The 144,179-nt window shown below is 39.4% G+C and overlaps 3 protein-coding genes across 3 annotated transcripts; all 3 read left to right on the top strand.

The window, feature by feature from the left end:
* The first annotated feature begins 37,833 nt into the window (after positions 1 to 37,833).
* Positions 37,834 to 100,013, top strand: LOC127095197 (pentatricopeptide repeat-containing protein At5g04810, chloroplastic). Its single transcript, XM_051033919.1, has 2 exons — positions 37,834 to 37,924; positions 99,178 to 100,013. The coding sequence occupies exons 1-2, from the start codon at positions 37,834 to 37,836 to the stop codon at positions 100,011 to 100,013; spliced, it is 927 nt and encodes a 308-aa protein (XP_050889876.1).
* A 466-nt stretch (positions 100,014 to 100,479) lies between these two features.
* Positions 100,480 to 101,349, top strand: LOC127095198 (rac-like GTP-binding protein RHO1). The gene is made up of 4 exons (XM_051033920.1): positions 100,480 to 100,709; positions 100,882 to 100,969; positions 101,060 to 101,169; positions 101,266 to 101,349. Exons 1-4 carry the CDS (start codon positions 100,611 to 100,613, stop codon positions 101,347 to 101,349), a joined length of 381 nt encoding a protein of 126 aa, XP_050889877.1. The 5' UTR covers positions 100,480 to 100,610.
* Positions 101,350 to 101,402: 53 nt separating this feature from the next.
* LOC127095199 (protein NRT1/ PTR FAMILY 1.2-like) lies at positions 101,403 to 102,787 on the top strand (the record flags this gene model as incomplete). Its single annotated transcript, XM_051033921.1, has 3 exons — positions 101,403 to 101,645; positions 101,928 to 102,472; positions 102,613 to 102,787. Coding segments are annotated over exons 1-3 (963 nt in total), but the record flags the coding sequence as incomplete, so codon positions are not given.
* Positions 102,788 to 144,179: the final 41,392 nt, after the last annotated feature.

A 144,179-nucleotide genomic window follows, 5' to 3' on the forward strand; every position in this document is an offset into this window, starting at 1 on the left:
ACCCCCCATTCATGCATACATTTCATTTTTTAGGACATTTATCATTACATATTGCATTGCATCTTATCAACAAGAGTTGGCATCAAGAGAATTCATCTGTGCAAAGAGAGCGAGTTTTCCTTGAGTTGAAGGCCACATGAGTATTCTAGAGAGCTTATATGAACCAAGGGTTCATTTTGAAGCAACTGAACCAAGTGTTAGAGGCCCAAAGTCCACAGTGCATGTCCAGGTCATCTGAGGCCCATAAAAGTCAATTGAAAGTCAACTGAGGGCTAGGAGGTGGAGAAATGGTTTGAGACACTTCATTCATGTCCAAAAGAGGTTTATTCATCATGTCAAACATCTACATTGAAGATTTTGAAGCCAGATCAAAAGTTTCCCAAAATGGAAAGTGACCTGTAATTTCAAGTTTCCAAAAATGGCAAGTTTTTGGACCACTTTCAACTTGACTTTCCAACATCAAAGAAGCTTCAAATGAAATTTTGTCCAACATGAAAGTTGAAGATCATTCTCTCCCATTTCCAAAAATTCCAAGATCATGAGCATCTGATGAATTGTTGAGGAGTTATGAGCAAATGATCACCAAGTGTACATGAAACTTCAAAGTGCCATAACTTTTGATTCAAAACTCCAATTTAGGCCACTCTTTTTGCAAATTGCATGTCATGACCCATATTTTCCAAATCCAACATTGCATTGCATGAAATTATCTCATATAATCATTTGCCCATGCATGAACATTTTGGAGGGAAAATGCCAAATTCAAATTTGGTGCATCATACATGTTTAATTCCAATTCCAACATGTGCATGAGATGATTTTAAGTGAATTTGAGCCCTCACATGGCACTGTTCATGTATGCTTTCACCATGCAAGGGTGTTTTTGCTAATTTTGTCCTTGCACCTCATTCTCACTAATTTTTCATTAACCATTGCCTAATTATCATTTGAGAGTAATTAGCAGGTGGTATATAAGCTTAATAATAACAGAAATTTCATTCTAACAAGTTCTAGATCTAGAATCACATTTCCCTCCAATTTTTCTCTTCATCCAAATTTGAAAATTCTCCACATAGCACATGAATTTTATTGCATAATCATGTTCAACAAGTGTTATTGATGAAGGATCAAGCTCTGGATTGAGGATTTTGGCCAGGATTCGTGCACATCAAGCTCAAGAACATGAAGATGGAAGTTGCAATTTGATCAAGATCCAAGCCTTTCCAAGCTTCAATTCATACATAAAGCTTCAAGTCATCAATATAGGAGTGGATTTGGATCGTTTGAGCACTTGAATCGCTTGTTTTCATCCACTGCTCTCCAAGAAGGATGGAATTCGAAACTCCTAATTCTTCTTTTTATGTACATAAACTTGTAGTGCTTTCCATGCTGAGAATTCTGATATAAATTTCATGAAAATGGATGAGAATTGGTTGAGTTATGTTGATTTGAAGTTTGTGTGTTCATGAATGTTTTAGCTCGATCTGCTCTTGTTAGTGAGAATTAGGACTTTTAGATGTTAGATTCATGATGTACGCACTGAGACCTTTCCAACGGTATTCCTTACGCGTAATTCTGCAAAAAAAATTAGGGACGTTACTGTAGCGCTGCCGAACTTAAGGTAGAAGACGGTGGAAACCACCGTCCTCCACCGCGCCTAGGGTTTCCTGGTTTAGCGTGTGAAGTTTACTGTAGAAGAGCCTTGAACCAATACGTTACAGGTTCAATCCCTGCGCTTGCTCATTTGTGAGTTTTATTTTCCAAACGCCGCGTTTTAATGTAAACTCGGTTCGATCCTTGCTGAAGGCGCATGGCTGATTTTCCATGTTACAATATTATTTCCTATTATTTCAGCATTATTTCTTTTTTTTGTTCATGCAAATTCAAAAAATCATAACAAATAGAAAATTAATCCAAATCACTTCCAATTTTTCGCTACATGTTCATTTGAATGTCTTTTAGTTTGTGATGTGATTTTCTTGATTTTATCATTGCTGGATTTTCAAATATGTTTGGTTGTTTGAACTTGATGTAAATATGACATGTTGGATTCAATTTGAGGTGAAATGCTCATACATTGTCCAATTGCCATGAAATTTGATATGCTGATTCCTAACATGTTGCATGATTTTTGAGGCTTGGTTGTGCATTTTTAGCATTTTTCATTTCTGTTTTAGACACATGAATGTATGGTGTGACAATGTGTGTCACACAATTTGATGTCGTACTTGTTCATTTTCATTTCTAGGTCAATTGAGCTCTGTTGATTCTAATTTTTGGCATGATGATTATGTTTGACATGTTGTATACACATAAAAATTTCCATGATTGTTTGATTCATTTATGTTTTAATATGGAATTTTGATTCTTGATGTCCAATTGTGAGCTTTGTAATTGCCTTTGCCATATCTTGCTCATGTGATGACCTTGCTTTATGCTTTAGACTTGGTCCTTTTTAGGACATGTTCTTAATTGAATAAATGTGCTTCATGTTGAATATTGGTTGTTGTTTTGACTTTTTGCTTTACCTTTGACCCTAGTCTCGGTACTAGTGGTTCATACTCATCTTTTGAGCTTTGTATTTCAGGTTCAAGCTTAGCTCTAATGGTTGATGCAATCTTATGACTTGAGATGCAAATTTGCTTTGTCCACTAACCTTTGTTATGTTGTAGGTCCCTTGGTTTGCATGCATCATACTATCATTGTGCTGGATTCTGTACAGGTTGGTTCCTCTGATTTGGGGTAGGTGTTCTGAGTGGGGCTAAAACCCAGGCCCGAGTATACACCTAGGATTAGCGTGGTCTCATGTCTCCGCACATGTTGTTATGACATGATGTTGAGACATGACATGCCACAGCCAGACGAGGTTCATTGGAGAAAGCCCTTCCGGGTGGAGTTATTCCGCTTTGGTTGGGTTGCCTCTTTTGAGTTGTTGTCTTCGGTGACTGTTCTTTCCCGGATCTTTGTTTGAGATGATCTTATGAGAGCTACAATGGCACACCCGAAAGGGCAAACCCGTTGAGTATCTTGCCCGATTGTCGAGACCATTATCCTCCTTAGGATGACCTTATAGAATTCACCCGTGAGGGGAGGGTTTGATTTTTACAGATGCATGTTCTGATGGTGACTTGGAGGGTGACTAATGGTTCAGTTCTTGATCAGAGTCCTATTTACGAGTTGGATTTATGGATATTTATTGCTGAGACGCCGGAGTTCTGTTCGTGGTATTTATCAGTGGGGATCCGTTTATTTCAGGATTCCCTGGGTTGGTACAGATGATCATGTTGTTATCAGATCAGTGACTTTTCAGTGGTGATGGTGGTATATCCTTCCGTTCCGTTTATTTCGGAACCCCAAGTCGGATTTGTGGTTACTCAGTACCTCATATGGTTGTGATCCGTTCAGAGACCGCGGCCTCAGTGCAGTGGATATTCAGATGACTTGGAGGATGGCACAGTGCATTGCATTCATGCATCTGCATCATTCCCATGTTGCATTCATCTGCATCTAACCCATGTCTATCCATACTCAGGGTACATTCTCGATTGAGATTCTGGTTGAGAGACATATTTATGTCAGAATATTATTGTCGAAATATTATCCATCTCGATGAGGCCAGAATCGAAGGACCGCATGTTCCTCGTACGGATAGACATTGCATGTGTGAGTCATATTAACCTGTTTTCTGTTTTGTAGGTGTCAGTATCTAACCGGTGCACATAGCTCTTCCGCTCAGATATCCTACCAGACGCAACAAATCCAAGCTGATGGATCCACCCAACGCCGACATTCTCGAATTGAAAGAGATGACGAGGGAGTTGTTCAATGTCGTGCAAGGGCTCGCCTTGGGGCAGAAAGCAATTGCTGAGAGGTTGGAGAGGATTGAAAGTTGGCTGATAATGGAGAAAACTCAGGGAAATGCTCCATCGTCCGGAGTAAAGAAGCTCTCTGGTAATGGTCAGCACAAGAAGGAGGTTGAATCAAGTGGTGTGCATACCAGAAAGGAACATGGTAGAGATCGTTACCACCCGTATGCTGCTGCAGTGACTATTCCTGCTGGTAATTCATCTGTACAACCGCAACAGCAGCCACCTCAACAGAGAGCACAGAAAGCCGGGTGCCAAGTGAAAAGAGGGACGACGGATCGTCAGTTTGATAGGCCACCCGTGACTTATACCGTTCTGTTTAAGAGGTTGAAGGATCTTGGGTTGGTTCAGCCGAGGATGTTGGTTCCGGTAGGACTAGGTCAGAGGCCTGTAAATTACGATGAGAACGTCAGGTGCGAGTTCCATTCTGGGGCACCCGGACATCACATTGAGGGTTGTAGAGCTTTTAAGCATGCCGTTCAAGATTTGGTGGATTCTAAAGCCATCAATTTTGCACCGACGCCGAATGTTAATGCTGACCCCGTGCCAATGCATGGTCCTGTGGGGGTGAACGTGATGTCAAAGGACAAAAGAAAAATGGATGTGATAGATGTGGATCAGTTAAGAACTCCAATGTCTGTGGTCCAGAGACATCTGATGAAGAGTGGAGTCTTCCCTGGTTGTGATAATTGTTGTGTGGCTGTCGCTACAAATGGGTGTGTAATGATGAGGGAAATGATGCAAAGAATGATGGATGTGGCAATGGACGGTGAAATATGTGAAACACCATGTCAGGCAGTTGAAACCGTCAAGGTGGAGAATGCCATTGTTGCTGAAGAAGAGAAGAAGTCATCCATTTCTTCTTACAAGCAGGCCATGGAAGTGGTGAAGAATGGAAAAGCCCAAGGCTGGGGAATAATGGTATACATTACGGTGAAAGCAGATAGGTTCGGGGTTGGCTATCAATCGGGTCAAAGCTCATCGGGGAAGAACAGAGGGCGTCGTCAACCGTTCATGTTCACCAGTGCTGGAATGCTGGATCCAGGTCACGCCTGCGCGGTGGGCGAAGAGATCGCCAGTGACTGCGAGCTTGATTCGTGGATAAAATCGTGTGTACCAGGGAACTGGAAGGCCTCAAAGATCATCACTGTCACTCATCTTGAAGAGTAATATTTCTGTTTTTCAATTCTGTTTGCATGAAAGCCACACGTTTTGCCCGAAACGTATTGGTCCATTGTAAGGACCACCTCATGTGTTTCATTTTTGCAACATTTTTGCATCATTAATAAATGGATGTTTTTTGTATCAAAAGCGGTGTTCCCTGTTTTTCATTTATTTTTGCAGTTTAAATAAATAAAAATGGCAATGTTTGTTTTCATTTTCCTTCCTTGTGTTTTGTCTCGTTCCGACTTTTGTATTCTCCGGATCTCATTGATAACGATCCTGTTACACCCCGTATGACCTCGACAATCTGATCTATCATGCCGAAGAAAGAAGGCGAAGAAGATTGTGATCTGCCGGAAGATTAGTCAGGTTGTTGAAACAAGAGGAGAAGGTGATTCAACCGCACGAGGAGCGAGTTGAAATTGTTAATCTGGGCACCAAGGAGGTCTGAAAGGAAGTAAAGGTTGGGGCCACCTTGGAGGCGAGTGTCAAGAGCAGAGGTGATGCCATTCGGTCTCAAGAACGCCGGTGCCACGTGTGAAAGGGTTATGGTGACTTTGTTTCATGATACGATTCATCATGAGATTGAATGCTATGTTGATGATATGATAGCAAAGTCCCGCACAGAAGAGGGGCATTTGGTAAATCTGGCCAAGTTGTTTGACTGGTTGAGACAACTCAGACTGAGGTTGAATCCGAATAAGTGCACTTTCGGGGTGCGGTCCGGTAAGTTGCTGGGGCTTATGGTAAGCGAAAGAGGAATCGAGATCGGTCCTGCTAAAAAAAAAAGAAAAAAGAAATACAAGAAATGCCTGAACCGAGAACAAAAAGGGAGGTTCGTGGTTTCTTATGTAGATTGAACTGCATTTTACGGTTTATATCTCATCTAATAGCCACGTGTGAACCTATATTCAAGCTGTTGAAAAACAAAAGATCAAACGGTCAGGTGGAATGATGATTTCCAAGTGGCATTCGAAAAAAATAAAAGAATACTCGCAGGAGCCTCCGATTCTGATGCCTCCCTGTGGAGGGACGACCGTCAATTCCGTACTTTACAGCCCTCGAGGGGTCTATGGGGTGCGTACTGGGGTAGCATGACGAGTCTGGTCGAAAAGAGGATGCAATTTACCTTAGCAAAAAGTTTACCGACTGTGAAACAATATATTCACCGCTCGAGAAAACTTGATGTACTTTGGCATAGGCTGCTCGCCGACTGAGACAGTATATGCTGGTTCATACCACTTTGTGGATTTCCAAGATGGATCCGATCAAGTACATATTTGAGAAGCCAGCATTGACCGGACGGGTTGCGAGAGGGCAAATGATTTTGATTGAATAGAATGTTCAATATACCTCTCAGAAGGCAATAAAGGGGAGTGTATTGTCTGATTACCTCGCCCAGCAACCCATTGAGGATTATCAACCGATGAAGTTTGAGTTCCCTGATGAGGACATCATGGTTCTCAAATCGAAAGATTGGGAGGAACCAATCCCGGAGGAGGGGGCCTGACCCTGTATCCGAATGAATTCTGATGTTTGATGGGGTCGTTAACGTGAATGGAAGCGGGGTTGGTGTTGCTTTGGTTACGCCAAAGGGGAGCCCACGATCCTTTTTCTGCCCGGCTAGCATTTGAATGCACCACCACTAATGTGGCAAGTACGAAGCTTGTATCCTAGGTATCGAACCTCGGCGCGTACATCTACTGGGGCAACGCTTTTCTCGCTTGTGTATGAGATGGAAGTCGTGCTATCAAGTGAGGTCCAGATTCCGTCATTGAGAGTCCTGATGGACGTGAAATTGAAAGAGGCTGAATGGGTAAGGACTCGGTATGGAAAGTTGACCCTGATTCAGGGAAAGAGGCTGGCAACCGTTTGTCATGGGCAGTTGTACCCAGCGAATGAAGTGAGCTTTGGACCGAAAGGTGCGACCTCGTGGGTATCGTGTGGGAGACGTGGTGTTGAAAAAGATCCTTCCTCCTCAAAACGATCGTAGGGGCAAGTGGACACCCAATTATGGATGCCCCTTCGTGGTCAAGAAGGTTTTCTCTGGCAGAACCTTGTTGCCAATGACCATGGATGGTGCGGATTTTCCATCCCCTGTGAATGCGGACGCAGTTAAAAAATACTTCGTATAAGAGACCCGCTGGACGAAAAGAATAAAATAGTCCAGGAAAAAAAGGGCATCCCGGCGAACCGAAAAAAAATGAAAAAGGTTCGGGCAAAAATTAGGGATAAAAGGAAAAACTGTACACCCGGCAGGTCGAAAACCCCACAAGGGCGGCTTGGGCAAAAAAGGGTATCCCGGTGGACTGAAAACCCGAAAGGGCGGTCCAGGCAAAAGAGGGAATGAAACGAACAACTGCGTCCAGCATGATCGTTTGTACTTTGGTTAAGACACTTGGATAATCCCCGGCAGAGGTCGGTTGGAAACGTCTTGTTCAGATGGCAGAAAGTGCAGAAAGTCTCGAGGATATATGGGGTGTAACCGAGTTGGAACTCAATGAGATCACGGTTTCACATTGCCATTAGGATAGATTTTTCCTTTTGTGTGCAATTACCTCTTTTTAGGGATTGCTTCCTGTGTAGTGCTCAGTGACGAGCCACGCCTTTTTCAGTCAATAAAATGCATATTCAGTCAAAGAAGTTTGTTTTTTGTTTTCATGACCACTTTGATTGCAAAAACATTTGTTTATTTTGATAAGAATCTTTGCATTTTGAGACATAGAGATCCCTTCCAATGCATGTTCATAAGATTGAAAACGTGAAATCTTATTCGGAAGTCTGAGTGACCTAAGTGTTGAAATCTTGGCACGCCTGGGGCACATTTTTATCTAACGATCTCTTTTGCAGGTGCTGTTAGATATTTTCACTCACTTGCAGGTTGTGATGTGAAGCGTTTTAACAAGAGATCCCCGCAGAGTCCAATCAGGGACGAGGGATAGAAGAACGGTGAAAAGAAGGCGAAGGAATCGCGACAATCCTAGAGGGTAATCAAGACGACTCTTCAAAGTCTAAGGATTAGAGAGTTGGTCCAGATCTGAGGGGATCGATTGTCTCGAAGTAGAGAAAAGCCGAGAATACAAGGCAATGAATCAGAGGAGACCGGATGAGTCTGGGAACTCTCAAAAGTGGAAAGTTGACACTGTGGTTGGATGATGAATGCCAGTGTTCGACGAATCGACGGGCGTTCCGTGTCAAATACGCCGTATCTCCCCAGCGGGTTCAAGTCGTTATCTCCCCAGCGGGTTCGAGGTCGTTACCTCCCCAGAAGATTCGAGATCGGTGTTTCCTCGGCAGCCAAGCCTGAGATTGGTCATATCCCCCAGTAGAGTGGAGTTTGGTACCTCCCTAGCGGTTCGAGGTTGTCATCTCCCCAGCGGGTTCGAGATCGATGTTGCCTCCGCAGCCAGGCCTGAAGTTTATTGCAATCCCCAGCAAGGTTGAGAATGTCATCCCCAGCGAGCCTGAGGGTTGCTATTTCCCCAGCGGAGGTGTCTGTGGGTGGTTTGTTCCTTAGCAGCCAGGTCTGGAATTTGTTGTAATCCCCAGCAGGGTTGTGACTGTTAGTTCCCGAGCTAGTCTGAAGGTTACTATTTCCCCAGCTAGTCCGAAGTTGGTTATCTCCCCTAGCAGGGTTGAGAATGTTATTTCCCTGGCAAGTCTGAAGATTGCTATTTCCCCAGCGGAGGTTGGCGTTGTTTGTTTTCCCCAGCGAAATCCCCAAGCGGATCGAGTTCAGTGGAGGTCGTCCCTCAGTAAGGATTATTCCTTTCCCCAACAGGGTGGAGATGGGAGTGACATTGAGTTCCTCAGCAGAGTTCCTCGAGATCCCCAGTAGAGTCCCCGGAGGGGGATATTTTTTATGCATTCATCATTTAGATAAGCATAGCATATTGCATCATTAATTGCGTATCATTTCCAGGGTTATGGAGCATTATGCTGAAAAAAACTCATGCATCAGCATTGCAAGCATAAACTAGCCCTAAGCCGTGGTTACCATTCGAGGATTGGTTTAGCTGGCTGGTAGAGATGTTACTCTGATGAGCTTAGCATCGCGACGTTGGGTCATATGGGTCGATTTCAGAATTGGTTTCCCCAGCAGGGTTGAGAGGTTGGTGTTTTCCCAACAAGTGACTCCCTAGTTGAGTGGGTTTCTCTGCCGTTTCGAGAATGAAAGATCAGCAAGCGTCCCCAGCAATGCTATTCCCCACAGAGTTGGGAGATTGAATCAGGAATCGTGTGCTCAGCAAAGTGATCACTTGCTTTCCCAGCAGGAGTTTTCCTCCCCTTGCATCTTGCAGGCTTGGATCGTTTCCCCAGCAGAGGCGGATCATCTGTTCAACATCCGTATTGCACGTTTGCGACAGTTGCTCTTGACAGCATTCAGAATTGACAATCCCCAGAGAGGTTTATTTCCTCACCCGTCCGTGGAAGGAAAGCTTGACTCCCCAATTTAGTCCCTGGCAAGTGGCTGCCTTATCTTGACATATGTAGATGTCATCCTTGCGATACCAGTAAGTGTCATGTTGATCCCCGTGTGGACCCCTTTTTGGTGTCGGTAGACATCATCTTTCGATGTCCGTAACCATCGAGTCTCTTCCCATTCGTCCGTTGGCGTCTGGTCGTGGTTTCTCTTCGCATTCGTCCGTTGGCGTCTGGTCGTGGTTTCTCTTCCCATTCGTCCGTTGACCTCTGGTCGTGGTTTCTCTTCCCATTCATCTGTTGACGTCTGGTCATGTTTTCTCTTCCCATTCGTTCGTTGACGTCTGGTCGTGGTTTCTCTTTCCCATTCGTCTGTTGATGTCTGGTCGTGGTTTCTCTTCCCGTTCGTCCATTGGCGTCTGGTCGTGGTTTCTCTTCCCATTCGTCCGTTGGCGTCTGGTCGTGGTTTCTCTTCCCATTCATCCGTTGATGTCTGGTCGTGGTTTCTCTTCCCATTCATCTATTGATGTCTGGTCGTGGTTTCTCTTCCCATTCATCTGTTGACGTCTGGTCGTGGTTTCTCTTTCCCATTCGTCCGTTGACGTCTGGTCGTGGTTTCTCTTTCCCATTCGTCCGTTGACGTCTGGTCGTGGTTTCTCTTCCCATTCATTTGTTGATGTCTGGTCGTGGTTTCTCTTCCCATTCGTTTGTTGACGTCTGGTCGTGGTTTCTCTTTCCCATTCGTCCGTTGACGTCTGGTCGTGGTTTCTCTTTCCCATTCGTCCGTTGACGTCTGGTCATAGTTTCTCTTTCCCATTCCTCTGTTGATGTTTGGTCATATATCCTTCCTTGATAAATATCAAATCCCTAGAGGAAGCCGTTATTGGTGGATAGCCTCATTTCTTTGGTTCGTCCCCCTGCAGAGCGCAAATTCCAGGTTCTTTTGGTATTCAATCCCTGTGTACCCTGAAAGTCTGATAGCCGTTGCTCTCATCCGTTCAGGTTCTCAGTTGATTGAATAGGGGCAGCTGTAGCACCTCAAATTTGCACCCCCCATTCATGCATACATTTCATTTTTTAGGACATTTATCATTACATATTGCATTGCATCTTTTCAACAAGAGTTGGCATCAAGAGAATTCATCTATGCAAAGAGAGCGAGTTTTCCTTGAGTTAAAGGCCACATGAGTATTCTAGAGAGCTTATATGAACCAAGGGTTCATTTTGAAGCAACTGGACCAAGTGTTAGAGGCCCAAAGTCCACAGTGCATGTCCAGGTCATTTGAGGCCCATAAAAGTCAACTGAAAGTCAACTAAGGGCTAGGAGGTGGAGAAATGGTTTGAGACACTTCATTCATGTCCAAAATAGGTTTATTCATCATGTCAAACATCTACATTGAAGATTTTGAAGCCAGATCAAAAGTTTCCCAAAATGGAAAGTGACCTGTAATTTCAAGTTTCCAAAAATGGCAAGTTTTTGGACCACTTCCAACTTGACTTTCCAACATCAAAGAAGCTTCAAACGAAATTTTGTCCAACATGAAAGTTGAAGATCTTTCTCTCCCATTTCCAAAAAGTCCAAGATCATGAGCATCTGATAAATGGTTGAGGAGTTATGAGCAAATGATCACCAAGTGTACATGAAAATTCAAAGTGCCATAACTTTTGATTCAAAACTCCAATTTAGGCCACTCTTTTTGAAAATTGCATGTCATGAGCCATATTTTCCAAATACAACATTGCATTGCATGAAATTATCTCATATAATCATTTGCCCATGCATGAACATTTTGGAGGGAAAATGCCAAATTCAAATTTGGTGCATCATACATGTTTAATTCCAATTCCAACATGTGCATGAGATGATTTTAAGTGAATTTGAGCCCTCACATGGCACTGTTCACGTATGCTTTCACCATGCAAGGGTGTTTTTGCTAATTTTGGCCATGCACCTCATTCTCACTAATTTTTCATTAACCATTGCCTAATTATCATTTGAGAGTAATTAGCAGGTGGTATATAAGCTTAATCATAACAGAAATTTCATTCTAACAAGTTCTAGATCTAGAATCACATTTCCCTCCAATTTTTCTCTTCATCCAAATTTGAAAATTCTCCACATAGCACATGAATTTTATTGCATAATCATGTTCAACAAGTGTTATTGATGAAGGATCAACCTCTGGATTGAGGATTTTGGCTAGGATTCGTGCACATCAAGCTCAAGAACATGAAGATGGAAGTTGCAATTTGATCAAGATCCAAGCCTTTCCAAGCTTCAATTCATACATAAAGCTTCAAGTCATCAATATAGGAGTGGATCTGGATCGTTTGAGCACTTGAATCGCTTGTTTTGATCCACTGCTCTCCAAGAAGGTTGGAATTTGAAACTCCTAATTCTTCTTTTTATGTACATAAACTTGTAGAGCTTTCCATGCTGAGAATTCTGATATAAATTTCATGAAAAATGGATGAGAATTGGTTGAGTTATGTTGATTTGAAGTTTGTGTGTTCATGAATGTTTTAGCTCGATCTGCTCTTGTTAGTGAGAATTAGGACTTTTAGATGTTAGATTCATGATGTACGCACTGAGACCTTTCCAACGGTATGCCTTACGCGTAATTCTGCAAAAAAAATTAGGGACGTTACTGTAGCGCTGCCGGACTTAAGGAAGAAGACGGTGGAAACCACCGTCCTCCACCGTGCCTAGGGTTTCCTGGTTCAGCGTGTCATGTTTACTGTAGAAGAGCCTTGAACCAATACGTTACCGGTTCGATCCCTGTGCTTGCTCATTTGTGAGTTTAATTTTCCAAACGCCGCGTTTTGATGTCAACTCGGTTCGATCCTTGCTGAAGGCGCATGGCTGATTTTCCATGTTTCAATATTATTTCCTATTATTTCAAAATTATTTCTTTTTTTTGTTCATGCAAATTCAAAAAATCATAACAAATAGAAAATTAATCCAAATCACTTCCAAATTTTTGCTACATGTTCATTTGAATGTCTTTTAGTTTGTGATGTGATTTTCTTGATTTTATCATTGCTGGATTTTCAAATATACTTGGTTGTTTGAACTTGATGTAAATATGACATGTTGGATTCAATTTGATGTGAAATGCTCATACACTGTCTAATTGCCATGAAATTTGATATGCTGATTCCTAACATGTTGCATGATTTTTGAGGCTTGGTTGTGCATTTTTAGCATTTTCCATTTCTGTTTTAGACACATGAACGTATGGTGTGACAATTTGTGTCACACAATTTGATGTCGTACTTGTTCATTTTCATTTCTATGTCAATTGAGCTCTGTTCATTCTAATTTTTGGCATGATGATTATGTTTGACATGTTGTCTACACATAAAAATTTCCATGATTGTTTGATTCATTTCTGTTTTAATATGGAATTTTGATTCTTGATGTCCAATTGTGAGCTTTGTAATTGCCTTTGCCATATCTTGCTCATGTGATGACCTTGCTTTATGCTTTAGACTTGGTCCTTTTTAGGACATGTTCTTAATTGAATAAATGTGCTTCATGTTGAATATTGGTTGCTGTTTTGACTTTTTGCTTTACCTTTGACCCTAGTCTCGGTACTAGTGGTTCGTACTCATCTTTTGAGCTTTGTATTTCAGGTTCAAGCTTAGCTCTAATGGTTGATGCAATCTTATGACTTGAGATGCAAATTTGCTTTGTCCACTAACCTTTGTTATGTTGTAGGTCCCTTGGTGATGAACTCACTTGAGTTGTTGACTTGCCTTGTGTGCATATTGGTTGTAACATTGTTGTTGACTGTTTGGTTTGTCTGGATGTGAATATTGACTTGTTTGACTTTCTTACAGGTACATTAGTTGCTTTAGCTCATTGCTTGAGCTGTGCTTTGCTTGTGTTTGGCATACCACCTAGGTAATCATCCTCTAACTCCATGTATTCTGGAAGCCCTGTCGTTTCTTTTGGCAGGCATTTGGCTGAAGTCCTCCTTAAGAGGCAATGACTTGGTTTGTTTACTTTTGTGCCATGTACTTCAAGTCCTCCTAAGTGAAGAGGCAATTGGCAGATAGAAGGGACTAGCAGTCAGTCCCCTGCTAATCGTTTGAGTCGTTCATTATGCTCGCACCACGTGCTGAGGCTCTTGAACCTAACCCAAGATCCTTGTATATAGAGTCAGTCCAGTGGAGTATGGTCCCACATTCTGGACCCCCACGTTTTCATTGATTGAAGCTCACCCAGGCCCGGGTTAAGAGCCATGAGGTCCAATCCTCATTACCTATCATCTGCTCACCCTGACAGTCAATGTCAGTGGTTAAGAGCCCTTAGATACCCTTCCAGTTGGCTTGTTTGTCGAGGTTGATAAGACCCCTTGACTAAAGCTCGGCTTGTTCGTCGAGGTTGATATGACCCCTTGACTAAAGCCTCACCCAGATTTTTGAGCCCCCTTGTTGGTGTGTTTATTTCATGTATATGTTTTTGTGTGGTGTGATTGTATCCCCATAGGATTGCTAGACTTCGCATAGTCTCTCGTTTGCATGTCAATTAAGGTAGCACGATTCCTTCGTCTAGGACTTCCTTTCTTGCGTGAGCATTCCTAAAACACAAACCAACTTTGTCTTCTCTTAAGGACACGTTAACTCCTTCTACTACAGGTGAGTAAGTCTCCAAAGGTCGAGCATCCGGTAGATTGCGTAGTGACGTTGTTCACCTGAAAAACACAAAACAAACAGAAATAGTTTAGCCGAACTACAATAACTCTGATTCTCATGTTCAGATGAGATACGTAGGCACGAGATGCGATGTCTTGTCGAGTTTGACTAACAACTAACATTTAATCCTTTTCTCTCGCCCTCGTTGCGATTGAGACCTTCCTTTTCTCTTGCCCTGGTTGCAATCGAGACCCTTCCTCTTTTCGTGTGCGTTTGTCTGGAGTTCGATGTAAGTCCAGCGATTGGCATTCGGTTTCCTGTTTGTTTGTTGTTTGTTAGGAGTCTGATGTAAGCCCAGCGATTGGCCTTCGGTTTCCTGTTTTGTTTGGTGTGTGTTAGGAGATACATGTAAGACCATGTATTGGCTATCTATTTCCCGTTTCTTTTGTGGAGTTGGATGTAAGGCCAGCGATTGGCATTCCGTTTCCTATTTGCGTTTGTTTGTTCAAAGTTGGATGTAAGCCCAGCGATTGGCATTCCATTTCCTGCCGTGTGTTTGCTTTGACGTCTCAGCGTCTTTTTTCAGTGTTTGTTTCGGCGTGCGTTAGCCGAGCTACGAGTGCTCTGATTCTTCCTCTGGTTAGAGAAGATACGTATGCATAGGAAGTGATATCCTAGCGAGCACGTTCCCCATCTCCCCGAACTACGTCGACTCTGATGTTTATGTCTGACAAACTATGTAGGCCCAGGATGCGACATCCTGCCGAGTCCGCTTTCTCCGTCTTTCACCTGTGTTTTATTCCAGTGTGTGTGCAGTTTTTGAGCAGTTATTTAGCAACCTTATTCTATTCTTTCTGAGCGTGGATCCCGTCGAGTACGATGGACGTGAGAGGTGCTAATACCTTCCCCTTGCGTAACCGACTCCCGATCCTAGCAATCTCTGGTCGTAAAACCATTTCCTTTCCAGGTTTACTTCGAGCGTTTCCTTTCCCTCCTTTGGGATAAATAACGCACGATGACGGCTCTGTGTCTTTTCCCGCCGGTTGTTTTTCGCGTATGCGACAATTGTGAATGTTCACTTTGTTTAAAACATTTTATTCATGAAAACTTTATTTGTTTAAAACACTAATATTCATCAATTAAAACATGCAAACATTTGTTAAACAGAAACAAATAAGAGTGCAAAGAATTTAATAAAAGCTCAAATTTATTTAAGAGAATGGTAGTCCGCAAATGGAGAGACTCCATGGATCTTTACAAATTTGAAATTGGTGATATACATGGAAAAGGGCTACATTGAACATAATGACCGTTTCTCCACCAACTTTGAATCCACTGTATTCGAGACTTCAGTTGATGATGACTGAGCGAAAATCTTTGACAGATGACAGTTGTAGAACAAAGTCTTGTCAGGATGCAGTTACTTGCCAAATCCCTAATTTTTGCCTAGATTTCCCCAGGGCGAGGTACTCAATCTAGCGGGATATATATTCATTTTTTATGTCTCTAACTTTTGCCTGGATCGCCCTTTCGGGTTTTCAATCCACCGAGACGCTCATTTTTGCCTAAGCCGCCCTTTCGGGTTTTCAACTTAGCGAGCTATTCTGTTTTTATTTTAGGCGAAGTATTTCTTGACTGCATCTGAATTCACAGGACGAGTGAAATCCTCCCCATCCATAGTTGTGAGCAACAAAGCACCGCCTTAAAAGGCTCTCTTAACAACGTATGGACCTTCATAGTTTGGAGTCCACTTGCCCCTGGAATCGGGTGCGAAAGACAAGACTTTCTTGAGCACGAGGTCACCTTCTCGGAACATACGAGGCTTGACCTTCTTATCAAAGGCTTTCTTCATCCTTTGTTGATATTGTAGTGGGGTTTTCGTTACCTTTAGGTTTATTGACTAAACCAAAAGTCAACATACAATTCGAGTCACCACCGCACATTTATTTGTCCAAAGGAAAGGCTAAAAAGCGAACAAAATCCAAGTAAGAAGTTTTTCAAATCAAAAACTAATAAAAATGTCAGAGATCTAAGTAAGGGGGTTGGTTATGAAATGGGAAGGTTTTACCCACCCAAAACATCCTTAGTACTCTAAGGGAACCTCTTTTTACAAATATGTGTTGTAGGTTGGTATTTGTGAAAAGATTTATGCAAAAGATTTGAGGGATGAGAAGAAAATAGATTATATTTACAAATTTTGTTGTTTTGATGGATGAACCCATTGCCTACGTACCATCACAAAGGAGGACCAAAACATCGTAGTTCGTGGTAAAAATCTCAAAGATTGGTGAATTGATTTTAATCAAAAGCCTTAAGGTCTTTTGTTATCGAGGGGAGAAAACTCAACCTAAACCAACAATCCACCATGTGAGGAAGGCTTCAACATGCTAGTGAGGGGTTAACCCTATAATAAGCATGGAAGGCTTATAATCCAACACTAAGGATGAGGTGATATTTACATCAACCATTATGATAACTCAAACCTATGACTAATGTTTTTGGGAAAAGTTTTAACAAGCGGCCATTGGAACCACAAAACAACTTGAAGTGGGTTATATTTACGAGTTAAGTTTATTTACAAAATGAGTTCAAAGTTGGATTAAAGTCTATTTACAATAAGTACTTATGAAAAGGAGTTTTGAAAAGTCAAAGGCCTAAGGCCTAGGTTTCTAATTTGAAATAAAGTCAGAGTTTTGAAAATGATTTTTGGCTTGGTTAGAGTGGGGGGAGAAGAGAGAAGGGTTATTCCTAAAGCATACAAAGATAAGACGGGAGAGGTAACCCTTGGAGTCATAGAGATGACACAAGATGCTCCTTTCCTTTGGATTTAGCACACAAACAAGCAATCAATAATTTGAATTCAAGCTCCTAGGATATCCATTTGGCTTGGCTCTTAACTTGGCTACTCATGACAATGGTCCTCTTTTCACAATCTTATGATGGGATCCCTATCACACAAAAGCACACATCAAAAAGCTCACAACACAATAAAAGGGAATGGACAAAGAATAAGTTTTGAGGAGAAGTCCTTTGAGGTCAAATTTGAATTTTAGCATTCGAAAGGCATTAGGCCTAGTTGCTCTTCAACATATTTTGCATTCTAAAGGCATGGGGCCTAGTTGCTCTTGAACTCCCTTAAGCATGGGTAAATCCTAATTCTAAGTCATTTCTCCTTTTGCATTTTGGTTCACATCAAAACAAACACAAACAACACAAAATAGAAATATATTTATATACAATAAAGGGCTCAAATGAGCAAAATAAAAATGACATAAACATAAAATATGTGCTCAAGTGAGCAAAATGAAAAGCAAGATGAATAATGAGCAAGAAATAAATGACATTAAAAGTAAATGGCAAGAATTTAAAAGCTCAAATTAAAGTTAGTAGTTAGTAGAGGTTATGTTAGCTTGTCATAAGACAATGTAGCGCTATGTTAAGCAATCGTAAGTGGACTAATGTAGTAGTCACACCTGTCTGAGGTCGGTCAATAAGAATATAGGCAAAGAACACAAGTTAGAGGTCATGACTAGTAAGCCAAGCTCCATAAACTTGTCATGCCAAACAAAAGGGGAAGGGCCTTGTATTGACTTTTGGTTATTTACTTGACCAAGAAGTAACCTATCTTTGACACAAAATAACTCACTTGATCATGGATCAAGTTGAATTTAGTTTGGATCAAAGAAGATTAAACTTCTTATTTGTCAAGACCAACCTCAAGACTTTAACTCATTGGCCATTGAGGGAAAGAAAGGGATGAAGATGAAAGGGAGGGGGTAAGAAGTCAACAACCAATCCCAACTGATCAAGGGATAACTCATCCTTGATCAAATTCATTCATCTTTCTAGGTGATGATCCTTAAGGATTCTCAAACCACAAGATCCAATGAATTTGATCAAAGTTGAATCAATTCAACCTTGATCAACACCAAACAGAAGAGAAATGAAGATAACAAGTCAAGAAGTCAATGATATTTTTTTGGTATTTTTTGAATTAAAAGAAAATACAAATAAAAAATAAACAAACAAAGTTGAACCTCAAATTCAATTCAAAACAACTTCAATGAGTCTAATTAAAGTCTCATAGGTTCAACATAGTCAAACAAACTTTGACTAATTTTCTCACAAATTTTTAAAGTCAGAAAGTAATTAAAATCAATTAAAAAACAACCAAAAATAGCATAATATGAATTAAAATCTTAAATAATCTCAAAACAAACAAGAAATTGTTGAGACTATTTTTCATTGACTTATCATGATCCATAGATGCTATGAAAATACTTTTTGTATTTTTTAAAAGTCAAAAAGTATTTTAAATTGAATTAAAATCATTAAAAACCAAGTAATTCATAAAAAATATCAAATGAAGTCACAAAAATAATTAAAAATCATAATATGAAACTAGATTTTTCAAGAAAAATTTCAAAATTGGTCTCATATTTTTCTGACTTCATATGAATTTTTAATGAATTTTTGAAAATGAAATGAATTAACAGAAAATAAAAAAATGAAATAAGCGAAAAATTCAGAGCCATTAGATCCACTTCATTAATTGACGTGGCACTAATGCATGGCCTGGATCTGAGGATACACGGTACACATAAGTCAACAGCGCCACACAAAGTATTAAAAGAAGTAATTAAAACGGACGCACACGATTAGATCCTGGGAAGGAGATCCAAAGGCTATAAGCATGCACATGTGGTGGTGGTGGTGGAAACTACCATCTTCTCTGTCCAAATACACAAACTTCGGCCAAATTTGTAGAGAAATGAATCTTAACAAAAACGAAAAACAAGGACATGGAAATAAAGCTCTTCTGATGTAGATCATCATTGTACCATTGGATTTCTTTCAATCTTCCTATATTGAGAGAAAGATGAAGGAAAAAATCATGGTGTCCATATGGATTGTTCATGAAATGATAAATTGAATGCATCAAAAGCTTGCCTCAAGTATGAGGACTTCAGAGAACCACCAAAACACAAGAAAGCTACATTGGATTAGGAGTTTCAGATCCAAAAAGTTTGAGCTGATACCTTCAAAATGATGAATCTCTAGCCAGAATTCTTCAAGCTCTTTGCTCCTCTTTGATCTTTGAGTGTATGGAAGATGATTGGCTAAGGAAGCTAGCTTTAAAACTCAGCTAATGTTACTGAATTTCAAGCTCGAAAATCTGAAAAATTATGAGTGATTCCTTTGGTGAGGGCTATGGTTTCAGTGCAGCAGCATATGGGATCTCCAAAAGGTTATGAAATGAAGCTCATGAGGTGTTTATTTATAGCTGAAGGTAGCTGAGTTCACACTTTGCTCATGTGCATGGGATTTGAATTTTGGATGCATGGGCCTTTACGGACGTGTGAGAGGCCCATGGATGGCTGAAGAAGCTTGCTGAGATCATGTGAAAGGCATTTGATCATGCACATTGGATGGTAAATCCTTGCAATTCAAGTTTCAACATAAAATATCAAGAATGCACCTTAATGAAAATAAATTTGAATCTCCCAAATGGTAGACCCCAAGGACTATTGTGAGTAATGGTTGGAAAGCTCTTGAAAAAAGGAACAAAAGTCATGTTGGGAAAAAAATCATTTGGCATGTGCAAATTGATCAAAACTGGCTGGGAAAATTCAAGTACAAAACATGTTCAAATCACTTTGAAAAATTAACCCAAAAGTAAGCTTAATCAAACCCCTCTGTCTTCATGATACAACTTCAAATGAGAAAATCTCCAACATAAAAGTTGTAGATATTTTCAATGTAGTCAATATAGACTCAAAGTTTGCATCATTTGGATTTTCTATGACAAAGTTATGGGCATTTAAAGTTGGGTACTTTTTCAAATTCAATGAATTAGGTCCAAGATGACCTATAATGTTTTGCATTACCACATGTATTTATTTTAGGAGTATGAAATTTTGTCCAACATAAATTTTTAAGTATACATATCACGATTTCCAATTCCTTTGGTCTCACCTCAAAATCATAAAAATTAAGGAAGTTATGCCCTTGGCAAGTTGACCCAAAATTAGGGTTTCAGTCAAAATGACCTGTAATGTTTTGAAATGAATGATGACCTTCCAAGTTTCAAATGGATTTTTGATGAAAATTAAAGTTGTTAATATGGTTCTTAGGAACATTATTTATCTTAGGATCATCTTCATTTTACAAATACATCAAAAATTATATCTCATTGATCCTCAGCTTAGTTAGATGACTTAACTGGTCAACTTTTCAAGGCCAAACTTCCAATCTCGATGAATAAATGATTCATGGGCCTCAAATAGGCTCATATATGCATAAAATGATAAATGAAATAAATTCCCTTGATTAAATTTGATCATAGATTGAGATTGCTTCATGGGCAAGGCATAGTCAAAGCATAGTGAAATTAGGGTTTCCTTGGGAAACAATCTTCAAGCCCTTTGGGTTATCTTGATCAAATTGGAAAATTGAGATGCTTGGGAGACATATATGATGATTAAGAACTTTGTGGACCATTTTCATGCTTTCTCTCATCTTCATCTAGCCATTGCATTGGGCTTATGAGCCTCATAGGAGCATTGTGGAGCACATGATCACTTGAGCTTCAAAACAAAAAGAGTTAGTGACATATTTCTGTGCTTTTGGTTAGTAATCAAATTAGAAAAGCAATAACATACAATACAAGCATACTTGGTGGTCTCAAAACACTCAAACAAATCCCAACCCTAGGGTTAAGGAGCCAAACATGCTATGATCCTTGAGGCAATGCACTTGTGCAATAACATGATGCCATGAGGGATCTTAGGGTCAAAATTAGGGTCTTACAAATATAACTGACCATGGCACATGGCAGTTAATCTCTTCTCTTCAATCAGATATAGTTGGTCATAATGACTCTGAACCCATTCAGCCTTAGTCAACTTGGCTTCCATCAAGACTCTCATTGATGGGATCTCGACCTCTACGGGGAGCACAACCTCCATGCCATATACAAGGGAGAAAGGGGTTGCCCCTATTGAAGTGTGGACGGATGTACGATAGCCATGAAAAATGGCAACATCTCATGCCAATCTTTGTACGTAACAACCATCTTCTGAATAATCTTCTTGATGTTCTTGTTAGCAGCTTCAACAACCCCATTCATCTTGGGTCTATAGGGAGAAGAATTATAATGTGCGATCTTGAACTCGCTACACAGCTCTTTCATCATCTTATTGTTCAAGTTAGATCCATTATCAGTAATGATCTTGTCTGGCACATCACATCGGCATATCAATTGGTTCTTGATAAACCTCACAACCACCTGCCTGGTCACATTTGCATATGATGCTGCTTCGACCCACTTTGTGAAGTAATCAATGGTTACGAGAATAAAACGGTGACCGTTTGACGCCTTAGGCTCAATCATGCCAATCATGTCAATTCCCCACATGGAGAAAGGCCATGGTGAGGAAATAACATTCAGATGTGTCGAGGGAACATGAATCTTGTCCATATAAATCTAACACTTGTGGCATTTCTTTACGTATTTGCAGCAGTCAGACTCCATTGTCAGCCAATAGTAGCCTGCTCTCAACATCTTTTTTGCCATGGCATATCCATTGGAATGAGTACCAAATGAACCCTCATGGACTTCAGTCATCAACAGGTCTGCTTCGTGTCTATCCACGCATCTGAGCAAAACCATGTCGAAGTTTCTCTTATAAAGCACATCACCATTGAGGTAGAAACTGCCAGATAATCTCCTCAAAGTCTTCTTATCTTTAACAGATGCCCCAGGCGGGTAAGTCTGACTTTGGAGAAAGCACTTGATATGATAATACCATGGCTTATCATCTTTCACCTCCTCAACTGCAAACACGTGAGCTGGTCTATCCAAGCGCATCACGGTAATCTTTGGGACTTCATTCCAATAATTGACAGCAATCATTGAAGCAAGCGTAGCGAGAGCATCCGCCATCTGATTCTCATCTCGAGGAATATGATGGAAGTCAACTTTAGTAAAGAAAGTTGAAATCCTCCTCGCATAATCTCTATATGGGATGAGGCTAGGCTGATTCGTCTCCCATTCACCCTTAATCTGATTAACAACAAGGGCCGAATCGCCATAAATATCAAGATGTTTGATCCTAAGATCAACACATTCTTCCAAACCCATAATACAGGCCTCATACTCCGCCATATTTTCGTGCATTTGAAAGTTAGCCTTGCTGTAAAAGGAAAATGTGTGCCTTGAGGAGTAACAATCATTGCCCCAATACCATTTCCATACTGATTGACAGCGCCATCAAACACCATACCCCATCGGGAACCAGGCTCTGGCCCTTCATCGAGCGTAGGCTCATCATGATCTTTCATTTTCAAATACAAAATCTCCTCATCAGGGAAGTCATATTGCACAGACTGATAATCTTCAATTGGTTGATGTTCCAAATGGTCAGCCAAGATACTACCTTTAATAGCTTTTAGAGCTTGATACTCAATATCATACTCAGATAACATCATCTGCCAACGGGAAATTCTCCCAGTTAAAGCAGGCTTCTCAAAGATATACTTGATCGGATCCATTTTGGATATCAACCAAGTTGTATGATTCAACCTATACTGGTGTAAACGCTTAGCGGCCCAAGCCAAAACACAGCATGTCTTCTTAACCATTGAGTACCAAGACTCATAGTCGGTGAACTTCTTACTCAAGTAGTATATCGCATATTTTTCTTTCCTGATTCGTATTGCTGACCAAGGACACAACCCATGGAATCATCAAGCACAATCAAGTACATAATCAATGGTCTCCCTTCAATAGACGGAGACAGAATCAGAGGCTCGGACAGATACTCTTTGATACTGTCAAAGGCCTTTTGGCAATCCTCGGTCCAATCATGGCGCTGATCTTTCCGGAGGAGCTTGAATATAGGCGCACATGTGGTAGTCATGTGGGATATAAATCTTGAAATGTAATTCAAGCGGCCAAGAAAACCTCTGACTTGCTTCTCAGTTTTAGGCGCAGGCATCTCTTGACCTTGGCAGAATCAACTTCAATACCTCTCTCGCTGACAATAAAGTCCAATAACTTGCCGGAACGGACTCCAAATGTACACTTGTTCGAATTTAAGTGGAGTTTGTACTTCCTTAAACGCTGGAAAAGCTTCAACAAGTGTTCTACATGTTCAACTTCCGTTTTCGACTTTGCAATCATATCGTCGACATACACCTCGATCTCCTTGTGCATCACGTCATGAAACAAGGTAGTCATAACATGTTGATACGTGACTTTGGCGTTCTTCAAACCGAAGGGCATCACTCGATAACAGAATGTTCCCCAAGGTGTGATGAATGTTGTCTTCTCCATATCCTTGGGTGCCATTTTAATCTAATTATAACCGGAAAATCCATCCATAAATCAAAAGACATTGAATTTAGCCGTATTGTCTACCAACATATCAATGTGTGGTAGAGGAAAATCATCTTTTGGGCTAGCTTTATTCAAGTCACGATAATCCATGCACATTCGGACTTTTCCGTCTTTTTTAGGTACAGGCCCAATATTGGCCACCCATTCAGGATATGTAGAAGTCACCAGAAACCCCGTATCAATTTTCTTCTGAACTTCTTCTTTAATCTTCACTGCCATATCAGGATGAGTTCTTCTGAGCTTTTGCTTCACAGGCACACACTCAGGCTTCAACGGCAAGAAATGTTGCACGATATCAGTATCTAGCCAGGCATGTCTTCATACGACCAGGCAAAGACGTCGACATATTCTCGTAGCAACTCAATCAACCCCTTTTTAACAGACTCTTCAAGGAGTGCCCCGATCTTCACTTCGCGAATGTAGTCTTCAGACCCCAAATTGACCGTTTCAAGATTCTCAAGATGTGGCTGAATGATCTTCTCCTCGTACTCAAGCAGACGGGTAATCTCATCAGGAATCTCTTCAACATCATCTTCTTCTGCCTCAAATACAGGGAATTCAAAGTTGGGAGATGGTGTTGGATCATTATGTTCAATGGGTTTGATCAACCTGCATAATGATTTTGGGTATAAAAGAGATTTCAGAATTCAAACAAGGCAAATCATTATGCAGATGAAAAAAATTGATTTTATTCTCTTTTTTTAGGGTTTTATGGTGATCACCAATTTCATGCGAAAAGCAAAAATGAAAAAATTAATTTGGAAAACAAACATTTAACATGCGATTATTGAAAGAATATCATTGTATTAACAAATTATGCCAACAATGTCTTCACTTCTCCCTTTGGCATGGGAGAAGGTTTTTTAAACAGGAATGAACATATTACGTTGACTTATGGATAACTGTTGGAACATCAACAGCGACCCAATTATTGCAGATCCCGCCAGGTATGACAAAGTTGCTGAGGTCTTCCTCTTCGTCTTCTTCAATGATGGCAGCAACTTCATAATCTTCGTCGGTGTGGATGAAACCTCCACTCTGAAACAGCCTAAGATCATTAGAAGCACCAGAAATATACCCTATACCAGCCCAGGATTTATTATCTTCCATCTTTATCATTTTCCCCAAACCATTAGTTGCGCCACGCTCGATGGCCAACTTTGCATCTTTGGAGGAGACAACTGAAGAAAGTCCTTTCCTAGAAGGCTCAGCAATAGATAAGGCTTGGAATGGAGTTTCAACCTCATCCTCGGCATCGATGTAGGAAAAGGAAGATAAATAGCTAACCAAGAGAGCCTTCTCTCCCCCTATCACCACCAACTTCTTGTTCTTGACGAACTTCAACTTTTTGTGTAGGGTGGATGTCACGGCACCTGCCTCGTTAATCCATGGTCTACCAAGTAAACAGCTGTACGACGGATGTATGTCCATAACTTGGAAAGTGATCTGGAAATCACTAGGTCCAATTTTGATCGGGAGGTTTAATTCATCGATCACGGTCTTGCGTGATCCATCAAAAGCTTTTACTACTGTAAGACCCTAATTTTGACCCTAAGATCCCTCATGGCATTATGTCATTGCTCATTGCATTGCCTCAAGGATCATAGCATGTGTGGCTACTTTATCCTAGGGGTAGGACTTGTGTGAGTGGTTTGTGACCACCAATCATGCTTGAATTGTATATTATTGCTTTTCTTATTTTGTTTACTAACCAAAAGCACAAAAATATGTCACTAACTTTTTTTTTGTTTTGAAGCTCAAGTGATCAGGTGTGCCCTTGCTCCTAGAAGGCTCCTAAGCTCAATGAAGTGGCTAGATGAAGATGAAAGCAAGCATGAAAATGGTTCACAAAGCTCCTAATCATCATATATGTCTTCCAAGTATCTCAATTTTCCAATTTGATCAAGATAAACCAAAGGGCTTGAGGATTGTTTCCCAAGGAAACCCTAATTCATCTATGCATTGACTCTGCCTTGCTCATGAAGCAACCTCAATCTATGATAAAATTTAATTAAGGTAATTTCTTTCATTCATTATTTTATGCATATATGAGCCTATGTGAGTATCCTCAATCATTCATTCATCAAGATTAGAGGTTTGGCATTGAGTAGTTGACCAGTCAAGTCATCTGACTAAACTGAGGTTCCCTGAGACCTAACTTTTGATGTGTTTGTCAAATGAAGATGACCCCAAGATAAACAATGTTATTAAGAACCATATGAACAACTTTCATGTTCATCAAAAATTCATTTGAAACTTGTAAGTTCATCATTCATTTCAAAACATTATAGGTCATTTTGACCAAAACCCTAATTTTGGGTCAACTTCCCAAGGACCTAACTTCTTTAATTTTTATGATTTTGAGGTGAGACCAAATGAATTGGAAATATTAAGATGTCTACTTCAAAAGTTATGTTGGAAAAAATTTCATAATCCTAAAAGAAACACATGTGATAATACAAAAAATTATAGGTCACTTTGAACCAAAACTATTGAATATGAAAAATGTCCAATTTCAAGTGCCTGTAACATTCTCATTAAAAATCCAAATGATGCAAAATTTAAGTCTAAATTGATCACCCTTAAAATATCTACAACTTTTATGTTGGAGGTTTTTCCATTTGAGGCTTGCATCATAGAAACAGAAGGGTTTGGAGTTGCCAAGTTTTGGCAAAAAATTTTAAAGGGGACCTAGACATGTTTTGTACCCCAAGCTTCAAAGCCAGTTTTCATAAACTTCCAAACTTCAAATGGATTTGTGCCCAACATAACTTTTATTCCTTATGTTAAGAGCTTTCCAAGCATTACTCACATGACTATTTTTGGATTCTCCATGTGGGACTTTCGAAGAGCTCAACGTTTAGGTTCAATTATGCAATTCACATCATAACTTCATACACAAGCCAATGCAGCTCCAATTACACGTCCAAACCAATTGCCTTTGAGTTCAACTTGCATTTCCATCCATTTTTGGGCTTTGCACGTGCCTGTGCAGGCCCATGCATGGAGGATCCAAAATCCATGCACACGAGTATTGCATCACCTTGCCTTCAGCTCAGCTATAAATAGAAGCTCTTCCTCATTCAAAATACAACCTGAAGGAGATCTGAAACTCTGCAGAATTCAAAACCTAACCTCACTCAAAGAAATTTCAGTTTTCATTTCTCAATTTCAAGCTTGAATTTCAACATCCTTAGTTGATCTTCAAGTCTTAATTCATTAGCCTTGCATCATCATCATATCTCCAGATCAAAATTGGATCAAGAACTTGAGCAAATCGTGTTGTTTAAAGCTGCACTTCAAAGGTATATCACCAAATTATTTTGATCTGGATCTTGAAATACAATGTGAATTGCTTGAGTTTAAACTGTTTTTTGAAGTCCACGAGCAAGAGGCAGGCCAGTGGTGGTCTTAATTTCATGAATCGTGCCATTTCAGTTTGTGTACCTTGATCTTCAAGCTCTGATTTCTCATTAAATAGAAACATTGAGGAAGATCCAAGGTTACAGGGGTGATGTACATCACCCCAGCTTCATTTTGATACCATTGTTTTTCATTTTCATTAACTTTTGAAAACCTGCGCGTGGTGGGTGGAGTTGGTTCTCTGGCCGGAGAAGATGATGGTTTCCACCACCATCCCCACGTGGGATTACCAAAGCCATTGGATGATGTTCAAATGTTATAATCGTGTCCCTTCATTTAGCTGACTTATTTTAAATACATATGTTGCGCGCTTGACCAAGGAGCATCGTGCATCAGCGCCTCTGGACCGTGTTATGATGCCACGTTAATTAATGAGACACATCCAATGGCAGCACATTTTTCCTATTTTCTATTTTCTGTTTTAATTTCATTAATTCCTTTTATTTTCAAAAATTCATAAATATTTTATTTGAAGTCACAAAAATATGAGACCAATGCCAAAAAATTTCTTGAAAAATCTAGTTTCATATTTTGATTTTTAATTATTTTTGTGACTTCTTTTAATATATTTTGTGAATTATTTGGTTTTTAATAGTTTTTAATTCATTTTAAATACTTTTTGATATCTGAAAAATCCAAAAATATATTCGTAACACATATGGATCATGATAAGTCTATGAAAAATAGTCTCATCAATTTCTTAATTGATTTGAGATTTATTTGAGATTTTAATTCATTTGTGTTATTTTTCATTGTTTTTAATTGTTTTAAAATAGTTTCTGATTTCAAAAATTGTTGAAAAAAATTTCTCAAACCTTGTTTGACCATGTTAGACCTATGAGAATTTAATTGGACTTGTTCATGTTGATTTGAATTGAATTTGAGGTTTGACCATAATTTGTCCATTTTAATTTTGCATTTATTTTAATTCCAAAAAAATATGTTTGACTTGTTGACTTCTAATCTTCATTTCTCTTCTGTTTAGCATTGGTTGATGATGATTTGATTCACTTTTGACCAATTGCATTTGACATTTGAATTCTCCTTTTATTCATTTCATCTTCATCTCATTTTCTTTTTTATTTTGGCCAATGAGTTAATGTCTTATGGTCGGTCTTGACATATGAGAGGTTTAACGTTCTTTGATCCAAATCAAACTCAACTTGATCCATGATCAAGTGAGTTACTTTGTGTCCAAGATAGGTTGCTTCTTGGTCAAGCAAAAAAACTAAAGTCCATACAAGGCCTTTCTTCTTTTCTTTTGGCATGGCAAGTTGTAGGAGCTTGGCTTACTAGTCATGATCTCTAACTTGTGTTAATTTGCCTATAGTTTTATTGACCGGCCTCAGATAGGAGTGACTACTATATTAGTCCATTTACTACTGCTTAACATAGCGCTAAATTGTCTTATGACACACTAACATAACTACTAACTACTAACTTTAGTTCAAGCATTTAATTTCTTGCAATTTACTTTAATGCAATTTACTTTCTTGCTCATTTATTCATATTGCTTTTTACTTTGCTCACTTGAGCACATATTTTATGTTTATGTCATTTTCCTTTTGCTCATTTGAGCTCATTATTGTATATAAATATATTATTGCTTTGTGTTTGTTTTGTCTTTATTTGTGTGAATCCAATGCAAAAAGGAGAAAGGACTTAGAATTAGGACATTCCCTGTGCTTAAAGGAGTTCAAGAGCAACTAGGTCTCATGCCTTTAGAATGCTAAACTTGTTGAAGAGCAACTAGGCCTCATGCCTTTAGAATGCTAAATTGAAAAAGTTGACTTTAAAGGACCCCTAATCTAAAACTCATTCTTTGTCCATTCCTCTTATTGTGTGGTGAACTTTTTTATGTTTGCTCTTGTGTGACAGGGATTCCATCTTGAGATAGTAAGGAGGACTATTATTATGAGTAACCAAGTTAATAGAGACAAGCCAATTGGAGATCCTAGGAGCTTGAATCTAAATCTTTGATTGATTGCTTAAATTGTTTGCTAAGTCCAAATGAAAGGAGCATATTGAATCATCTCTATGATCTCAAGAAAAGGAACTCCAAGGGTTTTATCTCTTCTCTTATCTTTGCATGTTTAGGACTAGCCCTTCTCTTCTTCTCTTCACTCTAACCCAAGCCAAACTCTTTATGTGCAAACTTTGACTTTGTTTCAAATTAGAAATCTAGGCCTTATGCCTTTGACTTCATTTTTGTAAATAATCTAACTTGTAAATACAACTCACTTCAAGTTTATTTTGTGGTTCCAATGGCCACCTTTGTCAAAACCTTTTCATAAACATTAGCCATAAGTTTGAGTTATCATAGTGGTTGATGTAAACCTCACCTTATCCTTAGTTGTTGGATTATAAGTCTTCCATACTTATTATAGGTTTAACCCCTCACTAGTATGTTGAAGCTCTCATCACATGGTGGATTGTTGGTTTAGGTTGAGTCTTCTCCCTTTGATAACAAAAGACCTTAAGGCTTTTGATCAAATCAATTCACCAATCTTTGAGATTTTTACCCCGAACTACGAGGTTTTGATCCTACCTTTATGATGGTACGTAGGCAATGGGTTCATCCATCCAAACAACAAAATTGTAAATATAATATATTCTTTTCTCATCCCTCCAATCTTTTGCACATATTTTCACAAATACCAACCTACAACACACATTTGCAAAAAGAGGTTCCCTTAGAGTACTAAGGATGTTTTGGGTGCGTAAAACCTTCCCATCTCATAACCAATCCCCTTACCCAGATCTCTGACATTTTTATTAGTTTTTGATTTGATAAAACTTCTTACTTGGCTTTTGTTCGCTTTTTAGCCTTTCCTTTGGACAAATAAAAGTGTGGTGGTGACTTGAATTGTATGTTTACTTTTAATTTAGTCAATAAATCATAAGGTAACGAATACCCCGCTACAGAAAAGTGGCGACTCTGCTGGGGAGAAAGCTTCCTAATGGGTTTTGCCTATTTTTTGCTTGTATGTGTAGTATGTTTATATTTATTTATGATATATTTTTGTGCAAATTTGGGATGACTGTATTGTTTGTAATGTATGAATTGCTTGATATATTAATTGCTTGTGTGCTTGGTGGTCTCTTGTGAGATGAGTTTTATACCCGAACTCGAGTGCACTTATGATAGGAGAATGGCATAGTCCTGTTGACTTGTGTGGAATTATTCCTTAGCCAGTTGACTTGCAAGCCCATTCACTTGGTGGAGGTCTTATTGGGATCAATAATGCCACACGAGTAATCGTGGTTAGGCATTATTCTTTCCAATATAAACCTTAGAAGCCAAGGACCTTAGATACCCAACCCATCTTGGCCTATTTTAGGACGTAGTGCGAAGGTTATTCAAGTGTAAGACTTTATACGATTGTTACGCGGTACTACACTCATAAGAGTCTCTCTTGAGAACATTTTTGGAATATGAGTAGTTGTTTTATCCGATAATATCCGAAAGATGAGATGATGACTATGGGGACCTTTTTAGAACATGATTGTCAGGTTTAACCATAGTACACTCCTTTTGGGTGGTTCTTAACCGAGACTCCATGCTCCTGACTTACAACAAACCCTTGATTCACGGTTGATCCGTTCTCGTATATCCTTAATATCAATGGAACTTGGGTGTTGATAAGGTGTAAACCATAATCCACCAAAATGGATGATTGATATTGATGATGACTTAATCCATCCCGTGACCTTTGTGTGGTGTGACTTGCTTGATCCTTGAGTGTGATTGTTGCATCCATGCATTCATGCATTCATTTGCATCCATATCATCAACAACAAAATTTTCAAAGAACTTAAGAGCTCTATTTGCAAATTTTCAGACAATGGATAAGCAAAAGAGGAATACAAAGAAGTACAGTTTCAGACAACCCGACTTGAAAGAGTTAAGGAGTTTGACATCTTATGTATTATATCCTTTGGAGTTCAAAGATCGCCATGGGAAGCTCTTGTTTATTCTCTCTACTCAGGTGGATGAAGGTATGATGAGTGTATTGGTGCAGTTCTACGATCCTCTGTAGCGGTGCTTCACTTTTCCGGATTTCCAGCTTCTGCCTACGCTTGAGGAGTATGCCTATCATGTGGGTATACCTATTCTGGATCAGTTGTCGTTCAGTGGTTTGGAGAGGGTTCCTTCTTCCCAAGAGATTATTGACATGCTTCATATAGATGTAGCTGATGTTGTTGCTCATATGACTACCAAAGGTGGAATTCAAGGTCTCCCGTCTGATTTTCTCATTTCTCAAGCTACTTTGTTTTGGAAGGCCATGAGTGAGGACGCCTTTGAAGCCATATTTGTACTTCTCATCTATGGGCTAGTGTTATTTCCCAACATAGCCAATTTTGTGGATGTGAACTCTATTAGGATTTTCTCTACTCTTAATCTCGTTCTGACTCTGTTGGGTGACACTTATTTCTCTTTGCATATGAGGAATGCAAAGGGTGGTGGTACCATTGTGTGTTGTTTGCCTTTGTTGTACAAGTGGTTTATTTCGCACTTGCCTCAGACGCTTGCCTTCAAGGAGAACAAGGGATGTCTACAGTGGTCCACGAGACTTATGTCTCTCACTAATGATGATATCTTTTGGTATAACCGTGTGTATGATGGTGTCCGGATTATTGACTCTTGTGGTGAGTTCTCCAATGTGCCTCTTCTTGGTACATATGGTGGAATTAACTACAACCCTGTTTTGACTCGCCGTCAGCTTGGGTTCCCCTTAAAGGATAAACCTAACAACATCCTGTTGGAAGGTGTATTCTTTCAAGAGGGTAAAGATCCCCAGAACTTGAAGGGCAGGATGGTCCGCGCCTGGCGCAAGGTTCATAGGAAGGGAAGGAAAGAGCTTGGTCCGAAGAATTGTATTGCTTTGGAACCCTACACCTCTTGGGTGAGGAAGAGAGCGCTTGAGTACCGCATGCCCTATGATTATCCGAGACCTACCCCTATGGTTATGGTTGGGCCTTTAACCCTCCCTAATCAAGGATTAGAGGAGTTGAGAGATGAAGACTGGTCGCGTGCATGGGTTCGTGAGCGAGAAGAACTTCTTCAGCAGCTCAGAGATAAAGATGCAGTGATAGAGTTTCTAGAGCATCAGGTTATTGATGAGCCTGATGATGTGGTTACTTCTATTCTTCCTCAGTCATCCAGGTTTTGGAAGAGGAAGTATGATCGACTCGTCAAGGAGAAGGCCGATATGGAAGCAGCTTATGAGAGAGAGGTGAAGAGGCTTCGTGCAGCTTATCATCCGATCTCGAGAGCTTTGGACAATTGTTTTTAGAGCTCCATAGGATGTTTATTCTCCTTTTTTCTTGTATTGTATTTGGTTACCAAAACTGTACTACTTCGTTGGTGTAAAATTTCCAAATATTATTGCTATGAGTATTCCATATATGTCTTAAAAGATTAATATTTCCAAATATTTGCAAATAGACCTCTCTAAAGTTCCTCTGATTAAAAACAAACCATATGCACAAGCATTGCATGCATCATATGCATAAGCAGGTTTTGTTCTGAGCTCATTAATAAGTGGTCTAACTCTTTGCTCTTCATTTATTTTGAAGACAAGCTGACGCACCGGTATAACACAAGAGCTAATCATCAAAAGATCATGGAGCATCTAGAACAAGAGAACCGGGATCTGAAGGAAGAGATTGCTAGGCTGACTGCCATGATGGAGACAGTGCTAGCCGCTCAGAGCCAAGCCTCGCCCATGTGAAGTCATGGCTTCTTGATGATTTTGATGATTACAACATCTCTCAACAATTCTCATGTGAAAAGATCAAAAAGCTGTCAAAGACTTGAAGTTAATTGAAGTTGAGTAAAGATTCAAGTGAAGTATATCATTTCAAAGGATCAAGTATCATCATTGGTATATCTAAAACTTTCACTAATATGATATACAAGTGTTCAAATATTTATTCCATGATATCTTGGTTCATATAGAAAATTAGGATGTATTGCATTTCATTTTTCACATTCTGCCAAATTCTATTTTTCAAAACTGGGCTTCAGTAACCGGTTACCCACCGAGCAGTAACCGGTTACCACTGTTGTTTTTCAAATATTTTTTGGACATTGGAAGCAAGTAACCGGTTACCACTGACGAATTTTGGCAGATTGGTGCATTTCTTCATTCAAATGCTTTCTTTGCATTCCTTTGAATCATGGCATCCTTTCATTCATCATACTCTTCCAAAAAGGTGTTTGTAGCAATATATAAACATCATTACTCATTTTTTATGACCACCTCCTTTCTTGAGAACACTTTCAATTAATCATTCTTATAAAAACTCAGATTTTTATCAAGTGTCCAAAAACATTCTTAAAAAGTATTCTTTGCATTAAACCTTCATATACCTTGATAAGAATACATATCATTTGGTTTGAACACTTGTATACTACATTGAGTGATTGATATCCAAAGGGGAAGATTAATCCAAGTGATTAATATATTCAAGATTCATCATCAACTTTTTAATTAAGTTCAGATTTTTGTATCATATCTTGTTGTCCAGGATTGTTGGAAACAAGTAAAGTGTTGAAGAGGATTGTTCTTCATACACTTGATTACCTATAGGTTAGATAGTAAGCATCACCATTGGTGTGAGTAGGCTGTACAATAATTCTAACTATAGTGAAATCTCTTTCGAGTCGAAAGGGGAATGGAGTACCTTCGGAGTGTGAAGGGAACCACTATAATTTTCGGTGTCCTTTTACTTTCCGCAATTTATTTTTCAGCACTTAAACGAAAAATAACCAAGAATCGGAAATAAGATCGAAGAAATTTTTTACCACCTAATTCACCCCCCCCCCCTCTTAGGCGCATTTACAACTTACAATTGGCATCAGAGCAAGTTATAGGTAACTTGTTCCTAAAGATTCAGATGGCTTCCGCAAACAATGATCGTGTATTTAAAGATGGTGGTATTAGTAACAAGCCTCCTTTATTTTTTGGTCAATATTTCGACTTTTGGAAAATCCGTATGAAGGCACATTTAGAAGCACAAGGAAGTGACATATGGGAGGCGGTTCAAAATGGTCCTTTTATTCCTACAACGGTTGTCAACGGTGCTAGTTCAACAAAGCCACAAGGATCATGGGATGATGATGATAAGAAAAGGGTTCTCTATGATAAAAAGGCGATTAATATTTTACAAAGTGAACTTGGAATGGATGAATTCTTCCGCGTCTCAACATGTACAACAGCAAAGGAAATATGGGATACTCTTGTAGAAACTCACGAAGGAACGACCGAAGTCAAGATATCTAGATTGAACACGTTAAGTCAAGAGTACGAGTTATTCCGAATGCAATCGGGATAATCAATCCTCGACTTGCAAAAAAGATTCGTGCATTTGACGAATCACTTGAAAGCACTTGGTAAGACACTAACTAATGATGAACTTAATCTTAAAGTGCTTAGGTCTTTAACAAGAGAATGGCAACCCAAAGTGACGGCGATTTCCGAAAAGAAAAGTTTATCAACAATGACATCCGCTACTTTATTCGGAAAGCTTCAAGAATATGAGACAGAACTTGGACTATTGGAGAAACATGAGGTCCAAGAGAAGAAATCCAAGAGCATTGCCTTAAAAGTTGATTCCAAAGTTGTGAAGAAAGAAGACAATCCCAAAGAGGACGAAAACTTTATGCTTCTTGTAAAAAGACTAGGAAAATACTTTGGTGCAGAAAATAATATTGGAAACTCTAGTTAAACAAGAAGAAATAAGTTCTCAAAGAACAAAGAAAGAGAAGCATCAACATCCAATGAAGACATTACATGCTATAAATGTGGAAAACAAGGCCACATCAAACCGGAATGTCCCAAGCTCGCAAAGAATCGTGACAACAAAGGAAAGAAGGATTACAATAAGAAGGCCTACATTGCTTGGGATGACAATGAAATAAGTTCTTCATCGGATTCCGATAGTGATCAAAGCGTAAATCTAGCATTGATGGCATCACATCATACCGACGATGAAGGCGATGAGGTTAGTAGTAACTTTTCAATTTTTGATAATGATGCTCAAGGAGCAATTGATGAAATTTTAAGTGAATGCAAAATTCTATACAAAACCATTTCATCTCAAAAGAATCAAATATCAACTTTGGAAGAAAATATTGAGAAAATGAAAAATAATCTCAAAGATGAAAAGGAAGAATTAATCAAGAACTTTGCATGCACTAAATGTGAGTCACTTGCTTTTCAAATAGTTCAATTGAAGAGAGTTATTGAAAGATATGAAAAAGGTCAAATCGGATTGGAACATGTTCTTAGTAGTCAAAGATACTCAAATGATAAAAGTGATTTAGGTTATTCAAATTTTGCTAAACAAACTTCTAACAAGACCATTTTTGTAAAAGCTAAAGAACAAATTCCTTTAGATAAAAGTAACAAGCCTAAAGTGGTTCATCAATATAATAATAGGAAAAGGAACAAATCTTATTATAAAAAGAAATCTTATCCCCTAGATATAAAAGCAACTTTGAGCCTACATGTTTCTATTGTGGTATTAAAGGTCATACTCCTAATGCATGTTATGTTAGAAACTTTAGTGTTGCTCAAGGCCATTATGTATGGGTTAAGAAAGGAACTAACTTTGAAGGACCTAAAGCAATTTGGGTACCTAATAAAACTTAACTCTGTTTTGTAGGTATGCTTGAAGACCTCCTAAAATCAATGGTATCTTGATAGTGGGTGTTCAAGGCACATGACGGGTGATTTAAACAAATTTTCACATCTAACGCTTAAGGCCAAAGGATATGTTACTTATGGTGACAACAACAAAGGAAGAATCCTTGGCGTAGGCATCATTGGTTCACCGCCTTCAACAACTATAGAAGATGTCCTATTTGTAGAAGGTCTAAAGCATAGTCTCCTTAGCATTAGCCAATTGTGTGACCGAGGTTTCAAAGTCAACTTCACTAAAGATGAATGTTTGATTGAAAATGAAGTTACTCATGAAGTTATGCTAAAAGGTAAAAGAGTTAATAATATATTTCAAATCTCTTTAGATAACTTGTCTTTGAATGTTAGGTGTCTCTTGGCAAACAACAATGAATCATGGTTATGGCACAACAGGTTTGCTCATATTCATATGGAGCACTGGAATAAATTGATCAAGCATGACTTAGTCATTGGATTGCCGAAGATCAAATTCATCAAAGATGGGTTGTGTGGTGCTTGTCAAAAAGGAAAGCAAAATAAGTCAACTTTCATTTCCAAGAATGTGGTGTCCACAACTAGGCCACTACAATTCTTGCACATGGATCTCTTTGGTCCATCGAGAACAAAAAGCTTCAGAGGTAACGTTTATCCATTCTATGTCGAAAGTATGACGTTTTTCGATTTTTCTACAATGTACATTATTTTTCATGATGTGTTTTTGACTAAAAGTTGCCTTAATATGTGCTTAAACATGTCTAAGTTATAATTTATGAAAATTCCTTACCATATTTGCTGTATCAAGTTACTGTTTTTGAATATTTGGCTTGAGTAACCGGTTACCTGCAGGGTAGTAACCGGTTACCGTTGTTCGTCTTTTTTTTATTTTATTTTTCGTATTTTTGCTTGCGTAACCGGTTACCTGCGGGGTAGTAACCGGTTACCACTGAAAAATTAAAAAAAAATTAAAACATTCACATGTGTTGCACTCTTTATGTGTGTTTATCTTATCACTTTGTCTTGGAACACTATCATCTTCCATCTTCCACCTTACACCTTCAATGTCATAAACCCATTTTCAAGAACATCACACCCACTTACTCAAAATCCTAAATCAACCTCTTAAATATCAAACCCACTCTCTCTTCCAACATCCAACCATCTTCACCTCTCTCAATTCAAGTTCCATTTTCGGATTTCCCTTTCAAACCCTAACTCTCAAAACCAAAATCATGGCTCCTTCCAAGAAGAACAAAGGAAAGCAACCTATTGGTGAAAGTTCTCAAGCTGATGAAATTAGGGAAGAAACTGTGGACATGCAACCTTCAAAGGCTAAGAAATACAAATCTGAAGTTGGTAGAAGGGAATTGATGAAGTCAAAATATGTGAAGTTCACTACCTTTCCTGCTCACAGTTTCAATTTTGAGGAGCTTCTGCAAAATTCTGGTGTTAAAGATTTGGTCTCCGAGGTTGGCTTGATTTATCCCGATTTGTTAAAACTTTTTATCGCAATATTAAGTTTTCACATAATGAGTTTGGTGACATATGTATGGAGTCTTTTGTTAACAATACTAAGATGTCTATTGGGTTAGAAGATATTTCTAAATGTTTAGGAATTCCAAATAAGGGATATGAATTCCGTATCGGATTTATTCCAAGTGAGGAATGGAAAGATTTTGATACTTCGAACTATTTTGTTGAGATTTCTCATGGAACTCATGATGATTTAATTGGTAGACAATCTCAATCATCTCATGTTATCAAGTATGCTAAATCCTTGACTGTTAGTGACCGGATGTTACACTATGTTTTAGCATACATTTTGGTGCCTCGACATTCTAATCATGCTCAAGTGACCGACTTTGATGTGTTTTTGATTAAAGCCTTGAAAATGGGATGGGATATAAATTGGTCATATTTGTTCTTTTATCATTTGAGACATCAACTTGGTCTCGCTAGAGGGCTTCCATATGCTTACTTTGTCTCAAAATTATTGGCATATTTTAATGTTCCTCTTGAAAATGAAGAATATCTTGAGATGGATGAACAACTGTGTGAGATCAACAAAACCACAATCACTAAGAATACCGGAATTGTTCTTGCTCCGGATGGCACTTATAGATATAGAGATGAATTGGATGTTGCTGCCTTGGAAGGAGGATATTCCTTGGAATCTCTTCATCATTAGATAATGTCTATGAAATTGCCAATGAACTCCAATCATCATTAAGCAATGTGTGGGATTAACAAACTTCTCAAGCTTTACCGCTCTAAACCGTCCTTTGAAGAAGAAGAAGATGTGGAGATGGAAGAGGATTCCGGAAGTGATTAAGTGTTATGGTCTTGTTTATGTTCTTATCATATCTATGTTGTAGTTTTTATGTGTTATGTTTCTAATTATCTAGTACAATATCATGTTTTTATGTGTTTAAATGTTGGTTATCATTTTTGTGAATGAATGCTTATTATGTTTGTGAATGTATGACTGTTTTTTATCAAGTCTTTTCCCAACCTTTTTGCTAATGACAAAAGGGGAGAAGAATTGCTTGTTGTTTTTGTTTCTCTAACATTTTGTAGGAAAGATACACATTTCCAAAGCTTTGCTCATATTCCAAAAGAAAGGGGGAGCACTTGCATAGGGGGGGGGGGATATCCTTGGATTAGAGAAACAAATTTAGAATCAACTTTCAAGTAGTGAGTTGTCATCATCAAAAAGGGGGAGATTGTGAAGTCATGGCTTCTTGATGATTTTGATGATTACAACATCTCTCAACAATTCTCATGTGAAAAGATCAAAAAGCTGTCAAAGACTTGAAGTGAATTGAAGTGGAGTAAAGATTCAAGTGAAGTATATCATTTCAAAGGATCAAGTATCATAATTGATATATCTAAAACTTTCACTAATATGATATACAAGTGTTCAAATATTTATTCCATGATATCTTGGTTCATATAGAAAATTAGGATGTATTGCATTTCATTTTTCACATTCTGCCAAATTCTATTTTTCAAAACTGGGCTTCAGTAACCGGTTACCCACCGAGCAGTAACCGGTTACCACTGTTGTTTTTCAAATATTTTTTGGACGTTGGAAGCAAGTAACCGGTTACCAACCGAGCAGTAACCGGTTACCACTGACGAATTTTGGCAGATTGGTGCATTTCTTCATTCAAATGTTTTCTTTGCATTCCTTTGAATCATGGCATCCTTTCATTTATCATACTCTTTCAAAAAGGTGTTTGTAGCAATATATAAACATCATTACTCATTTTTATGACCACCTCCTTTCTTGCAAACACTTTCAATTAATCATTCTTATAAAAACTCAGATTTTTATCAAGTGTCCAAAAACTTTCTTAAAAAGTATTCTTTGCATTAAACCTTCACATACCTTGATAAGAATACATATCATTTGGTTTGAACACTTGTATACTACATTGAGTGATTGATATCCAAAGGGGAAGATTAATCCAAGTGATTAATATATTCAAGATTCATCATCAACTTTTTAATTAAGTTCAGATTTTTGTATCATACCTTGTTGTCCAGGATTGTTGGAAACAAGTGAAGTGTTAAAGAGGATTGTTCTACATACACTTGATTACCTATAGGTTAGATAGTAAACATCACCATTGGTGTGAGTAGGTTGTACAATAATTCTAACTATAGTGAAATCTCTTTCGAGTCGAAAGGGGAGTGGAGTACCTTCGGAGTGTGAAGGGAACCACTATAATTTCTAGTGTCCTTTTACTTTCTGCAATTTATTTTTCAGCACTTAAATGAAAAATAACCAAGAATCGGAAACAAGATCGAAGAAATTTTTTACCACCTAATTCACCCCCCCTCTTAGGCGCATTTACAACTTACAGCCCACTCCAGCAACTCCTCCCCAGAGGACTGTTATATCTGAAATTGCAACTTCTACTGTGCCTGCTGCAACAGCCCATGTTGCACCATCTATGCCAGCCGGGTTCCCTTGGGGAATGCCTGTCAAATTTGTGCCAGAGGGTTTTGCTCCAACTCTTGCTTACCTGCCGGCATCTAGCCCGGTCCTTTCTGTGCCACCTCCCGTTGTGCACACCTTACCGTGAGTTGAAGACACCATCTATCATTCTGAGCCATCTGAGGGCCCGGACGTCTATGAAAAGATGGACGAGATGAAATACCAATTCCTTGAGCTGCGCAAGGAACTGAAGACTCTGAGAGGTAAGGACCTCTTCGGTAAGAGTGTTGTTGAGTTGTGCGCAACGTGAAGATCCCTATTAAATTCAAAGTACCTGACTTTGAGAAATATAAGGGAAACACATGCCCGCTCAGCCATCTTGTGATGTATGCTCGCAAGATGTCAACTCAAACAGACAACGACCAACTGCTTATCCATTACTTCCAGGATAGTTTATTTGGTGCTGCTCTCCGATGGTACATGGGTTTGGAGAGTGCGAACATCCGCTCCTTCAACGATCTTGGAGAGGCCTTCGTCAAGCAATATAAATACAATGTGGATATGGCTCCTGATAGGGACCAGTTGAGAGCAATGTCGCAGAAAGACAAAGAGATCTTTAAGGAGTACGCCCAAAGATGGCGCGAATTGGCAGCTTAGATAGTTCCACCCCTAGAAGAGAAGGAGATGACAAAGATCTTTTTGAAGACTTTGAGCTCTTTCTACTATGAGAGGATGATCGTTAGTGCTCCCTTAGACTTCACCGAGATGGTGAATATGGGGATGAGACTGGAAGAAGGAGTTTGTGAAGGACGTTTGTCTAGGGATGAAGGCTCTTCAGCAAAGAGATATGGGAGCTTTTCTAAGAAGAAGGAGGGAGAGGAACATGATGTGTCCTCCCATATTAAAAGAAGTCCCTCTATGAAGAGGAAGAACGTGCGCCCTGCCGTTAACCAACACCAGGTGGCTCATATAGCACCTGCCTTTAGAGAAATTCACCATCAACAACAACAACAACATCGTCCACAACAACAGGCCTACCAGCCTCGAAACAACAGTAACACTAGTACCAGCTACGAGAGGAAGAGGGTCACTTTTGATCCAATTCCAATGACATATGCTAAACTCTATCCATCTTTGATTGATAGAAAACTGATCACTCCACGAGACCCTCCTGCTGTACCGACCAATCCTCAGTGGTGGTACAAGCCTGAACTACACTGTGTATATCATTCTGGTGCCCCGGGGCATGATGTGGAGAATTGTTATCCCTTGAATACCAAGGTGTAAGACCTTGTGAGAAGTGGGATTTTGTTTTTCGAGGATGTAGGTCCTAATGTGAAGAAGAACCCATTGCCAGAGCATGGGAAAGCTGCTATGAATATGGTTTAGGGTTGCCCTGGAAAATATAAAGTCCTGTATGTCAATGACATAAGGCAATCTTTGGTCGAGATGCATAAGCTGTTGTGTGAACACAACCACTATGAGCGCGACCATGATAGGTGCCAGGTGTGCACTATCAACGAAAGAGGATGCCGACAAGTTAGAAAGGACATCCAAGAGATGCTGGATCAGGGTATGATTGATATACTTCAGAATCGTGATGACGACGAAGTCGATGTTATCACCCTGCTATTCAGAATTCCAGAGCTTGTTGTCGTCAAATATGATGGCAGCAAGAAGAAGGTTTCTCCAGCTCTTGTAATCAAGTCAGTGGGCCCTGTCCCGTATGTATCGGACAAAGTTGTTCCCTATTGATACAATGTTGTGATGCTAGAAGATGGAAAGGAGGTGCCTTTGCCCTCGACCTCTGTAGTAAGCATCTCAGACGTCAGTGGTGTGACCCGTAGCGGTCGTGTTTTCTCGGCGCAGCCGAAATCCCAAGAAGACGTTTTGAAGAGAGCAATTATTAATCTTGTCGGTCCCGTGGGGACTTCTTCTTCAAATAATCCTGTTGTGAAGGGTGTTGACCCAGTTATTGCTAAGAATAGTACTCCTATCCTAGTTGGCCAGTCTGGCATTATAAGAGAGGATGGTGATGAGATGCTAAGGCTCATCAAAAGGAGTGAATACAATGTTGTTGATCAGCTGGTACAAACTACATCAAAGATATCTGTCTTATCTTTGTTGATGAATTCTGAGCCACACCGTGAAGCTTTGTAAAGGGTGTTGGACGTGGCATACGTGGACCACGATGTCACTTTAGAGCAGTTTGATAGCATTGTTCCAAATATAACCGCTTGCAACAATTTGAGCTTCTGTGATGCTGATCTTCCCGAGGAGGGAAAAGACCACAATTTTTCCTTACACATTTCAATGAACTGTAAGGATGATTCCTTGTCCAATGTGTTGGTGGACACAAGATCATCGCTTAATGTGTTGCCAAAATCCACTCTGGCCAAACTTTCATACCAGGGGCCTCCCATGAGGCAGAGTGGAGTGGTAGTTAAGGCGTTTGATGGATCGCGTAAAACTGTGATCGGTGAAGTAGAACTCCTGATCAAGATTGGACCTAGTGATTTCCAGATCACTTTCCAGGTCATGGATATTCACCCGTCTTACAGCTGTTTGCTTGGCAGACCATGGACTCATGAGGCAAGTGCCGTGACATCCACCCTCCACCAAAAGTTGAAGTTTGTTAAAAACAAAAAGTTGGTGGTGATAGGGGGAGAGAAGGCTCTCTTGGTTAGCCATTTATCTTCCTTTTCCTACATTGATGTTGAGGATGAGGTTGGGACTCCGTTCCAAGCCTTATCTATTGTTGAGCCTTCTAGGAAAGGACTTTCTTCATTTGTCTCCTACAACGATGCAAAGTTGGCCATTGAGCATGGTGTAACTACTGGTTTGGGGCAAATGATCAAATTGGAAGACAATAAATCCCGAGCTGGCATATGGTACTCTTCCGGTGTTTCCAATGAGTGTGGGTTGTTCCAGAGTGGTGGTTTTATCCACACGATTGAAGATCAGGAAGCTGTTGCCATTGTGGAAGATGATGAAGAGGAAGACCTCGGCAACTTTGTCATCCCGGGCGGAATCTGCAATAATTGGGTCGTTGTTGATGTTCCAACAGTTATCCACAAGTCCACGTAATATGTTCATTTTGTTTGAAAACCCTTCTCCCATGCCAAAAGGAGAAGTGATGACATTGTTGGAAAAAATTTGATTAATACAATGATATTCATTCAATAATCACATGTTAAATGTTTGTTTTTCCAAATTATTTTTGCTTTTTGCTTTTTGCATGAAATTGGTGATCACCATAAAACCCTAAAAAAGAGAATAAAATCAATCTTTTCATCTGCATAAGGATTTGCCTTGTTTGAATTCTGAAATCATTTTTATACTCAAAATCATTATGTAGGTTGATCAAACCAATTGAACATAATGATCCAACACCATCTCCCAACTTTGAGTTCCCTGTATTTGAGACAGAAGAAGATGATGTTGAAGAGATTCCTGATGAGATTACCCGTCTGCTTAAGCAGGCGGAGAAGATCATTCAGCCGCATCTTGAGAATCTGGAAACAGTCAACTTGGGGTCAGAAGACTGCATTCGTGAAATGAAGATTGGGGCACTTCTTGAAGAGTCTGTTAAGAAGGGGTTGATTGAGTTGCTACGAGAGTATGTCGACGTCTTTGCTTGGTCATATGAAGACATGCCTGGTCTAGATACTGATATTGTGCAACATTTCCTGCCACTGAAGCCCGAGTGTGTGCCTGTGAAGTGTAGCAGGGTATTCGTTACCTTATGGTTTATTGACTAAACCAAAAGTAAACATACAATTCGAGTCGCCACCACACTTTTATTTATCTAAAGGAAAGGTTAAAAAGCGAACAAAAACCAAGTACGAAGTTTTATCAAATCAAAAACTAATAAAAATGTCAGAGATCTAGGTAAGGGGGTGGGTTATGACATGGGAAGGTTTTAAGCACCCAAAACATCCTTAGTACTCTAAGGGAGCCCTTTTTTCAAATGTGTATTGTAGGTTGGTATTTGGGAAAATATGTGCAAACAGATTGGGGAGATGAGAAAAGAATATTATATTTGCAATTTTGTTATTTGAATGGATGAACCCATTGCCTACGTACCATCACAAAGGTAAGATCAAAACCTCGTAGTTCGGGATAAAAATCTCAAAATATTGGTGAATTGATTTGTCAAAAGCCTTAAGGTCTTTTGTTATCAAAGGGAGAAAACTCAACCTAAACCAACAATCAACCATGTGAGGAGAGCTTCAACATACTAGTGAGGGATCCACCCTATAATAAGTATGGAAGACTTATAGTCCAATCACTAAGGATAAGGTGAGGTTTACATCAACCAATATGATAACTCGAACCTAATGACTAATGTTTATGAAAAAGTTTTCACAAAGGTGGCCATTGGAACCACAAAAACAACTTGAAGTGAATTGTATTTACAAGTTAGATTTATTTACAAAATTAAGTCAAAGTTGAATTAATGTTCATTCATAATGAGTATTAATGAAAAGAGTTTGAAAAATCAAAGGCATAAGACCTAGGTTTCTAACTTGAAACAAAGTCAAAGTTTGCACATAAATGAGTTTGGCTTGGGTTAGAGTGGAGAGAAGAATAGAAGGGCTAGTCCTAAACATGCAAAGATAAGAGAAAAGATAAAACCCTTGGAGTTCCTTTTCTTGAGATCATAAAGATGATTCAAGATGCTCCTTTCCTTTGGACTTAGCAAATACTCAAGGAATAAAACAAATATTATATTCAAGCTCCTAGGATCTCCATTTGGCTTGTCTCTCTTAACTTGGCTATTCATGACAATGGTCCTTCTTACCATCTCAAGATGGAATCCCTATCACACAAGAACAAACATCAAAAAATTCACAACACAATAAGAGGAATGGACAAAGAATGAGTTTAGATTAGGGGTCCTTTGAAGTCAACTTTAAGATTTAGCATTCTAAAGGCATGAGGCCTAGTTGCTCTTCAACAAATTTAGCATTCGAAAGGCATGAGGCCTAGTTGCTCTTGAACTCCTTTAACCATAGGTAAGATCCTAATTCTAAGTCCTTTCTCCTTTTGCATTGGGTTCACACAAACAAAGACAAGACAAACACAGCGCAACAATATATTTATACACAATAATGAGCTCAAATGAGCAAAAGGAAAATGACATAAACATAAAATATGTGCTCAAGTGAGCAAAGGGAAAAAGCAATATGAATATATGAGCAAGAAAGTAAATTGCATTAAAGTAAATTGCAAGAAATTAAATGCTCAAATTAAAGTTAGTAATTAGTATGGTTAATGTTAGTGTGTCATAAGACAATTTAGCGCTATGTTAAGCAATCGTAAGTGGACTAATGTAGTAGTCACACCTATCTGAGGCCGGTCAATAAAACTATAGGCAAATAAACACAAGTTAGAAATCATGACTAGTAAGCCAAGCTCCTACAACTTGCCATGCCAAAAGAAAAGAAGAAAGACCTTGTATGGATTTTAGGTTTTTTGCTTGACCAAGAAGCAACCTATCTTGGACACAAAGCAACTCACTTGATCTTTGATCAAGTTGAGTTTGATTTGGATCAAATAAGGTTAAGCCTCTCATATGTCAAGACTAACCACAAATCATTAACTCATTGGCCAAAATAAAAAGAAGAAGAAATGAGATGAAGATGAAATGAACAAAATGAGAATTCAAATGAAATAACAAAACACAATGATCAAATGTGAATCAAATCATCATCAACCAATGTAAAACAGAAGAGAAATGAATATTAGAAGTCAACAAGTCAAACATATTTTTTTTGGTATTTTTGGAATTAAAATAAATGCAAAATTAAAATGGACAAAATATGGTCAAACCTCAAATTCAATTCAAATCAACTTCAACAAGTCCAATTGAATCATCATAGGTCTAACATGGTCAAACAAGGTTTGACAAAAATTTTCAACATTTTTTGAAAACAGAAACTATTTTAAAACAATTAAATACAAAGAAAAATAACACAAATGAATTAAAATCTCAAATAAATCTCAAATCAATTAAGAAATTGATGAGACTATTTTTCATAGACTTATCATGATCCATATGTGTTAAGGAAATATTTTTGGAATTTTCAGATATCAAAAAGTATTTAAAATGAATTAAAAACTATTAAAAACAAAATAATTCACAAAAAATATTTAATGAAGTCATAAAAATAATTAAAAATCAGATTATGAAACTAGATTTTTCAAGAAATTTTTTGCCATTGGTCTCATATTTTTGTGACTTTAAATAAAATAGTTATGAATTTTTGAAATTAAAAGGGATTAAAAGAAATAAAACAGAAAATATGAAATAGCAAAAAATCAGCAGCGCTTGGATTGAATTCATTAAATGACGTGGCTGTATCCAAAGGCTCAGAGGCGTGGTCTCACCATGGTCTAAAGTAAAGCGCGCAACACACTCATTTAAAACAAGTCAGTCAAAGCAATGGACAAGATTAGATCGTGTGAGCATCATCCAAGGGCACAGATGGATCCACGTGGGGATGGTGGTGGAAACCACCATCTTCTCCGGCCAGAGAACGAACTTCGGCCATCATGCGTAGGTTTTTGAACCTTAACCAAAATAAACAAGCATGGTACCAAAATGAAGCTGGGGTGATGTACATCACCCCTGTAACCTTGGATTGTGCTCAATGTTTCTATTAAGTGAGAAATCTGAGCTTGAAAATCCAGGTATACAAACCGAAATGCTTCCAATCATGAAATCAAGAACACCACTGGCCTGTCTCTTGCTCGAGGACTTCAGAAAACAGTTTAAACATAAGAAATTCACATTGTATAGCAAGCTTTAGATCAAAACAGTTTGGTGTTATACCTTTGAAGAGCAGCTTTGAACAACACGATTCCTTCAAGCTTTTGCTTCCAATTTGATCTTGAGATGTGATATGAATGCAAGGCTAAGGAATAAGACTTGAAGATCAACTGATTGTGTTGAAATTCAAGCTTTAAATTGAGAAATGAAAATTGGAATTCCTTTGAGTGAGGTTAGGTTTTGATTCCAGCAGAGTTTCAGATTACCATAAGGTTCAATTTTGAATGAGCAATGCCATGTATTTATAGCTGGAGATGAGGCAATGATGTGCAATACTCGTGTGCATAAGAATTGGGTCCTCCATGCATGGGCCTGTACAGGCGCATGTGAGGCCGAAAACTGAATGGGATTGCAAGCTGATATCATTTGAAGTTGAATTGGACATGTAGTTGGCCTGGTGTTTGCTTGCATATGAAGTTTCAATGTGAATTGCATAATTGGACATAAACCTTTAGCTCTTCGAAAGTCCTTCATGGAAAATCCAAACATGATGGTGTGAGTTATGGTTGGAAAACTCTTGACATAAGGAACAAAAGCTATGTTGCGAAAAAAATCCATTTGGAGTTTGTAAATTTATGAAAACTGGCCTTGAAGTTTGAGGTACAAAACATGTCAAGGTTCCCTTTGAAAAATTTACTAAAAGTGATCAACTTCAAGCCCTTATGTTTCAATGATGTAAGCCTCAATTGGAAAGACCTCTAACATCAAAGTTGTAGATTTGTTCAAGATAATCGATTTGGACTTAAATTTTGGATCCTTTGGATTTTTGATGAGAAAGTTGTGGGCACTTGAAGTTGGACATTTTTCAAATTCAATGGTTTTGGTCCAAAGTGACCTATAATGTTTTGTATTATCACATGTGTTTATTTTAGGATTATGAAATTTTGTCCAACATAACATTTGAATTATACATCTTAAGATTTCCAATGCAATTGGTCTCACCTCAAAATCATAAAAAATAAGGAAGTTAGGTCCTTGGGAAGTTAACCTAAAATTAGGGTTTCAGTCAAAATGATCTATAATGTTTTAAAATGAATGATGACCTTCCAAGTTTCAAATGAATTTTTGATGAACATGAACGTTGTTCATATGGTTCTTAATAACATATTTTCTCTTAGGGTCATCTTCATTTGACAAACACATCAACAGTTATATCTTAGTGATCTTCAGTTTAGTCAGATGACTTGACTAGTCAACTTCTCAAGGCCAAACTTCAAATATTGATGAATGAATGATTGAGGATACTCACGTAGGCTCATATATTCATAAAATAATGAATGAAGTAACTTCCCTTGATTGTATTTGATCATAGGTTGAGGTTGCTTCATGAGCAAGGCACAGTCAATGCATAGTTGAATTAGGGTTTCCTTGGGAAACAATCCTCAAGCCCTTTGGTTTATCTTGATCAAATTGGCAAATTGAGATACTTGGGAGACATATATGATTAATTTAGAGCTTTGGGAACCATTGTCATGCTTGCTTTCTGTAGCGGGGTATTCGTTACCTTTAGATTTATTGACTAAATCAAAAGTAAATCATACAATACGAGTCGCCACCGCACTTCTATTTATCCAAAGGAAAGGTTAGAAAGCCAACAAAAACCGAGAAGTTTTATCAAATAAAAAACTAATAAAAATGTCAGAGATCTGGGTAAGGGGGTTGGTTATGCGATGGGAAGGTTTTAAGCACCCAAAACATCCTTAGTACTCTAAGGGAGCCCTTTTTGCAAATGTTGTATGATAGGTTGGTATTTGTGAAAATATTTGTGCAAACATGATTGGGGAGATGAGAAAAGAATATACAAATTATAACAATTTTACTGTTTGAATGGATAAACCCATTGCCTACGTACCATCACAAAGGTAGGATCAAAACCTTGTAGTTCGGGGTAAAAATCTCAAAAATTGGTGAATTGATTTGATCAAAAGCCTTAAGGTCTTTTGTTATCAAAGGGAGAAAACTCAACCTAAACCAACAATCCACCATGTGAGGAGAGCTTCAACATACTAGTGAGGGATCCACCCTATAATAAGTATGGAAGACTTATAGTCCAATCACTAAGGATAAGGTGAGGTTTACATCAACCACTATGATAACTCAAACCTATGGCTAATGTTTATGAAAAAGGTTTTAACAAAGGTGGTCATTGAAACCACAAAATAAACTTGAGTGAGTTGTATTTACAAGTTAGAAGTATTCACAAAATGAAGTCAAAGTTGACTTAAGATTCAATTCACAATAAGTATTAATGAAGAGAGTTTTAAAAATCAAAGGCATGTGACCTAGGTTTCTAGTTTGAAAATAATGTCAATGTTTGCACAAAATGAGTTTGGCTTGGGTTAGAGTGGAGAGAAGAAGAGAAGGGCTAGTCCTAAACATGCAAAGATGAGAGAAGAGAATAAAACCCTTGGAGTTCCTTTCTTGAGATCATAAAGATGATCCAAGATGCTCCTTTCCTTTGGACTTAGTAAGCAATAAGCAAATAACTCAAGCAATCACGCAAATATTCATCAAGCTCCTAGGATCTCCATTTGGCTTGTTTCTCTTAACTTGGATGCTCATGACAATGGTCCTTCTAACTAGATCAAGTTTGGAATCCCTATCACACAAGAACAAACAATCAAAAAGTTCACAATGCAATAAGAGGAATGGACAAAGAGAGTTTAGATTAAGGGTCCTTTCAAGTCAACTTTCAAGATTTAGCATTCTAAAGGCATGAGGCCTAGTTACTCTTCAACAATTTTAGCATTCTAAAGGCATGAGGCCTAGTTGCTCTTGAACTCCATTAAGCATAGGTAAGGTCCTAATTCTAAGTCCTTTCTCCTTTTTGCATTGGGTTCACACAAACAAAGACAAAACAAAGCACAAGGCAATAATATATTTACACAATAATTTGCTCAAGTGAGCAAAAGGCAAATGGCATAAACATAAACATGAGCTCAAATGAGCAAAAGGAAAAAGGCAGTATGAATAAATGAGCAAGAAATTAAATTGCATTAAAGTAAATTGCAAGAATTAAATGCTTGAATTAAAAGTTGGTAATTAGTAGTTAGTGTTAGTGTGCCATAAGGCAATTTAGCGCTATGCTAAGCAATCGTAAGTGGAATAATGTAGTAGTCACACCTAATTGAGGCCGGTCAATAAAACTATAGGCAAATAAACACAAGTTAGAGACCATGACTAGTAAGCCAAACTCCTACAACTTGCCATGCCAAAAGAAAATAAGAATGACCTTATATGGATTTCAGGTTCTTTGCTTGACCAAGAAGCAACCTATCTTGGACACAAAGCAATTCACGTGATCTTTGATCAAGTTGAATTTGATTTGTATCAAAGAAGGTTAAGCCTCTCATATGTCAAGGCTAACCACAAATCATTAACTCATTGGTCAAGATAAAAAGAAAAAGATGAAGAAGAAAATAGAATGTACAAAATGAAATTTCAAATGACATAACCAAAACACAATGATCAAAAGTGAATGGAATCAACATCAATCAATGGTAAACAGAAGTGAAATGAAGATTAGAAGTCAATAAAGGTCAAACATATTTTTGGTATTTTTTTGGAATTAAAATAATACATAAAATAAAATGAACAAAGTAAGGTCAAACTTCAAATCCAATTCAAATCAACTTGGATAAGTCCAATTGGATCATGATAAGTCTAACATGGTCAAACTAGGTTTGACAAATTATCTCAATATTTTTTGAAAACAGAAACTATTTTAAAACAATTAAAAATGAAGAAAAATAACACAAATGGACTAAAATCTCAAATAAATATCAAATCAATTAAGAAATTGATGAGAATATTTTTCATAGACTTATCATCATCCACATGTATTAAGAAAATATTTTTGGAATTTTTGAATATCAAAAAGTATTTAAAATGAATTAAAAACAATCAAAAACAAAATAATTCACAAAAAATATTAAATGGATTCATAAAAATAATTAAAAATCAGATTATGAAACTAGAATTTAAGAGAAGAATTTTGCAATTGGTCCCATATTTATATGATTCCAAATAAAAGAGTTATGAATTTTTGAAAATAAACGGAATAAAAGAAAATAAAACAGAAATTAAGAAAATAGAAAATATCTGGAGCGCATGATCAACCCTTATTGTGACGTGGATCATCCAAAGGCCATGAAGCGCGCGCTCATTGTGTTCCCCAGTCAAACGCGAAGCAAACACAATTAAATAAATTCAAACATAACAAAGGTCGTGATTAGATCATGGGAGCCTCATCCAAGGGCCAGGCGAGTTCCACGTGGGGACGATGGTGGAAACCACCGTCTTCTCCGGCGAGCAAGCAAAAACCGGCCACCAGTTGCAGGTTTTGCAACCTCAACTAAAACACACGATCCTTATACCAAATTAAAGCTGAGGTGATGTACATCACCCCTGTAACCTTAGATTTCACTCAAGATCCCTATGGAAGGAGAAATATGAGGTGGAAAATCTAGGTGTTCAATCTGAAGTTCATCAATTCACAAAATTAAAGCCACCGTTGGCTTGCCTCTCACACGAGGACTTCAGAAAACCAAGCAAACTCAACAAAGCACAATATATGGTGTGATTCAAAGCAAAACAGTTCAGATGTAAACCTTTGAAGTGCAACTTTGATGAACACGATCCACTCCAATTCTTGATTGAAGCTTGATCTTGAGGTGATGATGATGCAAGGCTTAGGAATTGGAAGCTGAAGATCAACCAAGGAAGTTGAAATTCAAGCTTGAAAAGTGAAATGAAAATGCAAAATTCCTTTGGTATGAGGTTAGGATTCAATTCCAGCAGAGTTTCAGGCGCCTTCAGGTTGATCATTCAATGAAGCAAGCATCCTATTTATAGATGAAATGCAAGGCAAGCAAGGCAAAAACTGGTGTGCATGATCATTGGGTCCTCCATGCATGGGCCTGTACACGCGCATGTGAGGCCCAAAAGCTAATGGTTTTGCAAGCTGATAGCATGATGAAAAGGTTTGGACGTGTGGTTTGCATTACAATTGCTTGTGTATGAAGTTTCCCCTCTTCGAAAGTCCCATTTGAAATATCCAAACATAGGTATGTGGGTAATGGTTGGAAAGGTCTTGACATAAGGAACAAAATCTATGTTGAACAAAAATCTAGTTGGAGTTTGGAAAATTGTGAAAACTGGCCATGAAGTTCAAGGTACAAAATATGTATTTGAAAAATTTGCCAAAAATGACCAACTTCAAGCCCTTCTGTTTCAATGATGAAAGCCTCAAATGCAAACACCTTCAACATAATAGTTATAGATATTTTCAAGATGATCAATTTTGATTTAAGTTTTGCATCATTTGGATTTTTTATGAGAACGTTATGGGCAGTTGAAGTTGGACTTTTTCAAGATTCAATGGCTTTGGTCCAAAGTGACCTATAATGTTTTGTATTATCACATGTACTTATTTTAGGATTATGAAATTTCGTCCAACATAACATATGAAGTATAAATCTTAAGATTTCCAATGCAATTGGTCTCACCTCAAAATCATAAAAAATGAAGGAGTTAGGTCCTTGGGAAGTTGACCTAAAATTAGGGTTTCAGTCAAAATGACCTATAATGTTTTGAAATGAATGATGACCTTCCAAGTTTCAAATGGATTATTTATGAACATTAAAGTTGTTCATATTATTCTTAAGAACATTTTTTCTCTTGGGGTAAGCTTCATTTGACAAACACATTAAAAGTTAGGTCTCAGTGGATTTCAATTTAGTCAGATGATTTGACTGGTCAACTTCTCAAGTCCGAACTTCAAAACTTGATGAATGAATGATTAAGGATACTCACATAGGCTCATATATGCATAAAATGATGAATTAAAGAACTTCCCTTGATTTAATTTGATCATAGGTTGAGGTTGCTTCATTTGCAAGGCACAATCAATGCATAGTTGAATTAGGGTTTCTTTGGGAAACAATCCTCAAGCCCTTTGGTTTACCTTGATCAATTTCGCAAATTGAGATACTCGGGATACATATATGATGATTGATAGCTTTGGGAACCATTGTCATGCTTGCTTTCATCTTCATCTAGCCACTTTAATGGGCATAGGGGCCTCATATGAGCCTTGGATCACATGACTGCTTAAGCTTCAAAACAAAACAAGTTAGTGACATATTTTTGTGCTTTTGGTTAGTAAACAAAATAAGAAAAGCAATAATATACAATTCAAGCATGCTTGGTGGTCTCAAACCAACTCACACAAGTCCCACCCAAGGGTAAAGGAGCCAAGATGCTATGATCCTTAAGGCAAATGCAATGAGCAATGATATGATGTCATGAGGGATCTTAAGGTCAAAATTAGGGTCTTACGGATGCCCCTATTTAAGGTCATTCTAGCCGGAGATATGAAGGTTAAAATCTTCGTCTCGACGAGGTAGAATAGGCTTAAATAATAACAAAGAGACGAATTTTGGTCCCTAAGAGACCTCATGATGCAAAATGTATGTATGCAAAAGTTAATACTCTGTGGGGATATGTGTCCACAAAGAAAAAGAAAATCAGAGAGCGACTGAAAGTCCATAGGAGTGATATACTCACTAGGGAGACAGAGGCTCTGGGGAGAAATAAAGGTAAACATGCGTGAGCAGGTCACGACTTAAGAACTTGCTGGGAGACACGAAGGGATTTCATGAAAATAAATCAATGGAAAGACTCGAGCTGACGCAAAGATGCATGTATTAGGGAATATGCCAATACAGCAAAACTATCCACAAAGGATACTTCTAATAAAAATCCGAACTCCGGTGGGGATGTCCACAAAGGACTCAGCTGAGGAAGAAAAACGAGGTATTACCGGTTACTGGGTAATAACCTCAAAGAGACATGTGACCAAAAACCGGTATAAGGGTGAGAGAATTAACATGCTCCGGGGGAAAGAATATCTAACACCGGTATAAGGGTGAGAGATATCAATCATCCAAAACATCTGAGGAAAACCTAAAAGGCATATTTCAACTAAGGAAATATCTGACTCCACAGGGGACAAAAAGTCATAATAGGGAGCAGAAGGAAGGAACACCAGGGATACTGGTTACTGGGCATATAATAGGTGACCAACCAGGCGTGAATTGGGAAATATTTCCAAGACACTCATCATGCGAAGGGAGGGCTGAAAAAGCAAACTCGACTTACAGGATGGGCATTCGATTCCATAATGAAATACGAATCTTACTCAACTAGGGAAGAAAAGACTCCGACTGAAGAGCGCATGAGATATATTATCTATTACCGTCAGAACATAGATAACATACTTGCATGGAAGATTATCCACAACCGATTACTGGGTTAATAAAGGATAAATCGACCGAAAAGAAAGGACATCGGGATACCATCTACTGGGTATAAAATGATGACCAATCCAAAGGAGAAACGATCATTACCAAACACGGGTAAATGAAAGATGACTCACTGGGGATAAATTTCTTAACAAAAGAAATTATCCAGGAGATATATCACTGGTTACTGGGTGGTATACTCAAAAATGAAGGAATATCAATACCAAATAATGGATAAAGATAACCATCACAGAGGGGAAACATCTATCAGTTACTGGATAGAAAACCACATAAGATAGGACTTACAACTACCGGTTACTGGGTAGAAGGCCAACACATCCACTGGGGAGAGAATGAACAATTACTGTTTACTGAGCAATTGATCACCTGAACCACAGGGAACTATAGGGGGAAATAGCAAGAAAAAAGTCAATCTAGGAACAAACTAGAGAGACGCAATGAAACAAGACTCAACCCAATGAGGATATAACTCAGGGGAATAATTCCATCCCAATACATATTTAGGGAGGAAACTGAAACAATAATCATCCACGAGGACATAACTCAGTGGGGAATATAGAAGGAAAGATAGACACTTTCTGCCTTTATGGCTGACTCTATATGGAGAGATCAGACACAAACGTCTGCTTAGGGAAGGATATTTCACCAATAGCAGGAGATAACAAGCAAAGCTATATGGCAAAGAATGCAACATGAATATCTGAATGCTATAATTATGCATGTATATGCGTGGTTTATGTATGATAAATGTTGACAAACAGACATATCTAATACAAACAGGTCCAAGAAACAATGGACAGACATCCGGTATAACATCTCAAAAGAGAAGGCCAGACCCACAGGAGAAAATCCAATCTGGTGGGAAGCAGCACATACCAGGACTATTGCTGAGGATCAGAGACCACCGATGGGGATCAGTAAAAAGGTCACAACTACCAAATGTTGGGGATCTTTCAACAATACGCGGAGATATTGATAAGATCTGTTAGAGAAGAAACTCTATAGGGGATCTTATCAGGCAATAACACGAAATTCTGTGGGGAACAACCACCAAACAGAAACACATCAATCAAGCATTCACTTCTAACCATTGAAGGAACATCTCTGCTGCGGAGAAAAAGAAGCAAATTACTCCACCGGAGAAGCTATAGAGTCACTGTCAGGGATCTGCTGCTGAACAGACAAAAGATCCGATGCAGAGGAAACTCTATCGGGGAGCTCAACACGGATAAAATTCCATCGTAGAAGAACTCTAGTGGGGAATCTATCAGGGAATGGTATGAAACTCTGTGGGGAACAACCATCAAACAGAAGTTCCAATAATCAACAAATTTCCTCATATCTGCTGGAGAAACATCTCCGCCAAGGAGAGAGAACCACTGCTCTGCTGGGGAAGGAAATAAACATCTTCAACACCAGCTCTGCTAGGAGGAAACTATCCCAGAAGGAGGGGAATACAAATATCAGGCTCTGATCAGGCGACTCCACTAGGGAAAGACTGAAGGCGATCAAACTGGGGATAATCTGCTGGCGAACCAATTGGGGGAAGTCTAATGTGAGCAACCCTACTGAGGATGAGTGGTAAGCAAACTTGTTGGGGAAAAACTGCAAGCCAACATGCTGAGAATTTCCACTCATGCTGGGGATTCCTGCTCGTTCTGCGGGAGATTTCCAATTATGCTAAGGGAAAGACCAACTTCCTCGAAAATAGATAGCATACCAATTTTTATCAATCTATAAGGGATTTTAGGTAAGTCCACACAAGGGATGAAAACCATATAATTGATAACACATATGCTAGACTCAGACTCCTTGGGGATCTGAGGACTGAGGTATACACATCTCCCAAAATATCAAAGCCAAAACTCCAGATTTCCTGGGGACTTGATGATGTATCACCTCTCTCTGCGCTCGCTGAGGAGACAATCTGAAAGATGATGAAGAGAAATACAAATATGCTAGGAATATGAACAAATGTCTTACCCTTTTGGAGATCATACTATCCTTGGGAGAGCACTGAAGACATTCCATTTATCCTTTCAGTCATTGTGAATGTTCACTTTGTTTAAAAATAGTTTTACAAAAACTTTATTTGTTTAAAACAATGATATTTATCAATTAAAACATGCGAACATTTGTTAAGCAGAAACAAATAAGAGTGCCAAGAATTGGATAAAGGCTCAAATTTAATTGATAGAATGGTAGTCTGCAAATGGCGAGACTCCATGGATCTTTACAAATTCGAAATTGGTGATATATATTGGAAAAAGGCTACATTGAACATAATGACCATTTCTCCACCAACTTTGATTCCAATGTATTCGAAGCTTCAGTTGACAATGACTGGGCGAGAATCTTTGACAGACGATGGTTGTAGAACAAAGTCTTTTCAGGATGCAGTTACTTGCCAGATCCCTAATTTTTGCCGAGATTGCCCCAGGGTGAGGTACTCAATCTAACGGGATATATATATTCATTTTTTTATGTCTCTAACTTTTGCCTGGATTGCCCTTTCGGGTTTTCAATCCACTGATACGCTCATTTTTGCCTAAGCCGTCCTTTCGGGTTTTCAACTTAGCGAGATATTCTATTTTTATTTTTTAGGCGAAGTATTTCTTGACTGCATCTGAATTCATAGGAAGAGTGAAATCCTCCCCATCCATAGTTGTAAGTATCAAAGCACCGCCTGAAAAGGCTCTCTTGACAACGTATGGACCTTCATAGTTTGGATTCCGCTTGCCCCTGGAATCGGCGCGAAAGACAAAACTTTCTTGAGCACGAGGTCTCCTTCTCGGAACACACGAGGCTTGACCTTCTTATCAAAGGCTTTCTTCATCCTTTGCTGATATAACTGACCATGGCACATGGCAGTCAATCTCTTCTCTTCTATCAAATTCAGTTGGTTATAACGACTCTGAACCCATTCAGCCTCAGTCAACTTGGCTTCCATCAAGACTCTCATTGATGGGATCTCAACCTCCACGGGGAGCACATCCTTCATGCCATATACAAGAGAGAAAGGGGTTGCCCCTCTTGAAGTGCGGACAGATGTACGATAGCCATGCAAAGCAAATGGAAGCATCTCATGCCAATCTTTATACGTAACAACCATCTTCTGGATAATCTTCTTGATGTTCTTGTTAGCAGCTTCAACAGCCCCATTCATCTTGGGTCTGTAGGGAGAGGAATTATGATGTGCAATCTTGAACTCACTACACAACTCTTTCATTATCTTGTTGTTCAAGTTAGATCCATTATCAGTAATGATCTTGTCTGGCACACCATAACGGCATATGAGTTGATTCTTGATAAACTTCACAATCACCTGCCTGGTCACATTCGCATATGACGCCGCTTCAACCCACTTGGTAAAGTAATCAATTGCCACGAGAATAAAATGGTGACCGTTCGATGCCTTTGGCACTATCATGCCAATCATGTCAATTCCCCACATGGAGAAAGGCCATGGTGATGAAATAACGCTCAGAAGTGTCGGGGAAATATGAATCTTATTCGCATAAATCTGACACTTGTGGCATTTCTTCACATACTTGCAGCAGTCAGACTCCATTGTCAGCCAATAGTAGCCTGCTCTCAACATCTTCTTTGCCATGGCATGTCCATTGGAATGAGTACCAAATGAACCCTCATGGACTTCAGTCATCAACAGGTCTGCTTCGTGTCTATCCACGCATCTGAGCAGAACCATGTCAAAATTCCTCTTATAAAGCACATCGCCATTGAGGTAGAAACTACCAGATAATCTTCTCAAAGTCTTTTTGTCTTTGACAGATGCCCCAGACGGGTAAATCTGACTCTGAAGAAAACATTTGATATCATAATACCATGGCTTATCATCCTTTACTTCTTCAACTGCAAATACATGAGCTGGTCTACCCAAGCGCATCACAGTAATATTTGGGACTTCATTCCAAAATTTCACCATAATCATCGAAGCAAGTGTAGCAAGAGCATCTGCCATCCGATTCTTATCTCGAGGAATATGATGGAAGTCAACCTTAGTAAAGAAAGTTGAAATCCTCCTCGCATAATCTCTGTATGGGGTGAGGCCAGGCTGATTCGTCTCCTATTCAGCCTTAATTTGATTAACAACAAGGGCTGAATCACCATAAACATCAAGATGCTTGATCCTAAGATCAATACACTCTTCCCAACCCATAATACAAGCCTTATACTCTTCCATATTATTCGTGCATTTGAAAGTTAGCCTTGCTGTAAAAGGAAAATGTGTGCCCTGATGAGTAATAATCACTGCCCCAATACCATTTCGATATTGATTAACAACACCACTGAACACCATACCCCATCGGGAACCAGGCTCTGGCCCTTCATCGAGCGTAGGCTCATCGCAATCTTTCATCTTCAAATACAGAATCTCCTCATCAGGGAAGTCGTATTGAACAGACTGATAATCTTCAATTGGTTGATGTGCCAAGTGATCAGCCAAGATACTACCTTTAATAGCTTTTTGAGCTCGATACTTGATATCATACTTAGACAACAGCATCTGCCAATGGGAAATCCTCCCAGTTAAAGCAGGCTTCTCAAAGATATACTTGATTGGATCCATTTTGGATATCAACCAAGTCGTATGATTCAACATATACTGGCATAAGCGCTTAGCGGCCCAAGCCAAAGCACAACATGTCTTCTCAAGCATTGAGTACCGAGACTCACAATCAGTGAACTTCTTACTCAGATAGTATATAGCATACTCTTTCTTCCCTGATTCATGTTGCTGACCCAATACACAACCCATAGAGTCCTCAAGAATTGTCAAGTACATAATCAAGGGTCTCCCTTCAACAGGCGGAGACAAAATCGGAGGCTCGGACATATACTCTTTGATACTGTCAAAGGCCTTCTGGAAATCCTCGGTCCAATCATGACGCTGATCTTTCCGGAGGAGCTTGAATATAGGCGCACATGTGGCAGTCATGTGGGATATAAATCTGGAAATATAATTCAAGCGGCCAAGAAACCTCGGACTTGCTTCTCAGTTTTGGGCGCAGGCATCTCTTGTATTGCTTTGACCTTGGCATGATCAACTTCAATACCTCTTTCACTGACAATAAAGCCCAATAACTTGCTGGAACGGACTCCAAATGTACACTTGTTAGGATTCAGGCGGAGTTTGTGCTTCCTCAAACGCTGCAAAAGTTTCAACAAGTGCTCTACATGTTCAACTTCCGTTCTCGACTTTGCAATCATATCATCAACATATACCTCGATCTCCTTGTGCATCATATCGTGAAACAAGGTAGTCATAGCTCGTTGATACGTGGCTCCGGCGTTCTTCAAACAGAAGGGCATCACTCGATAACAAAATGTTCCCCAAGGTGTGATGAATGTTGTCTTCTCCATATCCTCGGGTGCCATTTTAATCTGATTATAACCAGAAAATCCGTCCATAAATGAGAAGACATTGAATTTAGCTGTATTATCTACCAACATATCAATGTGTGGTAGAGGAAAATCATCTTTCGGACTAGCTTTATTCAAGTCTCTATAGTCCACACACATTCATACTTTTCCATCTTTCTTAGGCACGGGCACAATATTGGCCACCCATTGAGGATATGTAGAAGTCACCATAAACACAACATCAATTTACTTCTGAACTTCTTCTTTAATCTTCATTTCCATATCAGGATGAGTTCTTCTGAGCTTCTGCTTCACAGGCACACACTCAGGCTTCAAAGGCAGGAAATGTTGCACAATATCAGTATCCAGACCAAGCATGTCTTCATATGACCAGGAAAAGACGTCGACATATTCTCGCAGCAATTCAATCAACCCCTTCTTTACAGACTCTTCCAGGAGTGCGCCAATCTTCACCTCTTGAACACAATCCTCAGACCCCATGTTGACTGTTTCCAGATTCTCAAGATGTGGCTGAATGATCTTCTCTTTGTGCTCAAGCAGGCGGGTAATCTCATCAGGAATCTCTTCAACATCATCTTCTTCTGCCTTAAATACAGGGAACTCAAAGTTGGGATATGGTGTTGGATCATTATGTTCAATGGGTTTGATCAACCTGCATAATGATTTTGGATATAAAAGAGATTTTAGAATTCAAACAAGGCAAATCATTATGCAGATGAAAAGATTGATTTTATTCTCTTTTTAGGGTTTTTTAGTGATCACCAATTTCATGCAAAAAGCAAAAAGTGAAAATAATTTGGAAAAACAAACATTTTACATGTAATTATTGAATGAATATCATTGTATTAATGTGCCAACAATCTCATCACTTCTCCTTTTGGCATGGGAGAAGGGTTTTTAAACAAAAGTGAACATATTACATGGACTTATGGACGACTGTTGGAACATCAACAGCAACCCAATTATTGCAGACTCCTCCAGGGATGACAAAGTTGTCAGAATCTTCCTCTGCATCATCTTCCACGACGGCAACAGCCTCTTGGTCTTCAATAGTGTGGATGAAACCACCACTCTGGAACAGCCCATGCTCGTCGAAAGTTCCTGAAGAGTACCCTATGCCAGCCCGGGATTTATTATCTTCCAGCTTAATCATTTGTCCTAAACCAGTAGTTGCACCATGCTTAATGGCCAACTTCGCATCATTGTAGGATGCAAATGAAGAAGGTCCTTTCCTTAAAGGCTCAGCAATAGATAAGGCTTGGAATGGACTCCCAACCTCATCCTCAGCGTCTATGTAGGAAAAGGAAGACAAATGGCTAACCAAGAGAGCCTTCTCTCCCCCTACCACCACCAACTTTTTGTTCTTGACGAACTTTAACTTCTGGTGTAGGGTGGATGTCACGGCACCTGCCTCATGAATCCATGGTTTTCCAAGCAAGAAGCTATATGATGGGTGGATATTCATGACTTGGAAAGTGATCTGGATATCACTAGGTCCAGTCTTGATTGGGAGTTCAACTTCGCCAATAACAGTTTTCCTCGATCCATCAAAAGCCTTAACAACCACTCCACTCTGCCTCATGGGAGTCCCCTGATAAAAAAGTTTCGCCAAAATGGATTTTGGCAACACATTAAGCGATGACCCTGTGTCTACCAGCACATTAGACAAGGTGTCATCCTTGCAGTTCATGGAAATGTGTAAAGCCAAGTTGTGGTCTTTTCCCTCCTCGAGAAGATCAGCATCGCAAAAGCTCAAATTGTTACAAGCAGTAATGTTTGCAACAATGCTATCAAAATGTTCTATTGTGACATCGTGATCCACGTATGCCACGTCCAACACCCTCTGCAAAGCTTCACGGTATGGCTCGGAATTCATCAACAAAGATAGGACAGATATCTTTGATGGAGTTTGAAGCAGCTGATCAACAACATTATATTCACTCCTCTTGATGAGTACGGGATATCGGTAGGGAACAGCTTTATCTGAGGAGTACGGGATAGGGTCCGCTAGCTTGATAATAAGAGATGGAGAAACCTTCTTCTTACTACCATCATATCTGACAACAACAGGTTCTGGTATTCTGAAAACAGGGGATATAACATTCACTTTATTCTCATCACGATTTTGAAATATCTCGATCACACCCTGATCCAGCATCTCTTGGATGTCCTTCCTTACTTGGCGACATCCTCTCTCATTGATAGTGCACACACGGCATCTGTCATGGTCATGCTCGTAATGATTGTACCCACATAACAGTCTATGCATCTCGACCAACGATTGCCTGATATGACTAACATATAGGACTTTATATTTGCCAGGGCAACCCTGGACCATGTTTACAACAGCTTTCCCATGCTCGGGCAATGGGTTCTTCTTAACATTTGGACCTACATCCTCAAAAAACATGATCCCACTTCTAACAAGGTCTTGAACCTTGGTCTTTAGGGGATAGCAGTTCTCCACATCATGTCCGGGAGCACCAGAATGATAAACAGAATGAAGCTCCGACTTGTACCACCACTGAGGGTTGGCCGGTACAGCAGGTGGGTCACGTGGAGTGATCAGCTTTCTGTCTATCAATGAAGGATAGAGCTCTGCATAGGTCATTGGAATAGGAACAAAAGTGACCCAGTTCTTATCGTAGCAGGTGTTGGTATTGTTGTTGTTTCGAGGCTGGTAGTCCTGCTGTTGCGGATGATGCTGTTGTTGTTGATATTGCTGATGTTGTTGTTGTTGTTGCTGATAATGTTGAGTTTCCCTGAAGGCAGGTGCTATATGAGCCACCTGGTGTTGGTTACTGGTAGGGCGAACAGTCTTCCGCTTTACAGAGGGTCTTCGTTTAGTATGGGAAGACACGGCATGTGCATCTCCCTCTTTCTTCTTTGCAAAAGCCCCATAACGCTTTGCAGAAGAGCCTTCATCTCTGGTCAGGCGTCCTTCCCTGACTCCTTCCTCTAGCCTCATCCCCATGTTCACCATTTCGGTGAAGTCCGAGGGAGCACTAGTGTCGCACCTCAAAAAATGAGAACACGACTTAGCGAAGCGCAATCGCACGCTCGCAATGATGGACTGAACAGAGTCGCCACCGATCTTTATTTATTCCTAAAAAGGAAAGGGGAAATATCGATAAAACCCAAGAAAGAACGACAATGATTATGGTCGTCGCAACCAAATCAGGGTTCGGGAGTAGATTACGCAAGGGGAAGGTATTAGCCCCCCTCACGTCCGTTGTACTCAACGGGAACCATTAGGTTAGTTATGCGCATTAGTGTTAGCTTAAAATGTTAGGCTTCTCAAGTTATTATGAGGGAAAGAATAATAGGATCAAAAGAAAAGAGAAGATGTTTTTGGATTTTTTTGCAACGAAGGGGACTAAACCTAAGTTTTTTTATTAATGGGCCTGACAAAATTTCGCAATCCTGCTCCTACGTATCTCAATAGAGAACTCAAGGCTTACGTAGTTCTGGGTAGAAGAAGTTTGTTTGTTGGTCGATCTTAGCGAAAGCTATATTGTGTTAATCGACGAAAACATTGTTTTACCCAAAATAGATGAGGAGCGGACGTATACCACATATCGAATGGATTTACAAATCATCATTCGGAAAAACGTCACTTATCTCGACTCAACAATCATGGCCGAAACATTATTTTGCATCACCTTAAGACAATATATCTTTTGTTTATGAAAAAAGTTTTTTGATTAATCGCACGGCGGCGAGAAAAGAGTTTGATTGGTTAGGTGTATTTTTGAGTAATCGCGAGAACTTGGATAAACGAGATATCCATCTCGAATCCTAGTCTCAGGAGTGCGTGGTATCCACCACGTTCCATTTCCATCTTATTTGAAAAAATGTTTTAATAAGAATTAAGTGTTTTGAGGTTTGATTGAGAAAGAGTTTGAAGAAACCGCATTGACAATTTTAAATGATGGCGAGAGCTAAGATAGGCGAGGCATCCACCTCGAATCTTAATCTCAGGAGTGCACAATATACACCTTGTTCCATTTCCATCTTTATTGAAAAAGTGTTAAGGTAGGAATTAAGTATTTTTTGAGTTTGAAAGACGAGTACTTGTGACTTGCAAGCTCTTACAGCTTGGGTCTAATACTCGGGACTACGTCTGGACATTCCACCCAGGCAGTCTGTTTCTTTCCAATATTGCTTAAAGAAATGGTTCAAATATTTACGAGTGTTTAGAGGGAAGACGAATATTTATGGCTTACAAGCTCTTACAGCTTGAGCCCCATATTCGGGATTACGACTGGATATTCCATCCAGGTAATCTTTTTCTTCCAACTTACTTATGAAAATGATTTGAATATTGGAGTGTGGGGAAGGGAAGACGAATATTTATGACTTGCAAGCTCTTACAGCTTGAGCCTAATACTCGGGATTATAACTGGATATTCCATCCAGGATAACCTTTTTCTTCATATTTTAATAAAAGATACGTTTGAATAGAAGGATTAATGTGAAGGTTTAAGGTGTTGCTTAAAAGCATCGACTTACAAGGGTATGGGGACTCGATGTCGAATTGAGAATTAGGTGATGTTTAACATTATCTTTTGAATGGTTTTTTTTATCAATGAAATTGAGATGATTTGTCATGATTGGAACATACCTCATACATAAAAATAAGTAATTTACACAAACGAAGTAGCAAGCACAAGTATAATAATTCACATAAATCCCCAAGAAGGAATAATCACCTAAGTTATATTTAAAGAATAACAATAAAAACTAAATAAATAAATAATAGAAACACGTTCGTTAGGTAGTAAGACAATATAATTAAGTGTGAGAATTAAAGAAAATATGAGAACATCAAAATGTTGAAGAACCAACATAACACACCTAGGTATCAAACCCAAGACTAAAGAGGAGGTGAACTAACCCCCTCTCCACCCGGCCACGAGTTGCCTGATACTAGGCTTTGGCCAACAAAACCTAAATGCTAAGAGAAGGAAAAAACAATAAACAAATAAATAAATACAAATGAACCACTGGATTTGGGCGGTGGAATAGGGAGACACGCTAATGGTTAGCTATCAGTAACCTTGGGAAGAAGCTAGGTGGGACAACCGAAGGGACTGAGTAAATGGTGACGGCACACGCATCACCTTCCCAAGGAAAAAAATGAAGAATACAAAAATGCCAGGAGTGGAAAGATAAAAAGCAGTAAGGTTTGAACGACTCTTCTTCCTCTCTCAAACCAAACAAAACTTCTCTCAATACAAAATGCAATTTTCTGTTCTTCCCAACGAAAAAATCCATTTGGAAAAGGAGAAGAACAACACAAAGATTTGGCAACAAACAAAACCCATACATTCGATTGGCCCTGAAGGGGGGTGCATCATGAAATAAGGATGCAATAGAGGTCAAAGATGAAGACTCACCTCTTACAATGGGATTGATCAGCAAACTTTGACGACCAGGTAAAATGTCTCCTTCAACTCCTCCGAGCGCTCTCCCTTTTTTGTATTTTGTTAGGGTTTTTAATATCCTTCTCACCGTCTCCAATAATCGTTAGGGTTTATTTTTGAGCTGTAGCCGCAAAAATTCTCTAGGGTTTTTTCGTCACCGCTATCTAACCTCTTCCCTTTTCTACAGTATCTGCCCCCTTTTATACTCACCCTGTTAGGGTTTTTGATTTGGCTATGGAGATCAAAAAGGTATCCCTTTGGAAGTCCTTTAGGGTGCTCACAGTTGTCTACCTCATTTGGTGTTTGGTCTGGAAAAGGTAACATTAGCTCTATACTTTCTTACCTTGAATTCGTCTTGATTCCTTTTTTGGACTTTTACCGCCTTGCTGAGTTAATGTGTCTTTTTACTGCAGTGAAACGCGAGCAAATCAATGGAGAGGGTGTCTTTGCAATGCATTGAGGTTCGGTGATGCTTTACGACGAGTGCAGGTCTTTGGTCGAGTTTGGCTTTGATTTTTTTATGTTAATCCTGTGATTTTGTGTTGAAGTGATGAAGTTGCCTTGTTTGAGTAACAGTTGGGTTATGTATGTTGAAACTTGTGCATCATGATCTTCCATTGGTTATGATGTAGCAGTGTTAATTGATGCAAAATGTTGGCAATGTTGCAGGATGGCGCTATAATGAGAGACCAGATATAACATCTTCGCTTCTTGTTGTTGAATTGACTTGCGAAAAGAGGCTGAACCATCTGTGTCAGCAGTTACAATTCCTTGATCAACATACCAAAATTTTGTAGCTGTGAAATTGTCTAATATTTCGAGTAGCATGTTATCGAGTTTGCGAAGGGCTGGAAGATTGATACAAATATCTGTCCTAGGCCTGCAAGTCATTACCCCGAGTTTCTTTCCATCCGGAAATGTTTGCCAAGAATGTATCAATTCAACAATGTGATCACTAATGCTAACAAGCCATTCCATCTCTCTCTGCCACATTTCTTTCTTCTCACAAGGTAGCGGTCCGAGTTTCCATAGTTACCCAAATGCAGTAGCACAAAGATTATTAATGGCATTAGAGATTGCCAAAGCAGTGCAAACCCCTTTTCCGAAACCTGACATATCTTCCTCAAGCAACAGTTTTGCAAACCACTCATTCATCATATCAACATCTGGGATTTTTAAACCAATGGAGGAAAATTTCCTGTGATCCAACTCCAGGTTGGGTTTATGTTTCTCATCAGAATTTGAAGGCTTTGAATTGGAAAGTGTAGGTTTGTGGATAGCCACGACATAAAACAAAAAGGGTTAACTTCTTTATCTCTAACCCCACCTTTCATGTGTATTGCAGAGTTGGTGAATTTATCCACAATTGATGCATTTGATGTTATGCAGGATTTTGAGTCATGACATGTTCTTGTGAGCGACATCCTTAGAAACTTGTACCGTGCAACCAGTCCCTTGATATATGCTTGTATTGTTCTTCTGAAAATGATCACTTTAGAAGTAAAAGTTTTGGTGCACGTTGCTAGAAGAACTGCTTCTTATGTGGAGTCGGGCACTACAATCGGTTGTTGAAGATATATACTAGGCAATATTACTATATCTTTTTCGGTTCAATCAAACCATTGTTCTCCTTCTGTAAACTTAAGATGGCTTTAAACCTTTGTTTTCAGATGATCTCGTCCTCAGATTCAAGGATGTTTTCCTCATTATTGACTTCACTATTCAAATGCTCTCTGGAAGAATGTGAGCCAACTAGGTCAAGCACATGGTCCAAATCTTTGGCATGAAAAGGTTTGCGACAGACAGGGCAGTTTCCAGCACCCTCTTCCAATTTTTCATGATTATCCCTGTTACAACGAGTTGTGGCATTATCTGATTTGTTGGAATAATTGGTTGTGTTAATTTCATCTGTTGTTGATACTTGCAGGACATACGTCACGCCGAGTTGAATTTCAGCTGAGGTTACTAGCATTGCATAATCTGTTGTAGGAACTTCCTGAAGCAACTATAATGCATTTCCATGCTGTTTTAGACGTGTCGGTAATATGGACGGATTCAATGGATAGAAGTTGATCTATCACTCCCATGTAAGACCCCAATTTTGGCCCTAAGATCCCTCATGGCATCATAACATTGCATTTGCATAGCCTCAAGGATCATAAGCATCTTGGCTCCTTCCCCTTGGGTGGGATCTCTCTTGTGAGTGGTTTGAGATCACCAAGCATGCTTGAATTGTATATTATTGCTTTTCTCATTTTATTTACTAACCAAAAGCACAAAAATATGTCACTAACATTTCTTGTTTGTAGCTTGAGCAGTCATAAGGTCAAAAGCTTCTAGGAGATCCTTTATGCAATGATAAGACCAAGAGAAGACAAAGGCAAGCATGGAAATGGTTCCCAAAGCTCTCATCCATCAAATATGCCTCCCTAGTATCTCAATTCATCATGTTTGATCAAAGCAAGTCAGAGGATTTAAGCTTTGTTTCCCATGGAAACCCTAATGCATCTGTTCATCAACTGTGCCTTGCTCACGAAGCAACCTCAGCCCATGGTCAAATACAATCAAGGTAAGTTCTTTAATTCATCATTTCATGCATATTTGAACTTATTTGAGTGTCCTCAATCATCAATTCATCAAGATATGAGTTGTGGACTTCAGAAGTTGATCAGTCAATTCATCTGTTTATTTTGAAATGCACTAAGACCTAACTTTTTATGTGTTAGTCAAATGGAGATGATCCCAAGAGAAAAAATGTTTTTAAGAACAATATGAACAACTTTCATGTTCATCAAAAATTGATTTGAGGCTTGGAAGATCATCATCCATTCCAAGACATTATAGGTCATTTTGACTGAAACCCCAATTTTGGGTCAACTTCCCAAGAATATAACCCACTCATTTTTCATGATTTTGAGGTGGGACCAAATTAATTGGAAATCTTATTGTGTCTACTTAAAGTGTTATGTTGAGCAAAATTTCAAAATCTCAAAATAAATACATGTGATAATGCATTGAAAAGGAAAAAAGTCCAACTTCAAGTGCCCATAACTTCTTCATCAAAAATCCAAATGATGCAAAATTTAAGTCCAAAGTGGTTATCTTGAAAGGATCTACAACTTTCAGGTTGAAGGTTTTGTCATTTGGATCTTGCATCACTGAGACAAAAGGGCTTGAACATTGGCCAAATTTGGAAACTTCATTTATGCATGTTTTGCACCTTACACTTTAAACTCAAAATTTACTAATTTCCAAGGCCCAATTGAAATTTTGGTCAACATATCATTTGTTCCTTATGCAACAAGCTTTCTAACCATTACTCATGAGGTAGCATTTGGAGTTTGGAAGCACCCTTTTCGAAGGCATGAAGATTTAATGCATTTTGTGAAATTCAATTCAAATTGCCATGCATGAGTTGTTTATACTCAATGTACACGTTCATTTGCAATTCACATGAGCTCAACAGGCCATTCCAATCTTCATTGGGCCTTCCACATGATCACACAAGCCCATGCAAGGAGAAATCCATTTGCCATGCACACGAGTAAACTCACTTGTTCAGCCATTTCCAGCTATAAATACATGTGTTATGCTTCATAATTTTCCAACCTAAGGGCGCCTGAAATGCTGCAAGAGTGAATCCTCAACCATACCAAAGGAACTAAGTTCATATTTCTTCAAAAATTCAAATTTGAAATTCAATTGCATTTGGTTGAATTCTCAGTTCTAAAGTTCCTAAACCTTCATCATTTGATCCATTGAAGTTCTATTTTGCAAAAGGAACCAAGGAAAGGGACTCAAAGCTTCACAATCCAAAGGTGTGGATCAACTGGTTTTTGCTTCGAATCTCTTTGTTCCTTAATCTATTGGCCTTGATATTGTGTTGTCTGAAGTCCTCTCTATAGAGGCATCATTGTTGAGTGTTTAATTTTTGAAATCGAGCAAGTTCATGATGAATACCATCAAGCTTCCATCTCTGATTTCTCTCTTAATAGAGATCTAGAGTGGAAGTGAGTGGTATAGAAGTGATGTACATCACTTCACCTTTCGAACGGTGCCTAGATCGTCCATTTTAATGAACATTTGAATCTCTGCATTTTTTGAGCTTTGCCGGAGCTCACCGGAGAAGACGGTGGCGCTGGCCACCGTCTCATTGCCAGATTGAATGTGAGCCTTTGGATGCAATCTCCAGATCTAATCTCCACGCTTGAATGTTATGACTTTTTTGAATTCAATATGTTTCTCAGTTGACTAATGACTCGGGTACGCGCGCGCTCCTGATCCATTGGATGTTGCCACGTCAATTAATGAAGTCATCCAACGCCTCCTGATTTTTGCTATTTTCTTATTTCTGATTTTATTTTTCTTTATTTCCTTTTATTTCAAAAATTCATATCTCTTTTATTATTGGTCCAAAAAATATGGGACCAATTGCATTATTTCTCTTTTTAATTCTAGTTTCTAAAAATGATTTTTAATATTTTTTATTTTGTCATTTGATATTTTTTAGTAATTTTCTCTTTTCTGGTTATTTTTAATTCATTTTAAATAGTTTTTGATATTCAAAAAATACAAATATATTTTCTTAGCCTATTTGAATGATGATGGATCTATAAAAAATATTCTCATCAATTTATTAATTGATTTGAGATTTATTTGAGATTTTAGTTCAATTAGTTTATTTTTACTCATTTTTAATTGATTAAATATAGTTTCTGACTTTTAAAAATGCTGAAATTTTTTGTCAAACTTTGTTTGACCTTGTTGAACATGGGATAATTCACTTGGACCTTTTAAAGTTGATTTGAAGTGAATTTGAAGTTTGACCTTTCTTTAATATTTTAATTCAAGTTTATTTTCAAATATTAAAAATGCCAAAAATATGTTGTTTATTTCTTGACCTCCAATCTTCATCCCACTTCTGTTTTTAGAGTTTGACCTTGATCCTCATTATCTTTGGTCAACATTTATGGATTGGTACATTCCATTTTTACTTAATGCACCTTATGTTCTTCATTTCCATTATTCATCTCCTCTTTCTTCTTCTCCTTCTTTTCTTTTGATCAATGAGTTAAAGGTTGACAAGTTAGCATTGATTAGGGAGGTTTAATCTTCCTTGATTCAAATCTAATTCATCTTGATCAAATGATCAAGTGAGTGGCTTTGCATTAAGGATAGGTTGTCTTCTAAATCATGCAAAGGACTTAAACCAATACAATATCATTTCTCTTCTTCTTTTTGGCATGGCAAGTTGTTGGAACTTTGTTCACTAATCAAGACTTCTAACGTGTGTTGTTGCCTACATTATTATTGACCGGCCTCAGATAGTTGTGACTTCTACATAACTCCAATTACGATTGCTTAACATAGCGCTAAATTTGCCTTATGGCACACTAACTACTAACATTAACCATTAACAATTAACATTTACCTTTTGCTCTTTACTTTTAAGCAATTTACTATTCTTGTACATATTATTCATTTTCTTTTCCCTTTGCTCACTTGAGCACATGTTTATGTTAATGCAATTTGCCTTTTGCTCACTTGAGCACATAATTGTGTATATATCACTGTGTTTGTGTTTTGATTGTTGTTGACTAAATGCAAAGAAATGGACAAATGGACTTAGACTTTAGGACTCTCCCTAATCAAATTTGGAGTCAAAGAGCAACTAGGCATTAGGCCTTTAGAATGCTATAAAAGTCAAAGAGCAACTAGGCATTGGGCCTTTAGAATGCTACAAATGTTGAAGAGGACTTTGAAAGGACCATTCTCTAAAACTCCTTTTTGTTCATTCTTGATTGTTTGATGGATCTTTTTAATGTGTGTGTTCTTGTGCTAGGGATTCCAATATTGAGCCTAAGTGTGGAACCATTGCCATATCCACCCAAAGTGAAAGAGACAAGATGCATTGAGGATCCCTTAAGAGACTTGTGTGATTGTTGCTTGAGCTTACTATAATTTTACCGGCATATTCCAAAGGATTGGGGGCTACTTGGATCATCAATATGATCTCAAGAGAGGAACTCCATTTGTGGTCTTGCTTCTTATCCCTTATCTCTTGTATGATTTAGGACTTTAGTCATTCTTCTTCTTCCCCCCACTCTAACCCAAGCCAAAAAATTTGTGCAAACATTTAACACTTGTTTTCAAAATTAGAAACCTAAGCCTTATGCTTTTGATTTTCAAACTTTCTTTTCATAACACTTATTTTGAATAGAATCTTTAAGTCAATTGTGACCATATTTTGTAAATACTTTTCATTGGTAAATACCACTCATTCAAATACCTTTTTGTGGTTTCAATGGCCACTCTCTTAAATCAAAACTTTTTCATAACCTTTAGCTATTAGGTTTGAGTTATCCTTGAGGTAGATGTAATACTCACCTATATCCTTAGTGATGGACAATGAGTCTTCCATGTTTATTATAGGGTTAACCCCTCACTAGCATGTTGAAGCTATCCTCACATGGTGGATTTGTGGTTTTAGGTTGAGTTTTCTCGCTTGGATAACAAAAGACCTTAAAGCTTTTGGACCAATCAATTCACCAATTTGTTTTGAGATTTTTACCCCGAACTACGAGGTTTTGATCCTAATCTTTTTTAAGATGGTACGTAGGCAATGGGTTTATCCATCCAAACACAAAATGTAAATAACTTGTATATTCTTTCCTCATCTCTTCAATCATATTTGCACAAATAAATTTTCAGAAAATACCAACCTTACAACAAGTATGAAAAGGGCTCCCTAGGAGTACCTAGGATGTTTTGGCTGCTTAAAACCTTCCCATTGCATAACCAACCCCCTTACCCAGATTTACCTTAGATTTAGTCAATATCTCTAATGGTAACGAATACCCCGCTACAGGAAAGTGGCGACTCTGCTGGGGAAGATTTGCCTAATGGGTTTTGCCTACTTTTCATATTTGCTGTATTATATTGTATATTATTTTGTGACATATTTTTTGTGTAATTTGGGATTACTGTATTGTATGTAATGATTGAATTGCTTGAATATTAATTCCTTGTATGCTTGATGATCTTTGTGAGATGAGTTCTATACCCGAATTCTAGTGCACTTAGGATAGGAGAATGGCATAGTCTTGTTGACTTGTGTGGAGTTATTCCTTAGCAAGTTGACTTGCAAGTCCATTCACTTGGTGGAGGTCATGTTGGGATGAATAATGTCACACAAGTAGTTGTGGTTAGACATTACTCTTTTCAGTATAGACCTTAGAAGCCAAGAACCTTAGTTTACCAAGCCCATCTTGGCCTATTCATAGGACGTGGTGCGAAAGTCGTTCAAGTGTAAGATTTGATACGATTGTTACGCGATACTACACTCATAAGAGTCTCTCTTGAGAATATTTTTGGAATACGAGTAGTCGTTTATCCGATAATATCCAAAAGATGGGATGATGACTATGGGAACCTCTTGTAGAACATGTTTGGCAGGTTTAAACCCTAGTACACTCCCTTTGGGTGGTTCTTAACCGAGACTCCATGCTCGTGACTTGCAACAAACCCTTGATTCATGGTGGATCTGTTCATGTATCCTTAATATCAATGGAACTTGGGTGTTGATAAGGTGTAAACCATAATCCACCAAAATGGATGATTGATATTAAGGATGACACGATCCATCCCATGACCTTTGTTTGGTGTGCTTTGCTTGATCCTTGAGTGTGATTATTGCATTCATGCATTCATGCACCCATTCACGTTTCCGGATTTTCAACTTTTGCCCACGCTTGAGGAGTATGCCTACCTTGTGGGTATGCCTATTCTAGATCAGTTGCCATTCAGTGGCTTAGAGAGTGTTCCTACTTCTCAAGAGATAGTAGACAGGTTGCACATAGATGAATCTCTGGTTGGGGCTCATATGACCACCAAAGGTGGAATTCAAGGTCTTCCTTCTGAGTTCCTCATCGCTCAAGGTACCATGTAAGGGAAGGCCATGAGTGAGGATGCCTTTGAGACCATACTTGTACTTCTCATCTATGGACTGGTTTTATTCCCCAACATCGACAAGTTTGTAGATGTGAACGCTATTAGGATTTCCTCCACTCTTAGTCCCGTTCCTACTCTGTTGGGCGACACTTTTTTCTCTTTGCATATGAGAAATGCAAAGGGTGGTGGTACCATTGTATGTTGTTTGCCTTTGTTGTATAAATGGTTTATTTCTCACTTACCGCAGACGGTCGCCTTCAATGAGAACAAGGGATGTCTATGGTGGTCCACGAGACTTATGTCTCTCACTAATGATGATATCTTTTGGTACAACCGCGTGTATGATGGTGTGCAGATTATCGACTCTTGTGGTGAATTCTCCAATGTACCTCTTCTTGGTACATGTGGTGGGATTAGCTACAACCCCGTTTTGGCACGTCGTCAGCTTGGGTTCCCCCTAAAGGATAAACCCAATAACATTCTGTTAGAGGGTGTGTTCTTTCAGGAGAGTAAAGATCCCCAAGGCTTGAAGGACAGGATGGTCCGTGCTTGGTGCAAGATTCATAGGAAAGGAAGGAAGAAGCTAGGTCCGAAGAATTGTATTGCTTTGGAACCTTATACTGCTTGGGTTAGGAGGAGAGCTTTTGAGTACCTCATGCCTTACGAGTATCGGAGACCTACACCTTTGGTCGTGGATGGGCCTTCAACCCTCCCTAACCAAGGAGTAGGGGATTTGAGAGACGAAGACCGTTCATGTGCTTGGATCCGTGAACGAGAAGAGTTGCTTCAGCAAATTAAGGAGAAAGATGCTTTGACAGAGTTCCTCGAGCATCAGGTTATTGATGATCCTGATGATGCATGGACTTCTTGTAAGAACAAAAATTGTTCTACAACAGATTCCATGATTTTGATGATAACAAAGGATGAAACCAAAAATGGCACCCTAACAAAAAGTTTCTAAGTGTGCAGGGTTCTAAAGAAAGAAGAAATAAATCTGATGATGTCATCAGATGCACAACAAGATCAGATACAAATTATCAAGTATCAGAAGCATCTAAAGTGGAATCTCGTTTCAAGAAGCTCTGACTCTGGACAAAACTGCAAAGTATCAGAAGCATCTGAACATGAAGTAAAGTCTAGAAGTTCTAACTCTGAACAAATGCCTTCTGTAAACTCTGAAGTTATCAGCGCCATCTGAACTTTCAAGAGATAACATCAGAAGCCAGATTCCCAGATACACGAAGACTCTAATCAGAATTGTTAATCATGATGAAGTAACGTTTAAGCCAAGTTAAAGTTCTGCAAATGGATTTCCTCAATTAGAAAGAGACGTTAATCTCCACTTCCAAGAGAGAAGATACTACTTGTGGTAAGTAGTCACTTCTAAGAGAAAAAGTCTCCTGCAGAAGCTATTTATGGAATGGCGTAACTACATCTTTATATCCAACAGATTCAACTCTATTTCAACACTACTTCAACTCCTATATAAAGAGACGAAATCAACCTTCAGTAAGCAAGAAATCACTAGCCAAAACTATACTGAAATTATATCACGCTCAAGAAAAACATCTTTGTTCTTCAAAGATTTTCACTAAGCTTTTGCTTATCAAGTGAAAAATTTGTTCTTAAGTTTGTAATACTTGCTTAACTAGAAGCACTCTAGATTACACATCTTGTATCTATTTTTATTTGATTTCCTCAAGTGACTCTTTGTAGTCTGTAGACTTGAGAGGACTAAGAGATTTTCTTCTCTCTTAGGGGTTGTTTGTAATCTTTCAAGATTAGTGGATTAAGTCCTTGTTGAAGGCGAAATCACCTTGGCCGGGTGGACTGGAGTAGCTTTGTGTTATAAGCGAACCAGTATAAAATCATTGTGTGATTTCATTTTGCAAAAGCGCTTATTTTTCAAACAATTCAAACCACCCCTTTCTTGTTTTTCTCACCTTCAATTGGTATCAGAGCTCCGGCTCTGCTATTGATTTTCAAATCAAACACTTAACCGTGTAGAGAGATCCAGTGCGAGAAAAACAAATGGCCCACTCAAATGAGAAAGATTCTTACAATGTCAAGCCTCCTGTTTTTGATGGAGAAAAGTTTGATTACTGGAAAGATAGAATCGAAAGTTTCTTTCTGGGTTATGATGCTGACCTCTGGGACATTGTCACAGATGGATACAAACCTCCAACCTTAAATGGAGCTGAAGTTCCCAGAAGCAAAATGTCAGAAGATCAGAAACGTGTTTTCAAGAATCACCACAAGGCCAGAACAATACTTCTAAATGCTATATCATACAACGAATACGAAAAGATCACCAACAGAGAGACGGCTAAAGATATACTTGACTCTCTGAGGATGACCCATGAAGGAAACTCCCAAGTCAAGGAGACGAAGGCTCTGGCGTTGATCCAGAAATATGAAGCCTTCAAGATGGAAGATGATGAAGCTATAGAAGCTATGTTTTCCAGATTTCAAACTCTTATTGCAGGTCTTAAAGTGCTAGACAAAGGATACACGACTGCAGATCATGTTAAGAAGATAGTCAGAAGTCTGCCAAAGAAATGGAGACCAATGGTTACCGCTCTGAAGTTATCAAAGGATCTGAACAATATCAGCCTTGAAGAACTTGTTAGCTCTCTCAGAAGTCATGAGATAGAACTAGAGGAGGATGAGCCTCAGAAAAGAAACAAGTCAGTGGCGCTGAAGTCCAGACCTGAAAGACGGAAGTCAGACAGAACCAAAGCTCTCCAGGCAGAAACTGCAGATACTGACGACTCTGAACCTGAAGACTCTGATGATGAAGAAGAACTGTCCTTACTAACCAGAAGAGTTAAGCAACTCTGGAAAAGAAGGAACAACAACAACTTCAGAAGATCAAGACCCAGAGGGGATAGATCAGAGTCAACTTCAAAAGGTAAACCTAATAAAGATATTACCTGTTTTGAATGTAAAGAAACAGGTCATTACAGAAATGAATGCCCCAAGCTGAAGAAAGATAACTCTAAGAAAGAAAGCTTCAAGAAAAATACCTTCAGAACAAAGAAGGGATTAATGGCCACCTGGGACGACAGTGAATCCGAATCATCAGAATCTGACTCTGATGAACAGGCCAACGTAGCTCTTATGGCTACCACATCCAGCAGCTCAGATGAAGAATCTGAAGAGGTATTTTCTGAACTTTCTAGATCTGACTTAGAATCATGTTTATCAGAAACTCTTACCTCTCTTCAGAAATTGAAACAAAAAGTTAAAGACATTAAAGGCCTTCTTAAAGCAAAATCTGAAGTATGTAGTAGACTTGAGACAACAATTCTAGCACGAGATGATACTATCAGATCTCTAACGATAGAAAGAGATGGAGCTAAAACAAAAAGCTTAGAATTAGAAGAAACGTTGTCTCAAGCACCACAAACTTCAAATGAAATTATTTATAAATATGAAGAAGCCTTTCAACAATTTCTGAAGAATGGGATAAATAGGAGTATTATGGCATCCATGATTTATGGAGTAGGTCAGAATAATAAAAGAGGAATTGGGTATGATTCTGAGGAAAATAAAACCTCTACCAATAACCAAATTAAATCGCCTTTTTCATATCACTACACACACACACAAGAACACAAATTTAAAAATGCTAGAAGACCCAAAGTTGTGAGAAACTCTGGGAAAACTAATCTGAAAGGACCCAAGAGATTCTGGGTACCGAAAGATAAGATCATCTATGTTGCAGATATCCTATGCAGCAAAGTTCAGACACCAATCATGGTACCTGGACTCTGGATGCTCGCGACATATGACGGGAAGAAAGTCTATGTTCCAAAGCCTGGAACTTAAAGACGCTGGATTTGTAGGCTTCGGAGGAGATCAGAAAGGAAGGATCAGAGGCTCCGGAACTATTGGTAATGGTACTCTTCCCTCTATATCTGATGTTCTTTATGTAGAAGGATTAATGCATAACTTGTTATCCATAAGTCAATTAAGTGATAACGGTTATGATGTAATCTTTAATCAAAAAACGTGTAAAGCCATTAGTCAGAACGATGGCTCTGTCCTTTTCACAGGCAAGAGGAAAAACAACATTTATAAAATAAATCTTTCTGATTTAAAAGATCAAAATGTTAAATGTTTAATGTCAGTTCACAAAGAGCAATGGGTATGGCATAGACGCTTAGGCCACATTAGCATGAGAAAACTTTCTCAGCTAACTAAACTTGAGTTAGTCAGAGGCCTGCCTAAACTGAAGTTTTCTTCAGATGCTCTGTGTGAAGCTTGTCAGAAAGGAAAGTTTTCAAAAACATCTTTTAAAAAGAAAAATGTTGTTTCTACCTCTAAGCCTCTGGAGCTTCTTCACATTGACTTATTTGGTCCTGTGAAAACAGCATCAGTCAATGGAAAGAAGTATGGACTAGTAATCGTTGATGATTACAGCCGCTGGACATGGGTAAAATTCCTAAAGCACAAGAGTGAGTCTCACTCTGTATTCACCAGTTTCTGTTCTAAAGTGCAAAAAGAATTTGACTCTAAAATTGTTAGAGTCAGAAGTGATCATGGTGGAGAATTTGAAAATAAAGATTTTGAAGAACTATTTGATTCTAATGGAATATCCCATGATTTCTCCTGCCCTAGAACTCCACAACAAAATGGAGTTGTAGAGAGGAAGAATAGGACACTCCAAGAAATGGCCAGAACCATGATCAATGAAACAAATGTAGCAAAGCACTTTTGGGCAGAAGCTGTAAATACAGCGTGTTACATTCAGAATAGAATCTCTATTAGACCTATTCTGGAAAAGACTCCCTATGAACTGTGTAAGGGAAGAAAACCCAACATTTCTTATTTTCATCCTTTTGGATGCATTTGTTTTATATTAAATACTAAAGAACATCTAAACAAGTTTGATTCCAAAGCACAGAAAGGAATCATGTTAGGATACTCAGAACGCTCTAAAGGCTATAGAGTATTGTAAGACCCCAATTTTGGGCCCTAAGATCCCTCATGGCCCATATCATTCATATCATAACCTCAAGGATCAATGCATGCCTTTGCTTCCCTCCTAGTGGGTAGATTGCCTTGTAGGTTTGTTTCTTGATCACCAAGCATACTTTGCATTTGTATATCTTTGCTTTCATATGTTTATCATTCAAAAAGTACAAAAATATTGTCAGTCTAACCTTGTTGCTTGCAGTTGAAGCAATCATCAGCAATTAGGTCAAAATCAGTCATTGGTCAGTCAAAGCAATGGATGGTGGCCATTCTTGCAGAATTTGGGCACCATGATCAGTAATCACAAGTTCATACATCTTGAGACATCATTTGAAGTCAAGTTCTCAAGGAATTAGGGTTTTGAAATCATCAGAAGTGCATCAGTCATCCAAAACCCTAGAAAAGTCAAACTTGGTCAACAGTTGATTTAATCAGGAATTGGATGGATAGAATTGATTTGAAGGAGTTCATTCATGCTTGTATAAGCCTCATCTATCATGTCAAACCTCATCATGGAAGAAAATCAAGTCAATCAGAAAATTTTCCAGAAATAGAAAGTGGACCTGTAATTTCAACTGCCAAAAATGGAAACTTCTTGATCTTAAACTTACATCATGATACAAGCTTCAAATGAATTTTTGCCCAACATGAAAGTTGAAGATCTTGTCTTCCCATTTTCAAAAAGTCCAAGAACTCTCAAATCCCATGTGTGGTTGTCAAGATATGATCAAATCATTTTCACCAATTTTTGAACTTCACAGAGCCATATCTCTCAAACCATAAGGCCAAATTTGGTGGGGTTTTTTCCTACACATCACATTTTTCATCCTCTTTCCAAAAATATAAATTTCATGACCTAAAACTTTGCCAATCAAAATGGCATTTTTGGACCTATTCCTTTAAAAATCAAAGTTTGACTCACAGTTGACTTTTTGATTTATGCACTTTTTCTCACTTTGGCCAATTGGGAAAGGTTTGAAATCACATTTGAAACTTGCCTCAAGTCCTAATTCATGGTCATACCACCATCCTACCACTATTTTGGACCAAGATGCAAATATGGTATTTTTTGCAATTTCCTCATATGACCAAAGCAAAGTACAGCAGTACATGTACCACTACAAACAGCACAAACATGGTCTGCTAGCAGCCTTTCCAGCCCATAAACGTGCAGCATACACCTCCTTTTTTTCACTTATGCCAAGCTTAGCAAATGTACAATTTTTTTTGCATTTTAAACCAAACAAGTTAACCACTCATGAAACAACCAAAGACAGCATTTACAAAGGTCCTGTACAGCATCATTAAAGCCCAAATTCGTGCAGTTCACACCTCTCTTTTCACTTATGTGCATTTTAGCATTTTTTGCATTTTGGATTCATTAAGTTAAAACCTGATTAGCATGTTATTAGGCATGGTTAAACAGATGATATAAGCTTCATTTTCTGTTCATTTCCACAACCCTAGAGCAGCCTTGGCATACCAGAACCCTCCCTTTCTCTCATCTTGCAATTTTGCATTTGTGAAATTCTGACCAAAACTTCAAGAGCCCTCGAACATTTCTTCTTTGCTGCACCGTCTAGGTATCACTGGAGATTGATTTCCACCATTATCCTCTAGCTGGAAGGAGTTTTGCTCCAGCTGTTATTCCAAAGTTCAGCCATGGCAGGTGGAGTTTCAAGGAAAAAATAGCTACACTGAACCAAAGAACCTTCACCCTTCACCATCTGAAACACAAATCATCACTTGTTCAAGTTTGTTTTTGGCCAAACAGCAACTGTATCTCAGATTTCTTCAAGGATGAGTAAGTTTTCGAGTCTTTTATTTTTCAAAGCCATGCCATGTTTGTGAGAGATCCTTGAATACTGATTCTAGAATGCTATGCCTTGTTTAAAATGGTGCTCTCATGATGAAGAAACCTTGATTTTCATTTTTGTGAGCAATTGCATTTTTCTTCGATTTGGTTTGAACATGATGATTTATTGAAAAGTGATGATATATTCGTGGTATTGAATGCTTGATGATGCTATTGGCATGCTTGGTTTCATTTTCTGAACATTTCGAAATTCCATGTTTGAACATTGATGAGTGAATACTGCTGCTGTCCAAACTTATGCTACACCCAGATTTCCACTTGTTGTGTTTGGTTTGTTGTCATTTTGATGTTGCATAGGGAGGTTCCATTGGCCAGGCTTTTGATTGTGTCTGTTTGAAGTTGTCTGTGTGATGATTGACACTGTTATATTCGAACCCTAGCATTGATTCTCAGAAGTTCGCATGAATGCTTTTGTTTGATTTTGTTTTTTTGCTGTATGAACATCACTACCATACTGTTGCCATGCTACTGGAATTTGAATTGTTGATGCTGGCACTAGAACAAGTTGATGTTTTTACCCTGCTGCTAAACCCTACCACTGTTGTTGCCCAGAGTTCATGAACATGCTTGAGGATGTTGCTGTTGTGTATTTACATGTTATTGACATTAATTCATTACCCTGCTCCTGTGCAATTCTTTTGGAAACGTGTTTTTAAGCATGAACATGAAATGAGCACTGTTCCATCTAAACCTTAAACTCCGCCCAACAAGATGAACTGCATTTGAATGCTGTTGTTTGGTTTGTTATTTGAATGATGATGATGAATACCATTGCTGCATTTGCCCTGCTGATTGAAAACTCTAAACTTGTTCATAAAATTAACATGCTGTTGTTTGTTGCATTTGGACATGGGTGCTGGTTTATGGTATGATTATTGCTACATGTTGCTGTTGGTTTTAATTGATGAATGAAACATGATGATGAATACCAATGCTGTCAATGCCCTGCTGTTTGAGAAACCTTTAAACTTGCTTGCAGCATCCACAGAATTGATATTTGGTTGTGTTGGTTGTGGATGTTTGACCTATGTATTGTTACATGTTGCTGTTGTTTCTGGTTGATTGATCAAGCTGATGTTGATAATACCATGCTGTCATTTGTTTTGGTTTGGTCGAATGATGATGATGCTATGCTGCCGTTTTGAAACCTTAAAATCTTGCCCAGAATTCTGCATGAATGTGTATGGTTTGTACTGTTTAAGTGTGCATGAGTGTGGTTGCATCATTACCATGTTTGTTCGTGAGCTATGATTTTTGATTGCTGTGATTTTGATTGGAAATGTTGAATGCTGTTTGCCAAACCCTAGCTCCCTGCATGAAATCCCCAGAAATTTGGAGCTCACTGGCCGTTGCTGCGTTTGTTACTGTTTCATTGGGGCGGGCCAATCAGAACATTTCCTGGCCGCCCCTGAAACGCAGTCGTTTCACTAAGTGCCACACATATTTACATAATTGCCACGCTGATTTTCCTTGTTGACCATTGTTTCATGTTTGTTTGCTTATGCTTCATCCATTTATCACTCAAGTTCCATAATTTAGTTCTCATTCAATTTTCATCAAAAAATTATGAAATTTTTTTTCTCATACTCATGAATGTGTCTAGAATTTTATTGTGAATTTTAATTATTTTTCCATTGGCTGGATTTTTAATGATAAATATTTTCTTGACATGTGTGCCAAAATGTTACATCTTACCTTTTCAATTGTGAAATTCTCATGTCATATCCAATGAGCTTGAAATTTTTTGTGGTGAAACTAGACACATTGATCTTCATTTCCATATAAAGTTTGTGCATTTATCATTTGTGGATTGAGAGTTATGATTTTCTGAAGTTATGTGTTACATTTGGTGTCATACCATGATCATGCATTTTCACAATTTTTGTTCACACACTTCCCCACATCCAAATGACTCCAAATTTTGCATGAATGATCCCTTGCATGTCTAGTTCATGTATGAATTTTCTTGGAATTAATCTTGCTGTTTTCCATTTGATTGAGAATTTTCTTCCATATGTGGTCATTTGTTGACTTTTTGTGCTATGCCTTGCCAAATCTTTTGTGAAATTCTCAAATCTTATTGTATGACCATGAAATTTCATATGTGATAACTAGACATCTCAAGCTTTGCATTGGTGTTAATCTCATTCATTTCTCTTCTGTTTTCAAATTGATATGATTTTTTGAAGTTGACCCATGCTTGTTGACTTTCACCATGCTTACTTGAATTTGGTTTGACTTCATGATTTTACTTGACTGCCTTCCTCTCATCCAAATGCCATGAAATTTGACATGTATACCATGTTAGATGTTAGGATTGAGTGTGATTTATTTCATAATTTTTTGAGATTGTTTGAGTTGACTTTTGAATGAAGTCTTTGCTGTTGACTTTTGTATGCTTCTTTTGCTATGCCTTGCATTCTTTTGCATATGAAATGACCTTGATGCATGATATAAGTTTGAATCCAATTGTGTTTGCTTCCTACATGATTAAATTTGACTTTGGTTGAACATTGCTTGCTGCCTTGACTTTTTCTTTCATCTTTGACCCTAGGCTAGTCCTAGTGGTCTTCTGAGCTTACAATTGAGCTGTTGTTTCAGGTTGAGCACTAATGCCTTGAGGATCATTCAAATATTTGTTTGAGTTGAATTATATGATATGCTAACCTTTGTTTTGTAGGTTGACTCACATGCTTGAGTCTTTGTGCCTTGCACAATTGGTCCCTCTGTGGTTGACTATTGGTTCATTTTCTTTTGATTTTGACTGTTGACTTGTTTGCTAATAAGTTTGACTTTTGCAGGTGCTTTAGTTGCCTAAGTTCTTTGAACTTGCTTGCTTGCTTTGCTATTTAGCATTTGCTTTGAGGTATATACCTTTCTTCTTCATGTAGTCTGGAGACCCGGTCTGTTATTTGACCGGGCAAACTGTCTGAAGTCCTCCTTAAGAGGCAATGCCTGTGTTTGTCTATAATTGTCCCAAGCAGGAAAAGTCCTTCAAGTAAGGCAATTGGTGGAAGGTAGGGATAAGCAATCTATCCCCCACTATTCAGTGTGTCCTCTCTTTGCTCCCATTACATGGTTGAAGCAAATGAGATAAATACCCAAGATCTAATCGAGTCAATAATGTGGAGAGAGTTCCTACTTTCTGAACTCCCACACTTTCTTTGATGCTCTCTCTGATTTGAGATTGAAGCAATGAGGCACACCCCTCATTTCCTATTCATCTGCTTCACCTGAGCCCCTCAATGGCCAGGTTAAGAGCAACCTTCACCTATTACAGTGGACTTTCAAAGTCAAACCCTCTTGTGTGAGCCCCCATTGTTTGGCTATAGAGTGTGCTGTTTGTTATTCATTGATTGATTGATTGCTTCATGCGCACTTGCTTGCCTGTATGTTATGCATTTATCATCATCATCAATTGCCATTAGTGCATGATCATACCATTTGTCTGTGTGACTTTTGTTATTGTTGTTTGCCCATTGAGGACAATTGTAAGTCCATTGCTTTGGCATTTGCTCCTATGATATGGAAGTGAGTTGTAAGACCATCATCTTGGCCACTCATCTTATCTTTGCTTAATGCATCTGTTTGTATGTGAGGATACAGTTATAAGTCCCTGTAAGTTGGCATCTGTTATCCTGTGATCACAATTTGGTTTGTTTGTTTATGTGAGGTTGCAGTTATAAGTCCCTGTAAGTTGGCATCTGCTTTCCTGTGATCATAGTTTGTTCTATCTGTTTGTATGAGAGGTTGCAGTTATAAGTCCCTGTAAGTTGGCATCTGCTTTCCTGTGATCATAGTTTGTTTTATCTGTTTGTATGTGAGGTTGCAGTTATAAGTCCCTGTAAGTTGGCATCTGCTTTCCTGTGATCATAGTTTGTTCATCTGTTTGTGTGAGAGGTTGCAATTATAAGTCCCTGTAAGTTGGCATTTGCATTCCTGTGATCATATTGTTGCTTTTGTTCTTGTATGTGAGGATCCATTGTAAGTCCCTGTAATGTGGCGTTGGATTTCCTAGGACCATACTGTGGAGTTAACCTAAGTCCAGATAGATTGGCAGTTGACTTTCCATATTTTCATTCCTTTGTTTTCTTTTGAGGAGATTAGTGTAAGACCATTGAGTGGCATCTGATATCCAGTTTTATTTTAGGAGACTGGTGTAAATCCATCTATTGGTATCCGGTATCCGCCTTTTTATTTCTTTGCTTGCGGAGATTAGTGTAAGACCATTGAGTGGCTTCTGATATCCTGTTCTGTTTTAGGAGATTGGTATAAGCCCAGTGATTGGCATCCGGTATCCGCTTTCTTGCTTGTCTGTTTTTTATTATCCATTGCTATTCCAAAGGACACACTTGAATCATCTGCTATATGATCTCAAGAAGTGAACCTTCTAAGAAGTTTTACTTTCCATCCTCATCCATTCATCATTCATTATGTCCTAAACCTTTTCACACTTTATCTTTCAAACTTGACATAAGTGTTGTGCAAACATCTTCATGTTTTTCAAATTAAAAACCTGGACTCAAGTCCTTGACTTTTTTCAAACTTCATTTCATAATACTTCTTTCAAATCAATCTTAATCATACTTTGACTCCATTTTCATAATCACAATCAATTAACTTCACTCATTCACTTGTTTTGGCTCTGTCCATTGTTAATCTTTTCACATTAGCCATAGGTTTCAATTATCTTTGTGGTTGATGTAAATCTTGCCTATCCTTAGTGAGTCGACAGTAAGACTTCCGTACTTCAAACAGGGCTAACCCCTCTAGTACGTCGAAGCTATCCTCGCATGGTGGATGTTGTTTTTTGGTCGAGTGTTCTCCCATTGATAATGAAAAGCCTCAGTGCTTGTGTTTAAAACTGAATCCACCAACTTTTGGAAATCTTTTAGCCGAACTACGGCGTTCTGATCCTTACCTTTGATGGAAGGTACGTAGGCAACGGGTTCATCCGTTCGAACCTAATAACCCATAACCCAATAAAAAATGTATATTCTTTTCTCACCATCCCAATCATGTTTGCACAATATTTTTGTCATAACAAATAACAATCTTTTACAACAAGTGTGAAAAGGGCTCCCTAGGAGTACCTAGGACGTAGTGGGTGCCTAACACCTTCCCATTGCGTAATTTACCCCTTACCCAGAATCTCTGATCTTTTTATTAGTTTTCTACGTGTAAAACTTCTTAGGCTTTTGTTCGCTTTTTAGCCAGTCCTTTGGATAAATAAAAGTGCGGTGGCGACTCGAAATTTCAATGTATCTCATAGCTTATGATTTAATCGATAGATCATATAGCGACGAATACACCGCTACAAGTATACAACACAGAAACCAAAATTGTGGAGGAATCAATTCATGTTAGATTTGATGATAAGCTTGACCCTGAAAAGTCAAAGCTAGTTGAAAAGTTTGCAGATTTAGAGATCACTCTGGTAGAATCTGAGAAAACTCCAGAAGCAACTGTCACTCCAGACTCTGAAGAAATTAAATCTCCAGACATTCCAAGGAAAGTTAAAAGTCGTATTAACGTATCTGAAGATTTGATTTTGGGAAACAAAGATGAACCTGTTAGAACCAGATCTACTTTCAGAACTTCTGAAGATATTCCTCTGGGACTAGTGTCTCTGATTGAGCCTACGTCCTGTGATGAAGCTCTTCAAGATAACGATTGGGTGGCAGCTATGCAAGAAGAGTTAGATCAATTCTCCAAGAATGATGTCTGGGATCTCGTTCCTAAACCCAGAGGCACTCATGTCATTGGAACCAGATGGGTTTTCAGAAACAAACTGAACGAGAAAGGAGAAGTTGTCAGAAACAAAGCACGACTGGTAGCTCAAGGTTATAGTCAACAAGAAGGTATTGATTATAATGAAACCTTTGCTCCAGTCGCGAGGTTAGAATCTATTCGTCTTCTTGTATCTTTTGCTATTAATCATTCTATCAAATTATACCAAATGGATGTCAAGAGTGCATTTCTAAATGGTTATATTTCAGAAGAAGTGTATGTAAATCAACCTCCAGGTTTTGAAAATTCAAACTTTCTAGAACATGTTTTCAAACTTAAAAAATCTTTATATGGACTAAAACAAGCCCCCAGAGCTTGGTATGAACGTCTAAGCAATTTTCTTCTGGAACAAGATTTTATCAGAGGGAAAGTTGATTCTACACTCTTCTGTAAAAACCATAAAAATGATCTCGTGATATGCCAGATTTATGTTGATGACATTATTTTTGGTTCTGCTAATATCTCTGTTTGCCAAGAATTTTCTAAGTTAATGCAGGCAGAATTTGAAATGAGTCTAATGCAAGAACTAAAGTTCTTTCTGGGAATTCAAATCAATCAAACTCCAGAAGTCACGTACATTCATCAAAGCAAGTACATTAAAGACGTTCTGAAGAAGTTTGACATGACTGAATGCAACTCTGCAAAGACTCCTATGCACCCAACTTGCATTCTGGAAAAGGAAGAGGTAAGCAACAAGGTTTTTCAGAAGCTCTATCGAGGTATGATAGGCTCTCTTCTCTATCTGACTGCTACTCGTCCTGATATTCTCTTTAGCGTCTGTCTTTGTGCCAGATTCCAATCAGATCCTAGAGAATCTCATTTAACAGCTGTTAAGAGAATTCTTAAGTATCTGAAAGGAACTCCTAACCTGGGCCTGATGTATGAGAAAACATCAGAGTATAGGCTTTCTGGTTATTGTGATGCAGATTATGCAGGAGATAGAATAGAACGAAAAAGCACATCTGGAAATTGCCAGCTTCTGGGAAACAACTTGATCTCCTGGGCTAGCAAAAGACAGTCAACAATCGCTCTATCAACTGCAGAAGCAGAATATATCTCAGCATCACTGTGCACAACTCAGATGCTCTGGATGAAACATCAGCTAGAAGATCTACAAATCTTTGAGAGTAACATTCCTATCCTTTGTGATAATACTGCTGCTATTTGTTTGAGTAAGAATCCTATTTTACATTCCAGAGCCAAACACATAGAAATTAAACATCATTTTATTAGAGACTATGTTCAGAAAGGAATAGTAACGCTGAAGTTCATTGATACAGAACATCAATGGGCAGATATCTTTACTAAGCCTCTAGCTGAAGATAGATTTCTTTTCATCTTAGAAAATCTGAACATTAAAAATTGTCCTGAATGAAGTATGGCTCTGAAAAATATAAAATAAGATTCTGATAAAAACAAATATGATTCTGCCTCTGACTCTGATACTTCTACATTGTTAAGAAGATATCTGAGTTAGAAATCTTCAGAACCAATCTCTTGGTATTCCTGAAGATCAGATACATCAACACATGGAACTCTGAAGCGTCAAACCTTAGAACTTCTAGACAGCTGTCAAGAAATTCAAAAGGCAGACGTTTGAGTTTTCCTCGAGCAGTGTGCAAACTGTGGGATTAGACATTCATTTATGAGCTGTAATCATTTTTCCCCCCAAGCGTGCCATTTTGAGTTTTGTGTCTAACGCTGGTATGTGTGTCGTTTTGCATGCGTTTTCACTTAGGTATATAAACACTTTTCTCACATTTCACACACTTATCACTCTCACTCACTCTTAAACCCTAAACCCTCTCTCGAAGTTTTCTCTGCAACTCTCTCAGTTCTTCATCTTCTTCATCAATCTTCTTCATGAATGCTCAAGAGCAAGAAGTTTTTAACTTCTCCCAACAAATGGAATCCGCTTCTAATCCCCAAACCTCAAACACTCAAACACCCACTGTTACAGGCGTTACCACAACCCCTGTTTATCAAGAACCTCATATTTTGGAACGTGAGCGCCACATTCATCTTGCAACCTCCTTTGAGAATTTGGATGTACTGTGTGAATCGCTGGTAGATTTTGAGAATTTGAGAAGAAACGGTGTTGATCTTACTGAAGATCTTCACAAGCAAGGTTGGGAGAACTACTTCAACAGGCTTTATGGTCCCATTTACCCCCTTCTTGTCAAAGAATTTTGGAGACATGCTGATGCAGATGACCAGTTCATTGTTTCTTTTGTTCTGGGAGTGAAGATTGTCATCACTGAAGCATCAATTGCTTCCTTGTTGAACATGGAGACTACTGGAGGAAAAAGGATTTACAACATTCCTCCAAGGTCTAAGCGCATCACTGAGGTTATCAACCCAACTATCTTCAAAGCAAACGCTGAGGGAAATCCCTCTAAGAACAAGGAATTGCATCAGAACCTGAGAGTATGGTTGAAAATAATTCTGGGAACCATTCACCATCGCCCAGCCTCCAACTCCTCTGATTATATTAATGCTGATCAGAAACTCATTTTATACTGCATTCAGAAAGGTATCAAGATCAATCTCCCTGTTCTTCTTTTCAAATATCTAAGGGATTCTGTCAAAGACTCCAGAAACAGCTTGAAGCCAAGATCTTACATCCCTCTGGGAAGACTGCTTTCTGATGTCTTCATTGAGCATGGATTGGTTGACCAGCTGGAAAAGGCCAAGCTGATGGATGATCTAGCTATAGAAACTGGAAGGCCTCTGAATGCCAAAAATCTCAAAAGCATGGGAATCATCAAGGAGATCAGAGTCAAGCCCACTATGGATGTGTCCTGGGAAGCTCTGAAAGATCAGAGGAAGATGCCTCATGGCCTTGAAAGGTTCTTCAAGAATGAACCCAGAGATGCCATTGCTATCTACCTTCAGCGTCTGCTGGATGAAGGTATTGATATTTCTGATTTCAGAATTGAAGACCTTTTGGATTCAGAAGAAGATTTGGTCAGATACAAAAGAGGTCTTTCTGAGAAGAAGATAGCTGAGGAAGCAAGGAAGGCAAAGAAACCCAGACTTGGAGAATCTTCTGGAACCAAAGCTCCAGCTCCTCTGAAAATCTCTTCTTCTGGTAAGTCTATTCCTCCTGTTACTTCTGTAATACCTATGATGGCCTCTTCTACTCCTCTCCAAACACCTCCCTTATTTACAACCTCTGAAATCCCTCCTTCAACCATCAGAACCTCTCAACCTCCACCAGTTCTAAAAATTGCTCGTAATTTCACAACAACCTCTGACCCTAATCAACTATATCACCACAGCTCTTCCTCATCCTCTGAACCAAAAACACCCCCATACTTTAGTGTTTCTTCATCATCATCCACAGAACCTTCTGACCCAAAATCCCCAACAATAGCTGAAATTTATGCTAGAAAATTCGCCCCACAAACTCAAACACAAACTGAAGTAACCTCAACCCTCCAAACTTCTATTCCACAACAAACAACAACCATCTCCTCTGAAAATCAAACTTCCCTTCCACCACAAACAACCACCACACCCTCTGAAACTCAACCATCTGTAATTCGCCCATCTGATCCTTACATCACTCCACCAATCCTTCCCGCTGTCCCAGAACCAGAATCCGAACCCTTAGATGTAAACCCACTCTATGCTTCATCCCCAGATTCTGAACTTCAAGCAGAATCTGAACCTCAACAAACTGAACCTCCCTCTCTAAATCTCAGCCCTCAAAACTCTCCACCTCATTCACCTAAACCTGAACCTGAACTTACCATACCTACCCTTGAGGAGGCCATTATACAGGTTGCAGAAGCTTCAGTCCAGAAGGTCAAGTCTCTAGCTAAAAACTCTGAAGTTAGTGATGATCCTAAATCTGTTAGGACACACTGGAACAGAGTCATTAGTTGGATGACCTCTGAGTCTTATAGGCTGAAGAGTATCTCTGAACAAGTCAGAAATGGCTACATCAGAGACTCTGAGGAAAGACTCCAAGAGAGATTGGCCAGAGAAGCTGAGGCCAAAAGATTAGAGGAGGAAAGATTGGCTAAGGAAGCTGAGGAAGAAGCAAAGAGGTTAGAAGAAGAAAGAATTGCTAAGGAAGCAGAACTTCTAAGGATTCAGGAAGCTGAAGCCAAGGCTCAGGCGGATGCCGAAGCCCAAGCTGCTGCTGAAGCTGAAGCTCAGCAGGCTCTGATTCAGGGGGAGTCTTCCTCTGCGATCCCTCTGATTCTTAACACTCTGAAAGAGATAAAGCAAGATCAGCAAGAGATCAAGAAAGATCAGAATGAGCTCCGGGCCAGGATGGACAAGCAAGATGCTTTGAATGAAAACATCCAGAACATGTTTGCCATGTTGCTTCAGAGACTTCCTCAACCTCCAAACCCTTAGGCACTTAGGATTTCTTTTTGTTTGCTTGCCTAGTGTTTTTGCTTCTAACTTCTTTTTAGCTCTTATATTCTTCCTTGAATCTGATGTTTTTGACTGTTGTTTGCCCTTGTGCTTTTTAATGAAGTGTTTTTCTCTTTATTATTCTTTTTATTTTTTTATGCCTTTTTGATTATGCCAAAAAGGGGGAGAAATTATTAAATAGCTCTGATGAAAATTATGTCTAAAACCTTAAGCATTCTGCAACAATTGTAGAAATAACTCTGATTAAATAGCTCTAACATTAAATTTAAGAAATTGCAGAAAGTTTTCAGAAATCTCATTGCTTGGAAAGCTCTGGTAAGAACTTCTGAACTCCCTAGCGCTAACTCAGGGGGAGCTTTTGTCTATCTGATCTAATATTTTTCATGTTTCATCTGATAATTTTATTTGTTTTGTCATCATCAAAAAGGGGGAGATTGTAAGAACAAAAATTGTTCTACAACAGATTCCATGATTTTGATGATAACAAAGGATGAAACCAAAAATGGCACCCTAACGAAAAGTTTCTAAGTGTGCAGGGTTCTAAAGAAAGAAGAAATAAATCTGATGATGTCATCAGATGCACAACAAGATCAGATACAAATTATCAAGTATCAGAAGCATCTAAAGTGGAATCTCGTTTCAAGAAGCTCTGACTCTGGACAAAACTGCAAAGTATCAGAAGCATCTGAACATGAAGTAAAGTCTAGAAGTTCTAACTCTGAACAAATGCCTTCTGTAAACTCTGAAGTTATCAGCGCCATCTGAACTTTCAAGAGATAACATCAGAAGCCAGATTCCCAGATACACGAAGACTCTAATCAGAATTGTTAATCATGATGAAGTAACGTTTAAGCCAAGTTAAAGTTCTGCAAATGGATTTCCTCAATTAGAAAGAGACGTTAATCTCCACTTCCAAGAGAGAAGATACTACTTGTGGTAAGTAGTCACTTCTAAGAGAAAAAGTCTCCTGCAGAAGCTATTTATGGAATGGCGTAACTACATCTTTATATCCAACAGATTCAACTCTATTTCAACACTACTTCAACTCCTATATAAAGAGACGAAATCAACCTTCAGTAAGCAAGAAATCACTAGCCAAAACTATACTGAAATTATATCACGCTCAAGAAAAACATCTTTGTTCTTCAAAGATTTTCACTAAGCTTTTGCTTATCAAGTGAAAAATTTGTTCTTAAGTTTGTAATACTTGCTTAACTAGAAGCACTCTAGATTACACATCTTGTATCTATTTTTATTTGATTTCCTCAAGTGACTCTTTGTAGTCTGTAGACTTGAGAGGACTAAGAGATTTTCTTCTCTCTTAGGGGTTGTTTGTAATCTTTCAAGATTAGTGGATTAAGTCCTTGTTGAAGGCGAAATCACCTTGGCCGGGTGGAGTGGAGTAGCTTTGTGTTATAAGCGAACCAGTATAAAATCATTGTGTGATTTCATTTTGCAAAAGCGCTTATTTTTCAAACAATTCAAACCCCCCCTTTCTTGTTTTTCTCACCTTCACTTCTCTACTTCCTCATTCTTCCAGGTTTTGGAAGAGGAAGTACGATCGACTCGCCAAGGAGAAGGCAGATATGGAGGAAGCCTTTGAGAAGGAGGTTAAAAGGCTTCGTGCATCTTATCTTCCTGTGTCCCGAGCTTCAGATGATTGTTTCTAGGGATCCACAGGATGATTATTTTCCTTTTCTCTTGTATTGTATTTGGTTACCAATGTTGTACTTCTTTGGTGTAAAAATATTTTCCAGATATTATGAGATGTTTCCATATATGATAAAAGTGTAATATTTCCCAAAATTTGCAAATAGAACGCTAAAGTCCCTCTGAAATATAAACAAATCATATGCACAAGCATTGCATGCATCATGTGCATCAGCAGGTTTTGTTCCCGGCTTCTTGTCCTATGGTCTAACTCTGTGTTCTTCATTTATTTTGAAGACAAGCTGACTCATTGATACTACACCAGAGCTAACTCTTCGAGACCGATGGATCATTTGGAACAAGAGAACCACGAGCTGAAAGAAGAAGTAGCCAGATTGACTGCCCTGATGGAGTCATTCATGGCCGCTCAGAGTCAGTCTTCTCCTACACCTGCAACTCCTCCCCAGAGGACGGTTATTTCTGAGGTCGTGACTTCTACTGTGCCTTCCGCAACATCCCATTTTGCGCCATCTATGCCGGCTGGGTTCCCGTGGGGAATGCCCGCAAATTTTATGCCAGAGGGTTTTGCTCCTACTCTTGCTTCTTTGCCGGCATCTAGCCCGATCCTCTCAGTTCCACCTCCCGTTGTGCACACATTACCAAGAGTTGAAGATACCATCTACCATTCTGAACCATCTGAAGGTCCAGATGTTTATGAGAAGATGGATGATATGAAAGACCAATTCCTTGAGCTTCGCAAGGAACTGAAGACCCTGAGGGGGAAAGACCTCTTTGGTAAAAGTGCTGCTGAGTTGTGCCTTGTGCCCAACGTGAAGATCCCTATTAAATTCAAAGTACCTGACTTTGAGAAGTATAAGGGAAACACATGCCCTCTCAGCCATCTTGTGATGTATGCTCGCAAGATGTCGACGCAAACTGATAATGACCAATTGCTCATCCACTATTTCTAGGATAGTCTGTCCAGTGCCGCTCTCCGGTGGTACATGGATCTGGAAAGTTCGAACATCCTCTCTTTCAATGATCTTGGCGAGGCCTTCGTCAAGCAATATAAATATAATATGGATATCGCTTCTGATAGGGACCAATTGAGGGCAATGTCCCAGAAAGAGAAAGAGACCTTCAAAGAATACGCCCAGAGGTGGCGCGAGTTGGCAGCTCAGATAGTGCCACCCCTTGAGGAGAAATAGATGACCAAGATCTTTTTGAAGACCTTGAGTTCATTTTACTATGAGAGAATGATAGCCAGTGCTCCCTCAGACTTCACCGAGATGGTGAATATGGGAATGAGACTGGAAGAAGGGGTCCGTGAAGGACGTTTGACTCGAGAGGAAGGCTCTTCGGCAAAGAGATATGGAAGCTTTGCAAAGAAGAAGGAGGGAGAGGCACACGCTGTATCTTCCCATATCAAGAGAAGACCCTCTATAAAGAGGAAGATCACCCGCCCCGTTAACAACCAGTATCAGGTGGCTCATATAGCACCTGTTTTCAGAGAAGCCCAGCATTATCAACAACAACCATCTCAACAATATCAGCAACAAATGCAGCGTCCACAACAACAGGCCTACCAGCCTCGAAACGATAACAGCAATGCTAGTACCAGCTACGAGAGGAAGAGGGTCACCTTTGATCCAATTCTGATGACTTATGCTGAACTCTATCCATCGTTGATTGATAGAAAGTTAATTACTCCGCGAGACCCTCCCGCTGTACCTGCTAACCCCCAATGGTGGTACAAGCCTGAACTTCACTGCGTATATCATTCCGGTGCTCCCGGACATGACGTGGAGAATTGTTATCCCTTGAAGACCAAGGTGCAAGACCTTGTGAGAAGTGGGATTTTGTTTTTCGAGGACGTAGGTCCGAACGTGAAGAAGAACCCATTGCCCGAGCATGGGAAATTTGTCAATATGGTCCAGGGCTGCCCTGGCAAGTATAAAGTCAAATATGTCAGTCATATTCGACAATCGCTGGTTGAGATGCATCGCTTGCTGTGTGACTATAGCCATTATGAGCATGACCACGACAGATGTCGAGTTTGTTCTGTCAATCAGAGAGGTTGTCGCCAGGTGCGCAAGGATGTTCAGGAAATGCTTGATGAAGGAGTCATTGAGATCCTTCAGAACAGAAATATTGACGAAGACGCTGTTGAAGTTAACGTAATTTCTCCGGTATTCCGGATACCTGAGCATGTTGTCATCAAGTATGATGGTAGCAAGCCGAAAATTTCTCCTGCTCTGACCATTAAGCCAGCCGGTCCTATACCGTACTCTTCTGAGAAAGAGGTCCCCTATCGCTACAGTGTTGTAGCAGTGGAAAATGGGAAAGATGTGCCCTTGCCCTCTTCGTCTGTTGTTAATATTGCTGACGTTAGTGGCTTGACCCGCATCGGTCGTGTTTTTTCGGCCCCGCCGAAGCCTCAAGCTGACGCTCGAGGAAGTGTTGATGCTGATTTTGTTGAACGCCCGATTGGGAATGCTGTGAGCGCTCTGAATCCGGCACTTGCTGTTAAACCCTCCTCTGTTGAGAACTCCTGCTTCTATCGGCCCGAGTGGCAATGCGAAAGAAGATTGTGATGAGATGCTGAGGCTCATCAAGAGAAGTGAGTACAACATTGTAGATCAGCTTCTGCAAAGGCCATCCAAAATATTTGTGTTATCATTGCTATTGAATTCAGAACCGCACCGAGAAGCTCTACAAAAGGTGTTGGATGTGGCGTATGTGGATCACGACGTCACGATAGAACAATTTGACAGTATTGTTGCAAACATCACCGCTTGTAACAACTTAAGTTTTTGTGATGCTGATCTCCCCGAGGAGGGAAGAGACCACAACTTGGCATTACACATATCTATGAGCTACAAGGATGACGCCATGTCCAATGTGCTGGTGGACACTGGGTCTTCATTAATTGTATTGCCAAAATCCACTCTTACGAAGTTATCTTATCAAGGGCCTCCCATGAGGCAGAGTGGAGTAGTTGTGAAGGCTTTCGATGGGTCTCGCAAAACTGTGATCGGTGAGGTTGATCTCCCAGTCAAAATCGGACCAAGGGATTTCCAGATTACCTTCTAGGTTATGGACATTCACCCATCGTATAGTTGTCTCTTAGGCAGACCATGGATTCACGAGGCTGGCGCCGTGACATCCACCCTACACCAGAAATTGAAATTTGTAAAGAACAAGAAGCTGGTGGTGGTAGGGGGAGAGTGTCGCAACCTGAAAAATACAGTGCGCAAAAAAAACAACCGGCGAAAGAAAAAGACAGAAGAGTCGCCACCGTGCGTTATTCATCCCAAAGGAGGGAAAGGAAACGCTCGAAGTAAACCTGAAAAAGGAAAGGACAAGACGGGGTCTCGCAACCAAATATTGGGTTCGGGAGTCGGTTATGCGAAGGGAAGGTATTAGCACCCCTATGCATCCGTAGTACTCTACGGGATCCACTTTTGTAGTTTTTGTCTAAAGGGTGTGGGTTTATCTTATGCTGTTTGCCAAAAAAAAGGGTTAAATGAAAATGACTCGCGCGGATGTCGCATCCACTGCATACATATCTCATCTGAATGTGAGAATCAGAGTCTTCGTAGCTCGGCTACCAATGGGTTGGGGGGATGTGTGCTCGCTAAGACATCGCGTCTTATGCCTACGTATCTCATCTGGCCTGAGAATCAGAGCAAAACGTAGTTCGGCTAACTATGGGGTTGTGGATTGGGTTTTGGAAGAACGACATCACTACGCAATCTACCGGATGCTCGACCTTTGGAGACTTACTCGCCTGTAGTAGAAGGAGTAAACGTGTGTTATGGAGAAGAAAAATCAATGAAGGGTTTGTTTGCATTGTAGGAACGCGCATGCAAAAGGGTAATGAGGATAAGACCTCATAGCTCTTAACCCTGGACAAAGGAACCTGCATAAAGTAAACACAAAAACATTGCTTCCTATCGAGGTCTTCCAGCTAGGAAAGCAGTAAAATGCGGGAAAAATGTAAAAGTACCACGCGGATAAAGATCCGAAGTAATAGCAATTAGAGGAATGGGAAACCCTGAGATCCTTCCAAGCTAACATCATCAAATAAAGTGGGTCCGTACAGGTAATCGGAATGAACCTCCAGGGGTTATCCCACAAATAAAGTGGGAAACCACGCAAGTTATCTCTGCAAAAGTCATGTGAGCCCTCACAAACACTCAACAAACAGGTTAGAGACAAAAAAGATAGGGTAATCAAGGGTTGCCCCCAAATTAAAATGTAACCACATGAATCATGCCATTAAAATTCACAAAAAGGACATGCATCAAAAGGGTGTCAAATTCACCCATAATACCTCAAACATTCAGAGTATTTAAATTAAAGGCATAAAGATGATGGATATAGGGCAAACCTGATTAGAGAGATCGGTTGAAATTGAGTTGCACCCGTGAATTTGCAGAACAATCTTAGGGTAGATATAAGGTAAAGGTGATTCTGTGCAAATGAGTTTCCTTTAGGGTCTGGAGGTTGCTCTTAACTCTGTTAGCTCTTCTCTCACTATCTTTTTCCTCCAGGGTTTTGTTCCAAGGAAACCTCAGAGTATTTTGCTTCTCTTCCTTTTTCTCAAGTGAAGCCTTGGTATTTATAGACTGAATTTCATGGTTTTGTGGGCTCAAATGAGACAGACCCAAGTCCAAAAAAATTTATTATATTTTATTTATTTTTATTTTTATTTATTTATTTTTTATGTAAAAAATTATTTAATTATTTATTTATTTATTTATTTATTTATTTATTTATTTTCGTTTTTTTTTTCCATTTTTTTTCTTTTTCGGATCTAATTCTGATTGACATGATGAAATGCAATATGAAATGCTAAATGAATGCATGAATAAGGAGGGCAAATTTTGGGGTGTTACAGCTGCCCCTATTCAATCATCAGCTAAACCGAGTAGGATGAAAGCGAACAACTTATCAGACAAACGAGGTGAGCTGTGATTGAATACCAAAGACAGACCGAAAATTTACGCTCCGAGAACACCACAAAAACGCGGAAATACACCGTGCTGTTTATTTTTCTTCCGATCCTCTGGCTTAATTTGGAGTTTCGATCATCTGGCTGAACCTATACTCAATTAAGTCCTCTGGTTGGATATTAATTTTGATCCTCGGGCTGGATACGATTTTGATCTTCTGGCTAGATCTTCTTCGATCTTCTGGCTAGATCTCCTCCATTTCGATTCTCTGGCTGAATCTATTTCTTTTGATTCTCTGGCTGAGTCTACTTCGATCTTCTGGCTAGATCTGAATTGTTGCGATTTTCGATCTTCTGGCTAGATCTTCTTTGTTTCGATTCTCTGGCTGAATCTACTTCGATCTTCTGGCTAGATCTGGATTGTTTTGATGATAAATTCCCGTCATTAGGATCCCGCATCTGAGGCATGCGCTGGTTGACCCTCTTTTGAAATCTACACCCAACCTTCATATTAGATATGCAGCTTCGAGAATATTCCACTTTTGGGCTTCGTACATATTCTTCGGGCTAGAACATGTTGTAACGACTCCTCAATTAGACTTGGGCTTGCTGGGGAAATAAAGCTTGTAGGCGACTTCACTGGGGAATCTTCAAATTGAGCCTTAGGTTGGCTTATTGGAACACGATTCTCAGGCTGAATCTTCAAAATGAACCTCAGAGTGGATCACTGGAAAACGATTCTCAGGCTGAATCTTCAAAATGACCCTCAGGCTGGATTACTGGAACACGATTCTCAGGCTGAATCTTCGAAATGACCCTCAGGCTGGATCACTGGAACACGATTCTCAGGCTGAATCTTCGAAATGGACCCTCAGGCTGGATCACTGGAACACGATTCTCAGGCTGAATCTTCAAAATGGACCCTCAGGCTGGATCACTGGAAAACGATTCTCAGGCTGAATCTTCAAAATGACCCTCAGGCTTGATCACTCACGCTTGATCCTCTGGCTGGATCTCATGACCTTGGTTGTAAAGTAATTCTTCAGTCTGCTTGGAAGAACCTGTTTATCAGCTTATGTGTATGCTTGATATGATATGCATGCAAATGCAAATGTTATGCATGGTGTAAAAAGAAATCTGCTTGGGGAAGCAAACTCCGGTAGGGAACAGATCGCTGTATCAATCCTTGAATGCTCTGTGGGGAATGATCCGTCTGCCGGGACCAATGAGCCACCAAAAATAAATTGGCTGCTTGAAAAGTTGACCTTGCGGGGGGAGTATCAACTATGGAAACTTTGTTCGGCGAGGCTCTGTGAGGAGAGTCTGTGGGGAAAACACTTCTTGGGGAAATGTCGTAGGAAACGGCCTTTGCTGGGGATATGAACTTGCTAATCGCCCTCAAGCTGGGGATTAAGAAATCTGTTAAAAATAATCTGCTGGGGAATGAGATGAACACTGGGAACGCCACCCTCTCATCTGTTGGTTATGCAACCACTCCGCTGTTGCTAGGAAGATACAGTCTGACACTGTCAACTCCACTGGGGATATATAGTCTGGATACTGTCAACTATACTTGGGATAGACAGTCTGGATACTGTCAACTCTGTTGGGGAACATGCTCTGCTGAGGAGAGACTTTGTCAACCGCTTGGGGATAAGGATTCATGACTTGGCATCCGGTTCCTGTGACCTGCAACCAAAAATACACGTATGCCTCGGGGGAATTACTCGGTTTGAATTCACCGTCCGGGATTAAGCACATTCAAAGCAATTTTAAATGTTTTCCTGTGCAAATCATCTGCAAAAGCCACCATTATGTTCATATGCAATATGTTTTATCAAAAATTCGGACATTTTTGCAAACAAACTGATAAATGAAAAATAGAGAGGCTCTTTAACTGAATTATTCGACTCTTAATGGGGAGAAAATTTGTGCCAGGAATAGGCGAGGGTATCAGGAAGCTGATCCCTGAAAAGAGGTGATCGCTATAAAAAGAGAACTATCCTAATGACAACGGGGATACGGGGTCCCACTGAGTTTCGACTCTGCTATGACTCGTATGTCCTCAAGACGCTCTGCTCATCTTGCTTTCTGAAGTGGATGATTAGTCGATCTTTAACCTTCGAAGATTGCCGGATTAAATGAAACGGTGATATAACACTGATGAACTCAGATCACAGTCATTCGCTTATTCCCTAACTTTTGCCTGGATCGCCCCCTTTTCGGGTTTTCAATCCATCGGGATACCCATTTTTGCCTGAGCCGCCCTTTTGGGTTTTCGACTCACCGGGTGTACTCTTTTTTTATATCCCTAATTTTTGCCCGAACCTCTTTATTCTCTTTTTTTTTGGTTCGTCGGGATGCTCTTTTTTTGCCCGGACTATTCTTTTTATCGTCCAGCGGGTCTATTTTATGCGAAGTATTTTTTTTTAACTGCGTCTGAGTTAATAGGGGACGGGAATCCTTCTCCATCCATGGTTGTTAGCATCAAAACTCCGCCATAGAAAATCCTTTTAACCACGTACGGACCCTCATAGTTCGGTGTCCATTTGCCCCTGTGATCTGTGTTGGGAGGAAGAAATATTTTGAGTACCAATTCACCGACTTCACTACGCCAAAAATGACTTTTAACAGCGCATCTTAGATAGCGCTTTTAAAAGAAAGCGCTGTCTAAGGTTAAAATTAAAATAAAACACGGAAAATGTTCCAAAAAAATAATGAAAGCGCTGTCTAAGGGGGGGTCTTAGACAGCGCTTTCTAAAAGCGCTGTCTAAGACCCCCCCTTAGACAGCGCTTTTAGAAAGCGCTTTTAAATATAGACCTTAGTCAGCGCTTTTGATAAAGCGCTGTCTAAAGTCTTTAAATTAAAAAAAAATTAAAAAAAAAAGCGCTGTCTAAGGGGGTTTAGAAAGCTTACTGTTTTTCATTATCCTCCCCACACTCATACTTTTCCTTACACTCCAAACACCACTCTTCCTCTTTCTCTCTCTCAACCTCCGCACCCATATCCTTCTCCCTAAAACCGCCTCCTGACTCCAACAACTCAGCCTCTCCCGCACCCGCCCCCGCCCCCTTCCGCCGTCCCTCTAAACCCCTCAAAATCAAAACCACAACCACTCCTCCCCCTAACCCTAAACCCGCACCAATTTCAAATCCTCTCAGAAACCCCTTCCATTCCTCCAATTCCCTCACTAACAAACTCTGGCTCACAAGCAAACTATCTCCTCCACCACCACCACCTCCTCCTCCGCTTCCATTTGAAGCGGAGTCAGAAGCTGAAATCTCAGAAGAGGATGTTGAAGACAGTGAAGGTGGAGTAGAAGGCCAGAGCTCCGATGACCGGACTCAGTTCCGGCAACCAGGGAAAATCTTTGTTGGAAACTTACCAGGGTGGGTGAAGAAACAAGAGGTTTCGGAATTCTTCCGGCAATTCGGACCGATAAAAACCGTGATTTTGATCAGAGGTCACAATGACACAGAGAGGAACGCTGGATTTGGGTTTATTATTTATGAGGGAGAAACAGCGGAGAATTCAGCCATGAAGGCGGTGGAATTCGATGGTATTGAGTTCCACGGAAGAGTCTTGATAGTGAAACTCGATGATGGGAAGAGGTGGAAGGAGAAAACGCTTGAGAGGGAAAAGTGGTTGCATGGGAATGATGAGAAGGAGTACAGGTCCACATGGCATGAGGAGAGGGATGGTTCCAGGAAAGAGTTTCAGAAGGTTATGGAAACTGCACCGGAGAATTGGCAGGAGGTTGTTCGTGCTTTCGAAAGAATTAAGAAGGTTGATCATATTAACTTTACTGTGCACTTTGTTTATGTCTATCCAATTGTTGATTCTGGGTTGAATATGAAGCATATACACATACACCGGAAATGACACTGACATGTAGACAAAAGTGTCTGTATGCGAGTGCAGGCCTTCAACTTGAAGTGTGGTGTTACATTTTGATGGTCTTGCAGTGAAATCTGTTGCATGATTAGGATAGTTTTGCAGTGGGTTTTGTTACAAAATGTTAATAGTTTTGCAGTGATATCTGTTGCATAAATATGATAGTTTGCAGTGGAATCTGTTGCACAATGTTGATAGTTTTACTGTGGAATCTGTTGCATAACTTTTTCAATTTGGTTAGAAGGTTCCTTGTGTAGAGTTTTTCTGTAGATAAGGTATTTGCAAGGGTCAGTTTGGTGTACAGTTAGAAATTGGAGGATGAAATGTGCATGAATGAGTTTTCCGGATTAACATTGTTGTTGGAGTATTTGATTTAGGGTTTATAATTTATTTTGTGTAAAAATCACATTTAGACTCAAAAGCTGCAAATCCTAACTTCAAGTAGAATCAATTCGGGTTCATTCTTGTTCTTCTTCTTGTTCTTTTAGATGTCTACTTGAAACAGAACCAACTGGAGGAGAGGGTCCTCAGGTCAAGATCTGAGGCTTTTTTTGGCTTTTCCTTTTCCACAAATTAGTTTAAAAGATGAGCGCTTCTAGGTTTATCAAATGTGTTACTGTTGGTGATGGAGCTGTCGGCAAAACTTGTTTGCTTATTTCATACACCAGCAATACTTTCCCCACGGTTTGTTCTTTCTTTTTTTATTTTTGGCTGTTTGGATTGTGTTTTCTATGGGGACTGTGCATGTAAATTATGATTTCAAGTGCTGCATTGAAATGGATATAATGTGAGATTTTGTTTTGATTATGATATTGATGTTTTGATTATGTTGGATTTGTTTTTTGGTTGGAAACAGGATTATGTGCCGACAGTTTTTGACAATTTCAGTGCGAATGTGGTTGTTAATGGGAGCATTGTTAATCTGGGTTTGTGGGATACTGCTGGTAATGTTTTGTAATTTGATTTCTATTTCTCGGGTTCTACTCTATGGTTTGGAGGTTCTTTTTGGATTATTGTTTTTATTTGTGGAACAGGACAAGAGGATTATAACAGATTAAGACCATTGAGTTACCGTGGTGCCGATGTTTTCATATTGGCTTTCTCTCTCATAAGCAAGGCTAGTTATGAAAATGTCTCCAAAAAGGTGCTTGCTTGCTCCCATTTTGATATGGTGTTCCTTGTCGAATTTTTACTCTATGAAAACTTGCTAATATGTTTCATGTGTTTGTTTCATTTTCAGTGGATTCCAGAGTTGAAGCATTATGCACCTGGTGTCCCCATAATTCTGTTTGGGACAAAGCTTGGTATGTTTGTTGCTGCATAATGTGATATTCATATGCGGATGCCGTTTTCTCTATATTTATATATGATATTCATATGCGGATGCCTTTTGGCTATGCAGCAAACCAGGCGTTTGAGAAAATGTCTAGCTATGGGATCATGCTAAACATGGTTCTGTATTTTACTAGACATTATGGCATGCAAGCTGCTAAAGCTACCAATATTATCCTCCTATGGTCTGCAGCTAGTTATTTCACACCAGTTCTTGCTGCTTTTCTTGCTGATTCTTACTTTGGTCGTTTCACTATCATTGCCTTTGGATCTTTTCTCACTTTACTAGTAAGTTCTTTTTTATCCTTAACACTTTAATTTTGGATCAATTTTCTTTTATTATCTATAACAGTCGCGATCACGCATGAGCTTTTGCGATTTTGGTCGGTGCAACACTTGACATACTGATTGCCTGATTGCGGTCGTTGTAGTGTGTATTTCCCTCAGTTTTTTTAATCATAAAACAGTGAATAACGGTATCGGTATCTGCACTTTCCGATACTGTTTTGTCTAGGCACTATTTTAAAATCTTGGTTATTTATATAATGTATACCATGTGTCACACTGTAGGGAATGCTACTTTTTTGGCTAACTGCTATAATTCCAAACCTAAGTCCATGTGATCAATTAACTATGATCTGCAACTCTCCAACAACATCACAACTTGCATTCTTATACTTTTCTCTATGCCTAATGGCCATTGGAGCTGGTGGTGTAAGAGCCTCTTCCTTAGCCTTTGGAGTTGACCAACTAAACAAGAAAGAAAGAGATGAAGGAATCATAGAGCGATACTTTAATTGGAGCTTTGCTTTAACAGGAGCTGCAGTCTTAATTGGAATGACCATTTTGGTTTATATTCAAGAAAATTTTGGATGGATTGTTGGATTTGGTGTTCCTGTTGTTCTTATGTTTATATCCACGCTATCTTTCTTTTTAGCTTCTTCACTTTATGTTAAGGTTGAACCTAAAGGGAATGTGATTAGCGAGTGTGCTCGTGTCGTTGTCGCGTCTTACAAAAACAGAAACCTCAACTTACCATCGCCAAATGTCTCGAATGATGGCGGGTACTATTATGATAAGGATTCGGAAATGCTTATGCCTAGCGATAAACTAAGGTATCGAATTTATGAACATTTCAAATGTCCATTGTTGTAGTGTTTTTAGTAGTGAATCGCAATAAAAATCCTTTAATCTGGTTCTGCTTTGAGTGTGCTGATAACTTACTGGCTTTAGTGTTTGATGATTTGATTGCAAGGTTTTTGAACAAAGCATGCCTTATACAAAATCCACAACAAGATTTTACACAAGATGGAAGACTCAAAAGCCAATGGAGCCTTTGCACAATAGATCAAGTAGAAGCATTCAAATCAATGATAAAGATCATTCCAATTTGGATAACAGGAATGATAATGTCTATAAATTTTAGCCAAGGAGCAGACGGCTGTTGTGAATTTGGATGATGTTACAATCAGCTTATCTAAGGTTCATTTGTTGTTTCTCTTTTGGTCATTTTGTTGTGTGAGATTGTCATCATTTTTTAGGATAATCTTTGCATTTCTGTCTTTGCAGGATGGATACAGAGATATGATGAAATTAGCAGACAACTTCGCTACATTTAATCAACGTCTAAAGTATGCTCATTTCCGTCCACTGGTGCCAGTAAAAGCTGATTCCAGGTCTTGGTGGAAGTATGCTTACAGAGCTGTATCCGATCAGATGAAAAAGGCAAGGTATTTAACTTCAATTATATTCACAGCCTTATACATTACTTGTCAACTGCTAAGATTTTGATTGTTAATTACTGTAATAGGGTTATAGATAGAGAAGAGGAGAAAGGTTACATATGGAAAATGGGAGGAATATGAGGTGTGTGTTGAGTGTAATTCGGGTTGACATGTTGTATGTTATTAGGCAAAGAAATAGCATCTCTGACTATTTTCTGCAAAGAAATATGGGGATGATAAGCGGTCATTTGAAGGTTGAACATTTTTGGCCTGTTTGACTTTTTTATCAAGTCACATTGCAAATAGTAAATGCATTAAGCACTATTGGTTCAAAATTGAAATAATGTTTTTGCTTGGGTTTTATGTCTCTCTCCTTACTCCCTTCCTTCTTTTTTTTAGTGTCACTAATTAATCATAAGTTTATTAGAAGTGTTGCAAATGATGGGTTGTAGCTGAGACGTCAGCTATTTTAGTGATGCTTTCCATACTAATTTTGATTGTAAAAAATAAGTAAGAGTAATATTGTATTGTATTGCTTGGGTTTTATGTTTATTGCTGTTTGTAGAATGTTGGCGCACAAGTTTGTGGAGAAATCAACGGAGTCAAATCTTAATGCGAGGAAACAGAAAGTGGGGAAATCTTGGTGGTCATTTGGAAGGTGTGGAGTCCTTTCTAGAAATACTTTCAATTTAATATTTCAGCCATTAAATTTGGATTTTACTTTAGTTTTGACTGTGCTGCTCACCTATAATCACATACACTGTTAGGAACGGTAACTCTCCTAAAGAGGAAACCGAGGAATTCAATTTCAGTGAAGAGGACTGGAACCAGTTAAATAAAATGATCGGGTATAAGGAGGGTGATGATGGGAAATCGGATGTAAATAGCAAGGCAGATGTTGTTCATAAATTTGTGTAATTAATGTGTACATTTGTAGTATATGTTATGACTTGTAAATGTGTACATAAATTTGTATATATTTTGATACATTTAAGGCAAAATTGGTTTGAATTGGTATATATATATATTTGTTAGCCAAAAATTGGTAGAAAAAAGGCCAAAATGGCATATATAAAATGTGATAATTGTCTGTCAAAATCTGCTTGAAAACAGGTAGAAATTCTGGTTTATAAACCTGGAAAAAATGTGGTTTAAAACAAAAGCTTCAAAAATTTTCGTATACCTTAGACAGCGCTTTTGTAAAAAGCGTTGTCTAAGGGGGGATTAGAAAGCGCTTTAGGCAAAAGCGCTGTCTAAGGGGGGGGGCTTAGACAGCGCTTTTTGAAAAGCGCTGTCTAAGGTATACCTAAAAAATTAAAATAGGAGGGTCTTAGAAAGCGCTTTTGGCCAAAGCGCTGTCTAAGGGGTGGGGCTTAGACAGCGCTTTTCAAAAGCGCTGTCTTAGGTATACCTAAAAAATTTAAAATAAGAGGGTCTTATAAAGCGCTTTTGGCCAAAGCGCTGTCTAAGGGGGGGGGGCTTAAACAGCGCTTTTAAGATTTAAAAAAGCGCTGTCTAAACCTTTAGCAGCGGAGGTTTAGACAGCGCTTTAAAGCGCTGTCTAAGGCTAAAAAAAGCGCTGTCTAAGGTCTTGTTTGTTGTAGTGCTTGATACCCCCGAGGGCGCACTTTCTGACCAAATGCTTTCTTCATTCGTCTCTGACCGAGATACGTCAATTCTGGGTACGTAGTTCCAGCATAGCACCATTTCCCGTTGGTTTGATTGATGACCAAAGCTGAATCCCCGTATACATCCAGGGTTTTAATCTGTATATTGACGGCTTCCTCAAGTCTTAGGATACAAGCTTCGTATTCGGCTTCATTGTTGGTGCAGGGAAAAGTTATTCTGGCACCAAATGGCATATGAACCCCCTTCCGGTGTGATCAACACTACACCAACTCCGCAACCATTGACGTGGACCGCCCCATTAAACATCATAACCCATTTGGATTCAGGGTCAGGCCCCTCCTCCGGGAGTGGTTCCTCTCAATCTTTCGATTTGAGAAACATGATGTCCTCATCAGGAAAGTCAATCCTCATAGGTTGGTAATCATCAATCGGTTGCTCTGCAAGATAGTCTGACAAGACACTTCCCTTGATGGCTTTTTGTGAAGTGTATTGGATGTCATACTCTGTCAGTATCATTTGTCACCTAGTAACCTTTCCGGTAAGTGCTGGCTTTTCAAAAATATACTTGACTGGATCCATTTTTGATATCAATAGAGTCGTGTGAGTCAACATATACTGTCTTAGTCGGCGAGCAGCCCATGCCAAAGCGCGGCAAGTTTTCTCGAGCAATGAGTATCTTTGTTCACAGTCGGTAAACTTTTGCTAAGGTAGTATATTGCATTCTCTTTTCGACCTGACTCGTCATGCTGACCGAGCACACAACCCATTGACCTTTCTAACACAGTCAAGTACATGATCAACGGTCTTTCCTCTCGGCCTGTAGACTGGCCCCGATCTTGATCTCTTTCTTGTCATCTTCGGTACCAACGTTGATGGTCTCAACCACCTCTGGATAAGGTGTAATAGCTCGGTCCTCCTGTTTCAACAATCTAGCTAACCCTTCAGGCAATTCACAATCTTCCTCAGCCCCTTCTTCGGCTTGCTAGATAGGATTGTCGAAGTCATACTTGGCCATAGCAGTGTCGTTAGCAGTGAGATCCGAGTGGTCGGCTCTGCATGATGGAGGATCATGCTTTACCTTAGAATGAGAGATTTTTTTTTGGAAAGAAAGAAAAAACGAAAAAAGAAACATTGCCATTTTTTTTGTAAAAGTAAAAAAAACTGAAAGAAAGAGAACACAAAATTGTTTGCAAAAGCCGTCCTTTATTGATGATAAAAATAATTGCGAAACGTAACTAAATGGATGGCCCTACAAATGAGCCGTTACACCTTGGGCAAAGTGTAAGACTTTATTATGCATGTAATAAAGGAAAACAATAAAAATCACTCTTTCAGCAGAGTAACCCGGACGGTTTTTTCAGACGACCAATTGTCGAGCTTTTCTCCCGGGACACACGGGCGAATCCAGCTATCTAAGTCACAGTCGCTGTCAGCCTTGTCTTCATCTGCAGCATTGACGATGTGGGGAGAAACCAAACCCCCGCTGGAGAGAGTACCGGTTTCATTCTTCTGAGACCCGGAGCATACCCCAATCCAAACTTGTCTTCTTTGATGACTGGCTCCACAAATTTGCCCCAGCCTTGGGCATTATCAGCCTTAACCACTTCAACAACATTAATCTCCTGCCCGCCGTGGGCTGGCATCGGGTTCTGGATAATATTAGGCACCGGAGCAAAATTGATAGCATGGGCATCTCTCAAATCTTGTACCTTGAACTGGAGAGCCTTGCAATTATCTGTAGTATGGCCAGGTGCGTTGGAATGAAAAGCACATCGGGCGTTGACATCATAACCCCTAGGAAAATTATTGGGATCGATTGGTGGGGCCAGAGTTCTCAACGTAACTAGATTCATGTTAATCAGCTTGGGAAGTAATACTAAATAAGGCATTGGGATTGGCTCGATGACCCGGTCCGTCTGCCTTGGACATTGTTGATAGTGTCTCTGCTGACCCGGATTACCTCCTTGTTGTTGATTGTTGTACCTGGGTTGTTGTTGCGGATGATATTGCGGTTGAGGAACAGGTGTTGGAATAGTGACTGCGGCCACTTGATCTTGATAATAATTAGGCCGTCCTTTACTCCTGCCTCTGCCGGCATACACAACGCTTGCCTCGCCTTCTTTTCTTCACTGACCGTTACCAGCAAACGGTCTCTTGGGACCTGATGGGCTGGAAACACTATTGTCTTGAATTCGGCCCACCTTCAACAGACTCTCGATTCTTTCTCCAGCAATTACTATCTCTGCAAAGCTGATTGACGGGCAAGCAACCAATCTCTTAATATAATTGCCTTGAAGAGTGTTCATGAACATGTCCGCCATCTCCCTTTCAGACATAGGGGGTTGGACGGACGCAGCAATCTGTCTCCAACGCTGAGCATACTCTCTAAAGGTTTCCTTGGCAGTCTGAGACATACCTTGCAACAAGGTCCGATTTGGAGCCATGTCCAAGTTGTATTGATATTGCTTGACAAAAGCCTCTGCCAAGTCTTTCCAGCTCTTGATGGTAGTACGAGACAAATGAGAATACCATTCATGAGAAGCTCCAGTTAGACTGTCTTCAAAATAGTACATCCACAGCTTTTCATCTTTCGTGTGAGCTCCCAACCTTCCCAAATAAGATTAGAGATGAGTGCGTGGGCAAGAAGCCCCGTTGTATTTCTCAAAAGTAGGGGGTTTGAACTTGTGAGGAATCCTTACTCCCTGAACCAGACCAAGATTTGTGACATCAAAGCCTAAGGAATTTTGAGACTCCAAATATTTGAGCTTCTCAGCAAGCTCATCCATACGGCGAGTGGTCTCGAGGGCCTCGTCGTGCAAAGAAAATTGATCACACTGATAATCTTCAGTAACGGGGCGCCCATTAATCCGAATTCTTTGATTCACATCGTACCTTCCGCCAATACCATTCCCAACATTCCCTGTGTTGCCAACATTACCCGGGTTTCCATCAGCATTTGCGTTACCCGCGTTACCAGTGTTCACAGGGTTATCAGCGTTCCCAGGGTTACCAGGGTTTCCCTCAGCATTTGGTATCTCCACCTCCGGATCGGGTCTCGGTTGCTCAACCAATTCCCTCAGCTTTTCTTGACCTGCTGCCATACCAGTCATCAATGTCATGAACTGATCCATCCTTTCACGCATATCAGCCAACTCTTTTTGTACTTGGTCCATCGCTAGTCGTGGACGGTTTTCCTTTGTCGGGTATCTGTGAACTCGCTTGGGACCAATAACTGCCTGATACAGGGAACAAACATTAGACACTGCGGTGACACCTGCAAAACAGACAAGGGTTAATATGCATGGTATGCGATGCACTGCTTGTTCAGTTTTAAGGCACCCCCGTTTTGAAAGGGAATACCCTGCAAATGAATAAGCATGAGATGTTGGATGCAAATATGCAGATGATGTTATGCAATGCAAAGGCATGTCAATCAGAATTGATGGATCCGCTTGAACATCTGTTAGGTTGCACTTCCTGGAGAGAAAACCACTGAGGAATATAATACAAGACCAAAACGCTGCTCCAGAAAACCGAGTTGGTTGGAGGTTAAGGTTTCCTGAATTTAGCCCACCCCTCACTGGTAGGTTCTAAGAACAGAAGTTCGTCAGCTTCAGCCCTTCAGTCGCGAATAATACGTTTACCACTGAAGGTTTGGCATTATTACGGGATAAAAGACCTCCACTGACTCCCCTCAACAGGACATCCTAAAGCAAGTTCCCAGTCTTGGGGTCCTCGGATTGATCAGCGAGAATGCGCCCACCAGAGCTAACATAACCACGTCTCGGAGGAGAGGCCTCGACTGAGTTCTCGGGAAATGGTCACCAGAGTCGACAATTTCTAGAGGAACATCATGTCGTTACGGAACATCCGTAGGACATAATATATCCAAAAGAAACCTCATCTGGGTGTGGTTCTTCACGAACGACTTAACGTAGCAACATGCCACGCAAGCCTCATGATCATCCACTCTAAAACCTGTGTGTACACTCAAGCCTGGGTAATGGGCTTATCTCTCATAGAACATCCCATCCCAACAAACAAACAAACAGATCCAATAGATACAACAGATGCATGCAAGCAGGTAAGCAAATAAATGAACAAAAGCATGAACACCCAATAAACAAGAAATCACACAAGCTAGGAGGGACTCGCTTAGGGAAGATGGACAAGCAAGAGGTCAACTTCTTAGTGTCCCCAGCAGAGTCGCCAGCTGTCGCAACCTGAAAAATACAGTGCGCAAAAAAAACAACCGGCGAAAGAAAAGGACAGAAGAGTCGCCACCGTGCGTTATTCATCCCAAAGGAGGGAAAGGAAACGCTCGAAGTAAACCTGAAAAAGGAAAGGACAAGACGGGGTCTCGCAACCAAATCTTGGGTTCGGGAGTCGGTTATGCGAAGGGAAGGTATTAGCACCCCTACGCATCCGTAGTACTCTACGGGATCCACTTTTGTAGTTTTCGTCTAAAGAGTGTGGGTTTATCTTGTGCTGTTTGCCAAAAAAAAAGGGTTAAATGAAAATGACTCGCGCGGATGTCGCATCCACTGCATACGTATCTCATCTGAATATGAGAATCAGAGTCTTCGTAGCTCGGCTACCTATGGGTTGGGGGATGTGTGCTCGCTAAGACATCGCGTCTTATGCCTACGTATCTCATCTGGCCTGAGAATCAGAGCAAAACGTAGTTCGGCTAACTATGGGGTTGTGGATTGGGTTTTGGACGAACGACGTCACTACGCAATCTACCGGATGCTCGACCTTTGGAGACTTACTCGCCTGTAGTAGAAGGAGTAAACGTGTGTTATGGAGAAGAAAAATCAATGAAGGGTTTGTTTGCATTGTACGAACGCGCATGCAAAAGGGTAATGAGGATAAGACCTCATAGCTCTTAACCCTGGACAAAGGAACCTGCATAAAGTAAACACAAAAACATTGCCTCCTATCGAGGTCTTCCAGCTAGGAAAGCAGTAAAATGCGGGAAAAATGTAAAAGTACCACGCGGATAAAGATCCGAAGTAACAACAATTAGAGGAATGGGAAACCCTTAGATCCTTCCAAGCTAACATCATCAAAGAAAGTGGGTCAGTACAGGTAATCGGAATGAACCTCCAGGGGTTATCCCACAAATAAAGTGGGAAACCACGCAAGTTATCCCTGCAAAAGTCATGTGAGCCCTCACAAAAACTCAACAAACAGGTTAGAGACAAAAAAAATAGGGTAATCAAGGGTTGCCCCCAAATTAAAATGTAACCACATGAATCATGCCATTAAAATTCACAAAAAGGACATGCATCAAAAGGGTGTCAAATTCACCCATAATACCTCAAACATTCAGAGTATTTAAATTAAAGGCATAAAGATGATGGATATAGGGCAAACCTGATTGGAGAGATCGGTTGAAATTGAGTTGCACCCGTGAATTTGCAGAACAATCTTAGGGTAGATATAAGGTAAAGGTGATTCTATGCAAATGAGTTTCCTTCAGGGTCTGGAGGTTGCTCTGAACTCTGTTAGCTCTTCTCTCACTATCTTTTTCCTCCAGGGTTTTGTTCCAAGGAAACCTCAGAGTATTTTGCTTCTCTTCCTTTTTCTCAAGTGAAGCCTTGGTATTTATAGACTGAATTTCATGGTTTTGTGGGCTCAAATGAGAGAGACCCAAGTCCAAAAAATTTTATTATATTTTATTTATTTTTTTATTATTATTTTTATTTATTTATTTTTTTTGTAAAAAATTATTATTATTTTTTTTTTTCGGATCTAATTCTGATTGACATGATGAAATGCAATATGAAATGCTAAATGAATGCATGAATGAGGAGGGCAAATTTTGGGGTGTTACAGAGAGAAGGCTCTCCTGGTTAGCCATTTGTCTTCCTTCTCTTATATAGATGTTGAGGATGAAGTTGGAACTCCCTTCCAAGCTTTATCTATTGTTGAACCTGTTGAGAAGAGGACTCCTTCATTTGCTTCCTACAAAGATGTAAAGTTGGCCATTGAGCATGGTGCAACTGCTGGTTTAGGGCAAATGATTGAGTTGGAAGACAATACGTCCCGGGCTGGCATAGGCTATTCTTCTGGGGTCTTCAACAAGCAAGGGTTGTTCAAGAGTGGTGGATTTATCCACACCGGTCAAGATGAAGAGGTTGTTGCCATTTTGGAAGAAGAGGAAGAGGATTCTGGCAATTTCATCATCCCTGGAGGGGTCTGCAATAATTGGGTCGCTGTTGATATTCCGACAGTTATCCATAAGTCAAAGTAATGTTCATTGTGTTTAAAAAACCCTTCTCCATTTCTAAAAGGAGAAGTGATGACATTGTTGGCACATATATACAATGATGTTTTCATTCAATAAATTCAAAATAAATATTTGTTTTTCCAATTATTTTCCCTTTTTGCTTTTGCATGAAATTGGTGATCACATAAATCCCTAAAATAATAAAAATAAAATCAGTCTTTTCATCTGCATAATGATTTGCCTTGTTTGAATTCTAAAATCTCTTTTATATCCAAAATCGTTATGTAGGTTGATCGAACCCATTGAACATAATGATCCAACACCATCTCCCAACTTTGAATTCCCTGTATTTGAGGCGGAAGTAGATAATGTTGAAGAGATTCCTGACGGGATTACCCGTCTACTTAAGCATGAAGAGAAGATCATTCAGCCGCATCTTGAGAATCTGGAAACAGTCAACTTGGGGTCTGAAGATTGTGTGCGAGAAGTAAAGATTGGGGCACTCTTGGAAGAGTCCGTTAAGAAGGGGTTGATTGAGTTGCTACGAGAATATGTTGACGTCTTCGCTTGTTCATATGAAGACATGCCAGGTCTAGATACAGATATTGTGCAACATTACCTGCCTTTGAAGCCTGAGTGTGTGCCTGTGAAGCAGAAGCTCAGAAGAACTCATCCCGACATGGCAGTAAAGATCAAAGAAGAAGTTCAGAAGCAAATTGATGCGGGGTTTCTGGTGACTTCTACATATCCTTAATGGGTGGCGAATATTGTGCCCGTACCTAAGAAAGATGGAAAAGTCCGAATGTGTGTGGACTATAGAGACTTGAATAAAGCTAGCCCGAAAGATGATTTCCCTCTACCACACATTGATATGTTGATAGACAATACAGCTAAATTCAATGTCTTCTCATTTATGGACGGATTTTCTGGATATAATCAAATCAAGATGGCACCCGAGGATATGGAGAAGACAACATTCATCAAACCTTAGGGAACATTTTGTTATCGAGTGATGCCCTTCGGTTTGAAGAACGCCGGAGCCACGTATCAACGAGCTATGACTACCTTGTTTCATGATATGATGCATAAGGAGATCGAGGTATATGTTGATGATATGATTGCGAAGTCGAGAACAGAAGTTGAGCATGTAGAGCACTTGTTGAAGCTTTTTCAGCGTTTGAGGAAGTATAAGCTTCGTCTGAATCCTAACAAGTTTACATTTGGGGTCCGTTCCGGCAAGCTTTTGGGCTTTATTGTCAGCGAAAGAGGTATTGAGGTTGATCCTGCCAAGGTCAAAGCAATACAAGAGATGCCTGCGCCCAAAACTGAGAAGCAAGTCCGAGGTTTTCTTGGCCGCTTGAATTATATTTCCATATTCATATCCCACATGACTGCCACATGTGCACCAATATTCAAGCTCCTCCGGAAAGATCAGTCTCATGATTGGACTGAGGATTGCCAAAAACCTTTTGACAGCATTAAAGAGTATTTGTCTGAACCTCCGATTTTGTCGCCGCCCGTGGAAGGGAGACCGTTAATTATGTATCTGACAGTTCTTGAAGACTCAATGGGTTGTGTCCTTGGTCAGCAAGACGAATCAGGAAAGAAAGAATATGTTATCTACTACTTGAGTAAGAAGTTTACTGATTGTGAGTCTCGATACTCAATGCTTGAGAAGACATGCTGTGCTTTGGCTTGGGGTGCTAAACGCTTACGCCATATGTTGAATCATACGACTTGGTTGATATCCAAAATGGACCCAGTCAAGTATATCTTCGAGAAGCCTTTGATAAGAAGGTCAAGCCTCGTGTGTTCCGAGAGGGTGACCTTGTGCTCAAGAAAGTCTTGTCTTTCGCGCCCGATTCCAGGGGCAAGTGGACTCCAAACTATGAAGGTCCATATGTTGTCAAGAGAGCCTTTTCAGGCGGTGCTTTGATACTTACAACTATGGATGGGGAGGATTTCACTCGTCATGTGAATTCAGATGCAGTCAAGAAATACTTTGCCTAAAATTAAAAACAGAATAGCTCGCTAAGTTGAAAACCCGAAAGGGCGACTTAGGCAAAAATGAGCGTCTCGGTGGATTGAAAACCCGAAAGGGCGATCCAGGCAAACGTTAGAGACGTAAAAAGATGAATATGTATCCCGCTAGATTGAGTACCTCACCCTGGGGCAATCTAGGCAAAAATTAGGGATTTGGCAAGTAACTGCATCCTGACAAGACTGCCTTCTACAAACTGTCATCCGGCAGAGATTCCCGCTCAGTCATCATCAACCAAAGCCTCAAAAACATAGGATTCAGAGTTGGTGGAGGAATGGTCATTATGTTCAATGTAGCCTTTTTCCAATATATATCACCAATTTCAAATTTGTAAAGATCTATGGAGTCTTGCCATTTCCAGACTGCCATTCCATCAAATGAATTTGAGTCTTTACCCATTTATTTGCACTCTTATTTGTTTCTACTCAACAAATGTTTTGCATGTTTTAATTGAGAAATGTCATTGTTTTTAATTAAACTTTTTATAAACTTGTTTTTTACACAAAGTGAACATTCCCAATGATGAAAGGACACTGGGGATGTCTTTAGTGCTCTCCCAAGGATAGTAAGATTCTCGACAGGGTAGGACATTTGTTCATAGTCCTGGCATGTTTGTATCCTCTTCCTCCGGAGCCTTTTTGTGTTTTTCCTCCCGAGCAGAGTGTATGGTAAAAGTATTTCAGCCTCCTTCCTCCTCAGTAGGTGTGAACTCTTGGTTTGGTTGACCCTTGGAAACTTCCGGTTGGTGGTTTTTCCACGAAGATCCATCATCCCTTTTGATAATTTCCCCGGCGGAGTGGCTTTCCCAGCGGAACTTATCTGTGTCATTATCCTGGTCCCGGTTTGGGTTATTGTTCTTTCCCCTGCAGAGATCTTTGCTTTTGATCCCCGGCTGATAGGGTTTTCTACTTTGAGCCCGATTTTCTCTCCTGAGATGTAGTACCGGATGTTTACTCAATCGATCGGTGGACCTGTTTGTGTTAGAAATGTCTGTTTGTCAGCATTCATCATACATAAACCATACATATAGGCATAATTTTAACATTCAGATATTCATGTTGCATCCTTGCCGTATATCTTTGTCTATTATCTTCTGCTAGTTGGAAATATACTTCCAAGCAAATGTCTGTGTCTGATCTCCCCATGTAGAGTCAGCCCCGTAAGCAGAAAATGTTTCTCCTTTCTTCCATATTCCCCACCGAGTTATGTCCTCGTGGATGATGGTTGTTTCTGCCTTCCTCCCCAACACATATATTGGGATGGAACCTCCCATTGAGTTATATTCTCATAGGGACAAGTCTTGTTTCATCATTGCCCCTCTGGTTTGATCCCAGATTGGCTTCTTGTGTCCGCTCCCCGCGCTCCCCCATAGCTTAGATGAATAGTTGCTCATTAACCGGTAATTATCCATCCTTTCCCCAGCGGAGTCTGTGGCCTTCTACCCGCATATCCGGTAGTTGTAAGTCCCATTTCTTTGGTTTTCTACCCAATATCCGGTAGATGTAATCCCCTCCTTGACGGTTATCTTTATCCAATATTCGGTATTGATATTCCTTCACCCCTTCCTTTTTGAGCATATTTCCCAGTAACCGGTGATATGTCTCCTGGATCGTTGCCTTTGTTAATGTGTCCCCAGTGAGTCATATTTCACTTGCCGCTTGCCGGTAATGATCGTGTCTCCCTTGGATTGGTCGTTACTTTTATGCCTAGTAGTCGGTATCCCGATGTCCTTTCTTTTCGGTCGATTAATCCTTTATTAACCCAGTAACCGATTGAGGATAATCTTCCATGCGAATATGTTATCTACGTTCTGATGGTAATAGATGATATATCTCATGCACTCTTCGGTCGAAGTCTTTGTTCTTCCCCAGTCGAGTAAGATTGGTACCCCCTTTGCGGAGTCGAATGCCCATCCTGCAGTTGAGTTTGTTGTTAGCCCTCTTTTGGATGATGAGTGTCTTGGGAATATTCCCCAATTCATGCCCTGGTCGGTCACCTATTATATACCCAGTAACTGGTATCCCTGGTGTTCCTTCCTCTCTGCTCCCTATTATGACTTTTGGGTCCCCCTGTGGAGTCATATTTTCCTGAGTTGAAATATACCTTTTTAGGTTTTCCTCAGATGATTTCGGATGTTTGATATCTCTCACCTTTATACTGGTCTTAGATATTCATTCTCCCCGAGCATGTTATTCTTTCACCCTTTTACCGGTGTTCGGATCATAGGTCTCTTTGAGCTTATTACCCAGTAACCGGTAATACCTCGTCCTGTTGCTTCCCCAAGAGGGATCCTGTTTGGATGTTTCCCCAGTGAGGTCCGTTAGTGGATTCTCCCCGCATGAGTCCGGATTTTCATCCGAAGTATCCTCGGTGGATAATTCCACTGCATTGGCATATTCCCCAATACATGCGCCTATGGGTCAGCTCGGGTCTTTCCATTGATTTATTCTTTTGGATTTCTGCTCCTTAAGCTTTGAGTCGTGCCCTGCTCACGCAATTTATCCCCTCTCTATCCCCATAAGAGTCTCGGAGTCTCTGTCCCATTGAGTATGATACTCACATTGGATTGTTGGTTTCTCCTGAGTTCTTTCCCTCTTTGTGGACACATATCTCCACAGAGTACTACCTTTTTGCATGCATACATTTGCATCATGAGATCTCTTAGGGACCAAAATTCGTCTCTTTGTTATTATTTAAGCCCATTCTACCTCGTCGAGACGAAGATTTTAACCTTCACTTCTCCAGCTAGAATGACCTTAAATAGGGGCATCTGTAAGACCCCAATTTTGGCCCTAAGATCCCTCATGGCATCATAACATTGCATTTGCATAGCCTCAAGGATCATAAGCATCTTGGCTCCTTTCCTTTGGATGGGATCTCTCTTGTGAGTGGTTTGAGATCACCAAGCATTCTTGAATTGTATATTATTGATTTTCTCATTTTATTTACTAACCAAAAGCACAAAAATATGTCACTAACATTTCTTGTTTGTAGCTTGAGCAGTCACAAGGTCAAAAGCTTCTAGGAGATCCTTTGTGCAATGATAAGAACAAGAGAAGACAAAGGCAAGCATGGAAATGGTTCCTAAAGCTCTCATCCATCAAATATGCCTCCCTAGTATCTCAATTCATCATTTTTGATCAAAGCAAGTCAGAGGATTTGAGGTTTGTTTCCCAAGGAAACCCTAATGCATCTGTTCATCAATTGTGCCTTGCTCATGAAGCAACCTCATCCCATGGTCAAATACAATCAAGGGAAGTTTTTTAATTCATCATTTCATGCATATTTGAACTTATTTGAGTGTCCTCAATCATCAATTCATCAAGATATGAGTTGTGGACTTGAGAAGTTGATCAGTCAATTCATCTATTTATTTTGAAATGCACTAAGACCTAACTTTTTATGTGTTGGCCAAATGGAGATGATCCCAAGAGAAACAATGTTCTTACGAACAATATGAACAACTTTCATGTTCATCAAAAATTGATTTGAGGCTTGTAAGATCAACATCCATTCCAAGACATTATAGGTCATTTTGACTGAAACCCTAACTTTGGGTCAACTTCCCAAGAACATAACCCACTCATTTTTCATGATTTTGAGGTGGGACCAAATGCATTGGAAATCTTATTGTGTCTAATTCAAGTTTTATGTTGAGAAAAATTTCAAAATCTCAAAATAAATACATGTGATAATGCAAAACATTATAGGTCACTTTGGGCCAAATGCATTGAAAAGGAAAAAAGTCCAACTTCAAGTGCCCATACCTTCTTCATCAAAAATCCAAATGATGCAAAATTTAAGTCCAAATTAGTTGTATTCAAAGGATCTACAACTTTCATGTTGAAGGTCTTGTCATTTGGAGCTTGCATCATTGAGACAGAAGGGCTTGAACATTGGCCAAATTTGGAAACTTCATTTATGCATGTTTTGCACCTTACACTTTAAACTCAAAATTCACTAATTTCCAAGGCCCAATTGAAATTTTGGTCAACATATCATTTGTTCCTTATGCAACAAGCTTTCTAACCATTACTCATGAGGTAGCATTTGGAGTTTGGAAGCACCCTTTTCGAAGGCATGAAGATTTAATGCATTTTGTGAAATTCAATTCAAATTGCCATGCATGAGCTGTTTATACTCAATGTACACGTTCACTTGCAATTCACATGAGCTCAGCAGGTCATTACAATCTTCATTGGGCCTTCCACATGATCTCACAAGCCCATGCAAGGAGAAATCCATTTGCCATGCACACGAGTAAACTCACTTGTTCAGCCATTTCCAGCTATAAATACATGTGATATGCTTCATAATTTTCCATCCTAAGGGCGCCTGAAATGCTGCAAGAGTGAATCCTCAACCATACCAAAGGAACTAAGTTCATCTTTCTTCAAAAATTCAGATCTGAAATTCAATTGCATTTGGTTGAATTCTCATATCTAAAGTTCCTAAACCTTCATCATTTGATCCATTGAAGTTCTATTTTGCAAAAGGAACCAAGGAAAGTGACTCAAAGCTTCACAATCCAAAGGTGTGGATCAACTGGTTTTTGCTTCGAATCTCTTTATTCCTTAATCTATTGACATTGATATTATGTTGTCTGAAGTCCTCTCTATAGAGGCATCATTGCTGAGTGTTTAATTTTTGAAATTGAGCAAGTTCATGATGAACACCATCAAGCTTCCATCTCTGATTTCTCTCTTAATAGAGATCTAGAGTGGAAGTGAGTGGTATAGAAGTGATGTACATCACTTCACCTTTCGAACGGTGCCTAGATCGTCCATTTTAATGAACATTTGCATCTCTGCATTTTTTGAGCTTTGCCGGAGCTCACCGGAGAAGACGGTGGCGCTGGCCACCGTCTCATTGCCAGATTGAATGTGAGCCTTTGGATGCAATCTCCAGATCTAATCTCCACGCTTGAATGTTATGACTTTTTTGAATTCAATATGTTTCTCAGTTGACTAATGACTATGGTACGCGTGCGCTCCTGATCCATTGGATGTTGCCACGTCAATTAATGAAGTCATCCAATGCCTCTTGATTTTTGCTATTTTCTTATTTCTGATTTTATTTTTCTTTATTTCCTTTTATTTCAAAAATTCATATCTCTTTTATTATTGGTCCAAAAAATATGGGAGAAATTGCATTATTTCTCTTTTTAATTCTAGTTTCTAAAAATGATTTTTAATATTTTTTATTTTGTCATTTGATATTTTTTAGTAATTTTCTCTTTTCTGGTTATTTTTAATTCATTTTAAATAGTTTTTGATATTCAAAAAATACAAATATATTTTCTTAGCCTATTTGAATGATGATGGATCTATGAAAAATATTCTCATCAATTTATTATTTGAATTGAGATTTTAGTTCAATTAGTTTATTTTTACTCATTTTAATTGATTAAATATAGTTTCTGACTTTTAAAAATGCTGAAATTTTTTGTCAAACTTTGTTTGACCTTGTTGAACTTGGGATAATTCGCTTGGACCTTTTAAAGTTGATTTGAAGTGAATTTGAAGTTTGACCTTTCTTTAATATTTTAATTCAAGTTTATTTTCAAATATTAAAAATACCAAAAATATGTTGTTTATTTCTTGACCTCCAATCTTCATCCCACTTCTGTTTCTAGAGTTTGACCTTGATCCTCATTATCTTTGGTCAACATTTATGGATTGGTATATTCCATTTTTACTTAATGCACCTTATGTTCTTCATTTCCATTATCCATCTCCTTCTTCTTCTTCTTCTCCTTTTCTTTTTATCAATGAGTTAAAGGTTGACAAGTTAGCATTGATTAGGGAGGTTTAATCTTCCTTGATTCAAATCTAATTCATCTTGATCAAATGATCAAGTGAATGGCTTTGCATTAAGGATAGGTTGTCTTCTAAATCATGCAAAGGACTTAAACCAATACAAGATCATTTCTCTTCTTCTTTTTGGCATGGCAAGTTGTTGGAACTTGGTTCACTAATCAAGACTTCTAACTTGTGTTGTTGCTTACATTATTATTGACCGGCCTCAGATAGTTGTGACTTCTACATAAGTCCAATTACGATTGCTTAATATAGCGCTAAATTTGCCTTATGGGACACTAACTACTAACATTAACCATTAACAATTAACATTTACCTTTTTCTCTTTACTTTTATGCAATTTACTATTCTTGTACATATTATTCATTTGCTTTTCCCTTTGCTCACTTGAGCACATGTTTATGTTAATGCAATTTTCCTTTTGCTCACTTGAGCACATAATTGTGTATATATCACTGTGTTTGTGTTTTGATTGTTGTTGACTAAATGCAAAGAAATGGACAAATGGACTTAGACTTTAGGACTCTCCCTAAGCAAATTTGGATTCAAAGAGCAACTAGGCATTGGGCCTTTAGAATGCTATAAAAGTCAAAGAGCAACTAGGCATTGGGCCTTTAGAATGCTACAAATGTTGAAGAGGACTTTGAAAGGACCAATCTCTAAAACTCCCTTTTATTCATTATTGATTGTTTGATGGAACTTTTTAATGTGTGTGTTCTTGTGCTAGGGATTCCAATATTGAGCCTAAGTCTGGAAACATTGCCATATCCACCCAAAGTGAAAGAGACAAGATGCATTGAGGATCCCTTAAGAGACTTGTGTCATTGTTGCTTGAGCTTACTATAATTTTGCTTGCATATTCCAAAGGATTTGGGGCTACTTGGATCATCAATATGATCTCAAGAGAGGAACTCCATTTGTGGTCTTGCTTCTTATCCCTTATCTCTTGTATGATTTAGGACTTTAGCCATTCTTCTTCTTCCCCCTACTCTAACCTAAGCCAAAAAATTTGTGCAAACATTTAACACTTATTTTCAAACATTAGAAACCTAAGCCTTATGCTTTTGATTTTCACACTTTCTTTTCATAACACTTATTTTGAATTGAATCTTTAAGTCAACTGTGACCATATTTTGTAAATACTTTTCATTGGTAAATACCACTCATTCAAATACCTTTTTGTGGTTTCAATGGCCACTCTCTTAAATCAAAACTTTTTCATAACCTTTAGCTATTAGGTTTGAGTTATCCTTGAGGTAGATGTAATACTCACCTATATCCTTAGTGATGGACAATGAGTCTTCCATGCTTATTATAGGGTTAACCCCTCACTAGCATGTCGAAGCTATCCTCACATGGTGGATTTGTGGTTTTAGGTTGAGTTTTCTCCCTTGGATAACAAAAGACCTTAAGGCTTTTGGACCAATCAATTCACCAATTTGTTTTGATATTTTTACCCCGAACTACGAGGTTTTGATCCTAATCTTTTTTAAGATGGTACGTAGGCAATGGGTTTATCCATCCAAACACAAAATGTAAATAACTTATATATTCTTTCCTCATCTCTTCAATCATGTTTGCACAAATAAATTTTCACAAAATGCCAACCTTACAACAAGTATGAAAAGGGATCCCTAGGAGTACCTAGGATGTTTTGGGTGCTTAAAACCTTCCAATTGCATAACCAACCCCCTTACCCAGATCTCTGACATTTTTACTAGTTTTTGATTTGATAAAACTTTTAGGTTTTTGTTCGCTTTCTAACCATTCCTTTGGATAAATAGAAGTGCGGTGGCGACTCGACTTGTATGGTTTACCTTAGATTTAGTCAATATCTCTAATGGTAACGAATACCCCGCTACATCCCATAAGATGCATCAACAACGATGGAACGACACAACAATAGACATATGGGAATAGCAGTGCCATTTCGCCACAGTTGTGCCACCTTTTTCATCAATTTCACAAGAATACCGTACTTTGCAATATCATTTATTTTTTTCAAGAACGGATAGTCCCTTGTAACAATAATACTTTTGTGCTTTCTCCATTTACAAAGTCTGCATCTTGTATATACAATTGTATTTTCTCACAGAAGGATTGTAATAGGTGTAGCAGTTTTTTCATTTATGGCACTTGTAGCACTGCTTTGAATTCCGTCATGAAAAATAAAGAACTCTGTTTATGCTTGCAAACTGAATACGACCTCTAGAATGTGGCTGCTGCAAAATCTCTGACCATTATTTTTATCACATTTGAATTTGGGTGTTAACTGCATCAAGCAATCATTACCAACAGACAATATAGGCCACTTAGAAAAAATTAGAAGATCCTCACAATACGCTTTCAGATAATTCCATAGCAGTTGCAACCATTCTAAACTTGGTTGGCCATGAATGCCAGGAGTCCAACTTACTTGTGAAGCATGTTGCCACTCCACAGGAAGTAATTTCACGAGAAGTTTCTCAAGCACATGGAATGACAAGAAAGAAATATTTGTGTTATCTGTTAGGGCAATGTAACCGAGTTTTTTCTATGAACTTCTTCTGGAATAGCATTAATTACAAGTTGATGAGGAATAGAATTTTTGAGAAGGCCATATTCATTAACACGTGCAATGTAAACTCTTTCTCCAACTCCCTTCTTATCAACTAATGTAAAGGGACCATTCGGAAGTGGAAACAACGGCAGGCCAAAGAGTGTGTCAAACTGCATGGATTCTCGCAAGTCATGTAACAATATTCTAGAGCCAAAATCATTGCATCCTTGTTCATAAATTCACGATTCCTTTTGATTAACAAAGTCCTTAATAGCTTAGGTTTCAAAAAATGCAACGATGGACATATTTCCATAAACCTTTCTAAAAGTGACTCCTCTGGCTTCAGTATATAATAAACGGATATCAAATTCAGCAACAAATTGATATAGTTTCCGTACTACTGATGCCTAAGGTTCTAAGCTTATTGTTGTTGGCCATAATGAGAAGAATAAATTGCAAGGACCAAATTTCTAGTGCTACCTTCTCAAGCAAACGAGTGATTGATGGGGAAAAATTTTCAGGGTCAAAATCAGGGTATGACAGTTGCCCCTATTTAAACATCTTCCACCAGAGGAAAATGAAACAACACTTTTCATCGGATCGCAGTGGGGGGTGGTTAAATATCATGGAGACCCAGATTTTGATCCTGAAAAATGCAAATGCTATGATATGATATGCATAGGTGAAAGACTTTATTTTTTTGAATTTTATCTGTTAGGGATACGGTGAACTTTTAACAGGAGATGTTATAACAGACAATCCAATCTGTGGGGAGCTCTGATGGCCCACAGGGAAATAGACAAACAATGTACAACCAACTCGCTAGGGATAACAATCCTGCTGGAGAGTCAGACACACACTAGGGAGTAATCGAAGTGAAAGTTGACAAACGACACTTAGAACATCAGATATTTTGTCCGTAAGCTCACACATGACTTACTAAAACTTGAATATTTTGAGAAAATTTCCACAACAAGTTCATACATGACTTGACAACATTGGAACAAAAGGTTCAGCAACAAGTTCATACATGACCTGACAACACTGGAATAATCAAAGAAAAAGGTTCTTCAAAACAAGTTCAAACATGAACTGGTAATACTGGAATAAAGGCTCAACAGCAACGGGTTCATACATGACCTGACAATGCTGGGGAATACCAAGAACGGTTCTGACAGCAGGTTCAGACATGACCTAACAATGTTGGGGGATATCAAAAAGGTTCCATAAACATATTCAAACATGACCTGACAATATTGGAAAACATATAAAGAAAGTTCCATCAACAGGCTCATACATAGCCTAACAGCATTGGAAAATTCAAAGCGTTTCAACAATAGGCTCAAACATGACCTAAGAATATTAGAAAACCAAAGAATTTTTAATCAACAGGTTCATATGTGACCTCAACATTTGGATATTCAAAGAAAGTTTCACTCACAGGTTCAGACATGACTTGACCATTCTGGAAAAAGTCAAAGAATTTAATAACAGGTTCAGACATGACCTGACAAACTAGAAACCACAAAGAAAACTTAAACCATAGGTTCATACATGACCTGAAAATACTGACAAACATACATATCAAGTTTCATCAATAGGTTCATACCTGACCTGACACTTTAGAATACCTCTGACAATTCTGGAGATTTCTCACATGAAATTCATCCAATCAAAGATTTTGGAGATTCCTAATAGGGAATTTGTGCAAAACAAAGATAAGCAGGAGTCTTCTTATAAGTAGGTCATCCGTGCAAAAGGCTATGATGATTCTTTACAAAGAAATCAAACAAAACCAACATCATTGGCGTTTTCTAACACGAAAACCTCCAAGCTTCTGGGAATTCCTCAAGATGATGAGTCATACATGACTTTCTCAGAACCATCAGGAAAGACAGGGTAATTAAACTCTCTGTACGTGCCAACAACAATTGGACTTTGACCGTAAAGAAATGGATCACAACCAACTTTTAACGGATAGGTGCCAACAACAATTAGACTTTGACCTTAAGCAATGGATTACAACCTAGCTTTTAACAGATTGGTGCCAACAACAGTTGGACTTCAAATGATGTTGGCGACAACCAAACTTCAGATATCAATTACAAATGTATTTACAAACAGACTGACAGTGATGCCAACGACGATTTGAACTTTTGAAACGATACTAGCGACAACTGGTCCTTGGGTCAAGGGATAACGATCAACAACGGGACCGAAGGGGTCAAACACATGGGCACAGAGTACACTTTGAACCATGCATGACTTAATTTTTGCTTAATGCATGATATATGAATGATCATGATATGCAATGCTGACAATAGGCAGATTGGGAGTTTGTATGGACCGTTTACAGGGATTCTAATTCCTCATCACCAATAACTCAAACCCGTACAATTAACAGGCGTATCCAGAGGAGAATCTATCATGATTGACAGTTATAAATAACCAAAGGTCCATCCTTCCAGAGGATTGATAAGTTGTGTTCCATGGAGATTTTTGTTGGTGATCCAGGAGTATTTATGCAATCCTGAGACTTTCGGAAAAACAAATGATTTTCTCTTGATTTTCACATATATCAAAGTATTTATGTTCCTTTCACTAAATTTCAAATTCTTTTTCAAGTTTCAAAATTTCGTTATTAACAAATAAATGGCACTTCGCATAACAAAGGAAAACATAGAAGAACACAATTAACAATGATTAACAGGCAAAAGTTGTATTTTATTCAAGAATGGTAGCACACAAATGGCGTAGCTCCATGGAATGTTACAATTTTTGGAAAATGGCAATAAGGAAAGGTTTATGTTGAATTCAGTGACCACTAACATCCCCAATAGATATGATTCCCCAAAACCTTGCTTCTAAGGGGAGTAACTGGATTGATCTTCCGCCTCAGATTCTTCGGTGTTAATCAGTAACAACTGATGCAGTTTATGCCTTGTGCCCCTAACTTTTGCCTGGATCGCCCTTTCGGGTTTTCAATTCACCGGGATACTCCTTTTTGCCTAAGTCGCCTTTTCAGGTTTTCAACTTAGTGAGCTACCATTTTTTTTTATCCCTAACTTTTTCCTGGACCGCCCTTTCGAGTTTTCAGTCCACCAGGATACCCTTTTTTTTTGCCTAAATCGCCTTTTCAGGTTTTCGACTTAGCGGGTTTTTATTAGGCATAGTATTTTTTAACTGCATCAGAGTTCACGGGGTGTGAGAGATTTTCATCATCCATAGTTGTGAGAATCAAGGCACCTCCGGAGAAAGCTTTCTTCACAACATATGGACCTTCATAATTGGGAGTCCACTTCCCAAGTGAGTCCTTGTGTATTGGCAAGATCTTCTTAAGCACGAGGTCTCCTTCTCTGAATTCCCGAACACGTACTTTCTTGTCAAAAGCCCTTTTGAACCCCTGCTGATATAACTGACCATGGCACAAAGAAGTCATTCGCTTCTCATCTATAAGGTTTAACTGATCAAATCTATTTTGAATCCATTCAGCCTCTTCTAGCTTGGTTTCCATCAGGATTCTCATTGAAGGTATCTCCACTTCAATTGGGAGAACTGCTTCCATCCCATATACCAAAGAGAACGGGGTTGCCCCTGTTGAAGTGCGGACGGAAGTCCGATATCCATGCGGTGCAAAGGGTAGCATTTCGTGCCAATCCTTATAGGTTTTCACCATTTTCTCCAGGATCTTCTTGATGTTTTTATTAGCGGCTTCAACAACGCCATTCATCTTTGGACGATATGGTGAAGAGTTATGGTGCTCAATCTTGAAGCTTTCGCATAGTTCCTTCATGGTCCTATAGTTCAGATTCGTCCCATTATCTGTGATGATCCGGCTTGGAACTCCATAACGGCAAATGATCTCTTTCTTAAGGAACCGTGCAACCACTTATTTTGTCACATTAGCGTAAGAGGTGGCTTCTACCCATTTGGTAAAGTAATCAATGGCAACCAGGATGAAGCAGTGACCATTGGAAGCTTTAGGCTCGACGGCGCCAATCATGTCGATGCCCCACATTGAGAAAGGCCAAGGTGACGTCAAAACATTTAGTAGGGTCGGAGGTACTTGTACCTTGTCGGCATAGATTTGGCATTTATGACATTTTCTAGCATAATTGAAGCAGTCGGATTCCATGGTCAACCAGTAATAACCAGCTCTCAAAATCTTCTTGGCCATGGCATGCCCATTGGCATGAGTTCCAAAGGATCCTTCATGAATCTCCTTGATCAACAGGTCCGCTTCAAGTCCATCCACGCATCTGAGCAGAATCATGTCGTGGTTTCTCTTGTATAACACACCATTGCTTAAGAAGAATTTGGATGCTAACTTCCTCAATGTTTTCTTGTCAAGGGTTGTTGCATCTGTTGGATATTCTTGATTTTGCAAAAAGCATTTGATGTCGTGAAACCAAGGTTTACCACCGGCTTCCTCTTCAACCTACTGGCAGTAGGCAGGCTCAACTTTCTGATCGATCTGAATGAGAGGCGCTTCATTATGGAATCTAACTTGGTACATTGAAGCCAACATAGCCAAAGCATCAGCAATTTGATTCTCAGTTCTCGGGATATGACGGAAAGTGATTTCATCAAAGTATTTTATTAGTTCCATGACATAGGCGCGATATGGGATCAACTTTGTATCGCGGGTTTCCCATTCGCCTTTGACTTGGTATATCACCAAGGCTGAGTCTCCACATACTTCGAGGATTTTGATTCGGAGGTCAATTGCTGCTTCAATGCCTAGGATGCACGCCTCATATTCTGCTATATTATTTGTGCAATCAAAACACAACCTTGCTGTGAAAGGAGTGTATCCACCATTCGGATTCAATAGAACAGCTCCTACGCCATGCCCCATGTAATTTGAGGACCCATCGAACATGAGCTTCCACCGAGATCCGGGTTCAGGTCCTTCATCAAGCTCTGGGGTTTCGCAATCTTTTACCACCATAATGTCTTCATCAGGGAAGTCAAATTTCAACGGCTGGTAGTCTTCAACGGACTGGTTTGCTAGGTAATCAGACAACACACTTCCTTTAATGGCTTTCTGAGATACATATTGGATGTCATACTCAGATAGTAACATCTGCCAACGGGCGAGTCTTCCAGTTAAAGCAGGTTTTTCAAAGATGTACTTTATTGGATCCATTTTTGAGATCAACAAAGTAGTGTGGCAAATCATGTATTGTCTTAGACGACGAGCGACCCATGCTAAAGCACAACAAGTTTTCTCCAAGAGTGAATGTCGGGTTTCACAATCGGTAAATCTCTTACTTAGATAGTAGATGGCATGCCCATTTCGGTCGGTTTTGTCATGTTGTCCCAGCACACATCCCATTGACTTTTCAAGCACAGTTAATTACATAAAGAGTGGTTTCCCCTGAACAGGTGGAATAAGAATAGGGGGCTCTTGCAGGTATTGTCCGATCTTCTCAAAAGCCATTTGGCAGTCAGAGTTCCATTCAACTGCTTGATCTTTTCTAAGCAACTTGAATATAGGTTCACACGTAGTAGTCATATGGGATATAAACCTAGAGATATAGTTCAAACGTCCCAGGAATCCTCTAACTTCTTTCTCTGTACGTGGAGCAGGCATTTCTTGTATTTCCCTAACCTTGTCTGGATCTACCTCAATTCCTCGTTGACTAACAATGAAACCAAGCAACTTTCCAGATCGGACACCGAAGGTGCATTTAGCAGGATTCAGCCGTAGTTGAAATTTCCGAAGACGCTCAAACAGCTTTTGCAAGTGATCTATATGATCCTCTTCACTTTGGGATTTTGCAATTGAAATTCTAGTTATCAGACTTTCGATGTCACACGGGTTGTTATGACATCCAATTCTGCACAGACAAGAATTATGCAGAACTTAAAAGTAAGTGCAGTAAATAACACAAGTAATTGTTTACCCAGTTCAGTCCAACATGACCTACGTCTGGGGGCTACCAAGCCAGGGAGGAAATCCACTATTAGTAGTATTAATTCAAAGCTAAACTCACCCGTTTACAACTCTTCACTTAATCCCTACCCAATGCAATTTCAATCTTACACTAAGATCAGAGTTCCTACTCACTCCCCCTCAATCACCTTGGTGATTACTACCTTTAATCAATATTAAAGACAATTTTGAAGTCACACTTCAAACAATTCTTGATTGTGCTTAACAGCTTTAATCAAGATACACAACACTCACGCTTAAAAGCTTTGAGCGACACAACACTTACAAATCAATGAACACCCTATGCCAAAGCAATCATCTACTTGATAATGGCTTGGCTTACAAGATATGTCTAATACAAGACTCACAAAAATACAGCAGTGAAGTATGATGGACACACTCAATCTTCACGCCCCAAAATCCCCAGTTCTGAATGCAGGAACGACTTCCTTTTATATTGCAGTACTTGGGCCTTTGCACTTGTATTCTCCTGAATTTAAGGTCACGCGAGTTCCCCTAAATTCCACATCTAGGTTACTAACAAATAGGCTATTTGTTAGGTTCATTAAATGTAGCTTGGTTGTTGATTTCCTGGATTTTCTCTCAGCTGTTGAATCCCTGAAGAATAGCCTGAGAAAAAGCTGAAACAGAAAACTGAACAACCTACAATATAGAATATGTTGTCAGGAATGAATGTCACGACATTCAGCTTGACATCAAGGATCATATGCTAAGTCTGTTTTTCCAGAAAACAGACTGTACAATTTTGTTGACCTGTATATGACCAAAAAGACCATACTACAGTAACAACTTACATTAATAAATGTCAAAGTATCCAATTTGACATTTACACATTTGGCCTTAAGTCAGTTCTGTTATCCTCTTGAAGAACAGACTAAGAAACATGCTGAAGTATAGCAGAACACCACTCTGTCTATTGTTCAGTATATGCTGTCAATGATGAATGTCATAACATCCAGTTTGACATTCAGTCAGTAGGCCTTATGCCAGGTCTGGTATTTCCTTGATAACCAGACTGGAATTAAATACTAAGTTCTACCAGAACACCAATTGTTCTATTCCTTAGTATCTGCTGACAGGGATGAATGTCATAACATCCAGTTTGACATTCAATAAATCCTGTATTAGCTAATCCTGCAGTAACTACTCAAGTGTGTCATGACATCAGTCAAGACATCAGAGTACAGTTAGATATTATAACCTACAGTGCAGTCACACATACACACCATGTCATGACATCAGTCAAGACATTAGAATCCAGCTAGTGTTTTTACCATATAATGCAACCAATTAAACACCTACAAACGCCCCCTTTGGCAAATTTTTGGCTAAAACACTTTGATCCCCATAACAGAGTTTATAGTAGCGGAAATCACACATCTAGCAGGTAATAGACCTAGCTAATACACTCAGAGTGACAACACACTCACACAGATGGAAGTTAAATAAAAACTTCACACACACATCAGCACACAAACAGAAGTTAAATAAAAACTTCATCACACATCAGCTGCAGGGGAGGGAATGTTGAATCTGTCATAAAAATCTGTTTTAACATAATAACCTGTTGTCCTGCCTGGGGTATCACCTGTTACTCCCCCTTTTTGTCAAAAATGTTGCCAAAGCAACACTTTAAATTACAAGCCAACAACATAAACAAAATTACAAAAGAAATGACAGAATCCCAGAAAAAGGTTTATTCCTCAGCCTCATCATCAATCTCCTCATCAGACCTGGCCTCCTCCTCATCCTCAGAACTTTGCCTAGCAGCTCCATCTGTATCCTCAGCAGACGCCTCCAATTGAGAGATTAGCTTTTCCAACGTGTGCTTCCTAGCCTCCAGCTCTTTGCAAGTCTCTCTGAGCACAGCAATGACAACAACTTTTTCTGGGTGGTTGCCAACATTGGATGTTTCTCCTGATGTCATGACAATGTCAGGGACATGCTTACCCAAAAACAGTTTGTAGTTGAAGGCCAATGGACTCTCTCTTCTTTTCACAAAGTCATTGTCAGTCAAGATGTTTGGGAATTGATTCAGCACAATGCCACATATGAGAGAAGGAAATGCTATAGGTCCCTTCACACTGAAACTCCCAGCGTGTTTCATGGTCTGATCAAAGATGTAGGTACCATAGTCAAACTTTGCCTTGGTTCCAACAGCATAGATGAACTTTCCAAGCATCACAGACACAGTTGACTTGTGATTTGTGGGCACCCAGTTTGCAGCTCCAACTTTGTGTAGCATGGCATACTTCACACTGAGTTGGTTGGCCACCAGCTTCCCTTTAAGAGGCCACTTCCGAACTTGATTTGCAGTGATGACTTGACATATTCTATTGTCAGTCACTTCAAGCTCTGGTTGCACTACATCAGCTCTTCCCAAATACAGATTGATTATTGAGGGAGAAAAGGTCACACACTTGCCACGCACATAGACCTTTCTGAATTCTCTGGACTTCCCATCTGCACATTCCTCAGACACATTGACAATGAACTCCTTCACCAAGGTCTCATAGCACTTTGGGAGTTGAGTCACAGTTCTCATTAGTCCTGCCTCTTTAATAAGGTCCACAATCTCTTTACACTCCAAGGCATTCTGAGCTAGTTCCCTCTCCAAGGCCAGCCTCTTGTGATAGACATACTTCCACCTGTTCACACTAGAGGCAAAATGAAATGACACATTGTCAATAGGTACCTCTGGGACACTGGCAGCCAGCTTGCTAGTGGTTGGCTTCTTCTTAGACAGAGGTGTTGTGACATCACATGGGACATTTGAATCAGACTCCACCACAACAGCCTTGGTCTTCATTTTCTTGGGCACCTCCTTGCTCCAAGATTTTGCAGGTCCATGTCCTTTCCTTTTGAGGGGACTCTGAGTCACCTTTTGCTTGAGAGAAGTTGTCACATCCACCTCCCTAGTTGGGGACCTCTGCACCACTGTCTTCTTCTCTCTCCTAGTCCTAACTCTTTTGGCTAAGCTAGAGACAACTGAGGTCAACAGTTCATTGTCAGAGAGCTCTTCCAGATTCACAGTGACAACATTAGGGTTGTCACTGACATCTTGAGTGACACCGACCTTCTCACCCCTCACATTGCCTGAGGGTTTATCAATCTTTGACCCCTCATGAGCCTCAGGTTGCTCAACATTGTCAGAGACATTCTTTCTTAACACTACAGCGTTATCTTGACATGCAACAATATCAGGTATGATAGTGTTCAAGGGAACAGAAACCCCAGGAAAATTCCGATTACCAGATAGTATCTGAGTGACAATAGTTGCAATGGAGTTATGCACATACCTCGAGCCTTCCCTTGTTTGTTCATCAAGAGCGATTTCTGATGAAAATCCGGAGACCGTTTCCTTAGGTCTTCTTGCATGGGACGAAGTTGCAGCGTCAGCAACAAGATCCTCCCGGGTAGGGTTGCAAGACTCAGTGCTGGGGGAATCAGACATGGTCGTGTAGGTGGTTGAGTCGGATTTGTGCGACATGATTAACGTCTCGGAGGAGAGTTGAATCGTTTCTTTGGAAGAAGGTTTGCACGAATGAGAGTTGAAGCGACGGAATGTGAAACGCTTGATGCAGGAGTGAGGTCTATTAGTTTTTGACCACTCAGAGCACACTATTTGTTGTTTAATAATTTGACTTACTAAACAGTAGCTAACTAACTTCATTAGTTGCTATAAATTATCAGACGTACACATTCCCTCTTTGCCTTTACTATTGTCAAACTGAGTAACGTACAATGTCATGACATTCCGGGTGACATTGTACTCAGTCTGCATCAGGTTCCTCCATACTAGGGTTGACCACCTGCTACCAGACGCTAGGTATTTAGTTTCTGCAGACGACAATAATACACACATCTATTTATCCCTTGCTGTCATATCATTTGTATGATGACCAATAGGTGCCAATGACTCATAACTTTCAATCAGACATTTTCCACAGTCTGTCCTTTTATCTAAAGACAGATATGGGCCTTCTCTCATAGTTCCCTTGGAAATGCTCTTCTTCATTCCTTTTACATGAAGTTGATCAAGTCTTCCATGTCCCAGCTTCCCTTCCTCATCTCCCTTGCCTAAGGGGCACTTGGGGAAGTAGAGTGAGTCTTTAGATTTCCATAGATAGCAGTTATCTTTGGATCTGTCTCCTCTCATCACTTCCTGATTGCAACCATTCAACACCACACATCCTCCCTTAGTAAATTCCACCTTGCATCCTTGGTCACATAGCTGGCTTATGCTTATGAGGTTTACAGTCAGTCCTTTTACTAACAATACATCACTCAATTTTGGAGCTTCAGGACAGTCCAGCTTACCAACACCCTTGACTTCTCCTTTAGTTCCATCACCAAATGTCACAAACTTGGTGGTAGGAGGGTGTAGATTCACCACTAGGTTGCTCATCCCAGTCATATGCCTTGAGCAGCCACTATCAAGGTACCAGTCTTGTCTGATAGGTGCCCTTGGAGATGTGTGAGCATGGTTAGCAACACATTGTTGATTCTCAGGAGAGGGATAAAGCTTAGATGCCTGCTGCTTAGGATTGACCTGAGGTGTCTGCTTAGCCGCCCATGTTTGTTTCTTAATGGGGACATTATTCTTAGACACCTTCTTCTTAGGCCTACCTTGCGAGGTCTGGTTTGGGTAACCATGCAGCCTATAGCAGAAGGGTTTTATGTGACCGAATCTACCACAGTAATGACATCTCCATCTCTGAAACTTCTTCTTCTGATGTTTGCTCATTCTGGTTCTCTGATGTTGAGACATTGGATGTGACTTCTGCTTGAATTTCTGAACTCCAGCCTTAGACTTTTTGAGTTCAGGTGAAGAGTTCTCAGTGAATCCTAAACCAGATATGGTTCCTGACTTCTGTCCCACTTTTAGAATCTCTTCCAAGGTGTCAGATCCTTTACTCAACATTCTGATGGATTTGGTCATTTGATTCAGCTTGGAGGTCAGCAGGGTTATCTCACCATTTAGACCCTCTATGACTTTCAGCTGCTCCTGTTTCTCAGATTCTAGCTCTTTGATGAGTTTCTTCTGCTTTTCTCCTTGGATACATACTTTTGCACTTTTAACACATAGTTCTTTATATGAGGCAGCAAGTTCATCCAAGTTGAGCTCATCTCCGCTTGAGTCATCCTCTGAATCACAGACACTGGTCAGAGCTGTGACATGTTTAGCAGATTCTCCTTCAGATTCACTCTTAGTGTCTTCCTCTGACCAGGTGGCAGATAGCCCTTTCCTTTGCATCTTGAGAAAGGTAGGGCATTCAGCCTTAATATGACCATATCCTTCACATCCATGGCACTGGATTCCCTTGCCTTGGTTGAACTTTTCTTCAGAAGTTGATCTTTTCCTTATGTCAGACGGGATGTTCTTGACATTAGGTCTACCCTGTTGGTTAACCTTCTTTGTGAACTTGTTGAACTGTCTTCCAAGCATGGCTATGGCTTCAGAGATGCTTCCATTTCCTCCACTGTTTCCTTCTTCTGACTTCTCTTCAGTGTTAGATACAAATGCTATGCTTTTGTTCTTCCTGTCAGCATCCTCACATAAGCCCATTTCAAAGGTTTGGAGGGAACCAATGAGCTCATCTACCTTCATCTTAAAGATATCTTGAGCCTCTTCTATGGCTGTGACCTTCATAGCAAATCTCTTAGGCAGGGACCTGAGAATCTTTCTTACAAGTTTCTCTTCAGCCATTTTCTCACCTAATCCATCAGAGGTGTTTGCAATTTCAAGAATATTCATGTGGAAGTCATGAATAGTCTCATCCTCTTTCATCCTCAGATTTTCAAACTTGGTGGTCAGCATCTGAAGTTTGGACATCTTCACCTTGGAAGTACCTTCATGAGTTATCTTGAGGGTATCCCAAACTTCCTTAGCTAGCTCACAGTGGTGTACCAGCCTGAAGATGTTCTTACTGATTCCATTGAACAATGCATTCAAGGCCTTAGAATTTCCAAGGGCTAATGCCTCTTGCTCCTTGTCCCATTCTTCTTCAGGAATTCGCACACTAACTCCATCTTCACCTGTCTTCGTTGGATGTTCCCATCCTTTGTTGACAGCTCACCAGACTTTGCTATCTAGAGACCTTAAGAAGGCTATCATACGAGGCTTCCAGTCATCATAGTTAGTGCCATCCAACATGGGTGGTCTATTTGGGTGTCCTATATCCTTGTCCATGGTACTAGAAAGTAACTTCCCTAGATCTCACCCAGAAATTAACAGGCAGGGTGCCTGCTCTGATGCCAATTGAAATTCTAGTTATCAGACTTTCGATGTCACACGGGTTGTTATGACATCCAATTCTGCACAGACAAGAATTATGCAGAACTTAAAAGTAAGTGCAGTAAATAACACAAGTAATTGTTTACCCAGTTCAGTCCAACATGACCTACGTCTGGGGGCTACCAAGCCAGGGAGGAAATCCACTATTAGTAGTATTAATTCAAAGCTAAACTCACCCGTTTACAACTCTTCACTTAATCCCTACCCAATGCAATTTCAATCTTACACTAAGATCAGAGTTCCTACTCACTCCCCCTCAATCACCTCGGTGATTACTACCTTTAATCAATATTAAAGACAATTTTGAAGTCACACTTCAAACAATTCTTGATTGTGCTTAACAGCTTTAATCAAGATACACAGCACTCACGCTTAAAAGCTTTGAGCGACACAACACTTACAACTCAATGAACACCCTATGCCAAAGCAATCATCTACTTGATAATGGCTTGGCTTACAAGATATGTCTAATACAAGACTCACAAAAATACAGCAGTGAAGTATGATGGACACACTCAATCTTCACGCCCCAAAATCCCCAGTTCTGAATGCAGGAACGACTTCCTTTTATATTGCAGTACTTGGGCCTTTGCACTTGTATTCTCCTGAATTTAAGGTCACGCGAGTTCCCCTAAATTCCACATTTAGGTTACTAACAAATAGGTTATTTGTTAGGTTCATTAAATGTAGCTTGGTTGTTGATTTCCTGGATTTTCTCTCAGCTGTTGAATCCCTGAAGAATAGCCTGAGAAAAAGCTGAAACAGAAAACTGAACAACCTACAATATAGCATATGTTGTCAGGAATGAATGTCACGACATTCAGCTTGACATCAAGGATCATATGCTAAGTCTGTTTTTCCAAAAAACAGACTGTACAATTTTGTTGACCTGTATATGACCAAAAAGACCATACTACAGTAACAACTTACATTAATAAATGTCAAAGTATCCAATTTGACATTTACACATTTGGCCTTAAGTCAGTTATGTTATCCTCTTGAAGAACAGACTAAGAAACATGCTGAAGTATAGCAGAACACCACTCTGTCTATTGTTCAGTATATGCTATCAATGATGAATGTCATAACATCCAGTTTGACATTTAGTCAGTAGGCCTTATGCCAGGTCTGGTATTTCCTTGATAACCAGACTGGAATTAAATACTAAGTTCTACCAGAACACCAATTGTTCTATTCCTTAGTATCTGCTGACAGGGATGAATGTCACAACATCCAGTTTGACATTCAATAAATCCTGTATTAGCTAATCCTGCAGTAACTACTCAAGTGTGTCATGACATCAGTCAAGACATCAGAGTACAGTTAGATATTCTAACCTACAGTGCAGTCACACATACACACCATGTCATGACATCAGTCAAGACATTAGAATCCAGCTAGTGTTTTACCATATAATGCAGCCATTTAAACACCTACAGCAATCATATCATCTACATAAACCTCAATTTCCTTATGCATCATATCATGGAAAAGAGTGACCATCGCTCTTTGGTAAGTTGCCCCGGCATTTTTGAGACCAAATGGCATTACCTTGTAGCAAAATGTTCCCCAAGGGGTGATGAATGTGGTCTTTTCCATGTCCTTTGGATCCATCTTAATTTGATTATAACCCGAGAATCCGTCCATAAAGGAGAAGAGCGCGAACTTAGCAGTGTTGTCTACCAGAGTGTCAATATGTGGCAGGGGGAAATTGTCCTTTGGACTAGCTTTGTTTAGATCCCTGTAATCAGCACACATCCTGACCTTGCCATCCTTCTTGGATACTTGTAGCGGTGTATTCGTCACTTTATGATTTATTGTTTAAATCAAAAGCAAAGCATACAAAGATAGAGTCGCCACCGCACTTCTATTTATCCAAAGGAATGGCTAGAAAGCGAACAAAAGCATAAGAAATTTTACACAAAGAAAACTAATAAAAGGTCAGAGATCTGGGTAAGGGGGTAATTATGTTGTGGAAAGGTGTTAGGCACCCACAACATCCTAGGTACTCCTAGGGAACCTCTTTTAACAACTTGTTGTAGAATTATTTGTTTATGAAATATTTTGTTCAAACATTGATTGTAGAGATGAGAGAAGAATATACAATTTATTATTATTTTTGTGTTTGAATGGATGAACCCATTTCCTACGTACGTTTTCATGAAAGATAAGGATCAAAACGTCGTAGTTCGGCTAAAAGGTTTCCAAAAAGTGAGTGGATTGATTTTAAACAAAAGCCTTAAGGTCTTTCGTTATCAACGGGAGAAAACTCAACCTGAACCAACAATCCACTATGTGAGAACAGCTTCAACACGCTAGTGAGGGGATAACCCTATAATAAGCATGGAAGTCTTACAATTCAATCACTAAGGATGCGGTGAGATTCACATCAACCACTAAGATAATTCAGATCTATGGCTAATGCATGAAAATTTGATTAAAAGAGTGGACAAGGGCCACAAAAGCAATTGAGTGAGTGAAATTAACCAATTATGAGTATTCACAAAGATGAAGTCAAAGTTGACATTAAATTCGATTCAGAAGAAGTATTAATGAAAAGGGATTTTGAAAATCAGAGGCTTAAGGCCTAGGTTTCTAATTTGAAAACGGATGAAAATGTTTGCACAAAGTTTTTCTGGTTTAGGTTAAAAGTGCAAGTAGAGGTTGTGAGGAAACAAAAGGTAGGGATGAGGAGTAAAACTTCATTAGGAGTTCCTCTCTTGAGATCATATGTAGATGATCCAAGTAAGTACCATCCTTTGAAATTAGGCAACAAAGCAATAAGCAAGTAAGCAGGTTCAAAGAGAAGAAAGCTGGAAATGGATTGCCAATAAATGGTCTTACGTCCAACTCCGAAAACAAATGGGAAATGAAGTGCCAATCAATGGTCTTACGTCCAACTCCACAAAGCAACATGGGAAACAGATAGCCAATCAATGGTCTTACATCTAACTCCACAAAAGAAACAAAAATAGGAAACAGATAGCCAATCAATGGTCTTACACCTGACTCCTCAAAAAGAAATAAAATAGGAAATGGAGTGCCAATAAATGGTCTTATATCCAGCTCCCCAAAAGGAACAGGAAACAGATAGCCAATCAATGGTCTTACACCTGACTCCTTAAACGAAACAAATAACAAATGCAAATCAAAATCCAAACAATATGCAAAAGCAACATGAAGGATGCACAAGTAAGCAAACAATCAATCAATTAACACACTCTATACACAATCAAAAGGCTCATACAAGGCTGGGCTTTAGTCAAGGGGTCATATCAACCTCGACAAACAAGCCAGATATGTAAGGGTGTTTGGGCTCTTAACCTCTAACATTGAGAGTTAGGGTGAGCAGATGAAATGGAAGATGAGGGTTAGACCTCATAGCTCTTAACCCTGGCCAGGGTGAGCTTGACTCAAAGAAGGTGTGGGAGTCCAGAATGAGGAACTCTACTCCACAATGACTGACTCTATATACAAGATTTTAGGTGTTTATTCAAAATGCGTCAGCACATAGTGCGAGCAATATGAAAGACTCAACTGAATAGCAGGGGATGGATTGCACATCCCTTCTATCTGCCAATGCCTCTTCACTTAGGAGGTCTTAACCTGTATGCCTCGACAAGGAGGTCTTAAGCACAAAGATAAACATACACAGACATTGCCTCTTAAGGAGGACTTCAGACAGGTGCCTTCCAAAAGAACATGACAGGTCTTCCAGACTACATGAAGAAAAGGAAATTACTCAAGTGGTATGCCAACCACAAGCAAAGCAAAGCAACTCAAGTAATGAGTTAAAGCTACTAAAGTACCTCTTGAAGAGAATTTCAATGAAACAGTGAGTTCAATGCCTTACAAGTGTCCAGATCAACTCCTGAGGTGATGTCTTGAAGCTTTATGACTGAATTGAAGCTTGGAGAGGCTTGGATCCAGCTCAAAAATCAGTTTCCATTTCTATGTTCTTGAGCTTCATATGCACGAATTCTGGCCAAACTCAATGATCCAATGCTTGATTCTTCATCCACTACACTCGATGAATCAGAATATGGAAGAAAAAAGTTATGCTATGTGGAGAATTTTCAAGTTTTGATTGAGAGAAAATTTTGGAGGGAAGAAGAATTTAGATCTAGAAATGGTGAAGCTCCGAAATTATGTTAGGATTTAGTTTATATACCATGTCCTAATCTCATCCAACTCAGAATTAAGCATTGGTTAATTGTGATTAGGTGAAATAGGGTGTGTGACCAAAATTTGAAAATGGAGGGTGCATGGTAAATGTGGACGTGAACAGTACCACATGCATGCTCAAATTAACTCAAAATCATTTTATCAACACAATGACAATGGTATTTTGTCCATAGAATGCACCAATTTTAAATTTGCCATTTTCCCTCGAAAATGGTCATGAAAGAACAAATGATAATATGATAAAATTTCATCCAATGTGATGAATGATTTGGAAAATACATGTCATGAGAAGCAAAATGCAAAAAGAGGCACTCAATTTGGAGTTATGAGTCAAAAGTTATGGCCTTTTGAAGTTCCATGCACACTTGGCAATGATTGGACCATATCTCCTCAACCATTCATCAGATGCTCATGATCTTGGACTTTTTGGAAATGGGAGAGAGAGATCTTCAACTTTCTTGTTGGACAAAAATTCATTTGAAGCTCTTTTGATGTTGGAAAGTTGAGTTGAAGTTGGTCCAAAAACTTTCCATTTTTGGAAACTTGAAATTATGGGTCACTTTCCATTTTTGGAAACTTTTGCACTGGCTTCAAATTCTTCATTATAGATGTTTGACATGATGAATAAGCCTTGTTTGAACATGAATGGGATGAAGAAACTCAATTTCTCAATTCAAAACCACAGTTGACTTTCAGTTGACTGGCATAGGCCCTTAGATGACCTGAAAATGTTCTGATGAACTTGGGCCTCAACCACCTGGGGAATTTGCTTCACAATGAACCTCTAGCTCATATAAGCTCAAAATAATGATCACATGATCCACATCTCAATGGAACCCTCATCTCTTGCACAAAGGATTCACTTGATTGCCTTGACTTGTTGACTGCTTAAGCTGCAAGTAACAAAGGTTAATGACATATTTTTGTACATTTTTTGTTAGTGATTAAAAGAAAAGCAATGATACACAAATGCAAGCAATGCTTGGTGATCAAGGACCACTCTCAAGAAAGATCCCACCTGTAACACCCCGATAAAATATGATAATTATTTAATTTAAGTTAATAGAATATTTATTAATTTAATTAAATAATTGGAATATTATTGGATTATTATTATTGGAATAATAAAGTTGGAATATATATAAAGAGTTCCATTTGGTAAAAAGGGTTTTCACGTGAAAAGGGAGAAGCGACTGAAAAGTGGAAAAAGGGCAAAGAGGAAGAGCAAGAGAACAAGGGTTGAAGAAGGGAAAAGCTTGAAGTTAAAGGATTTGTCGGATTAACTCAGGTAAGGGGGGTTTATCGTCGTTTAATGGGTATTATGGGTTAACATGTAATGGGTAGTAATAAGCCATTGAATTGACCCTAATTTGGATGATGAATGTTGCAAATTGTGATGACCAAATTACGTTAAAAACTGTGATTGAATCTATAGTTGGGTGAGTCGTAGTTTTCTGGACGTGTAGCTTTTTACGGAACCGAAATCGGAGGTCCGGAAGTCCTCCGACGGCGAAAAATGCGGGGATTCTGCATTCTGTTCGTGTTAGCGCAGGAACAGCTTTCTGTCTTGCGTTAACCGGTTAACCCAGGGTGTTAACCGGTTAACACTGTTATGAATTATGAGAAATTGCTGTCTGTCTTGCGTTAACCGGTTAACCCAGGGTGTTAACCGGTTAACACTGTTAAAATGTGCCAGGAAGCGTGTTCTGTGTTGCGTTAACTGGTTAACCCAGGGCGTTAACCGGTTAACACTGTTTGGAAAGTGGAAAATTGATATTCAAATATTGTGTACATATTTGATGATTGGCCTATATTGGTGTATGATATAGTAGGGATCATTTCCCGTTGTTTTGAGCAGTATAGGTATTAGTAGAGTGTGCTAATACTGTGATTTATTATTTGGCATGATATGAATATGATTCTGTGATAAATATGCTGATGACGTATGATGGTATGCATAATATTGTGAATGTATCTGTTATGTATGCAATTGTGAATGGACTGTTTATGGCTTAGAGTGTGAGCATATGTCCATTGTGGATTGTTGTTGATGGTTGCATGCTAGGTGATTTAGCGTGCATAGTATGGCCTTTATGGTGGTAGCTAATTCCCATGGTGAGGAATTAGTGAGTGAGTTATTGTGGATTGTTGTTGATGTTTGCATGCAAGGTGATTTAGCGTGCATAGCATAGCCCTTGGGGTGGTAGCTAATTCCCATGGTGAGGAATTAGTGAGTGAGTCACTAGGTCTCAAATGAGTGGGACTAGTGAGCTTGGTAGCCGTATCTGGGTTTGATCGGTGAGGTTGAACTATGTGTTCACGAATAGTCGGTACCGCATGCATGGAGTCTCATTGCATAATATATGTATGGCGTATAACATGAATGAATGTATTCCAATATTATACGTGTGTTTTGTGTTGGGTTGAGTATGATTATGATTTTGAGTTGATGTTGCCGTTGATGAATGTGTGATCTGATTTGGGTGATGAAATGTGTTAATTTACTTAGCATTACATGATATTTTATAATGCTTATTATATCGATTGAGGAACTCACCCTTACAACTATGTTTCAGGTAACGAGCAGTGATTGAGTAGAAGCTAGTGCTTGGAGTCTAGTGTAGTTCCTTAGTGGGTCATGCTCTGGTAGATGTAATATCGGGACGGGATATTTTACTTTGTTTTCAATTGTGGTTGTTGAACAGTTTTACATGTAATGTGATTACATGGTTTGCATGATTGATTAGATCTCTATCCGCTGCGAATTGTGCAATGTTTTATTTTGATTAATAAATGAGCATGACAAGTTATTATGGTGAATGGTGTGAAGTGTCAAGTGTGACACCCTTAAATTGCATATCTACTCTGATTTATATTTTGTTGAATTAATTGATTATTGGGGTATTTTAGAAGGGTGTTACATTAGTGGTATCAGAGCATAGTCGGTCGAGTCGAGTCGTAATTATTCAGTTTCCCTGTACGTGATAGGTGTTGTGTAACCCTATCAGTACTTATTGTTTTAGTTTGTTGGGTTTTCAGAATAGAGATGGCTGGGAGAGGTAGAGATGATGCTGCGATTGCTGAGGCTCTGGGTATGCTAGCTGGAGTACTTGGAGGAAATCCGAATGTTGTGGGACTGGGAGCTGCTCGTCAACTGAGTGAGTTCCAGAAGAACAATCCTCCAATGTTCAAGGGAGCATACGATCCAGATGGTGCTCAGAAGTGGTTGAAGGAGATCGAGAGGATCTTCCGAGTGACTGAGTGTGCCGATAACCAGAAGGTCAGGTTCGGTACGCATATGCTGTCAGAGGAAGCAGATGATTGGTGGGTTGCTGCCCGCACTGAGTTGGAAGCTGCTGGGAGTGCTGAGATCACTTGGGCGGTGTTCAGAGAGAGATTCCTGAGGAAGTACTTTCCAGAGGATGTCAGAGGAAAGAAAGAGATAGAGTTCTTAGAATTGAAGCAGGGCAACCGGTCTGTTACTGAGTATGCTGCTAAGTTCACAGAGCTGTCGAAGTATTACACTCCCTATGATGAGGCTACTGGGGAATTTTCAAAATGTGTGAAGTTTGAGAACGGGTTACGTCCCGAGATCAAGCAGGCTATTGGGTATCAGCGGATTAGAGTGTTTTCTGACCTGGTTGACTGTTGCAGGATTTTTGAACAAGATACCAAGGCCAGAGCGGAGAGCTATCAGCAGAGGGTTGATAGGAAAGGCAAGAATCAGAATGACCGTGGGAAACCGTATGCAGCTGGCAAAGGTTTCCAGAGACAGAGTGGGATGAAGAGACCTAGTGGGGGAGACTTCAGTGCCCCTGCTAAGTGTTATAGATGTGGTCAGGCTGGACATCGTATCCATGAGTGTACCAGTGCTGAGAAGAAGTGTTTCAAGTGTGGCAAAGGTGGTCACTTGGCTGCAGAGTGCCGGTTGAAGACTATGACTTGTTTCAACTGTGGAGAGGTGGGTCATATTAGCCCACAATGTCCTAAGCCGAAGAAAGAGAACCAGTCGGGAGGCAAGGTCTTTGCTTTATCGGGTTCTGAGACTTCTGCAGATGATCGTTTGATCCGAGGTACGTGTTATATTAATGGCTTTCCTCTTGTAGCTATTATTGACACAGGTGTGACTCATTCCTTTATATCTTTGGATTGTGCTGTGAAACTTAAATTAGAGATATCTGAGATGCATGGGGGTATGGTGATTGATACTCCTGCGAAGGGTTCAGTGACTACTACTTCAGTTTGTTTAAATTGCCCTTTGAGTATTTTTGGTAGAGACTTTGGGATGGACCTCGTGTGTCTTCCACTAGTGCAGATTGATGTTATCTTGGGTATGAACTGGTTGGTGTTTAACCGAGTTTATATCAACTGTTTTGATAAGACTGTGATCTTTCCTGAGATTGAGGAAGGAAAGAGTTTGTTTCTATCAGTAAGGCAGGTGAATGAGGCAGTAGCAGATGGGGCAGAGTTGTTTATGCTGTTAGCGACTTTGGAGGCTAAAGATAAACTGATGATTTGCGATCTAGCCGTGGTGTGTGATTTTCCTGATGTGTTTCCTGAAGAGGTGAATGAATTACCGCCAGAGCGTGAAGTTGAGTTCTCGATTGATTTGGTACCTGGTACTAGGCCAATATCGATGGCTCCGTACCGTATGTCTGCTGTTGAGTTAACTGAATTGAAGAGTCAGTTGGAAGATCTGTTGGATAAGAAATTTATTCGTCCGAGTGTGTCACCGTGGGGCGCACCAGTGTTATTGGTTAAGAAGAAAGAAGGTACTATGAGGTTGTGTGTGGACTACATGCAACTGAATAAAGTGACGATCAAGAATCGGTATCCTTTGCCGAGGATTGATGATTTGATGGATCAGTTGGTTGGTGCGAGTGTGTTCAGCAAAATAGATTTGAGATCGGGGTATCATCAGATACGTGTGAAAACTGAGGATATTCAGAAGACTGCTTTCAGAACAAGGTATGGACATTATGAGTATTCTGTAATGCCTTTTGGTGTGACTAATGCGCTTGGGGTATTTATGGAGTATATGAATAGGATTTTCCATTCGTACCTAGACAAGTTTGTTGTGGTGTTTATTGACGATATTTTGGTGTATTCGAAATCTGAAGAAGAGCATGCTGAACATTTGAGAGTGGTTTTAGGAGTTCTACGAGAAAAGAAGTTATTTGCTAAACTGTCCAAGTGTGAATTTTGGTTAGAAGAGGTTAGTTTTCTTGGTCATGTGGTTTCAAGAGGTGGTGTTGCTGTTGATCCTTCTAAGATAGAAGCGGTATCTAAGTGGGAAGCTCCGAAGTCAGTTTCTGAGATAAGGAGTTTTCTTGGACTTGCAGGTTATTATAGGAAATTCATTGAGGGATTTTCTAAGTTGGCGTTACCGTTGACGATGTTGACTAGAAAGGGGCAAGCGTTTGTTTGGGACTCAAAATGTGAAGAAGGTTTCCAAGAGTTAAAGAGAAGGTTAACTACTGCTCCTATTCTGATATTACCAAGTCTGTCGGAACCATTTGAGGTTTACTGTGATGCTTCATTGTTGGGTTTGGGTGATGTTTTGATGCAGAATAAGCAGGTTGTAGCTTATGCTTCGAGACAACTGAAGGTTCATGAGAGGAACTATCCGACACACGATTTAGAGTTGGCAGCTGTGGTATTTGTTCTGAAGTTATGGAGGCATTACTTGTATGGGTCAAGATTTGAGGTTTTCAGCGACCATAAAAGTTTAAAGTATTTGTTTGATCAGAAAGAGCTGAATATGAGACAGAGGAGATGGTTAGAGTTTCTGAAGGATTATGACTTTGGTTTGAATTACCATCCGGGTAAAGCAAACGTAGTGGCTGATGCATTGAGTCGAAAATCATTGCATATGTCTATGTTAATGGTTAAGGAATTGGATTTAATTGAGCAGTTTAGAGACTTGAGTTTGGTGTGTGAGAGTACTCACAATAGTGTTAAATTGGGAATGTTAAAGTTAACGAGTGGTATTCTGGATGAGATTAGAGAGGGTCAGAAATCCGATGTGCTTTTGGTTGATAAGTTGACTCTAGTGAATCAAGATCAAAGGGGTGAATTCAGAGTCGATGAGAATGGTGTTTTGAATTTGGTAATCGGGTGTGTATTCCGGATGTTACCGAACTTAAGAAGAGTATTCTTGAGGAAGGACATCGTAGTGGCCTGAGTATTCATCCTGGGGCTACGAAGATGTATCATGATTTGAAAAAGTTATTTTGGTGGCCGGGAATGAAAAGAGAAATTGCGAGTTTTGTTTATTCCTGTTTGACTTGTCAGAAGTCAAAGATTGAGCATCAGAAGCCGTCTGGGCTAATGCAACCGTTGGCTATTCCAGAGTGGAAGTGGGATAGTATCAGTATGGATTTTGTTTCTGGT

This window comes from Lathyrus oleraceus, chromosome 6 (assembly GCF_024323335.1).
Source record: "Lathyrus oleraceus cultivar Zhongwan6 chromosome 6, CAAS_Psat_ZW6_1.0, whole genome shotgun sequence".
Lineage (NCBI taxonomy): Eukaryota > Viridiplantae > Streptophyta > Magnoliopsida > Fabales > Fabaceae > Lathyrus > Lathyrus oleraceus.

Excerpts from the sequence above, each read along its gene's own strand:
- LOC127095198 (XM_051033920.1), top strand. The coding sequence starts at position 100,611 with ATGAGCGCTTCTAGGTTTATCAAATGTGTTACTGTTGGTGATGGAGCT. Across the intron at positions 100,710-100,881 it reads CCAGCAATACTTTCCCCACG|GATTATGTGCCGACAGTTTT; the intron begins GTTTGTTCTTTC and ends GGTTGGAAACAG. Across the intron at positions 101,170-101,265 it reads ATGAAAATGTCTCCAAAAAG|TGGATTCCAGAGTTGAAGCA; the intron begins GTGCTTGCTTGC and ends TTTCATTTTCAG.
- LOC127095197 (XM_051033919.1), top strand. The coding sequence starts at position 37,834 with ATGTGTGGGATTAACAAACTTCTCAAGCTTTACCGCTCTAAACCGTCC. Across the intron at positions 37,925-99,177 it reads GATGGAAGAGGATTCCGGAA|CCTCTCCCGCACCCGCCCCC; the intron begins GTGATTAAGTGT and ends CCAACAACTCAG.